Raw genomic sequence first — 122,661 nt, 5'->3', positions numbered from 1 at the left:
ACAATTATAGTTTATAATAATATCAATCTAATGTTTTTCACAGTTTACTCTCTTTTTTTTTGATAAATGTTGAGACTCAAATTGCATATATAAGTGAGTTTCTTTGTTTTACTTACTTTTTTCACTGTAATTTAATAACCATGACTTCATAACGAAGGGTGATACTTCATGTAGACACACTAAAAATGCAAAAAGCCATTTGGAAAATAAACAGGTCAACAGTTATTGCTTGTATGATCATAATGTTCTGACTCCATGAAAACAACTAGAATTTCCATTACTACTTCAGTGATTCATACGAAATCTAGAGGGATTTTAAGTCATTTGCCCAGATATTGGAGATGTTCTCGGGCCATGGAAGCTTGAGAGTTTCTAGAGAAATGAATACGTCCTTGAGTGTGGAAATAAATACTCGTGAGATGGGTTCTCAAAAGAAATGAATCCCTCTTTGTATGGCTTTGGTTTAATAAAAACTTTGCCAGTAACTCAAAACGATGCCAGTACCAGATATGAAAGGTATAAAATAACTAAGTAAGATTAATAATAAATGAAAACTTTTTGCCCATCAAAAAGAGCTTTACTAATGTGTATATAAACATACTTGGATATAAATTGAAATATGTAAACATTTACAGCTTATGATATAACTATCATGGGCAGTAATGAATTACCCTACCGAAGTGGGATATATATATTTTAGGCAGCAAGTAGTACAGTCATGTGCAAAAGTAAATGCCCCTTCTTTGAGTTCTGTGTGTGCCTAAATGTGATATGGCTTAATGACTTGGTCAGAGCATCTCCCAAACAGGGTGTACATCCTAAGTGACATCATAATAAGCTTTGGGCTACAGGGAGTTCAAAATCCTTGTACGTAACGAAAAGATTTTTAAGATTTTTCTTTGTGTGTGTGTGTGTGTGTGTGTGCGGGGGGGTGATCATAAGACATGTGAAAAACATACCAAGACCAGTTTGTTTAGTTTATATTATCATCAGAGATCCTGTTTTTAACGAGATATTTAGGCATATTTATGGCATTATTGCCAAAGACTGGTTGTTCTACATCATAATTTAACATTTTAGTATGAATAACACCAATTTGCCAACGGGAGCGCTCTCTGGAAATGCGGTTTTAGGTCATCCTGTGTGCAGATTCACACCAACATTGTTTCGACATTGCATCACACCCAGAACATACACTCCATTGTGATTTCGCATTTTAATCGTTCACATGTATTCATATCTAATCAGCAAAAGAAATCTATTGCCCACATCACAAGGCATACAGTCCTTCAGATACGGACCAGCTGCTGTGAATAATGTTCATATCAACCATCAGAGTGGGTGGAAAATGTGATCTCTGTGATTTGGGTTGCAGCATAGCTGTTGCCGAAGTCCCTGGTTCGAGTATTCATATACTGTATTGGTTGATCTAATGTTTTTTTGTTTTTTTTGTCTAGAGTTTAAGAAAAGCGCATGGAAATGCCTTGCTGATAAGAGAGGTCTAAGCATAATCGCCTAATCCTTTTCCAGGTCTCATCTGGCAAGTTTTGGTAATCCGGTGCACACTGTAGCCTGGCTGATCTGGACAGACAGGATTGGCACACAATGTGATTCCTCAGTGTAGAGTTTCGTTGTTTTGCTGCTCATTGTTAATCATTTTGTTGCCGTTGTCAGTCGTCAGTTTGAAGACAAGATGTTTTTAAATGGTGCAAGACCAAACAGGGTTGGACCTTAAAGCTCAGGTGAAATTATAGTTCAATAGTTTACTCTTTATATTTGTTATGTATCTATTGGAGCTTAGTACATTTAAGGTAACTACTAGATAACTGAGTCTGTTGACGCTGCAGATCACATGGCCTGCTGTTGCCTGCCCCTAATGGGAACTTTAGTCCACTAGAGGGTGCTTAAATGCATTCGAACATTTTAAGCAAACTAAAATCAAATTTAAGTCACATACTCAACCATACATATGCAGTGAAACACTTATACGACTGTTCATGACCTAAAAAAAACGTTAGGTAGGGTAGAGTAGAAAGACGGAAAAATTGCACTGAGAGAAATGTAAATTGGGCGAAAAGAACCAAATTACTAAGTTACAATAGAAAATATAATTAAAATAGAAAAATATACAATGTATAAATTGAATGTATACATTACACAGGATGGGATGTGTAATGTAAATGTGCAAAATGTGCAATATAGGCATGTAGGCATGACAGCAGTATGGAACATGAAACAAAAAATTATTTCCTTGCAACTGAATCAAGTGTGTTTTTTTCTGTACAAATGTTGTTTCTTTTAAACATATAAATAAAATAATTATTAGTAAAAATTCATAAATAAAAAATTGCATTTGCCCCAGCTTGAATGTTTCTTTGTGTGTGTGTGTGTGTGTGTGTGTGTGTGTGATTAAAATTTGTGTAGTATTAAAACAACTTTTTAAAACTGTATGATAGAAATATATATTATATTGTGTGTTTTATTTTACTTCACTGTGAGAAACACATGGCTATACAGGGAAATTTTCCAATTAGCCCTTATGCAAATTCTGTTATTTTAAAACTTGTTAAAAAATTGAGAAATGGAGACATAAATTCTACTTTAAAGACTAAAAAACTGGATTTGGTTTGGACATGCACTATATTACTCCTGTTATATCAAAAGTGGTCAGACAGATTCAATTCAATTTTATTTATATAGCACTGGTCATTTATATAACAATGGTAATTGTCTTAAAGCAGCTTCACAAAAATAAAAGAAATTCATAAAAAAAATAAATAAATAAATAAAATAAAAAAATTAATAATAATAATAATAAATTGTGTATGTGTGAGAAAAATATGTCTAGATAATAGATGAATAAATGAATAAATGATGAATGAAATGTCTCTAATGAGCAAGCGGCGACAGTTGCAAGGAAAAACTCCCTGAGATGGCAATAGGAAGAAACCTTGAGAGGAACCAGACTCTACAGGGAACCCATCCTCATCTGGGTGATAACAGATAGAGATGATATAACATCATTTGTGTTATGCAGCTGAAAGTACAATACAACAAAAATTCTTTAAATTAACATGAAGTCCAGTTCAGTATAGGGATGAGTCACTGGGAGCACAGGAGCAGGATGTGTAGCTCCAACCATCATAAGGCAGAATCCAGCTGGAGCTGGTCCTTCTCTGGATGCCTCAGGATCCTCACAGGGTTGGCCTTTGTCTACTGAAGCTGGTACAATCTCAAGATGCCTCGGGATGGGTAGAAAAGTACAGAACAGACAACTCCTGAACTGTTCATTTGTTTTTTGATGTGTTCAGGATGAAAGAGTTCTGTGAACATCATACCACCAGGCTTTAAACTTCATCCCTGTTGGCTGCCTCATCTTGTCCTGAGATAAGTCCAACCACAACGCCAGGTCTACCAGAATTTTTGACAACTGTGTTTTTGGGATGGTGTCAGCACATTGGGTCTTGGGTGAAGAGAAGGGGCTCAACATACAGCCCTGAGGGGCGCTGTTGCTTACTGTAAAGGCACAGAACTTGCATTTCCAAGAAGGGTAAGCTAAGATCATTCCATTGCTCTGCGTCCTCGATTTAGGACTTATGGACTATCAAACCTATAAAAGAACATAATAATAGCAGTAAAATGCTGAAGAGTAAAACAAAATTATTTCTACTTTATCGTCATATATTTAACTAACGATGAATTTTAACATGTATAATTTATGTGTTTATTAGTGCAGTTAGTTATGGATGGATTTATTTACTATATTTATGAAATGATCAAAGCAGACATTTGTAAATGTATTAATTTGTTACAAAACAAAAACCTTCAAATCAAGAGTTTTGTCTTACAGATGACAGTGTGACAGTTTAATGATGACATATTTTTAAACACTGCTTCTGATATGGCTGGTGAGATTCGATTTGAGTGCACAAGATGAGATGAGATAAATTAATTCTGATATGTGTGTAATAAATTAATTCTGATATGTGTGCCACACCTGTAAAAGGCACTGTCAAATGTATGTATATATTAATTTGTTCATTTAACTTGTAGGGTTAGGGTTAGGGTTAGTGCAGTCAACTGCCCGCCGATCCTTACGCTGCTTCAGTGCTTCGGCAAATATATTATTGCCACATGGTATGAAATAAAAAAGTGATGATGACGCTGTCTACTGTTACATTCAACTCTGTATCTTAAGGCATAGTACTGTACAGAGTACTGTGTCTTTCACTGTCAAGTACAGTGGTACTTCAGCATACAAACCTTTTCACAGATTTTCACCTTAAGAAGTAAAATTTTGCAAAAAAAAAAAAAACTGTCCTGCACATACGGGCCAGCTGCTGTGAATAATGTTCATATCAATCATCGGAACAAATGGAATATGTGATTTCAGTGATTTGCGGTGCAACACGGCTGTTGCTGGACTTTCTGGTCTGAGAATTCCTGTGCCTGCTGGTCTCCTGGAATTTTTGCATATATCATTACCATCCAAAGATTATTTAGAATGGTGTGAATAAACAAAAATGCATGAAAATGCCTTGCTGATTGACAGTCGAGAGAGACTGGTTGCTTTACCTACCAGGGAGCCTTCATGTCTGTGTTTCCTTCTAGCTCCTTTTTTTTAGCCTTCTTGTTTCCTTTTAGTTATGCTGTCATAATTAGCTATGCGGATGAATGTGGTGACTGGGGACGGTTCCATTTTCCCATGAAGATAGTACTAGACTGATGTAGACAGCTATTCTCTGCGGTTTGTGACTACAGTCATTCAGGACTGGAATTCCTAGTTTGTACCTGAACCACCAATAACGAAACTAGACTCCATATTAACTTGAACACATTTTTTTCTCACACATTCCATACATATTTGCCTTTTTTTTTTTTTATCCTGTGAAGCTGCCTTGTAACAATGACAATTGTTAAAAGCTCTATACAAATAAAATGTAATCGATTAACACCATAAAGGAAAATCACCAGATTGGCTCAAGCCAACAGGAGTCGCAACTCAAATAATCACTCTTTAGAACTGCATCTCAGAACACACAAAATATCAAACAATAGCAGGTCCCACTTCTGTTTTTCAGTCCAAGACCAAGAATCCTTTTTTCCATTCTGGCAGGTTTTGGTGATCCTATGCACATTGTATGCCTCCTGATATTGACTGACAGGAAGAATGGCACACCATGTGGGCTTTCGGTGTGAAAGTTCGACCTTAAAAGTCAGATAACATAAAATTTTACATTTAAATATTTTCCTCTCAGAGTCATGTGTAAAACATAAATTAAAAAATAAACTTTAGCAGCTTGGTGGATCAGTTGCTAGCCCTGTGGTCTCGCACCTCCAGGGTCTGGGTTCGAGTCCGAGTTTGCATGTTCTCCCCGTGCTTGGTGGGTGGGTTCCCTCCGGTTTCATCCCACAGTCCAAAGACATATAGATCAGTCTAATTGGCGTTCCCAAATTGCCCATAGTGGATGAATGTTAACCGGAGGTCCTACAATGGTCGTAAAAATGGAAATAGACACAATGGTCACCATCTGCCTTCACGTTCCTTCATTGGACTGCAGAGGTTCCTAGATGGATGGATTGAAATAAACTTGAGCTTAGTACATTAAAGGTAACGAGCAGGTAACTGTGTTGAGTCTGTCGACCAATCAGAGGCTGTGCTCCTGACTCGTCTCAATTTAAATGTAGGGATTGCATGGTCTGCTGTTGCATGCCCTTAGTGGGAGCAACTCAAAGATGAAGAGCAACAAGAGCTTTCGGGCAGAGCTTCACTGTGCTTGGAACCTTTGAACACTAGAGGGCGATTCAAATAATTTAAGCAAACTACATTTAACTTGTTTTTCTTTACCATTGCTATTCCTTTTAAACATACACATAATTATTAATAATTATTACTAATGGTTCCTTTAAAAATATTTTTTTAATTGTATAATTTATGCAATTGTTTTAGAAATATGTGATCTATTTTGACTTCACTTTGCTATACATGTAAACGCCCTATAAACCCCTCATATAGACCTGGTCAAGACTTGAGACTTGACTTGAACATGTGCTATATTACTCCTGTAATGTCAAAAGTGGTCCAAATATGGACGACTGATGAACCGACTTTATGACGTACAAGAGTTCTGCTTAAAGGATCCTCTGCTTACGACTCCTTCAGCGCACCTTCAGAGATCTTGTGGAGTCCATGCCTTGTCAGGTCACAGCTGTTTTTTTTTTTTTTAACATTAGGGAGACCGGTAAAATATATTATCCAGGTGGCAAATAATGTAAAAGCTTCTCAGTGTTTAGTGGAACATAAGGGAATTTTCACAAAGACACAAGATGGCAGCATTTTACACAAAATGATAAACTGCATCTAATTCTTTTTTTTTTTAATCATGCTTTCACATAGCAGGTCAACACATCGCAAGATGAAGTAAGTTGTTTTTACTCTTCCCTTTTCAGACTTTGATATAAAACAGATGCATAAATGCATAAAATGATTACGCATAAAAATAGAATTGAATAAAATAGACTAGAAATAAAAGTGCAGAAATATCGAGGAAAGTGATCATACAATACCATATTATTATAATTATAATTATAATAACACTGACTCATCATTGTCTATATCGCTTTATCCTGTGTACAGGGTCACGGAGGACATGGAGCCCATCCCAGAAGACTTAGGACACAAGACGGGGTACACCCTGGATGGGGAGGACACACACACTATGTGCAATTCGGGGACACCAATTAGCCTAATCTGTATGGCTTTGGACTGTGGGAGGAAACCGGAGCACCCGGAGGAAACCCACCAAGCACGGGGAGAAAATAAAAACTTCATGCACACAGAGACGGGAATCGAACCTGGAGCCTGGAGGTGAGAGGTCGACAGTGCCTCTAAGCCACTGTGCCGCCTTTACAGACAAAAGTGTTTCGTTTCTAGTTTGGCTGTGAGATTTATATAGATTTGGAGGTCGTAAACTGTAAACTGGAGTCTAATCATGTACTGTAGATGAGATCTTGTCTGATGCATTTCTGAGATTACACCTGTAAAGGGCATGTACAGTATTTACTTATTTGTTTGTTTAACTTGGACAACTTCATTTTTTATATTAAAATGAACAAGTACTGCGTTTCGCCTGTTGACTTCTAAGCTCTTTGGAAAGGGTCAAAGAGAGATGGAGTCTGGAGTCTGAAAGCAAGTTTTTCCCTTTTTCGTGTGTGTTTGCCTCACACATTCTGCGTAATTAGAGCGCAGATTTGACGCAAAGAATGATGCTACCCGTTTAATCCCGACTGTCGCGAACTGTCGCAAAACCAGTTACTCAAGACACGTCGTCGGCATCGTCGCCATGTTGGAAAGGGCAAATTTACCAAAAAAGTGTGAATTAATTAAAATATTGACAAAAGAAGACTGTATATCCCACTTGTGCCTTTAAATTATTTAATAATGTAACACTTTATAAACGATAAAAGTCTGACTAATAATAATAATAATAATAATAAAACACCTGATTGAATATTTAGTAGTTGTTTATTTTTATTATTATTATTATTATTATTATTATTATTATTATTTCTTGTTATTTGTTATCAGCCATTTGCTAATTTTGCTATATTGCTGGGTTTTTTTTCATGATCCTAATGTGACATTTAATAGGTTGTGAATTGATACTTTTGTTTTTGTGACAGATTGTCCCTTTGTATTTTGTGTCTACATTAGATTCCAATCCAATGACAGATAATAAATGCAGTGTTAGTTCCAAGCTTGGATAAAATCGGAGGTTTGTGTCAGGAAGGTAATCCGACATAAAGCCTGTGCCAAGCTGTGTGCAGATCGCATAGTCCACTGTGACGAACTCTTCAACAGAAACTCTATTTTCTAAAATCCTTTTTACTGTGTACTCAACCTTTCAAAATTCCCAGTGCTCCTCCCCTGAAGAAGAGAGCTGTGTAGTGTTATAGAAAATGGACTCAAAATGCAATTGGCAGCACAAATGCTTTCTAGTAATTATGGTTGATGGTTATTGATGACCCTATCCCATGGAAAAACAAAGACAGTTCTCAGGAGGTTCACTATTGAAACAGATCTGAACCAACACCAGCACCTGTAAAAACTTTGGCGGGAAAGGAAAATTTTGCATCCCAGTTTTTAAAAAATGGAAGGGAAAGTGGCAACAGGGGTTATGATGACACTCAGAACCTTGGAGCTGTGTAGTGACAGTGCAACATCTCCTATATTAAATACTTTATATCATAAGGGGCGGACCATCTTTTATGGCGACATGATGGCTTAGTGATTAGGATTGTCGCCTTGCACTTTCATGGTCGAGGGATTGATTCCAGGCTTAGTGTCTTTGTCCATAGAGTTTGCATGTTCTCCCTGTGCTTGGTGGGTTTTCTCTTGCAGTCCAAAAACATGCATGATGTGTCTGAATCTGATCTCTGTTTATTATCAATTGTTGTTGGTGGTCTTTCAGCTGCTCCCAGCAAATGGTCACCACAGCGGAATATCCAGTCCGCACAACAACTTGGCACAAGTTTTACGCCGGATGCCCTTCCAGATGCAACCTTCCCATTGAAGAGAGCATATTTAAGATTTGGCCAGATGCTGTATTATGTTCACGCCCAACATAAAAAAAAACTATCATTCAAATGTCAGTCATAGAGAAACCAGAAGACAGACACATAATAGGAAATGTATAGACATTTCCAGTTAAACAACACGGTTCTAACGTAAAAGCTGATTGGATGTCTGGATACAGGCTATAGGAAATGTAACCATATAAGACGTCAGGAAGCGCAATGAGGGGTTTGTTTTACGGGCCATATTATATCTTACAGTGTGTACGGTCATAAAACAGGAATAAATTACAATGGTCATTACCAACTGAGGTTCCTATATATATTAATGTATAGATTTGCCCTGTTATTTTTCTCAATAAACCCACGTTCGAAAAATGACCTTTCCAACATGGCGGACGCGGTGCCGTGGTCAGCGGTCTAGCGGAACTAGCGTCACAATGTTCTGCACAATTCTTGCGCAGCCTTGACACAGAGAATGGTTCCGCCTGTTTGTTTCCGGCGCCGGCGACCCGTCGCACCTCCCTGTGTTGCAGCTTTATTATTGTCGAATGATTTGTCACTTTCAGCTGTTTAATCCAGAGTTGAGCGTTTTCTTGGAGTACACAGTGTTCAAGAGGTAAAATCAGGTAAGGGTTGAATTCATTGTTTTATTTCTTTGGTCGAAACCATTAAAGTGCTCACGTCACCCACGGCTAGCCGCTGGCTTCATTAACTTAGCCAATATGGGAAGCGCTGTTTTTTTCTTTTCTTAAATACATAAGATAAGTTTTTTCTAGTGACAATACCAGCAAATTGTTTGCACGTTACTTCATGGAGTGTGTAGTAAATAATAAGCTGTTAGCTTGCTTGCGCGTTGACTAGTTCGTAAAGATGTAACGGCGCTTGACATCCACGGTGTTGCATTACACCGCCACCTGCTGGACGCGTGCGGGATATGACACACAGAACAGGTTTATACGCGCTCGCGGCGGAATTCTCGTTTCTGATTGGTCAGGAGGAATTAATTATTCATTTTCTTTTAACAAGCTGGACCAATCAGGTTTGTATTGAAGCGTCGGATAACGTTATTGTTTCTATAGCAACGGCGCTCTTGTACGATAAACGGAACCGGAAGTAACGCAGAAGGTTAACTTACACTGATATAAATGTTTAGTGTTAAAAGTCTTTTGTAGAAATAGTTGAAAGGTCTGACCAATTAAATTAGTTAAATCTGATCAGCTGATCAACAAATCGCGGAAGTAGCTCACGTGCATTGTACCAAAGGATAAATACTAATATTTACAATTATATACAGTTATTTCAGTGTGTAAGTGAATGTATAAAATGTCTAAAGTTTGGTATATTATATGTATGTATGTGTATGTGTGTGTGTGTGTGTGCGGGAAAAATAAGTTGGCCTTACCAGTTTCAACTAATCAGTCCAGGAGCACGATGATAAAAAAAAAAGTCCTGTAAAGCTGTCCCGATGGTAAATAATCCCACTTTTGTAAAATCCTCAACAAAAAGATGTCACAGTCCAATACAGTGGAAAACAGCTCTGAGACAAAATGGCGTCCGGGATTACCCTCGCGATTTAAACGCGCAGAGACGACACTGTTACATTTAACGTATGTGAAATTCATTTCCTTAGGCGCGGTTACAGTTTTTGGCCACATGATGGCAGTGTGGGGAAAGGGGGACACAGTGGATTGGTATGCTTTACATTGTCTATTCGTGTCAAAGGTGTATAAGACTCACTTTGTCAGACTTAAGAACAAATCTGACTTATGAACGTGCTCCCGGAACGGAACTTGTTTGTAAGTCAGGGAATATCTGTGGTAATAAATAAAAAAAAAACACAAATCTACAAATGTTTAGAACAGAGGTCTGTTTTTTTCTGTGGAAATTTGTAACTCAAACGTTTGTAAGTCGGGGACTACCTTTATTATATATATTTTATTATTTATCGTCGGGCCGACTGTTTGGAGAAAAGTTATTTGCAAAATAAAAACATTAGGCGGAACTAACGAGCTCTTTATTTGCCAACTGGACGTTACAGTTTATAATCTCTTCCTTTAGTTTTCTTCATTAACTAACGTCCACCCTTAGTCATAGTTATCTTTCAGGAAAAAATGCATATTGCGTTGTTTCAATTTCGGATTAGGAATCCAGTAAGTCCTAGGTGATCCTGTGTCATCATGCACGATTAGTTTTTTGCTCTTTATGTGCGAGCGCAGCCACACAAAAAAAAAACACTTATTTACTTAAAATGCACTCAAAAACACAGCAAGTCCTTTAGGTTGTACAGATCATAGTTATTAAACGTCCTAATGAATATATAAATCCGGTATATAAGTTCAAGCGCGACTTTCTGAAAGCAGAGAGTCGATCCTTTGCTATGACTGACGGCTGGGTGAGACAAAGCGCTCCTCCTTCTCCCTATTTGCCGAAGCTCTTAGATAAGCCGAGGGAGTTCTTCCGCTTTATTGCATTTTATAAAATCAACATCGAGCCATTAAGACACACGGCAGAATGTCTACGCCGAGGAGGAACTTGTTTACACCCAGGGTGAGTGAACGAGGTGTACCTGTTTGTCCTTCGCCGTGCTAGTTTTATATGAAGTCAACTCACCCTCTCAAGAGCTCCTCAAGCCAGAATTTTCTGCTTTGTCCTTTTTAAAAAGCGACAGCTTGAGTACGTGTGTGGTGAAAAAGGGGTCGTGTTTGCATCCGTAGTCCTAAGCAAAGTGTTTGGATATGTTTCCAGCTTATGTTTATCAGTCTTTTTGTAAATATGTTTTTTATTTATTTATTTTTTTTTTTTTTTTTGGTGTAAGCAGAGAGTTTGTTTGTGATAAAAAGCTCATGCATTCGTGATGTCATGTGATGTGCAGAAGTCATTTAGTGCTTTAGGCACTCGTGTACACACACACACTGTGTTGTTGTTTTTTTTTGTTAATAAAGATTTGCTTTGAAATAAGAATTGGTCTTTGTTTCTCTCTCTTTCTCTCTCTCTTTCTCTCCCTCCCTCTAGCCGTCGAGTGGAGGGATTGCGAGGATGAGTGCGGACGGAGGGAAGCCGGTGAAGGTGGGCTCTCTGGTGGAGGTGATCGGTAAAGGCCAGCGCGGCACGGTGGCGTACGTCGGCGCCACGCTTTTCGCCTCAGGGAAATGGGTCGGAGTCATCCTGGATGAGCCGAAGGGCAAAAATGACGGCACCGTGCAGGGCAAGTCTTACTTCACCTGCAAAGAGAATCATGGGATATTCGTTCGCCAGTCTCAGGTCAGCAGCCCGTAATAATTGTTTGATATAGAGTTTATAAAATATCTAAAATCGTCACATCGTATTTTTTTTTATTATTATTTTTATATATATTCACTTCGTCCTCAGATCCAGCTGATTGAAGATGGAGGAAGCTCGGCTACGTCGCCGGACACACCGGAGTCGGGCATCCCTCGAATGCCTCGGAAAGGTACGAGCTCTACAGAAAAACACTGAAACAGACCGCAGTTTAGCTAAGACGTAACACAATAAACTGACAAAATATTGACAAAAAAAAATCAAGAAAAGTGTAGAAACCAGGCCGAATATTAAAATAAATAGAAAAAGTGTTAATATCGTATATACAGTATGTATAAAAGCCTTGGCTTGGAGGGGGAAAAAAAAAGAAAGATTAAATATTGCCCTGGGTCGAAATAACACCAGATAACAACATAGATATGAAGAAGGCCAAATATCAGACTAAGTACATTTGTGAAAAATTTTATTTGCAACCATAAATTGTCATCGTAATATATTTTGTTTTCAAGGGCTTCATTATGTACATTTTAATAACATTAATAACATTTTTTCCTGTAACGCATGAAATTAATATAATCTAATTTAGTATACTTGACAACATTGGAATAAACCTTAAATTACAATACGTTCTAAAATATTTTTCTACATTCTAGAACAGAACTGGATTTTATTATTATTATTTATTATTTTTTTACAACTGTGAAAAAACACTTTTGGCATTAGATAATTATATACCAACAAAAACAGCAACACTCAGTTGTTATTGTAAGTCATAAAGGTCTGCCTTTTCGAACAGTATTGTGTCGAGTGCATTTTTAAAAACACCATCAAGCTCCATGATGAAACTGTCCCTCATGAAGACCTTCCCAGGAAAGCAAGACCAAAACTGACCTCTGATGCAAAGGAGACGTTCATTTAGAGTCACCAGCCTCAGAAATCACCAATTAACAAACAGCACCTCAGATCCACTATGAAGACTTTACAGAGCATAAATACATCCCAGATACATCTCAATATCAACTGTTCAAAGGAGGTTGTTGTTTATGTTGGATAAACGCCTTCAGTGTTGTTTTACAGTGTAAAAAGAAATAAATATCATTAACTATTATTTGAACAAAAGAAATTATTCAACTTGTGTTTCTTCTTTTTTTTTGTCTTTGCAGAAATTGGGGAAACACCTGGAAAAGGAAGCAAACAGGTGTGGTGGTGTTTATTTCTCTTATTTTAGCTACCTAATTATTCAACTTTTTGTCCCCTAATCATTTGGTAACCAGAACTAAATCCTGATGTTAAAGGTTGAGATTCTAACAATTAAGCTTAAAAAGGTTAATATGAAGATTATGGCTCACTTGGACCCCAGTACGTTTTTCATTAAGATTCCTTTTGAATCGCCAGTCAGAGACAGTAACTTGGGTTATGCTGTGATTCCAACAAGGTCCGATTGATTAAAATGGTAAGAATTCAACCAATTAACATTAATGTAGCAACTAATAGTTTGTTTTGCGTCGTGTTTCTCAGTCGCTCACATACATGCTATCTTGTAGTCCACCAGAGGGCGCAGTTCAGTTGTTTAAACTAAACCGAACTTGTGTCAGACTGTCATCTGTGAAAATGGTCGATTGAGCTCTCGGTCAGTTTTAGTTATAAAACAACAATGTCCAGTGACTGTATAGAATGGCCATTCGAGTCCAAGCTTCTGTCCCTCTTTATGTTTAAATAAGTATTTTTACTGATAGAAGATTTGTTCTTTTATATATTTATATATATATATATATATATATATGTGTGTGTGTGTGTGTGTGTGTGTGTGTGTGTGTGTGTTTGTGTGTGTGTTTGTGTGTGTGTGTTTGCTAACATGATGTTAAAGACTCCAACTACAAAAAAGGTACAGCTGTGTTTAATTGTTTGGTGTTCACTGGTTTTTGGGCTCATCTCACTTGGATTAGTTCTCCATGCAATGGATCTCCCAACTTTTTACGTTCTTTATTTTTCCAGTCACATGTCTTGTTTCATCTTCCGATTACATTCACATTCAGAGTCATGTATTCTTTACAGCAACACACTCATCACTTTGTGGCTCTCAATGACATTCGGTCAGAAATCATTTTCAGCATGAAGTCGTTATCGATTGTGTCATAGTGTAACAATAACTAAAAGGGCGAACAGGCTAGAGAAAGATCATCCCATCCCAGTAGGGCTGAATGCTGAACCTGAGCTGCATGTCCTTCACCTCAGGGACTTAGTAATGCTGTTGTCGCTTTCTTTAAAATGTTTGGTCTTATTCTTTCCTTCCATTTCTTTTTTTTTTCTTTTTCTTATTTTGCTTTTGTGCGTGCGGTTTCTGCCTCTCACTTTTTGCTTCCTTTTTTTTCTCGCTTGCATTGGTTCACACTTTTTCCCCTGTTTATCGCACACTTGCCTGCTTTTTGTCTCTCTATTTTTTTCCCCTTCTTTCTTTCTTTCTTTCTTTCTTTCTTTCTTTCTTTCTTTCTTTCCTTCCTTCATGCTTCAATGTGTTTTGTTCTTTCTCTCTCTCTCTCTCTCTCTCTCTCTCTCTCTCTCTTCTAATCCCGCTCCCCACCCCGCCTGCTCCTTCTCTTCACCCTGATGTCTCCTCCTCAAGGTTGCTGTGCGCCGTAGTACCAAGGTGAGCCTGAACGCAGCAGCAAGGGACTCTGGGGAATTTTTTTTTTTTATTTTTTTACAAACACTGTGGTTAAAGTTAGAACACTTACTTTAAGCAACCATTGAGTATACACTATTAACACTATGGGTATAAAAGCTAATATACGCTCTGTATTAATGTACAGTGGAATACTCCGGGACGCCTCTCCTACTCCAACTCTCTCCCCTCCCTCGTAATGGTACGTCCTAAAGTCCCAAAACTACCCTACGTCACCGGATGTGGTGGTAAAGCCCAGTCCTGGAGGTGCTGCGGAAAGACATGTTTTAAAATGTCTAATAAGTGCATGATATTGGAAGAAAAAAAAACTACAGGTAGTCCCTGACCTATGTTGTGAGGGAGACGAGTCGGCCTGATAGTGAATAATCCTAATTTCAGTAAAATCCTCAACAAAACAGAGGTCACAATCCAATACAGTGGAAAACAACTCTGAGACAAAATGGCGCCTCCCGATTTAAAAGCGCAGAGACAACACAGTTACATATCACTGTGAGATTTGTTTCCTTAGACGTGGTTACGGTTTTTTGGCCACATGACAGCAGTGTGGGGAAAGGGGGACAAAGATAGTCGGAACTACCTGTATTAATTTAATCCCAGCGTTCCCTCCCATGACTGAGCTGTATGGTGTTTATATAAAGCGCTATGAACACGGGTGATAACTCTCAGGAAATTTTAATCACATCACATGGAACTTTTTCTTTTGCTTTTTTTTCTTCTGTTCTGGTGGCACTGTGGTTTTTTTTAATTGCAGCTTGTACTGTAATCAACACCAAGGACTTCCTCCCTCAAGGATAGAAATTTCTTTTACATTTTATGCAATGACTAGAAGAATTGTCTTCTCTTTTGTAGTGGACTATGAAAACAAACAGCAGAAATGTGTTACTTCTTACTTCTACCTTTTTCTCCCTTTTCTTTCTCTCACTTTCTTTTCATCTCCCTCTTCTTACACTTCTTTCCCGTTCTTTACTTTCTCCCCTCCAGACCGGCCGCCCCTCTAGCACTGCCTCAGACCTCTCCGGATCAGTCTTGGTGGAGAACGAACCTGCCACTCCTTCCCAGAGTGCGCTGGGGGCTCCCATGATGCCCCAGCCCAGCAGGACGCCTAGTGAGCCCCCAAGTGTCCCTGCTCCCTCTCTGTCCAGCAAAGTGAGAATGGGGAAAAAGAAAACATTTAAATAAAAACACTAATATTGATTAAACTACAAAAAAGTTTTCATTCGTTTCATAAATGTTGCATTGATTTGCTCTCTCTCTTTGTCTCAGGAGGAGGAGGCTCTGCGCGCCCAGGTAAAGGATCTCGAAGAGAAGTTAGAGACTCTGCGTATAAAGAGAACCGAGGACAAAGCCAAGCTGAAGGAGCTCGAGAAGCACAAGATTCAGCTGGAGCAGCTGCAGGAGTGGAAGAACAAAATGCAGGAGCAGCAGAACGACCTGCAGAAGCAGCTTAAAGAAGCCAAGAAGGTACAGCAACACAAACACACACGCGGGTGTTTTAATCCTGGAGGTTAAAACTTTTTCTTGTTATATTGATAAAAAAATTTTCGCTTATATGCAGGACGTGCGTGAGGCTCAGGAAGCTAAAGACCGCTACATGGAAGAGATGGCTGACACAGCGGACGCTATCGAGATGGCCACTCTGGATAAAGAAATGGCCGAGGAAAGGGCGGAGTCTCTGCAGCAAGAAGTGGAGAGCCTGAAGGAGAAAGTGGAGGAGTTAACCATGGACCTGGAGATCCTTAAACATGAGATTGAAGAGAAGGGTGACGCACGCACACACACACACACACACACACACACACACAGTGCTATACACTGTTATCAGATACCTACTACTAAAATGCTAAAACAAATTAGATTTTTGTGTGATAACTAATAACAAAATACACTCTGTTTTAGAACAGGGCAGTGCTCTCAGCTTTGTGTCACATGTTCCTGTTTCTTATTTTTCTTCATGCACAGGTTCAGACGGTGCAGCCTCCAGTTACCAGGTGAAGCAGCTGGAGGAGCAGAACGCACGGCTCAAAGAGGCGCTGGTCAGGTGAGCATAATAATGTGATTCTCTTCTGTTTGATTTGTTACAACTTACAAACATTCAAGTTACGGATGTCTGCAGGTCTGAATGGGCTGCGGTTCTACTGTACATTTGGTACAAAAAATAGACACTGCAGTCCTCCACATTCCAATATTTACAATTGTATACAATATTTTCAGTGTGTAAGTGAATGTGTAAAGTATCTAAAGTCTAAAGTCGGTATATTGTGTGTGTGCGTGGAGGGGTTGGCGGGATTAGGCGGTCTCACCGGTTTCAAAATATTAGTTCGGGAGCACGATAATAGAAAGTATTCAAGTATCCTGTGAACGATAAATAATGGTGAGTAATCCTAATTTCGGGAAAATCCTCAATAAAACAAGAGTTTACAGTCCAATACAGTGGAAAACAGCTCTGAGATGAAATAGAGTCCGGGATTCTCCTTGCGATTTAAAGGCGCAGAGACGACACTTATATTTCACATGTGTGAGATTCATTTCCTTAGGCGCAGTTACGTTGTAGGGAAAGGGGGACAGAGATTTAGTCTAGTGGATTGGTATGACTTATATTGTATATTCATGTCAAAGGCGTACAAGACTCACTTTGTCTGACTTAAGAACAAATCCAACTTACGAACGTGCTCCCGGGACGGGCTTGTTTGTAAGTAGAGGACAACTTGTAATTGACATGAATTGTGATTCACCACATTTTCTGGAAAGCTGAGGTAAATTTAACTTTCTCACATCAAGGCCTCTTGTCTTGTGTCTGGGCATTGCTTAAAGGGTACATCCTGTTATATTTTGTATTTCAGTTTTCTCAAACTTAAGAATGTCATGGCTTAATTTTAAAACACTTGTGAGGCTCACAATACTGTAACCAAATGAAATATGACTAGTGGTTTAAATTTAATTGCTTTATTTTATTAGTAATGGTTACCTTTTTAAATGCAAATGATAAATATTTTAAGGTAATTTTAACCTAACGATTTTATATCTTCAACATATAACTATTTTCTATCTATTTGCTCACTGGCAGCGCATCTGCAGTACTTTTTCAGCCCATCTCAGAGAAATTTTATTCAGTGGTGTTTTTTCGGTCTGTTTATTGTAAATTCTGCCATAATCGAACTGTATTTTAGTTTTTCTCTCTTGCATCCTGTATCTACCATTAAATGTAGATCACGTTCATCCAATTACTGTCTGTTGTCTTTGCACTCAGGATGCGTGACCTGTCATCATCTGAGAAGCAGGAGCACGTGAAGCTGCAGAAGCAGATGGAGAAGAAGAACACAGAGCTAGAGACTCTGAGAGTGCAAAAGGAGAAACTTCAGGAGGAGATGAAGCAGGCTGAGGCTACCATCGATGAGCTCAAAGAGCAGGTCAGGACAAACGTCAATTCAAATATAGTGTAAACAAGGCTTTATTATGTACGCACAGATATACAGTGTGTATTACATAATTGCTTTTGAATTGCATATGTTTTGAGAAAATTAGCACTTGTTAAGTATAAACTTTTTTTATTAATGGAATGGTGTGATTCAGGTGGACGCGGCACTGGGAGCAGAAGAGATGGTGGAAACGTTGACTGAGAGAAATCTGGATCTGGAGGAGAAAGTGAGAGAGCTGAGAGAAACCGTCAGTGATTTGGTAAGAGACACTTATAATATGTGCCACAGCATTATCAAAATAAATAATTAAATGTCCATGGTTATACAAAGAACTTGAATAATTTCACTGCACAGGATAAAATATGCAATATAAGTTAAAATTTAAACACTAAAGAATAAAAGCTTATTTAATTTACTGTCGAAACCAGTATACTTTTATAATGAACCGATTTACTGAAAACCTATGTTATACTGAATATACTCTTATGGTAGTAGTAACTGGTGACTAGAAATGGAAATCACCAGTCACCTCCCCATAAGATATAATCACGATGTCACCTCGGTGCTGATTCGATCAATGTCACGATTTTATGAATATCCCGATTCGATATTACGATTACGATATTTTTTTTTTCAGAGTTTATTACAATTTTAAACCTTTCAAAAAGTTTAGAAGTTAAATGTATCCCGTTCCTTTAACATTAGTTTTCTCATTTAGAAACCAAGCGCAGCATTTAAACACTACAGACTAGCTTCAAATATAAGCGCTTAACATTTAAACTTAAAACTTATAAAACAAAAAAAGCTACAATGTTACTGAGCGGCACGTATTTCTGTTATATCATCTGCCATCATTATTTCTAAACAAACTTGACAAATCTCTAAGTCTCGAAACTCAACTTGATGAGCTGCGAGCATGCAGGCGCGTGCGGCTTCTAACATACTCATACTCCACTAATTAGGGATTGTGGTGTTTGGAGACTTGTATAAGTGTGTGTTTTGAGACAAAGTGTTTGGAGAAAGGGGCTAATTAGAGGCTTTTAATACGTGCAGTTTTTGATAATGTAACACCATAAAAATGCATTTCTGTTGCGCCACGACTCACAGTACAGAATTGTTTATAGAAACGGAAACTAAAAACCAGACAAATCCAGTCACTAGCCAGTTCATCGACCAGTCCTATTATAAACTTTAAAATAAATCTTTTTATTATTTAAATCAATGTGACGATATGTGAATTGTCACATAAACGAATCACTATTCATAACTGAAACGATTTTTTTTTTATCTCTAATCCTGACTATATCAATATACTGATTCATTAATATATATAACAGTATACTTGTATACAAAACTGTATAAGTAAAGATAAAAAATTGTATTAAAAAGGAAAATACCCCAATACACAGAACCGAAATACTGCCCTTTTACAGTATAAAGTGAAAGCAAAGGAAATAATAAACATTTTAAACTTTCTCACTTCTTCTACTCCCCGTTTTTATTCTTGTTCTTTAGGAAGCGATAAACGAGATGAATGACGAGCTACAGGAGAATGCACGAGAGACGGAGCTGGAACTGCGCGAGCAGCTGGACCTGGCAGGAGCTCGAGTCCGAGAGGCCGACAAGAGGGTGGAAGCTGCGCAGGAGACCGTGGCCGACTATCAACAGACCATCAACAAATACAGGGAGCTCACCACTCACCTACAGGTCAGACACGGGTCAATCGTTAGATTTAAAGGCGAAAGAGTTGTGGTGCTGTGTGACTGATCGGTGTATTGTTTTGATTCTCCAAAAAAAAAAAAAAAACAGGAAATGAATCGAGAGCTGACCAATCAGCAGAGTGCTACAGCCGAGCAGCTCCAGCAGCCTCCTGCCGAGCTTTTCGACTTCAAGATTAAATTCGCCGAGACCAAGGCTTACGCCAAGGTACCGCCTCTTCTACGCGTCCAGCTCGGTTTAATATATGTATACGTATCGTGAGAATTGAATTTATGTCTTTGTTGTGTGTGTTTGTTTTTGTTCGCAGGCCATTGAGATGGAGCTGCGTAAGATGGAGGTGCAGCAGGCGAACAGGCAAGTGTCCCTGCTCACATCCTTCATGCCCGACTCCTTCCTGAGGCACGGAGGAGATCACGACTGCATCCTGGTGCTGCTCCTCATCCCCAGACTCATCTGCAAGGTAAGCTTACTCTAGTCTGGATTAACCACTGAGGATTAAGCACATGGATGTTCTTGGGCATTATTTACCAGAGCAGATGTCAGATCTGGAGATCGTCACAAAGATTTATTACTTTCTGTGTTTTTGCAGGCGGAGTTGATCAGTAAGCAGGCCCAGGAGAAGTTCAACCTAAACGAGGACGTTACGGAGCGCACCGGTCTGCGCGGATCCGCCGGGGAGCAGCTGAGCTTCGCCTCGGGTCTCGTGTATTCCCTCACAATGCTCCAGGCCACGCTGCACAAATATGAGCAGTACGCATCACTAATGTGCAAAAACATGTTTTTCTTTCTTTTCTTCTTTTCGAAAACAAATACGTAATTTCGTGTCTGTTTCTCCCAGGGCGTTAAACCAGTGCAGTGTGGATGTGTTTAAGCGGATGGGAACTCTGCACTCTGAGATGAGCGTACACGAGCGTTCTCTCGACTTCCTCATCGAACTACTGCATAAAGATCAGCTAGATGAGACCGTGCAGGTGGAGCCTCTCACCAAGGCCATCAAGTACTACCAGGTTCGTTACATACCAGTCAGTGCGTTGTGTTATTTGGTACTTGAAGTACTTTTGTCCACGAAGAAATTTTACCTGCTATTAAGTTGGATCTTTGATTTCTTTTCCTGTTGTAGCAACTCTACAGCATCCACCTGGCTGATCAGACTGAAGACTGCACCGTGCAGCTGGCAGACCACATCAAGGTACACACAGAGGGACTGTCACTTACCCTACAGCAACACAACACCTGTACTGACCCCTTCAGCTACACCTGTACAACCCCTGTACCTACACCACTACCTGTACAGTCGATAAAACACATTAAGTAAGACTTGTATACCACATGTAGTTACACTGTAACTATATTTGTTACACCAGATAGATAAAAAAATAAAAGCAAGCATGTTCAGCAACAACTTGACACCACATAACCCCTTTAGTGACACCTGTATAGCAAATAAAGCACCTTTAACAACACTCAAATGCAGTATAACTTGGGTTGGGTATCGTTTGCGTTTTTTTTCCGATACCGGTGCCAAATCGATACTTTTAAAATGGTACCGGTGCCAAAAAGGTGCCTGAACCGATACTTTACAAAAGCCGCAAAATTATGGTGAATGACTCAAGAATACATTTTTATTAAAAAAATAAATAAATAAAAATCTCCTTAGTCAAATTTAGCCGCCTTTGCAGTGGTAAATGGGGTCACTGTTGTATTACTACGAGTACTAGCTGGAAAGCCATAATTATAAACAGAATCCATGTTACATTAGTATTTTACAAATCGTTTGACAAATTGTTAGCATGAATGCAAGATTTGCATGAATGCGGCAAGGCTGTTGTCGTCATTATAATCGGTGGACTCCTTTTTGCTACGGTTAGTATGACTGGGGCTGGGCTCATCCACACCGATAGTGCCAGCTGTTGTCTACAAGCTGTCAAACATGGTGCATCCCTCTGCTTTAAAGTTTATTCCGTGTGCCCTCAAATGTTTCATTAGATTTGACGTGTTTCCCCCTTCACACGCGAATGATGTAAAACATTTGCTGCACATTGTGGTGTCGGAATACTTTCTTGTGAAATATAGCCGCACTTTCGACCATTTAGTTTTAGGCATTTTAACGAAACTTGTTTAATTTATCAAGCTAAGATAGCGGTAGACTGACTACCTGCTGCCGTCAGAGTGAGTGTAGTGTTAGTTGCTGCATTTACGCGCATCTCGAATGGTCTATCATTTCCTACTAGCGATCATGTGTGTTAATGAATTTTATGCTTATTACAACTGTGTCATTCAATCGACAGTTCAGGCATTTAAGTGGCACCGAAATTCGCGTTCTGTTTCGGTCCGGTACATACCGGTTATATAGTTACTGGTGCCGTATTGGCACTGGTTTTCGGTACCCAACCGTAATTATAACACACCTTTACGTTACATAAAACACCTTTATGGCAAAAAAAAACTGAAACTGTAAAATCACCTCTGGCAACACCTTTACATCAGCCAAAACACTTTAAGCAACACCCGAACCAGAAAACATTTTCATCAACAACTTGACACAAAAAATTAAGCTGTCACCACTAAAGTGTCATAACGAATCTCCACCAACATTTATTCAAAGTAAAAAAAATATATAATGTTACCATCAGCGTAAATCAGATAAAAGTCAGCTTTAGCAACACTTGTGCAGCACCACAGATGTTCAAATTTGTGTGTATCTTCTTTCAGTTTATCCAGAGTGCGTTGGACTGTATGGGGGCGGAGCTGGGACGCATGCGTTCGTTCCTGCAGCCTGGTCAGGAGGGGTCGGAGCTCATGCTGCTGCTAAAGGAACTGGACACTTCCTGCGGAGACGTCCGGCAGTTCTGTAAGAAAATCCGCAGAAGGATGCCGGGAACAGACGCACCGGGGATCCCTGCAGCACTTTCTTATTCTCCTCAGGTATGTCTATCAATGTGCCTTTTCTCATACCAATGTGTGTGTGTGTGTTTATATTTATAATCACCTGTGTGTGTGTAGGTGGGCGAGGCCCTGGCGGAAAGCAGGAAGCAGCTGGGTTGTGTAGTCGCGGTGCTGCAGGAGACGGCGGCAGCAGGAGCGCAGCTCATCTCGACCCTCTCGGAGCAGGAGGGGCTCAGCGCACACACACTCGAGGATGGAGTCTTTAAAGCAATCGAGCAGGTAATCGAACACGCACATGTTCCTGCATGTCAAAATGAACATAGAAATTGGTGTGTTTTAGTAAATGTGTGTATTTGTGTGTTTATAGATTTACGGTTTGCACGGCGAGAACCCACGCGAGTGCCTGCGCCAGTCCTGCAGCGCCGTCATAGCAACCATGAACAAGATGGCCACCGCCATGCAGGAGGGAGAATATGACTCTGAAAAACCGCAGCATGTGGTGAGAGCATAACCTTTAGATTCTAGTAACACACTATCGTGAGTTTGGGTCTCTTGGTATGTTGAAACGTCTGCTCATTATCCCAATCTTCATACGTGTGTGTGTGTGTGTGTGTGTCAGCCTCCCCCTGTAGAGCTGCGCTCTGCTGCTCTGAGAGCCGAGATCACCGATGCTGAAGGACTTGGCCTCAAGCTGGAGGACAGAGAGACGGTCATTAAGGAGCTTAAGAAGTCCCTCAAAATCAAGGTAAGACACGCCCCTCAGTCAAACGATAACTAAGCTGTAAGGTACAGTATGTTTATAATTCAAAGTCACAACTTGTCCTTTTATAAAATAATAAGTTCCTAGGGCAGTGGTGCAGCAAACAGTTAGTGCTGTGGATTACTGGGTTACTGATCAGAAGGTCCGGGGTTCAAGCCACAGCACCGCCAAGTTGCCGCTCTTGGGCCCTTGAACAAATTTTTTCACTGTGCTATAAAATACATATGACAAATAATTGAGCATTATTATTATTATTAAAGTTAATTTCTGGATTGCGAGCATAATTACTTCCGGTAGCATGCTTGTATATCAAAGCAAGTGTCCCCATATGAAATAATGGAAACTCTGATGATTTGTTTCACAACCCACAAATATTCATATTAAAAATAATGAATACAAAATATAAAGTAAAAAATAATCTAATTAACCTAAACTTTATCTTTCTCTTTCGCTAATGACACTTGCTTTTTGCTTTACGTGTGTATGCACACATGGTCAAAATGTTATAACCAAGACTGAGCATTGAAGATGATTACCCATAATCCTGTAGCGTGCTCGCCCGCCCGCATGCAAGAGAGAGAGAAACTATCGACTCAGTTGTGATCACGTGACGCTCAGCGCTTTGCTCAGACAAAAGCGCATGCGTACTACTCGTATGTCAAGCCCTCGCTCGTTTCTTTATTAAGATAAAATTCATTTAGAAATTTTGCTTGCCTTGCAAATCATTCGCAGACCGAATAACTCGCAATCCAAGGTTCCACTGTAACATTAAATTGTACACAAAGACGATCAATAATTTTTTTTTTTTTATTAAATGTCTACCTGCCAACATGCCTACAGTCCTAACCTTAATATTTTCCAGTGATGGTTTCTTTGTTTTTCTGTTCTTTCAATCTCTCTCTCTCTCTCTCTTCAGGGGGAGGAGTTAAGCGAGGCGAACGTGCGTCTGAGTTTGCTCGAGAAGAAGTTGGACACGTCTACTAAAGACGCTGACGAACGGGTGGAGAAGATCCAGACCAAACTGGATGAGACGAACACCCTGCTGAAGAAAAAAGAGAAGTGTGTTTTAGTTTTTTTTTTTTTTTTTTGGCTTTCATATATAATTGTCTGTATGAAAACCTTTTTTTTTTTGTTTGTCCCATCCCGCCCTCACCCCCGACATCTGTCCTTTGTGCGTGTGCAGGGAGTTTGAGGAGACCATGGATGCGCTGCAGGCTGATATTGACCAGCTGGAGGCAGAGAAGGCAGAGCTCAAACAGAGACTCAACAGCCAATCACGGATGACCATCGAAGGGTTGCGTGGAACACCAGCATCTGGCATCGCCTCTATCGTCGCAGGAGGCACTCCAGGTGACACGAGATGGATTAGAATAGATGAAATTTAAAAGCAAATCTAAAATCTTGGGCACTTCGAAATAGCATGGCACCAGTGTGTTTGTGTGTGTGTGTGTGTGTGATCATCCTATGGGCTTAACTATGTTGTGCGTGTTTTCACAGGAGGTGCCGTCTCTGGTATAGCAAGTGTATCAGGTAGTGTGCAAGTAGTGGATTCTCCTCTCCTGAAGCAGCAAATGGATGTTCAGAGGCTTGCGATGAAACACCTGAAGAATGAAAACTACAGACTCAAGGTGAGCATCGCATGATAGGAATCTGGGATAAAAAAAAAAATTAAATATGGTTATATATACTCTGGTTATATTAAAATCGTTCATTGTTTAGTTTTTTTGTGGTATGGGAGGTACCTCATGTTGTTATTCATTTATCGAAGACTACAATACAGGGAAAGTGTTTTGTCATGAAGAATGAATAGAGAAACTCTCGCACACGTGTTAGCCATCAAGAAGAACACTTCTGTCCATGCTGTCGACACTCAAAAAGCAAAAACTTTTGTTTTGAGGTGTTAAAGCGTTTCCTCCCTAAAGTCCTGATCTCTCGCTCCATCAGATTTCTCACCTGTTTGGTTCACTTATAATGAAAAAGATGAGGAACGCGGTGCATTCATGGCTCTCAGATCAGTCTAAAACACCTTTTTTTTTTTGTAATGAGGAAATATGGAAGCTTGTTGACAGAAAAAGCAAGATCATGTCGAAAAAAATCATGTATACGTCTATTTCCAAATGTTAATTAAAATAAATTCTGTAGCCAGAGTGCGGATCATTTTCGACCCACCTTCATGTATATATAAATCCTGGAAGTTCTCCTTAAAAATCTTAGAATCAGAAGAAACAGAATGAATCATAGAATCGTCTTACAAGAATAAACAAGTAAAGAAGCAAGAATCATTACAGAAGCAAGGATCGCAAAATTTACAGACTGAATCATAGAATCGGTGCAGCCGACTCTTTACATTCACCTCAACCTGTGTACCTTTGTCTCCTCCAGGCAGAGAAGATGAAGTCCCAACTGGCGTCTCTTCCTCCTCTGAGCGCACCCAACATGACCGGTGTGATGAAGGACGGCTCGCTGAGCGACGGCGTTTCCGGAAACCTGTACCGGAAAACGGACCTGCTGCTGAGCAGCCTGCTCAAGATGAGCGCCGGCGTCAAAGTCGTGGACATCACGGGAAAAACACCCGGTGTGTGTGTGTGTGCGTGTGTGAGAAAGAGAGTGGTTATATCGAATTGTCTATAAAATGTTTTATCAGAAGGAAATAAAGAAAAATCATAATCTGTTAATTATAAATGGTTTGCGGAACTGTCGTATAACAGCGATCTCACACGAGAGGGAGTGCTATACTGCCAGATATAGAACGGCTGTGTACAGAAATACAGCACTTTCTCTCGTATGATTCCGCTTATCCAATTATCTACCATATTGACATTGTCTGATTCCGTCTTTGCGTGTGTGTTACCTATTCTGCAGTAAGTGCCAGCGCTCAACTGTTGGAGCAGACGGCTAGGCTGCAGTCTCTCAGTGATGCCCTGGACAAACTAAAGGTCAGAGGCATAACCGCACACAAATAACGATGCCGTTCAATGACTTATAGGATTTTCTTTGTATTTCTATTAATTGTTCCTTTCCTTCTTTCACCGTCTCAGAACGAAGTATCGGAGCATGTAGTAAACCAGCAAGTGGGAGCTCGAGTTCGCTCCGATTTTGCCACATTCCCTTCATCGACTTTCATCAAGGTGACCTTACACACACACTTTCATGAGATACCTGATTCTGTTCTTGTCTCCCCAGACTCTCTGTCATTCTATTTCCAGTCTAAAGTAAAACACACAACACCTCTCAAACCAAATCAAAATTTGACCAAACTTGTACAGTACCCTCACTGGAATTCTACAAAACCTTTACAAAATCTTCATTCGAAAGCACAAATTACTAGCACTAGCTCTTTCATTTTTGGAAGTAGCACGTTTAGTGGGCACGAGACGCGCATGTTCCGGAGACTCTGATTGTTTTTATAATCATTTCTATCTAACTCCGTTCTATCCTTCTGTGTACCAGGCGGAGGGTGAGAAGAAGTGTGGCACCGTTCTGGTTGGTAAAGTGATGATCCCGTGTGCTCGCGGTCAAGAAAAATCCCACTCCCTCATCCTGTCGCAGCATCAGCTTCAGCGCGTCCACCACCTCCTCATGACCTAACCGCTTCATTTCATCGGACCACCTCCGTCAGGAAAAGACTTGCTCCGCCTGTCAGAAACACCCTTTTCACAGCACTTCCTGTTTTTTCTCAGGAACTTCAGTTCAGGCTTTCAGATTTCTTCCAAACCAAAGAATCACCTCTATTCAGTAGCTTCAGGTTGTTCATGCTCAAAAGGCTCGGCTGTTAGAAACGTTCGGATTGGGTTCACTTTGGAGAGTTTGTTTTCTTAAATTCAAAAGATTTTGTCCCATTAAAAAAAAAAATCTAAATGGTTAAAACACTACCACTTAAAATTGTTACTACTTCTTACTTGCTTTCTGATGACTCTGGCTTTTTTTAATGTCTCATTCTTGACCTGAGATCTGTTTAGAAATTCTTATGCAATTGTCAGTGGTCAATGTGGTTTAAATTTTAATCAAGTTTGTGGGGGAAAAAAACGGATTGTATGTTCTTTATGTTTGTAATTCTGGATTCAGGTTCCTAAAAAACAAGGTATTTACATATTTATGCAATTCTTTTTTTTTTTCTGTTTTGGAAGCGGTTCTTCTAAAAATCACTCCTTTTTAAAAGCTTGCTCACTTTACAATAGTATTCACAAAGGGATGCACAAGTCTTTTTCATTTTTATATGATCTTAATATCCGAGCGAATACTGTTTTCACTTTATTAATTACAAGCGGCTGGTATTCTACTTCAGCTCATTAGAAGCTTAGCGAACTAATAAAACAAAAAATGCTGTTTTTTCAGATCATATTGGCACATCTTTTCTGTTTATTCACATTAATTTATAAAAGGAGAGCACTAAACACGTAGTTTAAATGATGATTAAATGAAAAAAATAATAATATAAATAAATAAACATTGGTTCACTTGCATGTCTTAGAAAGGACCAAATCAACACAAAGCTGCAGCATTTTTTTTTTCATAAATCCTGCTCAAGATTTATAGAGAAGCAGGAGGAAATCTGCCTCGTAAGAATCTGCCAAATCATTCTAGATTATTATAAATGCAGCTCTTCCACTCGCAGAATGTTCTTGGCATTATTATTATTTTTTGTATTTTGCTGATATAGAAGGAAAAGTGTTCACACCCTTTAACATCATTTCATCTTTGGCTAAAGTAGATCTGTGTGTAATGCAATGTTTAATGACTTTTGCATTTGAACTTCAATAAAATAAAAAAAAATCAAACATGCATTTCCTTCAATATATATGCATATATAACTTGAACTTAATATATGTAGAATCTGTGGTATTTTAATGGTTTATATCGTTTTAATATAGTAAATTCATATTGTGATCAATAGTGTTATCACAGATATCCCACAAAACTATTCTCATTTAACATTCCAGTTTCCTGGCTTTTAAGAAACACTTTAAAATATAAAAAAGGAAGAAAACTTAAGTCAATTGCAAATCAAGCTGGAAAAAACAGAACCATGAAACAAAAACCCAACAGTGTTCCACCTCTGGCTTAAGCTTTTATAAAAGCTTGAACTCTTTGAAGCATGGATTTTACTATTGACAAACAGTATTCATCAATCCGTCTCCAACTTTCTCTTATTACAGTTGTCAGATCAGCTTTGCAGGTCAGGGACCACTTTCAATTGGATTGTGGTCCGGACTATTTGCAGGCCGACCATGCCATTGACTTTATATGTCTTTCTGAGGGAAGGTTTTCACAGCTTTTGCTGTCCTATGGCAAGGTGCATTTTTATCCTAAAAAATTATGTCATCACCACCAAACATTCTTACAATTAATGGAATAAGAAAAGTGTCCAAAATCACAGTATAACCTTGTGCCTTTAATGACCGTCATCTCCCCTGTCAACACCATATTAATGTGGAAATTTGCATGTTTTCTTCAGGGAGTTGTCTTCACACTTTTCATAGGATTAATTCATAACTAAATATCACTTTCATCCAGTCATCCACAGTCTATGATTGCTTTTCTTTAGCTATCTGTAACATTGTTTCTTTCTGTTTAGGTGTTAATGATGGTTTTCATTTAGCTTTTCTGTATGAAAATCCCGTTTCCATTAGACAATGTCTTACAGTTCGGTCACAGACATTGACTCCGTTTACGACCATACAGTATGTTTCTCATTTGTGAGGAATAAATGGATAAATACAGAAGTAATAGTAATGCAGTACAGTCTTATTCAGAATGTACAGTAGTTATACCTGCATTCTGTGCTTTGGATCCATCTACTCCATTCCACAGGATTTGATTAAATCTATAACGTAATAAAGTACTCAGTTATTTTTCTCAGGGAACAGAATGTTGAAAAAATCCCAGACAGATTCACTAGTCAGAAGCTTTAATATTATAAACCTGGATTTTCCAACATTTCCAACATTACTGGTACTTAATTAAGTATTGATGTTAAAGTAAGAGTATTGTTTTTTTTTTCTTCTTTGCTTGTGGGGGCACTTTAGAAAGTGATATCACTTTTTTATTGTATTGTACAGAATACCGTTTATCTTTATTGGACAAAAACAAACAAGAGTTTAGTGCACAATTTTTATCAATTTTATAATCCTCTTCTTGCAACAGCTCACCAAGGTGTGCAAGGACTCTTTTTTAACTGTAGACTAATTAATGGTGCTTGCAAAGTGAAACACTTCTATTATTATCTCACAGGCTTATTATTTTTCCGTTTCTTCTTCCGTATAAAAGTTTGGCGTACAACTAGTCCTGTACGGTTTGTCGCAGACCCATGAAAGAGGTGTCAAATCATGTGGCTTATTCCGGAATGGGTGGTAAGTACAGTACTATGACTTTTCTAATGGGTGGGTGGTAAATTGCCCCCTGCGTTGCCCCCATAGACCTAACATTGGATTCTAGTGCAGAGCAAGAATTTTGGAGAAATCTCAGATTTGCCACGTTTGAGGGTATACCCAAGAGGGTATAAGTTGTACAAGAGGTGCCCAAATTTGCCCCATTGACATATAATGGAGATTTGGCGCATAACTCGTCCTGCACCGTTTACTTCTAAAAGGTAGGGGGCAATTTTCCTGCCCAAAAATCCCATAGACTTAACTTTGAGACCAATTTTAATAGATTCTAGCGCAAAGCAAGAATTTGGTAGAAATGTCATTTGATGAAGAGGTGTGCAAGCTGTGCCAGAACGTACCCTGAAAAAAGTATGAGGTATAAGTTGTACCCCTGGGGTGCGAGAGGTGTCTAAGTTTGCCCCATTGACATATAATGGTAACTTCCATATGAACTTTGAAACTGAACGAAACTGTGGATCCCATTGTCATAGAGATGTGGGGGAGGGCTCATTTAACTCGAGCAACCAATCAGTCTTTCGTGTTTATCATGATGCTAATAAGCCATGCCCCCTAGCATCATTAGCATGCTGTTAGCATGATGCTACCATGATTAGCCTGTTGCTAGCACGATGCTAACGTGAATAGCATCTTGCTCACGTGCTAACATTATACTAACAATATTAGCATGTTGCTATGCTAACCTGATGCTACTAATATTATCATGTTACTAGAATGACGTTATGATGATTAGCATGTTGCTAGCATTATGCTAACTTTATTAGCATGTTGCTACCATCATTAGCATGTTGCTAACTTGATATTAACATGATTAGCATGTTGCTAGTATCACTCCAGTGTTTTGTGTTTTTGTGATTGTATTCCAAAACCGCTGATTTTGCTTAGATTTTTCAATCGCAAGTCTCAAGAGTTATGAAAAATAATGCTAGGTAACGGAAACACCTGAAAAAGTTCTGGAAAACTAAACAGCCTATCTTCACAACTATGATGAGAAGAAAATATTTTTTATTGCTTTTTAAGAAGATTATACATTCCTGATGAGTTTGTCTTGCTTCTACGGTCACTCTACCTTTACTTTGTCTGAGTTAGAGGTACACGTACATATTTGCACAATTCAAAATTGTGAAAAGTAGAAAAATATATGGAACGTATGGTGCTTTATACAATTTAAATGGTTAATGGAATCTAACTAATCTGACAAAATCATTAAGGTGTTAAAGAAACCATCCACACTAAAACCAAATATGAATTAAAATGCACAAATTATAAAAACAAACCATTTTTAAAATGAGCACATTGTGTACATTTAAATGTTCGCCAACCTCTTTATTTAGGATCAGTGTTAAGAGATGTTACATGTGGGTCATTTGAAGAGCACCAGAATTGATTCAGAAGAAAACACTGAAGAAATTCCCCTCCCCTGCTTTCAGAGTAGCGTCATCGCAGAACGGCGGAGGAATGAACACGGACGGATCCTCGATCCCACGAATGTTGTTAAAAAAGCTGAAACAATCAGATAAGACAGGATTTGTGAAATGGATAAATGTGTTTTGGTGTATGGATATTAGCAATATAAGCAAAGCCTGGCTTTCTGAGTACATTGTTTTTTTTTAATAATCTGTTTATTAATGTTCTCTCTCTCTCACACACACACACACACACACACATGCTTACCTGCCAACAATCAAGTCAGTTTTTGGAACACTGTAAAGTAAACCTACAGGAAAGCAGCCAAACTCTGTGAATGTCATGGCATACCAGCCTAGAGTAAAGGAAGGAACACCCGCTGTTAATGAGAGTAAATTAACAATTTCCCATATCAAGCTTTTTTATACAGTTCTTTTCATATAATCTATAACTAAGTCCCATATCATGCAATGCACACAACAGTTCTACACTACATAATGGATATATGTGTTATTCTTTTATTTATATATGATGGTAAAATGTTGCTGTTCCTCTATACTCCTACAGGTGGCGTGGTCTGAACTATTCACATTAGCAAGCAGCACAATAATTGTAACAACAACAAAAAATCAGGATGTTTATAAAATCATAATACTTACAGCATCGCAATACTAATCAAATTGGCACCTACTGTGTGTATCGTGTTAATGTCGTATTGGTTGGTCCCTGGCGATTTACATCTCTAGTACATACTGTTTTGAATTTATAATGCTTCCACACAACGCCATATTGCAACCATCAAAATGTTCTTGATCCACTAGGACTGAACAAACAGAATAACTCTATAGAAGCCAAAATGGATGTAGCTGTTGATGGAAACTTTAACCTCAGGGGTCTGTGATGGCACTAGAACCAGTTTAGGAGCAGATTAAATACTCTTACTCACTCACTCACTCACTCACTCACTCACTCATCGTATATACCTCATTATTCTGTGTACAGGATCGCAGGGTGTCTGAAGACATTTAGTGCATAAGGTGGTGTACACCCTGTACATGGGGCCAATCCATTGTAGGCCCCACACTTACACTCACATGATTTCACACACTACTGGCAATTTGGGAATGTCAATTAGCCTAACCTGCATGTCTTTCGTTGGTAAAAGAAACCCTCTAGGCACAAGGAGAACTTACAAACTCCATGCCCACAGACCCTGAGGCAGGAATCGAAACCCAGATCCTGGTGGTGCGAGGTGACAGTGAGAACCACTAAGCCACTGATCCACTGAATCAATTGATATTTTACCACTGTTTTAGCATTTTTATCACACAAAGTGTCAATGTTAATACCTGGTTAAGGTCAAGGTTTCTTTTTGTGTGGTATTTGTACCTTTAACCTCAGGTAAGTCTCCAGTCCATGAGTTGGCGAGCACACCTTCACCAGGTGCAGAGAGACTCCCCAAAACCACCTGACCAAGAAGAGTGGAGTTGGCCGGGATCTCCATCGGGTGGAACTCGTCAATCAGCGCCTGCTTTTGGCACGTCCTATGTTTATAGTCGATCTGGTACATCAATTTCTGATAAGAGAGTGAACAAGATACAACATCAGCTTTAGTAGGCGTGGTTTTTTTCTTGCCCCTTGCTGATAAGAGAGTGAACAAGTTAGACTTTGTTAGAGAACATTAGTGAACAAACAGCATCATGAAGCCCACGGAACACAACCAGACTGGAGGGATAGAGTTGTGAAGTTTAAAACACCCTCTAAAACAGAACTGTTGTTTATCCCTTGTGACTCATCCCCATGTCAAGACCTTGTGATATCCCTGGACAACAACCAAATCACTCCTTCAACCACTGCCCGCAATCTTGGGGTAACCGTGGACAATCATCTGTCATTTTCCCCACACATCGCTAACCTTACTCGCTCTTGTAGATTTCTTCTTTACAATATCAGAAGAATTTGCCCATTTCTTTCTACACAGGCTACTCAGGTGCTTGTTCAGTCCCTTGTTATTTCAAGACTGGACTACTGCAACTCACTCCTGGCAGGCCTGCCTCTGTCCACGATTCGTCCTCTGCAACTGATCCAGAATGCAGAAGCACGTCTTGTTTTTAACCTTCCCAAGTTTTCCCACACCACCCCACTTCTCCGCTCCCTGCACTGGCTTCCTGTAGTGGCCCGCATCAAATTCAAAACACTGATGCTTGCCTACAAAGCTAAAAATGGCCCAGCACCCACTTACCTCTCTGCGCTAATTACACCACGCACTGCACCACGTTCCCTCGGATCCTCCAGCACTGCTCGCCTCATCCCACCATCTCTCAGGGATCGAGGGCGGCATTCATCCAGGCTCATTTTTGTTCTGGCACCTAGGTGGTGGAATAAACTTCCTCTAGATGTCCGTGCAGCTGAGACTTTAAACGACAACTCAAGACGCACAAAAACAAACCCTCTTTCCAGTTGTGTTGGACTAATGGCACTTAGTTATTAACCTAGTTAACCCAGTGAGAGTATGTATCCAATGATGTAAACTTTTAAGCACTTTTTGTAAGTCACTCTGGATAAGAGCGTCTGCCAAATGACTAAATGTAAATGTACATGTAAGTTTAAAGCAGGGTTAGGTTATAAAAAAATATCCCAAGCTTTGAACATCCCATGGAGCACTGTTAAACCCATCATCCTAAAATGGAAAGTGTATGGCACAACGGCAAGACATGGCCGTCTACCAAAACCAGGGGTAGGCAAGTAAAGAGCAGCAGATTTGCAAATTTCAGCTTAAAAAAAACTCACCTGTCTGTAGCCTTAGTAATCCTAAAGACCATGATTAGTTTGTTCAAGTGTGTTTGATTGGGGTTGGTGCTGAACTCTGCAAGATTGCGGCTCTCTCTGCAGAACTGAACTTGCCTACCCCTCACTTAAACTAACAGGCCAAGCAAGGAGAAGATTAATAAGAAAAGCTGCCAGAAGACTCATGATAATTCTGGAGGAGGTGCAGAGATCCACAGCTCAGGTGGGAGTTTCTGTCCACAGGACAACTATAAGTCCTGCACGCCAAAATGTGGCTTTTATGGAAGAGAGGCAGGAAGAAAGCCATTGTTGAAAGCCAAAATAATTCCTGTTTGCAGTTTGCAACAAATCATGTGGGGCAGAAGTATGAATTCATGCCAAGAAAGAGCGTCACAGATGAGAATGAGATTTGAGAATGCTGATGAAGAAGTATAGAGAAGGTGAGAAAGAGTTGCATTGTGTGTTTGTAGATCTAGAGAAAAAATATATGACAGGGTGCCCAAAGATAACTGTCGTATTACATGAGGAAGTCAGGAGTGGCAGAGAAGTATGTAAAGAACAGTGTTAGAGTGGCTGTGTGTAAGTACGACTAACTGGTTTAAGGTGGAGGTGGGACTGCACCAGGGGGCTTAGCCCCTTCCTGTTTGATGGACAGATTGGTTAGTCACTATAGTCCTAATGAACTATGATATTTGCAGATGTGTACAGATTCTGATCAACAGCAAGAGTAGGGGGCAGCTTGAGATGAGAAAAGATGATGAAGATCAGTAGGAGCAAGACAGAGTTCATCTGTGTAAATAAGAGAAAGGGTTGGGGAAAGGTACAGTTGCAAGGTGCAGAGGTAGGCAAGCTAAAGGAGTTTAAATATTTAGGATCGACTGTCCGCAGCAATGAAAAGTGTAGTAAAAAAGTGAAGACGAGAGTGCAGTCAGAGTGGCATGGATGGAGAAAAGAAGTAGAAGTGATCTGTGACAGAAAGGTGTTGACAAAAATAAAAGGGATAATTTACAACATGGTAGTAGAACCAGCAATGTTGTATGGTTTGTAGACATTGCTGCTGACAAAAAGACAAGAAAACAGAGCTGGCAGAGCTGAAGATGCTGCGATTTGCTTTGGGAGTGACAAGAATGGACAGGATTAGGAATAAGTATATTAGAGGGACTGTGCAGGTTGGGGACAAAGTTAGAGAGGCCAGAATAATATGGTTTGGACATGTGCAGTGGAGGGATGAGGGGTCTATGGGGAGCAGGATGTTAGAAGGTGCCAGGCATGGGGAGAAGAGGAAGGCCCAAGAGAAGATTTATGGATGTGGTAACAGAGGACATGCTTGAAGTTAGAGTGATGAAGGAATATGTGGTAGACAGAGTTAAATGGAGACAAATGTCCTCTGTGGTGACCCCTAATGGTAGAAGCTGAACGAAGAAGAAGAAAAAGAATAGATTGGCTAAGGGGTAAAAAACAAAGAAGCAAAAATTACCATTAGCGCTGCAACAACCTAAGAGTATTGCTCAGAATAATGTGTCAGGGGTTTGTCTAGTGTATCTAGCCCAGAGGGCAACTTATCATGAGCTAGCTAGCTAACAACCCTAGCAACCGACAGCATTTGGCAAATTTTGCAGATGTTACTTTTCTTTATATACTCTTAATTAAGCTAGCATACTTGTTAAAAAAAAATCCAGATTTCCAGGATTCAGATTGCTTAGAGAGGAAGTACCTTTATGTTCCTTACTGTTTTATTTTCTTTCTCAATTACATTCTTTAGAATTGTCATAATTACATAATATGAGGATGTGTGTTTGTTCCTTAATTAGCTTTAGCCAGATATTCTGGCTACTTTACAAACAATTACTGCTTAATGCTTGTTAATTAATTTTATCAGCCAGCTAAGACATTAGCTTAAATGAGCAGTCGCCATATGACATTAGCTTATGTAGCAAACACACTGTAGTGTTGTTGATTGTATTAGACATAAACAGTATCTTGTACGTAATATGGACTGCTTAACAGACAGTTACGTACAGTTTTTGTACATCCTGTAGCTGGGAACAAATATTAGGCAAAATTTAAGCTTTAGTATTTGGACCTCTTTAATGTGGTACCTGAAAGCCGTGTATGTCTTTGTGTATCTGTGTTACCTCTTGATAAAGAAGCAGAGCATCTATAACTTCGGTATGATTCCCAGCCATTACAAACTCTCGGATGCGGATGCGCTTTAATATAGCATCGTAGGATTGCTTCCCAAGTCCCAGGAAATCGCCATTTTGAGCTACCTGAGAATGAAAAGAATAAAATTATATTATATAAATGATATTATATCATGTCATATTATATTATATTATATTATATTTTATACAGATACTATACTGTATATGTATAAGGTGGTATCAAAAAATTCCGAGACTAGTTCTGTAACACGCCAACAGAGGGCAGCACAAGGCTGCTCACGCTGTTATAGGGAGCACCAACTTTTGTAAATCAGAGTCCCAAAAGTACATCCTGTGTACACTGAAAGCTCTGCAACTAGTGCTATTCTGAACATCTGTGATTTCATCATGGACAGCAAAATAGAGCAAGTTTGACATGATTCAAAAGTTCATGGCAATGCTGCAATGAGTCGTTCAAGGTGTTTTGAGTGGAAGATGACAAGAGATTAAGAATACCTATAAAGTTTCTACATTCAGCAACTTATGCATGATAATTATCAGAAAACTTCTGCACTCATTCTATTCTCCAGATAACAAAAACATATTAATAATAATTAATTAATAGAAAATAAACTTTTTTAAATCCACATGATATATACAGTAGGAATAAAGGAATATAGGATTCTGCATTTAAGGTACATTTGTTTTATTTACATGCTAGCTAGAAAAACCATTAGCCTCAGTTTTACACCAGTGTATGCATGCTCTGCACCCTTGCATCCCAGTTATATAGTAGTAGGCTAGTATAAACATACATATTTTGACAACAATGATACTAAATAATGGCAGACATGATCCGTACAAAATCCGTAAATTTTGTGTTGGCAAAGAAATTAAGAAAGGAAAAAGATGGCTAAGAAATTAAAAGTTTACTCACCACACTAAAGCTTCCCTCGAAGAGGGGAGGACTTTCTGTAAATGAATAAATTCAGACATTCGTTATTTATTTATACCCAAATACACTGCACTATATGGCAGTCAAGTCTGTGTGTCTATTTACCTTCACGTTTGGCAGAATGAATGTTGGATTTTATAAAGTATAGTAGTCAAAGGCATGCCGGAAGAAAGGAACGGATATAAATACCGTAACCTTAACATTCCTGTCAGCACAAACTACTTTGGCATTCTACTCCAAATTATCTAGAAATCCCATGTGAATAGGAGTAATTTATTAACTACACAAACCAGCCCTTGAACAGCTAGTGTGTTGTGTAGTTGATTACAATAGAAGCATCACTGCACAAATGTGCGTTTGTGTAAGAAATATTAATGTTAATGTCTTCAGATTGGTGCATTAATAAACAGAAACTTTAGAGAATGATTTTGTGCTTTACAATAAAACGCAGGTTTTATTTTACAAAAAAGAAATATACCAAATTTAAGATTTTCCCCTGATAAAAAACACTCTTTAATAAACCTATGAGTTGATCTTGTTCAGAATCAATTACTTACTGCATGGACGAGGTTGCTGAGCCAAGCAGCCTCCGGCCACGAACACCAACAGGGCACAACACAACCAGAGCTGCATGTCTTCCAACTAAAGTTTTTGAAGTTGCTTGGATTGTGTTCCCTGCTTCCTTATATAAGGCCTCATTAAAACCAGCACACTGTAAACTCTCACTTCCTGATTTCCAGTCACATGTGTACTCTGTGTGTGAAATGTAATCATCTGCCTTTGTACGCATCAGGTTACATCTTGTGTAATCTGAGTTTCCTTGTGATATTGCTTAAAATTGAATGATTGATTGCATTACATGGATAAATATAGAAGGAAAACATTTTAGTAGTTTTAATGGGAAAATGAGGAAGTGAAGGGGTTTTAGGGAGGGAGGGATGGAGGAGGGGGAAGAAGGGGAGGAAAAGAGTGAGGACCTGGGGCAGTGGCACTTTTCAAAAACAGCAAGTTGAGTTGATGCCAAAATGCTCAATTTTGGTCTCATCTGACTTGGCTGCAGTTGCTCAATGGTTCAGGACTGGAATTTCCTACAAGTCTACCTGAGCCTCCAATAACTACCTGGACTCCATATTAACATTAATTAACATCAACTGTTATAGCTGAACTGCCTGCCACCTAATACACAGTATGAATGCAGATCAATCCCTGCTATCCGTTATCACCCAAAGGAGGATGGGTTCCCTGTTGAGTCTGGTTCCTCTCAAGGTTTCTTCCTACTACCATCTTAGAGTGTTTTTCGCCACTGTCGCCCTCGGCTTGCTCATCAGGGACTATCTAACTATTTTGATTTATACACATTCACATTCCATACAAACTTAAATAAATCTGTTGATTGTGTAAAGCTGCTTTGCGATAATGACAATTGTTAAAAGCGCTATACAAATAAAATTTTATTAAATTGAATCGAAAATCTGTCCACAGCAGTTTCTCTCAATCCTTCTTTGTTCATTGACTAACTTTAGACAGGCCTGTTCATGTGCCTGAGCAGGAGGACCTTGACCTTGTTGTGTTACCAGTGGTTTCTTTGGTGTCTTTGGTCTAAACTTCCTTGAGATCATTTACAAGCTCCTTCTGTGTAGTTTTGGGCTGATCCTTCACTTTTCTCCTGACCATCCTTACCCCATGAGGCAAAATCTCATGGAGAAAGGAGTAAGGACGTGCACATGCAGGTCTGGGGGCAGTGCTCAGCTGGCGGGTAGGCACTCAGCTTGGGAGCAAAAGCAGTGGCAAGAAATGGCTCTCATAGACAGCCATGCTTGCAGATTACTTAACAGCACTTGCTAAAGTCGCTGCCAGCTGGCCCATTGATAAATATTTCCTGTCAGCCGTGCCAGATTTAGCATCTGGTCATTAGGTTTGACTGTCTATGCCGCTCCATGACCTAAATGAGTTTTTGCTTGAGCGATATAATTTGGGTCATTGTCATGCTTGGAGACCCATCCACCACCCATCTTCAGGAGGTTCTCATCCAAAATTGTACAATACATGGCCACGTCCTTTGGCCCATCAATGCGGCAAAGTCCCCTGAAAATTAAGAAACAGCTCCAAAGCATGATCTTTCCACCTTCATGCTTGACTGTAGGAATGGTGTTCTCAGGGTCATATTCAGCGTTTTTCCTCCTCCAAAAACAGCAAGTTGAGTTGATGCCAAAGAGCTCAATTTTCGTCTCATCTGACCACAGCACTTTTTCCCAATCTTCAGACAGGCCTGGACATGTGCCTTCTTGAGCAGAAGGACCTTGCAAGGTCTTCTTCCAGGGAGCTCCAGGGCAAAAGCAATTGATGGTTATTTTGTATTTGTTCCATTTGTGAATAATCGCTCCAACAGTTGTCTCCTTCTCAACAAGCTTCTTGCTGATGGTCTTGTAGCCCATTTCAGCCTTGTGCAGGTCTACAATCTTGTCCCTGGTGTTTTTTAACAGCTCTTTGTTCTGGCCCAGGGTGCTGAGGTTTGAATGGAAGACAGAGATTCTGTGTACAGGTGTATTATACACAAAATGAATTGCCTTCTTAAATTAATCTGTGTACCACATAAACAAATGACCAGTCTATAGGAGCCAGAATGATTGTTTGTTGGTAGGGAATTAAATACTTACAATATTGTTACAATATCTTAAATATAGTTACAATATATCTTAATCTATATACAATACGATCTCTCTCTCTCTCTCTCTCTCTATATATATATATATATATATATATATATATATATATATATATATATATCTTACAATAGCTTATTGCAGTTGCAATAGCAACTGTGCAATAACACCATTTTGGACTGAGCAATAGGGCAATTTGCTTGGAAGTATAACTGCTGTATTCTTTTTCATTTGTATTTATACTGTTCTGTCCTTACTTTATATTTGCATGTTTTTCTTTGCTGATAGAATTTTTTTCCGCTGTGGGGCGAATAAACATATATCTTATCTTATCTTATCTTATCTCATCTTATCTTATGTTTTTTTACTCACGTAAATGCACTGAATTCATAACATTTATATAATGTGTTTTTTTCTGGACTTTTGATTGATATTATATCTCTATTCTTTAAAATTATAGACTCAATTATTTGTAAAATGGGCAAACTTTAAATGTCTACAGGGGATTAAATAATTATTTTCCTTGACTGCAAACATGATACCTTACTTTGAGTCTTTTTCCTTTATACTTTTTCCTTTTGATATTTTTTGACATATATATATATATATATATATATATATATATATATATATATATATATATAGCTATATAAAACAGACACAGGCAAAAAATTACTTGCTTCCCCTTGCTGCATGTGTCTAATCTATTTAAATCTATTAAAATCAAAGGACACTGAAATTGGTCAAGTCATGAGGACACTGAAAGTGGTCAAGTCATGAGCTAAAACAGGAATCAAAACCTAGTGTCTATCATACAACTGACTGGAAAATCAAACAGAATTAACACATTATGTAAAAGAAATACTCATAAATTGCAGACTTCCCAGTTATTTAGAGGAAATGTAACAGAACAATGTAGTCTTTCTCAATTGATACACTCATACAGAGGTGTCAAGTAACGAAGTACAAATACTTCATTACCTTACTTAAGTAGAAATTTTGGGTATCTATACGTTACTGGAGTAATAATTTTTTAGCCAACTTTTTACTTCTACTCCTTACATTTTCACGCAATTATCTGTACTTTCTACTCCTTACATTTTAAAAATAGCCTCGTTACTCCTATTTTATTTCAGCTTGTAATTCAAAAAACAAACAAACAAAAAAAACACTTGGATAAATCGCGCCACCCAGATGGAGCGAATTTGATTTTGGTTGGATGAGAAGTATAAACATACCATTCCGACACCCTATTGGTTGCTACGCGATCCATCGCACCTGCACATGACGTCACGTCACACACTCCAGCAAGGACGTTTGAATAAATTAGCATTTTCGGTTGATAAGGTTGTGATAAGTAGATGAAGATGTCCGTGATAGAGACTCAAGATTCAATTGAGTTCCGTTAAAAAATACAACAAAAGAACAACACACTTTTCTTTTCTTTTTTTTTTTAAATGAGGTGTTAGTGCAGTATATAGGCCCGTGGCACAGGCTAAGCTTTTATCCTTAATGCTTTTCCCCCTCACGTTACTTTTACTTTTATACTTTAAGTTTTGAAACCAGTACTTTTACACTTTTATTTGAGTAAAAAGCTTAAGTTGATACTTCAACTTCTAAAGAAGTCTTTTTAAACCCTAGTATCTATACTTCTACTCAAGTGATGAATGTGAATACTTTTGAACCACTGATCATATACTTTCATATGCCATCCATCTGTTCATTTATCTATCCACAGTACTTTATTTATAGTTACAATTTTTATTGTTGTCCTTCATAAAAACGGTTAGTTCGAAATGATGATCTGATTGGATGAAAGTCATTCCATGAGTGGTAATATAGAACATAGCAGCACTGGGACATTTAACGATACAGTACCAGTCAAAAGTTTGGACACATCTTCTATTTACATGGTCTTTTCCTAATTTTCTTTCCGCACTGTAAAACAATGCTGAAGGCGTCCAAAATATGCAATAATTTTCTTTGAACAGTTGATATTCAGACGTATCTGCTACTTACTGTATGATCTATAAATCTTTCATAACGGCTTTTCGTAACTGCTGTTTGTTACTGTAATTGGTGATTTCTGAGGCTAGTGACTCTAAACGAACTTCTCCTCTGCAGCAAAGATAAGTTTTGGTCTTGTTTTCCTGGAAAGGTCTTCATGAGAGCCAGTTTCATCATGGTGCTTGATGGGTTTCGCAAATGCACTTGACACAATATAGTTCTTGCAAAAACTGTTCCAGAATAGCTGACCTTACAACAACAACTGATTGTTGCTGTTACTCAACAACCTAATGCTTTTTGTGTTATTTAAAATTTTTGAAATCTCCAGGATTGTTCTAGAATGTAGAAATTATAAAAAACATTGAATTTAAAATGTAAAAAGTAGATCTGTATGGTCCCCTGGAAAGAGTAGAGAGCACATATGTGTTAGTGATGCACTTTCAGCAAGAAAACACATGTGATAATGTTATTTCATCTTATACAACATTTTCTCCTCAATAACTGCTTCTAAGTCATTCTGAATTGCCCATGTTGTTCTGTCCATGGCTAACGCAAGCTTCAAAGACAATTAACTTCTAGGCTGAATCATAAATACCTCCATAACCCCTACCCAAGACACCATATGGTGTAAGAAACAAAGAATTGTATATCCTACATAGTGCACTTTTCTATTTAACACTATTTGGGATTTAACTCTGGAACCTGGAAGTTAACATAACTGATGTTCTAAAGCAGAATAAGTGGAAATAAAAGTACTTCAGGACTGTCCAGAACCCCCATGGTTTATTCTCCTCACCTTTTGGCTGCATAGAACTTGTAAGAAAACTACTTTCATGCTTGTTCATTACACTGTCAGTTGTCATCTCCGCCAATCACCGTTAGATAGTGCTATCATTCGCTAAAGGATATGTGTTAGTTTAGCAAAATGAGTGGTTAAATAAATGATCATAAAATGTTTATAATAAATGTTGTTTGTACTGTAGAACTGTTGTATAAAAGCAATTAAATATATATATGAGGATGTACAAGTCTTGTCATTTTATTATGTACTAGCAGCTTGTTTGCTAGTATTCTACTACCCCAAATCAGAAACATTTGGGACAGTATGGAAAAAAAAGAAAGTAGTGATTTCTAACTTGTATTTCATTGCAGACAATAAGAAGACAAAATATTCCATGTTTTGTCTGGTCAGCTTCATTTCGTTTGTAAATATACATCCTTTCCTGTCATTCAGACCTGCAAGACATTCTAAAAAAGGTTGGGACAGGAGCAATTTAGGGCGAGTAATGAGGTAAATTGGTTAAATAATGATGTGATTTCAAACAGGTTATGTCAGCAGGTGATTGTAATTATGATTTGGTACAAAAGCAGCATCCAAGAAAAGTCTAGTACTTTAGGAGCAAAGATGGGCAGAGGATCGCCAACAAATACGTGACAAAATTATTGAAATGTTAAAAAATTTCCCAATGTTTTTCAAAGAAAGATAGGAAGACATTTGGATATTTCAAATTCTTCAACAGTGCGTAACATAATTTAAAGATTCAAGGAATCTGGAGAAATTTCAGTGCGTTTCAGCCTAAGCTGAACAACCGTGATCTCCGATCCCTCTGGCGGCACTGCATGAAGATATTAAGCGATATCACCACATGGGCTCAGGACTACTTTGGCAAACCTTTGTCAAGGACCACAATACGTAGTTTCATCCACAAATGCCAGTTATAACTGCACTGTTCCATAAGGAAGCCCTAACAATTTCCAGAAGCGCGACTTCTCTGGGCTCAGAGGCATCTGGGATGGACCATCACACAGTGGAAACGTGTACTGTGGTCAGATAAATCAGTATTTCAGGTATTTTTGAGAAGAAATGGACGCCGTGTGCTCCGGGCCAAAATAGAAAAGGGTCATCTAGTTTGTTACCAGCAACAAGTCCAAAAAGTCAGGGTCTGCCATAGGGTTGGGTACCGAAAACCGGTTTCAATACGGCACTGGTACCTATATAACCGGTATGTACCAGACCGAAACAGAACGCGAATTTCGGTGGCTCATTTTGGTGCCACCTAAATGCCTGAACTTTCAAATGAATGACGCAGTTGTAATAAGCATCAGATTCATCAACACACATGATCGCTAGTAAAATTTAAATACTGCATTAAAGGGGTGTCAGAAATGATCGGAAAACAAAATTTTTTCCTTAATTAGAAAAATCTTGAGAACTTCGGAAAGCTTTGATAATACAAATCCAAAACATTGTTGAAGTACTGCTACTATTTTATTTTTGTAGATAAAAAGTTTATTAGATAAGACAAAAAAAATTAAAAGCACAAATCATCAGGAAATGAGAAACCATCCGAGATGTGCGTGAATGCAGCAGCTAGCGTTACACTCGCTCTGACGGCAACAGGAGGTCTACCGCTATCTTAGCTTGATAAATTAAACAACTTTCGTTAAAATGCCTAAAACTAAATGATTGAAAGTGGCTATATTTCACAAGAAAGGATTCCGACACCATGACGTGCAGCAAATGTTTTACAGCAGTTGCGTGTAAAGGGGGAAACATGGGCACATGGAGTAAACTTAAAAGCTGAAGGGGGCACACATGCTGACAAATGGTCAAGCGATTTGTAAAATACTGATTTACCATTGCAAAGAAGGCTAATTTGACTAAGGAGAATTTTATTTATTTATTTTCAATAAAAATTTATTCTTGAGTCATCTACCATCATTTTGTGGCTTTTGTAAAGTATCGGTTCAGCCACGGTTTTGGTGTTTTGTTTAAAACGTTTTTTACTGTTTTAAAAGTATCGATTTGTCACCGGGATTCGAAAAAAACCCAAACAATACCCAACCCTAGTCTGCCATGATATTGAGTTGTTTCAGTGCCCTTGGCAAAGGTAACTTGCACTTCTGTGATGGCACAATAAATGCTAAAAAGTACATAGAGATTTTGGAGCACAATATGCTGCCTTCAAGAAGATATCGTTTCCAGGGACGCCCATGCATATTTCAACAAGACAATGCAAAACCACTGCAAAATGTGCTTTAAATTGTGCTTTATAATGCACACATTATAAAGTCCTGGCTGTGAAGGAAGAAGATACAGGTACTTGACTGGCCTGCCTGCAGTCCCCACCTGTCTTCAATAGAGAATGTGTGGCGCATTTTAAAGGTTAAAATGCGTCAAAAAAAAAAAACGTACTGTTGCCCACCTTAAGACTTGTTTGCAGGAAGAATGGGACAAAATTACACCTTGAAACGCTTAATTACTTGGTGCCTTTTAAGTGTTGTGAAAAGGAATGGCAACATTACAAGTGGTAAATGCTTTTACTTTTTTTAAAACGTGTTGCGAAAACCAAAATTGAAATATGTGTTTATTTTGAAAAAAATAATAAAATTTAATTAAATAATGTGCTGGTAATAGTAAATTAAGAAATCACTACTTAATTATTATTTTTTTTTTTTTGCGTTTTCCATACTGTCCCAACTTTTTCTGATTTGGGGTTTAAAAAACTGCTGTTTTCATATGTTATCATATTGGTGCATCCTTTCTGTTTATACAAATTAATGTAATGCACTAAACACCTAGTTTAAATGATGATTAAATTTAAAAACAAGTACATTATTTATTCACTTGCTTGTTTCTTCAGAAACACACAGAAAGGACCAAATCAACATGAAGCTGCAGCTTTTTTTTTTTCTTTTCATTTTACACACGCAAAATTAAAAAGATAAATTATTTAAATGTGTGTGTGTGTGTTTTTTTTATTGTAAACACACTTTAACTAACATCATGTAACCTCTGGCTCATGTAGATCTGTGTAATGCAATGTTTAATGACGTTTCCATTTGAACTTAAATGAAAGTTGAAAAAACTAAACAACCAGTCTTTAAAACTGTGATGAGCAAAGAAAAGCTTTTTTATTGCTTTTCAACTAAGTGCAATATATATTTTTTACGTTCCAGATGAGCTTGTTTTGATTCTACTGTCACTCTGGCTTTATTTTGTCTGAATTAGAGATGCACATAAATATTAGCAGAGCCAAAATTAAGAAAAGTGGTGCTTTTAATAATCTAAATAATTTGACAGAACCATTCCAGTGTTAAAGAAACCATCTACACTGACTAAAACCAAATATGAATTAAAATGCACAAATGAAAAGAACAATTAAAATGAGTACACTGTGTACATTTAAATGTTTGCAAAAATCTTTATTTAAGCTCAGTGTTGAGGGATGTTACATGTGGGTCATTTGAACAGCAACAGAATTGATTTAGAAAAAAGCACTGAAGAAATTCCCCTCCCCTGCTTCCAGAGTAGCGTTCTGGCAGAACGGCGGAGGAATGAATACGGACGGATCCTCAATCCCACGACTGGTATTAAAATAGCTGAAACAATCAGATACAGTACAAAAGGATGTGTGAAATTTATAAACCATTTTAGTGTATGGGTATTAGCATATTAAGCAAATCCTGGCTTTTTCTGTACAGTATTAACATTCTCTCTCTCTCTCTCTCTCTCTCTCTCGCTCTCTCTCTTTCACTCACACACACACACACACACACACACACACACACTTACCTGTTAACAATCAAGTCAGTTTTTGGCAAAATGTACAGGACAGATACAGGAAGGCAGCCAAACTCTGTGAATGTCATGACATACTGGCCTACGGTAAAGGAAGGAACATCCGCTGTTAGTGAGAGCATCAATAATTAAAATAACTATTTCATATATTAACCTTTTTAAACAGCTCTTTTTTTTCATTTTATTATATTAACTAAGTCTTAAATCATACAACCCATACAACATTTCTACACTACATAATAGAGATCAGGGAAATACAATGATTCAGTGTTTTTTTCATTTATATATGTTTGCATTTGAGGTGGTAAATTTTTTTTTATACTTACGGCATCACAATACTAATTGTATTGGCCCACCTAGGTATCGTAATAATATTATATCAGTTGGTCCTTGGTGATTCCCATCCCTACTATATACTGTTTAGAACTTAGTAGAAAATGTAGTAGGAATTAAGGGTACAGCCCTCTCCTGGCTCAGATCCTATTTGACCGATCGGTATCAGTATGTAGACTTAAATAGTGATTATTCTGAATATTCTCTAGTGGAGTTTGGTGTTCCACAGGGTTCAGTTTTAGGCCCACTGCTTTTTCCCTTTACATGCTTCCTCTGGGCAACATAATCCGTAATCCATGGTATTAGTTTTCATAAACCAGCTTACTAAGTTGAGCAATGTGTGCAGGACATAAGAAATTGGATGCTAATTAACTTCCTTTTGCTTAATCCAGATAAGACAGAAGTTCTAGTCATAGAACCGCATACAGCTAGAAGTAAGATTCTAAATTGCTCTGTAACTTTAGATGGCCTTTCTGTTCCATCAAGTGCAACAGTAAAAGACCTTGGTGTGATTATAGATTCCAGCCATTCATTTGAAGCTCATGTAGATAGCAATCTTTCATCTCAGAAATACTGCCAAGATAAGAAATATATTGTCGCTAAACGATGCAGAAAAACTAGTTCATGCTTTTATCACCTCTAGGTTGGACTATTGTAATGCATCACTGTCTGGTTGTTCAACTAGGTGCATAAACAAGCTTCAGCTAGTCCAGAATGCAGCAGCGAGAGTCCTCACTAGAACCAGAAGATATGAGCACATCACACCTATCTTATCTTCACTTCATTGGATCCCCGTGAAATTTCGCATTAATTTTAAAATACTACTTTTGACATATAAAGCATTAAATGGTCTCGCAACGTCAGTATCTGAATGAACTGCTAGTGTATTATGATCCGCCACGCCTACTTCGATCAAAGGATGCAGGCTGCTTATCAGTACCGCGTATTATGAAAACTACAGCTGGGGGCAGAGCTTTTTTTTACAAAGCCCCAAAATTATGGAATAGTCTTCCAAATAGTGTTCGGGACTAAGAAAAAACTAAAAAAGGCTAAATAGGCTAAAAACCTATTTATTTAATTAAGCATTTTTATAAATAGATTAGCCTTAGGTAAAGGAGCAGATCTGGGGGACTCATGGACGTAGAGTATTATGGTGAACTGGTATGTTTAGATGCTGTCCTCCCCACTCTCATTGATCACTCAGGTTTTTTTGACGGTGAGGTGATTGGTTGCTTTACATCTCAGGGAGCCCTCATGTCTGTGTTTCCTTCTGGCTCTCCCTTTTAGTTATGCTGTCATAGTTAGTCCTGCCGGAGTCTCTGCTTGCACTCTACAGTAAATATACATCATATGACTGTGACCAGACCTAAGTGTTAATTAACGTCAACTGTTATGCTGAACTGCCTGCCAACTAACACACAGTATGAATGCAGATCATTTCCTGCTCTCTGTTTCACCCAAATGAGGATGGGTTCCCTGTTGAGTCTGGTTCCTCTCAAGGTTTCTTCCTACTAACATCTCAGGGAGTTTTTCCTTGCCACCGTCGCCCTCGGCTTGCTCACCAGGGACTATCTGACCATTTTGATTCATACACATTCAAATTCCATACAAACTTAAATAATTCTTTTGATTGTGTAAAGCTGCTTTGGAACAATGCCAATTGTTAAAAGCGCTATACAAATAAAATTGAATTGGATTGAATTGAATAGTAGACTACTAATGCTTTCACACATCACCGTTTTGCAACCACTGAAATGTCCTTGATCCACTGGGACTGAACAACCAGAATAATTCCATTTTATAGAAGCCAAATCAACATGAATCATCTGTTGTTGGAAAACTTTAAGCTCAGTGGTCTGTAAGGGCACTACATCTGCTTTAGTATATTTATTACACACACATTGTTAACGTTGACACCCATTTTAGGTCAAGGTTACTGCATGGTGAGTGCATTTGTACCTTCGACCTCGGGTATCCCTCCAACCCATGAGTTGACGAGCACACCTTCATCAGGTGCAGAGAGACTCCCTAACACCACCTGAGCAAGAAAGGTAGAGTTGGGTGGGATCTCCATAGGGTGGAACTCAGACGTCAGGGCCTTCTTTTTGCACATTTGTTGTTTATAGTCCATCAGGTACATCAATTTCTGATGAGAGAGTGAACAAGATACAACATCAGCTTTAGTAGCCGTGGTTTCTTTCTTGCCCTGTTGCTTTTATCTTATGTAGATTATTTTATACTTTCCTTAAATAACCTTTATAACAGTAAAATGAGGAATGGAAAGCAATTAATTATATGCCCTCTCGTTACAGTACTCGAATGGCCTAAATTGGTTCACTGTACATTGCTTTCTAAATATTATTAAATCATATGACTTACTTACTGTATTCAAATTTACTACATTCATAATTAAAAATAATGATTGATTTAATCTTGGAAAACATTGTGATGTGTGTTAATCATGCGATTTTGAAAGCTAACTAAAATACAGCTCTTTTGTGAAGCCCTCAGAGGTTTGTTAGAGAACATTAATGAACAAACAGCATCACGAAGCCCATGTGGGAACACACAAGACAGGTCAGGGATAAAGTTATGGAGAAGTGTGAAGCAAGGTTTGGTTATAAAAAAATATCCCAAGCTTTGAACATCCCACTGGGCACTGTTTGATCCATCATCTAAAAATGGAAAGAGTATGGCTACTGCATACCTACAAAGACTGACCAAGCTGTCCACCTAAACTAAAAGGCTGGTCATGGAGAGGATTAATCAGAGAAGCAGCTTCTGTGGGAGAATCTGTCCAAAGCACAACTATAAGTCATTCACTTTACAAATCCCCCCTTTATGAAAGAGAGGCAAGAAGAAAGCCATTGTTTATAGAAAGCCATAAAAAGTCCCACTTGCAGATTTCCGAAAAGCGCTGTGGAGTAGCAGTTTGAATTCAGAGCAGGTTGGTTGATAAATAAGGTTAAACAAGAGTCCCATGGACTATGATGTTTGCAGATAACGTTGTGATCAGCAGCAAGAGTAGACAGCATGTTGAGAAGAGTCTAAAGAGGTGGAGCAATGCACTGGAGAGACGATGCATGAAGATCAGTAGGAGCAAGATGGAGAGTATATGTGTGTGAATTAGAGAAGGTATGGGGAAGGGGCAGTTGCAAGGAGTATAGATAGGAGTATATTTAGGATCAACTGTCCAAAGCAATGAGGAGTGTGAGAGAGAAGTTAAAAAGAGAGTCCAGTCAGGGTGGAATAGTTTACAGAAGAGTAGCAGAAGTGATCTGAGGATAAATTTGCTTTGGGAGTGACAAGAATGGACGAGGTCAGAAATGAGTATATTTGCGGGGCAATGCAGGTAGTATGGTTTCATGGAGGCCAGATTAAGGTGGTTTGGACATGTGCAGAAGAGGGATGAGGGGTATATCAGAGGAGAATGTTAGAGCGGGAGCTGCCAGGCAGGATGAGAAAAGGAAGGCCCAAGGTTTAAAGATGTGGTAAGGGAGGACATGCAGAAGGTTAAAGTGAAAAACAAAGACAAATGTTCTCTATCTAACTTTTACAGAAGAAGAAAGAGTGAAAAAAGAAGAAGCTCCTGTGTGTGTCCTTGTGTATTTGTGTCTGTGTTACCTCTTGGTAGAGAAGCAGAGCGTCCATAACTACCGTATAATTCTCAGCCCTTAAAAGCTCTCCTAAGCGGATGCGTTGTAATTGAGCATCGTAGGAGTACTTCCCAAATCCCAGGTAATTGCCATTTTGAGCTACCTGTGAAAGAGAAAATGAAGAAAGAGAACTATGTTTATTAAATCAAATAAAAATAAAATGGTAAATGACTGTATATAAGAGGTAGTATCAAAAAGTTTGGGTACTAGTTTTGTAACATGGCAACAGATGGCAGCACACGGCCGCACATACAGTCACAGGGAGCACCAAACTTTATAAGTCAGTATGCCAAAAAACATTGTCCTGTGTACATAAGGAGTTGTGCTATTCTAACCTCATGCATTACCACGTCTGCTATTTCATCATGGACAGCAAATTAGAACAAAGAGCAATGTGGGATCAAAAAGTTTCAAGATTAGCTCTCTTTACAAGAATTGCATTCTGCAATAGATTTTCCCCAATGCAAGAGAGATTAAGAGAGATAGAGAAATTGCTGGACAAAGCATCACTAAATAAATAAATACTGACATTTTTGACTGGACTGAATTTACATTTCTCTCTGCAGAGAAGTTGGCAGTTGATGCCAAGTGCCATATCTGAGATTGTAGTCATACAGTATGTGTCCTCTGCTGTAATCATTTTATAAGAAAAATATTGATATTCCTGAAGTCTCATTTCTACTGGAATTCAGCTTCCATAAAAAATGAAGAGACTGCAGTTATAAACTAGTATATGCATGCTCTTTAATGGTAAAGATATTGAGAAAGGAAGAAGAACTAAAAAGTTCACAACACTCACCACACCAAAGTTTCCCTCAAGGAGGGGACCACTTCCTGTAAATAAATAAATGCAGGGAGTAATTATTTATTCATACCCAAACACATTGCCTTTATGACAGTCATGTCCATGTATCTTTTTATTATTTTTAATGTCTGATTTCCTGAAGGATAGGCATGCAGGAATATTAAATTATATTCACAAACCAGCTCGTGGAGATCAAAGATGTTGTGTAGTTGATAAGTATATAATGTAAGCTTGAAAAGATAGTTCATAAGCCAAGCCAAGTATAACCATGGAAGCAAAATTAATTAATAATAAGGACGGGATTGTGTGATGAATAATAAAAGCTTCAAATTAGAGCATTAAAATACAAGGAATAATTGTGTTGCTTTAAAATCAAACCTAGGTTTTATTATTATTTTATTTTAAAAAGGAATAGACAAAAAATGTACAAAAATAATAATAATAAATTACTCTCTAGCACACCTAAATTGATCTTGAACAGAATCCATTACTTACTGCATGGACGAGGTTTCTGAGCCAAGCAGCCTCCGGCCACAAACACCAACAGGGCACAACACAACCAGAGCTGCATGTCTTCCAACTACAGTATGTACGAACTTGTGTAGATTGTATTCCCTGTTTCGTTATATAGTGCTTCATTCAAACCAGCACACTGTAAACACACTCTCAATTCCTAGTTTTCAGTCACATGTGTACTCTCTATGTGAAAGGTTATCATCTCCCTTACAGTCTTGTCTTGTGTAACCAGAGTTTTTTGAGTGTTACTGCTTTAAGATGTAATACTTGATTGCGTTAAATGTAGGAGGAAAAATATTTCATATGCGGGAAGAATTTGTAAAGAACTTCTGTTTTGTGCTCACACAAAATGGGCTTACACACAAAATATCCCGTGATTGTATAATGACAACCATGATGTCATTGTCAGTTATTCTGGAAACAGGAGTCTTAAGTCGAGGCAACAGAATTTTCCCTTTTAGCAGCTTTGTCGTAATGGCTTTATTACACGTTATAAAAAAAATTTAATGAGTAAAATAAATATTTGGTTTTACTCAATCTGAGTAAAACCAAAGTGCTGTTCATCCCTGATGGTTCAACCCCGTGTCAGAAACTTGTGATCTCCCTGGACAACAATCAGATCACTGCTTAAATTAGCCAATGCCCTTAATTTTGGGAAAACTGTGGACAATCATCTGTCATTTTTTCTACACATCGCTAACCTTACTCACTGTTGTATATTTCTTCTTTACAACATCAGGCGAATCCACCCATTTCTTTCTTCACAGGCTACTCAGGTGCTTTTTCTGTCCCTTGTTATTTTAAGACTGGACTACTGCAACTCACTCCTGGTAGGTCTGTCTCTGTCCCCCATTCGTCCTCTGCAGCTAATCCAGAATGCAGCTGCACATCTTGTTTTCAACCTTCCCAAGTTCTCCTACACCACCCCACTTCTCCACTTTCTGCCCTGGCCTCCTGTAGCTGCTTGCATCAAAATGTCTCAGGTTACTTTGCTGTAATTTCCAGGGCTCTGAAAAATCGGAAATGAGATGCTGCGTGAAAATGCTATGGGAACATCTCTTTGTTCTCCGGTTGTGAAGCACGTGTGTGTCAAACATGGCAAAAACTTTGGCTTATATAACTTCGGTCAGGTGACGTCATCTGATGAGGTGCACTTGCAGGTTATAAATAGGACTGAACTGGAAACATCCTCAGGTTAATTTTTGTCTGAAAGGACATCCAGTAATGCCCGCAGTGCAGCATTGGAGTGCAGCATCCGGGGAAGCAGCACCCACTTTTTCAGGAAACAGGGTTACAGCAAAGTAACCTGAGACGTTCCCTTTTAAAAGCTCGATGCTGTGTGAAAACGCTATGGAAACGAGAATACCAATGTCGCCGCACTGCAAGTGTCTGGAACCCCAGGTATGTGTAGTGTGCGCACAGTCTCTAAGGGGATAATTCTGGGATGCTGACTCGAGGACCCGTTGCATGGACATCCAACTATAAAATCTGATGTGTGCGGAGAGGACAACCTGCCGCATCACACAATTGCTGCAAGGGGACACCTCTTGCCAGAGCAATTGATGAGGCAAGCCCCCCAGTTGAATGGGCCCTAATTACTAGAGGCGAAGTGTGACGCGCGCCTTATAGGCTAGGGCACTAGCATCTCTCACCCAATGTGACGGCATTTGTCTAGTGGCGGCTGCCCCTTCGGCTGCGGCCCCATAACATAAAAACCTGCTCTAATTTACGTCACTGGCTAGTGCAGTGGATGTACTGTAAATCGGAAGACCATGAAGTGGACACAGTAAATGAAGTCTTCCTGCTCCGGAGCTGTAAATGGCGGAGGACAGAGGTTTCGAGAACAACTAGCAACTAAAGGGTCCTTTAATGCTTTTCAGATCTGGTCTCCTCGAGGAAGCGCGGCGAGCCCCACCCCAGTCTCTACGAGGGGGTGCGCAGCTGGTCCCAATGGTAGAAGAAACCTAACAAAGGCTTCTTCATGAAGTTTCACTTCCTGAAACCTATTGATGACGGTACTAACGGCATCACCGAACAGGCCAGAAGGATGGCCTGCATCTGATGCTTATATATATATATATATATAAGCATCAGATGCAGTGGTGTACGCCACGCCGCCGCTGGATTCTAGAGCAGTGAGGGTGTGCTCTTTGGAGTGACGAATCACGCTTATGATATATGATATTATTATCCCAGCAAATAATGTTTTTATTTGATTAATTACAAGCAGCTAGTTTGCTGTTATTTTACTTTACTTCATTAGAAGCTTAGAAAAAAAAATAGTTTCTACGCTTCCCCTATGTTCATACACATTAATGTATAAAAAAGAAGCACTGATCATGTTTGGATCACTTTTATCTTCAATACATAGAAAGGACCAAATCAACACAAGGCTGCAGCATTTTTTAAATTATTATTCCTGCTCAATATTTATAGGAAAGCAGGAAATCTGCATAATTATTGTTTTTGCTTTGCTGGTATAGAAACTAACATCATTTCATCTTTAGCTAATGTAGATCTGTGTCATGCAATGTTTAATAACTTGACTAAAAGTTTGACTAAAAGTCAAACATCATGCATTTATATATATATATATATATATATATATATATATATATATATATATATATACGTAGGATCTGTGGTATTTTAATGCTTTATGTCTGAATTACAGTAGAGATATGTACATTAGGTAAATTTTGGCACGAGCATAAATTGAGAAAAGTGGTGCTTTATACAAATTAAATTGTTAATAAAATCTAAATAATTTGACAAAATTATTCAGGTGTTAAAGAAACCATCTACACTGTCTAAAACTGAATATAAATTAAATGCACAAATAAAAAAAACATTTTTACTTATTTTGTACCTGTAAACAATGAAGTCAGTTTTTGGCAAACTGTAAAGGACAGATACAGGAAGGCAGCCAAACTCTGTGAATGTCATGACATACTGGCCTACGGTAAAGGAAGGAACATCCGCTGTTAGTGAGAGCATCAATAATTAAAATAACAATTTCATATATTAACCTTTTTAAACATTTTATTCCATTTTATGATATTAACTCTTAACTCTTAAGTCTTAAATCATACAACCCATACAACATTTCTACACTACATAATAGAGATTAGGGAAATACAATGATTCAGTGTTGTGTTATTTTTTTTTTATTTATATATGTTTGCATTTGAGGTAGTAAAATATTTTTTATGCTTACGGCATTGCAATACTAATTGTATTGGCACCTAGGTATCGTAATAATATTGTATCAGTTGGTCCTTGGTGATTTCCATCCCTACTACATACTGTTTAGAACTTAGTAGACTAATAATGCTTCCACACATCACCGTTTCGCAACCGCTGAAATGTCCTTGATTTGGTCCTCCTCATTGTGTGGCAACACTGTTGTCAGTAAGTTACTGTATTTGAGATTTACAGTATTCAACTGTAAATCAGTTTACAGTGTGTTACTGTAATTTTATAATAGGGTTATTACTGTAATAAAAATAGGTTGACATCATTTTTATCTTGCTACTACTGAGATTAAAACGGACACAACTGCAAAATATCCCATTCTTTATTTAAATCATTGCAAATTTATGAAAAAACAATGTAAATGTGAACACATTAAACATTTAAATAATACAAAGCACATGGAAATACATTTATAAAATAATTTAAGTATCTGAACTTCATATTTTAGACACAGACTCAGCTGAGCCCGTCAAGATGTCCTTTTGAAACTCCCTCCTTCGCAGGCCAAACTCGAGGCGCTGCAGTTCCTGGTTCCTATTTGAAATCTTTCCTGCTGGTGTCTATTGAAATCGCAAATAAATCTAGTCAATTAATGTCAAAAACAAGAAAAAGAAAAAGTTATGTCTGGATGAATTGAAAATGGTACACTGGCATTTGACTGATGTGACAATAAACATCAATTGAAAAAAAAAAGGAAATCTCTAACTGCATAAAATAAATCTAACGTACAAAGATCTAACGTTAATGTAAAACAAGAACGATGGCTAATCATCAACAGACGTTTTTAAAGTATTAACCTATAATTCCAGATGTTAAATTTCTCAACTCGGTTTTTACTAACTCACGTTAACTAACGTTAACCAACTTGGCTAAGTTAAACTTTGCTCGTTTAAAATGATTTGGATTTTATTTCGGAAATTGAATAAACTCACAAAATCGTACGTAAAATAAAACACTACTGTTAACGTTACCTCAGTTTAGCGTAGTAAAGCTTCCGTTACCAAACCCAATGTTACCAAAGTTGATGTCAGCACACACACACAATTTTTTCCTTGCTTGTTGGTTGGTCTTTGGCATATAAAAATGTTAATTTGGTGTGTCGATAAGGATGTCCTCTGGAATTGCACCACCGTCCTCAGACAAAACCTAAACAAATCCTGTGGATCCAGATCAAAATCTATGCTTTGGGCTCTAAAGCCGTTGTGGAAAATACAGTATTATACATTAATAAAAAAAAAATAAAATACAGTGAATCGCTGTATTTGGTGTTTGACGTCACAGAATATTCCCATGATGCAAAGAGAAATACAGTTTTAACTGTAAATATGATTTAGGGTTTTATGCTGGATAAAATACAGTAAAAAAACTGTGCAAATTACAGACATGTCTAACAGTGTATGTGGTACCTCTTGATAGAGAATCAGAGCACCTGGAGCTTCTGTATAATTCTTAACCGCTACAAACTCTCCAATGTAGATGCGCTGTAATATAGCATTGTAGGAGTACATCCCAAGTGCCAGGTAATCACCATTTTGAGCTAAATAAAGAAAGAGAAATATTTTTAAAAATTTTAAAAAGGAAATACAATGTAAATAAGTATAAACTGTACGGAGTAGTATCAAAAGGTTTTGAGAATAATTCTGTAACATGCCAACAAATGGCAAAACAAGGCTGCATGCACAGGAAGCACCGACCTTCATAAATCAGTGTGCCAAAAATCATTATCCTGTGTACATCGGAGGCTGTGCAACTGGTGCTTTTCTTAATGCGCACACGCACAAGAGAGTAGTGCACATATGCTTACACTACCGTTCAAAAGTTTGGGGTCACTTGCAAATTTCTTTTTCTTTCTTAAAGTTTTTGTTTAGTGATTTATTTTCTACATTCTACAACAATACTGGGGATTTCAAACCTATAAAATGACACATATGGGATTAGGTAATTACATAACAACAACAAAAACAACAGTTAGTTGTTATTTTAAGACACAGAGGTCAGCCTTTCTGTAATAGTCCTCGCAAGAACAGTATTGTCAAGTGCATTTGCAAAATCCGTCTGTCAGGCTCGGGTCTTGAACCCGGATCTCTGGTGTGGTGGGTGAAGAGTTTACCACTGAGCCACAAGGGTGATAGGTTTGGACCCAACTGAAAGCACTCAAAGCAGATGTCTCAGGTAGAGTAGATTTATTTGAAAAAGGGCAAAAGATATAAACAGGCAGTTAATAATCAACAAAGGTTCTTCTCACTTAGAGGAATTATTAAAAATAAAGAAAAACAAAACCCTCAAACAAAAGCTTCCACAAGGGGAGAAAACAGCCAGGGAATAAAGAGTCAAAAAACTTACAGCAGGGAACTCTGAATAGTTACGGAAGGTTCAGCAGGAGACACAGGGCAGAGACTCAAAAACCGAGTGAATCAGAGGGGAGAAAATAAACAGCTTAAATACACTGGGGGGAAAACGAGACACAGGTGATCTAGAAAACTAATGAGGAAACACAAGAAAGAACTACAGATAAGGGAAACACTAATGACCTCTAGAGGCCTGGGGAGAAACTACAGGAGGAACGAAAGGCTGACAGGACCCCCTCCTCTAGGAACGACTCCTGGCGTTCCTTTTAGCACCTCCCAATTGCCGAGTGCGGAACTCCCGGATTAAACTTGGATCCAGGATGTCCTTGGCTGGGACCCAAGAGCGCTCCTCCGGCCCGTAACCCTCCCAGTCCACCAGATACTGTAGTGAGTTCCGGATCCTCCGGGAGTCCAGTATCCGGCGGACTGTGTAGGCTGGCCGGCCATCGATGACTCTGGGAGGTGGAGGGGTTCTGCGTGGGGGGGCAAAGGGAGAAGACAAAACAGGTTTTAACAAAGAGACATGAAACGTCGGGTTAATTCTAAGGGAATGAGGAAGAAATAAACGATAAGAAACAGGGTTAACTTTCCTGGCAATGCGAAAGGGGCCAATGAACTTCTGAGCCAACTTCCTCGATTCAACCCGGAGGAGCAGGTTCTTGGTGGATAACCAGACTCTTTGACCAGGTCGGAAGTTGGGCGCTGACCGGCGGTGGCGGTTTGCCTGACTTTGGTATCTTTTGGAGGATCGAAGAAGGATTTGCCTAGCCTTCCTCCAGGTTTGTCGGCAGCGCTGAACGAAGCGTTGGGCAGATGGAACGCCCACCTGTGCTTCTTCCTCAGGAAACAATGGGGGGACATACCCAAACTGACATTCGAAGGGGGACAGTCCAGTGGCCGAAGACTGGAGGGTGTTGTGTGCGTATTCCGCCCACAGAATGTAGGTTGCCCAAGAAGTAGGGTTTTGGGCTGCCATGCACCGCAGGGTGGTCTCCAGATCCTGATTAATCCGTTCTGTTTGGCCATTGGACTCAGGATGGAACCCAGATGAAAGGCTGGCTGTGGCCCCAATCAGCCTGCAGAAGGCACTCCAGAACCGGGATGAGAACTGAGGCCCCCGATCAGAGACCATATCTAATGGCATACCAAAAATCCGAAAGACATGATTCATAAGGAGTTCAGCTGTCTCCTTAGCAGATGGCAGCTTGGGCAGAGGAATGAATCGGGCGGCCTTAGAGAACCGGTCCACCACTACCAGGATGACAGTGTTACCTTGGGATGGTGGGAGTCCTGTAACAAAGTCCAGAGACAGGTGTGACCATGGTCTGCGGGGAATGGGTAAGGGATGGAGTAGGCCCTGGAGTCGCTGCCGAGTGGACTTACCCTGGCTGCACACAGTACAGGCCTCCACGTAGCCCTTTACATCCACCTTGATAGATGGCCACCAAAACCGCCGCTGCAGGAACTCGAGTGTACGAGCCGTTCCTGGGTGGCATGTCAAGGAGGACCCATGACCCCACTGTAAGACCCGAGCCCGAGCAGAATGAGGGACGTATAGGCGGCCCGCTGGACCGCCTCCTGGATCTGGCTCATGAGCTTGAGCCGCCCGCACCTCCCGCTCTAGATCCCACTGAAGGGGTGCAATGATCTTTGACCTCGGGATAATCTGGGCCAGCGGTTTCTCCTTTGTCTCGGGAAAGTAAGCTCGGGACAGGGCATCCGGTTTGACATTCTTGGCGCCGGGTCTGTAAGACAGAATAAATTGAAAACGATTAAAAAACAACGACCACCGAGCCTGCCGAGGATTGAGCCGCTTAGCTTGCTGGAGATATTCCAGGTTCTTGTGGTCCGTGAGAACTTGGAACGGATGCAGAGCCCCCTCAAGCCAATGACGCCATTCCTCCAGAGCAAGTTTAACCGCTAGCAGTTCTCGATCTCCCACATGGTAATTCCGCTCTGCATCTGAAAGACGATGAGACATAAAAGCACAGGGATGCAATTTACCGTCCTCACCTTTTTGTGACAGGATGGCCCCTACGCCTACCTCCGATGCATCTACTTCCACCACAAAAGGTTTTTCTGGGTCAGGGATAGAAAGGATGGGAGCGGAAGTAAAACGGCGTTTGAGATCCTGGAAGGCCCCTGATGCTTCTGGGCCCCAGCAAATCTTGGTTCCTCCTCCCTTAGTCAGCGCTGTCAAGGGAGCCACCACAGAGCTAAAATTCCTAATAAACTTCCTATAAAAGTTTGAAAAGCCAATGAAGCGTTGGACCTCCTTGACGGAAGTGGGAGTGGGCCAATTCAGGACAGCCTCGACTTTCTCAGGGTCCATCTCCACATGGCCAGGAGTGACAATGAACCCAAGAAACTGAGCCTGAGTGACATGAAACTCACATTTCTCGGGCTTCACGTAAAGATGGTTATCGAGAAGCCTCTGGAGGACCCTGCTAACATGCTGCTTGTGCTCCTCTAGTGATCTTGAGAAAATGAGAATATCATCCAGATACACGAAGACGAATAGATTTAGCATATCCCGAAGAACGTCATTAATTAGAGCTTGGAATACAGCAGGGGCATTTGTAAGTCCAAAGGGCATTACCAGATACTCATAGTGGCCTGTGGGGGTGTTGAAGGCTGTCTTCCATTCGTCACCCTGCCGGATCCGAACAAGATGGTAGGCATTGCGAAGGTCTAGTTTTGTAAACACGGAAGCCTCTTGAAGTAACTCAAAAGCCGTGGCCATGAGCGGAAGGGGATATCGATTCCGAACGGTGATCTTGTTAAGGGCCCGATAATCAATACACGGCCTGAGACCCCCGTCTTTCTTTCCCACAAAGAAGAAGCCTGCACCGGCTGGAGAAGTAGAGGGACGGATGATGCCGGCTGCCAAGGACTCCTTGATGTAAATGTCCATTGCTTCACGCTCAGGAGGAGACAAGGAGAAGATCCGACCTCTTGGAGGGGAGGAACCAGGGAGCAGCTCAATGGCACAGTCATAGGAGCGGTGAGGTGGTAGGGAGGTGGCTCGGGATTTGCTAAACACAGTCTTGAACTGATGATAGCACCTGGGGACTCGAGAGAGGTCAGTAGGCTCCTGAAGCTCTTGACTAGGTGAGGGTGGATTCCGAAGTACGCAGGTAGCCTGGCAGGTGAGGCCCCAGCTAAGAATAGTGCTAGCAGCCCAGTCGATGTGGGGATTGTGTGTGTGCAGCCAGGGGTAACCAAGGATGACAGGGGACTCAGGACAGTCAATAAGATAGAAGGTCTCCTTCTGCTGGTGTTGAAGAATGGCGAGTTGCAGGGGCTGAGTGGCCTCTGTTACTTTGCCTGGTTCCAGCGGTCTGCCGTCCAATGCTGTCACGGCCTGGGGATGAGACAGGGGTTGTGTTGGGATCTTGAGTTGTTTAGCCATTGACAGGTCCAGGAAATTGCCCGCAGCGCCAGAATCGATCATGGCTTGGACCGGAAGCTGGTGACCCTCCCAGGACAGAGTGGCCGGAATGGCTAGGACGGCATTAGTAGGAGGATCTCTAATTTTCCCCATCACAGCCCTCCCACAGCTGGGCGGGGACCCCCATTTCCCGAAAGCTCAGGGCAAGAGGAGCGAAAGTGGCCAGAAGATCCACAGTAAAGACAGAGCCGCTCCCTCATGCGGCGTTCCCTCTCCTTAGGAGTGAGCCTGGAGCGACCCAACTGCATGTTCTCCGGGAAATCACAATGCTGTTCAGGGACAAGGGGCGCTCTAGGGGGCACACCAACTGGCGAAACAGATCTGCTCATAGGTAATTGAGGTGGAGGTGCCTTACGACGAGCCAACCTCCGCTCTCTTAGACGATTGTCCAGATGGATGGCAAGGGTAATGAGGGACTTGAGATCAACAGTAGGCTCACGGGTGGCTAACTCGTCTTGTAGGGAATCTGACAACCCCCTCTGAAAACAGACCATCAGCGCCTCCTCATTCCATCCACTTGTCGCCGCGATGGTCCGAAACTCTATGGCGAAGTCTGCTGCACTGCGGGAGCCCTGTTGGAGGGTAAGCAGGCGCTTGGAAGACTCTCGACCACTGACTGGATGATCAAAGACTCGCTTGAACTCCTCCTTAAAGGTCACATATGAGTCACAACAGGCATCCTGGGATTGCCAGACTGCAGAGGCCCAGGAAAGTGCTTTGTCTGAGAGAAGGGTAATCATGTAAGCAATCTTCGAGCGGTCAGTGGGGAAACTGGAGGGCTGAAGCTCAAAGGTCAGGGAGCACTGGGTGAGGAAGCCCTGACAGGAACTAGGATCCCCAGTAAAGTGTTTGGGTGGTGGTAGGCGAGGCTCTGAAATGGGAGAAGGCCCCTGGGATGGTGCAGTGGCAGGTGGGGCCAGGGCTTGTGGGGGGCCAGGGAGCCGTTCAGCAATCTGGTGGATGGAACTTGTCACCTCTGCCAGGAGTTGAGAATGCTTAGCCATCAGCTCCTCCTGTCGGCTGAGAATGGCCTCGTGGCGCTGGAAGGATGATTCATGTTGAGCAACCACCCTCATCAGATCTCTGGTACCGAGTGTTTCTGGGTCCATGATTGACTCGGTTTTTCTGTCAGGCTCGGGTCTTGAACCCGGATCTCTGGTGTGGTGGGTGAAGAGTTTACCACTGAGCCACAAGGGTGATAGGTTTGGACCCAACTGAAAGCACTCAAAGCAGATGTCTCAGGTAGAGTAGATTTATTTGAAAAAGGGCAAAAGATATAAACAGGCAGTTAATAATCAACAAAGGTTCTTCTCACTTAGAGGAATTATTAAAAATAAAGAAAAACAAAACCCTCAAACAAAAGCTTCCACAAGGGGAGAAAACAGCCAGGGAATAAAGAGTCAAAAAACTTACAGCAGGGAACTCTGAATAGTTACGGAAGGTTCAGCAGGAGACACAGGGCAGAGACTCAAAAACCGAGTGAATCAGAGGGGAGAAAATAAACAGCTTAAATACACTGGGGGGAAAACGAGACACAGGTGATCTAGAAAACTAATGAGGAAACACAAGGAAGAACTACAGATAAGGGAAACACTAATGACCTCTAGAGGCCTGGGGAGAAACTACAGGAGGAACGAAAGGCTGACACCGTCAAGCACCATAATGAAACTGGCTCTTATGAAGACCATCCCAGGAGGGCGAGACCAAAACCTACCTCTGCCACCTCTGTTTTCAGTCTCTGTGTAACAGCTAGAATCAACACACCAGGTTTAAACTAATACTGTACCTGTATACTCTAATACTAATGTCTGTATGTGTTTAGACAATTTTAGTTTGTGTGATTGTAAGACAACCTTTCATTTTGTAACACAAATAAACTATAGGACTTTTTTTTTGTAACCTTGTGCAAATTAAATCTGTTGAACTCTTGAATAAAATCTGCCTCATAATAACTGATGTAATGCTTTTCAAAAACATATTATAGTGTAGGAAATGCATTTAGAATTTGTAAATTATCCTAAACACCTTTAGTGTACTGGTAAGACATTTGCAATACAGTATTATAGAAGACTGTGTATACTATATTACATAATAAAGTATACGTATTTGTATTAACCACAAAGTGTGCTTTTTTAGTACTTGGAATTGGCCAGGAGTATAACAGGAACTGCTGCCCACACTGCCCTCTGCCACCGCTCACCACCCATTGCCCGCATAACAACAGGGCACTGCCCACAGACCAGCACACTTTTCCTTCCTTTTTTCCCTTCTTCCATCCTTTAAACATTTTTTTTTTTTTTTCATAAGACTGTTTATGAAGTGGGATCAAAAAGTTTCGAGATTAGCTCTCTTTACAAGAACTGCATTCTGCAATAAATTTCCCCCAATGCAAGATGAAACGAGAGAGAGATTGCTGGACAAAGCATTACTAAATAAAGAAATACTAACGTTATAGCCAGGTTTTAAGTTTCTCTGACATTTCTCTGCGCATAGGAGTTAACAATACATACTGTATGACTGTAATTGTAGTCATATGCGTCCTCTGTTTATAAATAATTTTACAAGAAACATTTTGATATTCCTGACAAGTTTGCCTAATTTCTACAGGCATTCTGAAAGTTAAGATACAGTACAACATTTACTCCAGTTATAAACTAGTAGATGCATGCTCTGCTCTAATGGTAAAGATATTAAGAAAGAAAGAAGAAATGAAAAGTTTAAAACACATGCCTCAGAGTTGGAGGTAGCAGAGCTGAAGATGTTGAGGTTCTCTTTAGGAGTGACAAGGATGAGTTTATAAGAGGGACTACCCACGTTAGATGTTTTGGAGATAAAGTCAGAGAGGCCAGATTGAGGTGGTTTGGGCATGTTCAGAGGAGAGATTGTGAATATATCGGTAGAAGGATGCTGAGGCTGGAACTGCCAGGCAGGAGGTTTAGAGGAAGACCAAAGAGGAGATTTATGGATGCAGTGAGAGAGGACATGAAGTAAGTTGGTGTGAGAGAAGAGGATGCAGAGGATAGGGTTAGATGGAGGCAGATGATTCGCTGTGGCGACCCCTGAAAGGGAACAGCCGAAAGACAAAGAAGACACTGATGTTGAACGAGAAGGCCTGGCTCACAGTCTCTGCTCTAATTTAACCCAAAGGTGTTCCATCAGTCCACACCAAACTCGCTCATCCGTGTCTTTATAGACCTTGCTTTGTGCACTGGTATGTAGTCATGTTGAAACTGGAAGGGGCCATCCCCAAACTGTTCCCACAAAGTTGGAAGCACGAAATTGTCCAAAATGTTTTGGTGTGCTGAAGCATTAAGAGTTTCTTTCACCGGAACTAAGGGCCTGAGCCCAACTCCTGAAAAACAACCTCACATCATAATTCGCCCGCCACCAAACTTTACACTTGCAGTCAGATGCAGTCAGAAAAGTACCATTTTTCTGGCAACCGCCAAACCCAGACTCAATATCCACTAAATTTCCAGACAGAGAAGCATGATGCGTGATTCGTGACACCAGAGAACACGTCTCCATTGCTCTAGAATCCAGTGGCAGTGTGTTTTAAGGTGTGGATGCAGCCGCTCGACAATGAAAACCCTTTCCATGAAGCTACGGTACGAAGAAAGTTGACGACCTCTGTGCACTAGGTGTCTCGGCCTATCACTTTGTGACTGAGTTGCTGTCATTTCCAATCACTTTTACTTTTGTTATAATACCACTAACAGTTCATGTGGAATATTTTGTGAGTAAATTTCATGACTGGACTTATTGCCAAAGTGGCATCCCATCATGGTGTCATGCTGGAAAGCGCTGAGCTGCTAAGAACGACCCATTCTTTCACAAATGTTTCTAAAAGCGGTCTGCATACGCAGATGCTTAATTTTATACACCTGTAACCATGAAGGTGATTGGAGAACCTGAATTCATTGATTTGGATGAGTGAGTGTATACTTTTAGCAATTTAGTGTATATTCACAAAGGGCTGCACAACTTTTTTTATATGATCTTAAGATCCGAGTCAATACTGTTTTTACTTTAATAACAAGCAGCTCGTTTGCTGGTATTCTCCTTCAACTCATTAGAAAACTAATGAAAAACTAATTAAATAAATGGCATATCGGTGCATCCTTTCTGTGTCTGCACATTAATGTATAAAAGGGAGCACTAAACACCTACAGTAGTTTAAATGATGATTTAATCCAAAACAAAAATATAATTGTTTCGTCTCTACAATGTACAGAAAGGATAAAATCAACACCAAGCTGCAGCAGTTGTTTTGTAAATTCCTGCTCAAGATTTAAAGTAATCTAGAAAATCTGACTCTTAAGAATCTGCCAAATCATTATGTATTACAGTTAAACCTTGGATTGCAAGTATAATTCGCTCTGGAACCATGCTTGTAATCTTTCCCCATAAGAAAAAATGGAAACTCATTTATTTCACAACCCAAAAATGTTAATCATATAAAAATTATTAATACAAATGATAAAGTAAAAAAAAAAAAAAAAATAATTACCATGCACTTTACCTTTGAAAATAATCGAGTAAGATGAGAGAGGAGGAGGAGGGGGGGCTACTGACGACTTTCACACACATACTGTATGCGCACGTGTGCGCACACATACACTGATGGAATCACTCTCTGCTGTCGACAAACATCTTTAATGAGGAACCTTTCTAATGACAGTTACTTTTGCCTCCTTTTATGGATTTAGCGGAAATGTGGCATGGCATTGTTGTTAAATAGATTCATCTCCCGCACTGCTACAGCCTTTTTTTTTTCCTTTTAGGGTTGTTATTGCTGTACAAGGGTTGTTATTTTATTTAATAAAATGCCAAAAAAAACATTTAATAAAAGTAAAAATCAACTATAACGCATTTTCTTTGATATACAAAATCCAAATGTGTGTGTGATTCATGGTGTTTTAATGATTTATGCAGTTTTAATAAGGGAATTCATATTGCAATCAATATAATATTAGTTTTTTTTGTGTGTGTAGTTAAGTCCATGTAAGAATTCCTCATGTACACTATATGATCACAGAAATTATTCCAAAACACCATATTCTCACAGGCCAAAATTTTACAACTTGTTGCTTTATACAAAATAAATTGATAATAAAATTTAAATAATCTGACAAAATCATTTCGGTGTTAAACCATATACACTGACTAAAATCTGATTTTTATTAAAATGTACAAATAAAAAAAAATAAAAAATTTTGAGATGAGTACATTGCATACATTTAAATGTTTGCCAAAATCTTTATTTAGGATCGGTGTTGAGGGATGTTACATGTGGGTCATTTGAAGAGCACCGGTATTGACTCAGAAGAAAACACTGAAGAAATCACCCTTCCCTGCTACCAGAGTAGCGTTGTCGCAGAACGGCGGAGGAATGAACACAGATGGATCCTTAATCCCAAGAATAATGTTAAAGAAGCTGAAACAATCAGATTGGACAGGATTTGTTAAACGGATAAACGTTAAGTTTTGGTGTATAGATATTAGCATATTAAGCCTTGGCCTTTTGTGTACAGTTTATAATGTTCTCTCTCTCTCTCTCTCTCACACACACACACACACACACACTCACTCACTCACTCACTTACGTGTAAACAACCAAGTCAGATGTTGGCGCATTGAAAAGGAATGCTACAGGAAGACAGCCGAACTCTGTGTAAGTTACGACATTAATGCCTAGGGCAAAGGAAGAAATACCCGCTGTTAGTGGAGCATCAATACGAAGTAAAGTAACAAGTGCATTTATTAACCTTTTTTTATACATCCTTTTTATGCAATCTATTATATTAACTAAGCCTCAAATCACACAATCCATACATAATAGATATCAGGGAAAAACAATAATTCAGTAATGTGTTTATATATATATATATATATATATATATATATATATATATATATATATATTACATCAGGATGTTTATACAATTGTAATACTTACAGCATCGCAATACAAATTGAATTGGCATGTAGTTATCATGATAATATAATATCAGCTGGTCCCTGGTAAGGATCCTTACTACATACTATTTAGAATTTAGGAGACTATGCTTCTACATATCACTGTATTGAACCTTTAAAAATGTCCCAAATCCACTAAGACTCAACAAACACAATGACTTCAATATTTATTTGGTGCATCAGCTATTGATGGAAAACTTTAACCTCAGTGGTTTGTGATGGCACTACAACCGGTTTAGGAGCAGGTTAAATGCACTCACTCACTCACTTGTCGTCCATACCACTTTATTTTTTTAAACAGGTTAACCTGCACGACAGGATTCCAATCCATTGCAGGACACATGTAGTAACTTTACGCACTGGGGGCAATTTGGCAATGCCAATTGGTCTAACCTGCACGTCTTTGGACTGTGGGAGGCAACCCACCAAGCACGGGAGAACATGCAAACTCCAATCACCTACAAACCCTAGGCGGGAATCGAACTTGGATCCTGAAGGATCAAGGTGACAGTGCTAGAGGTTACTTTTGATGTGTGTGTTTCTGTACCTTGGTTTTTAGTTGTCTCTCCAGCCCATGAGTTGACGAGCACACCTTCACCAGGTGCAGAGAGACTACCTAACACCATCTGAGCAAGAAAGGTAAAGTTGGGTGGGATCTCCAACGGCTGAAACTCGCCCATCAGTTCCTGTTTTTGGCACGTCTTGTGTTCATAGTCGATCTCGTACATCACTTGCTGAAGGGAGAGTGAACATTAGTTTTAGTAGCCGCAGTTACTCCCTTGCCATGATGTTTTATGTTGTGCTTAAACATAAAAGATTTTTTCTTTAAAAAACCTTATAATAGTAAAACGAGGAATGGAAGGTAATGATTTACATGTCCTCTTATTACAGTACTCCAGTGGCCTACATTGGTTCACTGTACATTTCTTTTTGAGATAAAATTTGGTTTAAATCATATGACTTACTTCAAATTAACAGCATTTATTTATTTATCATTATTTTAAAAAATCATAAAACATTAAAACAATTAAAGTTATTTTGAGAACTAACTAAAATATTTGCCGAAATTACAATTCATCTTAGCATTGTCTGAGATAGTGGAGACAAATTCTGTCAAATTTTTAGCCCAATTTATCAACTCTCTTGATGTTTTAATTAATTATAAAGGAAACTGCCAATATTGCAATTAAGTGAAAACCAATGGATAGATCTGGGTTTTATGGCTCATCAACCAACCTGTAGAAATGTACAGGTAAAGCCATGACAGGCTAAGCTTAACAGAATATTTCATATTTTATAGTATAAAGAATCTGTATTAAACGTAATATGGTACTTTCATGTTTCGTAGTGATTGGATAATGGTCAACAAGATCTTGTGATCAAGTGAGCAGAAGTCTAATGACTGGAGAAGTGTTTTAAACCTTTTTTAAGAGCAAGGGAGATGTACAGAGCTGCAGCAATTACTGAGGCATAAAGCTGATGAGCCACAGCATGAAGTTATGGGAATGTGTAGTGGAAGTGACAGTACCTTGCATAAGTATTCATACCCCTTGAACTTTTCCACATTTTGTCCCGTTCCAACCACAAATGTAAATGTATTTTAATGGAATTTCATGTGATAGACCAGCGCAAAGTGGCACATAATTGGGAAGTGGAATGACAATGAAAAATGTTTTTCAAACTTTTTGACAAATAAATATCTGCATGTGCATTTGTTTTCATCCCCCTTTACTCCAATACTCCTAACTAGAATCCAGTGAAACCAAATGCCCTCGGAAGTCACCAATTAGGAATTATAGTCCAGCTGTGTGTAATTCGATCTCAGTATAAATACAGCTGTTCTGTGAAGCCCTCAGTTTTTTTTTTTTTAGAGAATATTAGTGAACAAACAGCATAATGAAGACCTAGGAACACACAAGAGAGGTCAGGGATAAAGTTGTGGAGAAGTTAAAAGCAGGGTTAGGTTATAAAAAATATCTCATGCTTTGAACATCTTACAGAGCACTGTTCAATGAATCATCCGATAATGGAAAGTGTACTGTATGGCACAACTGCAAACCTACCAAGACATGGCTATCCACCTAACCTGACAGGCTGGACAATTAGAGACTTAATTAGAGAAGCAGCCACGAGGCCCATGGTAACTTTGTATGAGTCGCAGAGATCCACAGCTCAGATGGGAAAAATCTGTCCAAAGGATAACTGTTAGTCGTGCAAGTCACAAATGTGTCCTTTATGGAAGAGTGACAAGAAGAAAGCCAGGTGCCATGTTTGCTTTGAGGATGCTGATGATTAAGAATGGAGAAGCTCAGAAAGAGTGTTTGCAGTGTATGACAGGGAGCCCAGAGTGGAACTATAGTGTTGCATGAGGAAGTCAGGAGTGCAAGAGAAATAAGTAAAGGTGGTGCAAGATATGTACAAGAACACATATTTACAACAAAAGCGTTACACTGGTAAGTAAGACCAACTGGTTTAAGGTACTGCACCAGGGATCGGTTCATTGCCCCTTCCTTTTTTTGCAGTGGTGATGGACAGGTTGATGGATGAGGTTAGACAGAAGTCCCCATGTATGGAATGTAGAAGGGAAGGGAAAGTAGGGGAGATCAACTGTCCAAAACAATGGGGAGTGTGGTAGGGAAATAAACAAGGGAGTACAGGCAGGGTGGGATAGTTGGAGAAGAGTAGCAGGAGCAATTACTGACAGAAAGATATCGGCAAGAATGAATGGGAAAAGTTACAGGACCATAGTGAGACCAGCAATGTTGTACAAGAAAGCAGATCTATAGATGCCAGAGCTGAAGATGCTGCAATTTGCTTTGGGAGTGACAAGATTAAGAATGAGTATATTAGAGGGACAGTGCAGGTTGGACGGTTTGGAGACAAAGTTAGAGAGGCCAGATGTTTTGACATTTGCAGAGGAGGAATTAGTGGTATATTGGGAGGACACGGTGCTGCCAGGCAAGAGGAAAAGAGAAAGATGGAGACAAAAGAAAAAAAGAAGAAGAAGAAGAAGTGAATGGCTAATGGTTTAAAACAAAGAAGCCAAAATTAGCATTAGCCCTGCAAAAGCCTAACAGTATTGCTCAGAATAATGTGTAAGGGGTTGTCTAGTGTATCTTTCCTGGATGGCAAATTATCATGAGCTAGCTAGTAACAACACTAGCAACCAAAAGCATTAGTCAAATCTTGCAGATGTTACTTTTCTTTATATACTTTCCTTATATAGCTTTTAATAAAGCTAGCATAGTTGTTATCTTGTATCTAACAAGCCTAGCAACCGACAGCATTTTGCTAATTTAGCTGATGTTACCTTTCTTTATACTGTATACGCTTAATAAAGCTAGAATAATTATTTGAAAAAACAGTGCATTCCACATTTCCAGATTAGTTATATGGATAAATAAATTTGACAAGATCCATATTTCTTAGAGGGAAAGTACTTTCATGTGACCATTTGAGAAATTATGTTCCTCATTGGTTTTTGCTTCCTCAATTACACTCTTTAGCATTATCATAATTATGAGGTTTTTGTTCCTTAATTAATTTTTCTCAAGTGTGTGTGTGTGTGTGTAGTGTGTGCGTGTGTGTGTGCAGAACATCCTTAGTCTTTTCATAGTGAATATCACTACATTAGCCTTAATTCAACTCAACTCAGTAGTATGTTTGACCTTTAATATGATTAAATAGATTAGCATGTTAGGGGGTTAGCACTCTTCCTGAGGGTAACATGACTGTGGTAATTGTGGTATATTTTTTATTTAGTCTAACTCTCCTTTCTAGATATTAGCCAGTTATTCAGGCTACTGTAGACAATTATTAATTTTAGCAGCCAGCTAAGATGTGTTAGCTCAAAAGAACAGTTGCCATGTGATATTAGCTTATGTAATGTTGTTACATGAACAGTATCCATGATGTTAGCGGTCACCACTTGGGGAGAGAGGTGGTGGTGTTATTGGTGTCAAGGGATATAATTAGTGTTTTACTTAATATGGACGACTTATTCAGATATACTGTACTAATAATAACTGGATCTCCAGGAATGTAAACTACATTTTCAAATCTTTAAAAAAACTGTACGTGTACTGTAAATGTTAAATGTGAGTCCAGACTATTCAAAGTAAAAACACCTACATGGTCATTTAGGAAATTCTACATGTTCATTGTTGCTTTTTATATCTTGTACCTGAGAACTGAGAGTATGCAAAATTTTAGTGTGTGTGTGTGTGTGTGTGTGTGTGTGTGTGTGTGTGGATGTGAAGCTGTGTCTATCTGTCTATCTGTATTACCTCTCGGTAGAGAAGCAGAGTATCCGTAACCCTCGTATAATTTCCATCCCTTTCAAACATTCCAACACGGATACGCTGTAATAAAGCGTCGTAGGAGTACTTCCCAAGTACCTGAGAATTGCCATTTTCACCCACCTGTCAAATAGAAGATGAAGAAAGAGAAATATGAATATTAAATAAAATGAAAAAAAAAATTGTAATTTAATAATGTAATATATAAGTGGTGGTATCAAAAACTTTTTAAGACTAGTTTTGTAACGCGCCAACAGATGGAAGCACAAGGCTGCACGCAGTTACAGGAAGCACCGACCATTATAAGTCAGTGTGCCAAAAGACATCCTGTGTACATCAGGCTGTGCAACTGGCACTATTCTGACAACGTGTTTCATCACGGACAGCAAGTTAAAATAAAGAGCGAATGTGAAATTCTTGAAACATGATGCGGCGCATGTTTAAGGCGATGCTGCAATAAGTCGTTTAAGGTGTTTTGTTTGAGTCATTTAAGGTGGCATGCATGCTTCAAGAACATTAGAACATCACTGCAAGATGTCTGGAGATCAAGAAGATCTTTAACGAGCTCAACCCCTGAAAATGTCAAAACCATTTGGCAACTTGTGCATGATGATCCAGATAATAATACGGTATTAATATGTAATTAGCAAGAAATAAAGTACTTTCTTGTTAACAGAGCTAATCTCTAAACCCTTTTGATCCCACCTCGTATATAAGTTTACAATAAATGATATTTACAGTAACAGTGAGATAGAGGACCAGCAGAAAGAGGAAGAAGAAAAAGAGGAAGAATAGAGAGAGAGAGCTGGACAAAGCATCATTATATAAATATATATATATATATATATATATATATATATATATATATATATATATATATATAAAAAAAAAAAAATATATATATATATATATATATATATATATATATATAGTTTCTCCACCTAGTGGAGTTAGCAGTTGTTGCCAAGTGCAATATTGTACAACTGTATAACTGTAGTTATATATTACATTTTTTAAGAAAAATCTTGATTTTTCTGCCAAGTTTGTCTCATTTCTACAGTGATTCAACCATAACTTTTTTTTTTTTATTAAAGACACAACATTAACCTCAGTTATATACTAGTTTATGCATGTTCTGTATCCTTACTTCCCAGTTACATAGTAGTACGCTGGTATAAATATATATTATTATATTATTATTATAAATGATTAATGATGATACTAAATAATAGCAGACATCTATACTGGAAAATTTCATAACGGTAAATATGTTTAAGGAAAACGATGCTGAAGAAAGGAAAGGTTTATAACACTCACCATACTTAAGCTTCCCTCATAAAGAGGAGGACTTCCTGTTCATAAATAAATACATAAATTAAAAAAATGCAGGGATTAATTACTTATTTATATCCAAATGTTTTGTGACCGTCATGTGGGTGTGTCTTTTTATCCTCAATTTCAGCTGAATTAATGTCTGATTTCCTAAAGTCATAGGCATGCAGGAATACTTAATTATAAAGTTCTTTTTGTCTGTAGATTGGGTTCAGAGTGCAGGGTCAGCCCCTGGACCTGACAGGTTTAAGGGCCCTGCTCAAGGACCCAACAGCACCTTCTGATCAGTAAATACTGAATTATTAAATACACAAACCAGACTATGGACAACAAAGGAGTTCTGTACTTGATACTGTAAGTATATAAGCCTGAGAAGATAGTTAATAAGCCTCCAACATCACTGCTGAGAATGTGCCTTCATGTAAGAGATAATGAGGGCTTTAAATAAGAGCATTAACATACACAAGAATAATTGTGTTGCTTTACAATCAAACGCAGGTTTTATAAAAAAAAAAAAAAAAACAATAATAATAAAAATTTTTATTATTTTAAATTAAGGTTTTTCTAAAACACTCTCTAAGACACCTATAATTTAATCTTCATCAAATCCATTACTTACTGCATGGACGAGGTTTCTGAGCCAAGCAGCCTCCGGCCACGAACACCAACAGGGCACAACACAACCAGAGCTGCATGTTTTCCCACTATAGTGGTCTTTGCACTTGTGTAGATCATGTTTCCTGCTTCCTTATATAGTGTCTCATTAAAACCATCACACTGTAAACGCTCTCTCAGTTCCTGATTTTCAGTCACGTGTTACTCAGTATGTGAAAGGTTATCACCTGCCTTTGTGAATGGTTACAGTGTGTAACCGGAGTTTTCATTTATGAACAAGTGCTATTGTTAAAAAACGTGCTAGTTGATTGTGTTAAACGGTACGTATAAACATAGGAGGAAAAAAATATTCCATAGGCGGGAAGAAGATGTAAAGATCTTCTGTTGCATGCTTGCACACAGGTCCCATGATTTAATAATGTGTGTGTATTGAAGAAGACCCTATACAACATCTGTGTTGCACAGTTTTAAAAAGTGGGATACCTGATTAAACATTGAATGCAAGATAGAGATTCTATGGACAGACGTCTTTTATAGACATAATGAGTTATCCCTGCTTAAATTAACCTGTGTACCATATGATCCACATGACCACTCTGTCGGAGCCAGAATTATTGTTGGTTGGTAGGGAATCAAATACTTATTTTACTCACTGAATTGCATTTGCACTGAATTGCATTTGCACTGAATTGCAAACATTTAGATATTTTTTTTTTCCTTCTGGATTTTCACTTGATATTCTGACTCTATTCTTTAAAACAAACCTATGATACAAATTCTAGACCCTTCATTTCTTTGTAAGTAGGCCAACTTACAACATCTATAGGGAATCAATCATTATTTTTCCCACTGTAAATATAATCCTTTTTTTCTCTCTCTTGAATAATGAAAATTTTTAGAAAAGAAAATTGTGGATTATAAAACTGGTTTATAAAGCCATATGTGACCCGCTTAAGAATGAAACAGACACAGGCAAAAAAAATTATTTGGGTCTATGAGTCTTTTATTTAAATCTCTTAAAAATCAAAAGACATTGAGATTGTGGTTAAGTCATGAACCAAAACAGGAATTAAAACCTAGTGTACTGTTTATGAGAAAAATCACATAGGCCAACAGTAAAAAAAGTGGAACTCTGTGCTCTGAACAAATTAAATTGTTAATAAAATCAAAACAATCCTGTGAGGGTTCACCACTAGAGGGCACTGTTTTTGTTAGTAGACTCAGTTTCCCAGAAGGCACCTCGGTCAGGTGATGCGGGTGCTCACCTGAACGAGGTAGCTCATTAGTTACGTTATAAATGACTGTTTGTTCTTGGAAACTGGGTCGAGCATTGTTTAATTTCAGTTCTGTTAAGTGGGTATTTGTTTTCTCTGGTTTTGTCTGTTTTAGTTTGTTTAGTTATAGTTGTCATTTGGTTTCTGGATCGGTGTTAAGGGATGTTACATGTGGGTCATATGAAGAGCTCTGGTATTGACTCAGAAGAAAGCACTGAAGAAATCACCCTCCCCTGCTTTCAGAGTAGCATTATCGCAAAACGGCGGAGGAATGAACACGGACGGATCCTCAATCCCATGAACAATGTTAAAGAAGCTGAAACAATCAGATAAGACAAGATTTGAATGCACAGAGTGGATAAACATTAAGTTTTAGTGTATGGATATTAGTATATTGAGCAAAGCCTAGTTTTCGGTGTACAGTTTATTTATGTTCTTACACACACACGTGCGCGCGCACACACACACGTGCGCGTGCACACACTTACCTGATAACAGCCAAAAATTTTCCCACACTGTTAAAGACAGTTACTGGAAGGCAGCCAAACTCTGTGAAACTCATGACAAACTGGCCTAAAGTACAGAAAGGAACAGCCGCTGTGTTAATGAAAGCATCAATACAAAGAGAAATTATTTCATACAATCTATGATATAAACAAAGTCTAAAATTATGCAATATACACATTTCCAAAACACATTCAAGATATTGAGGGGCAAATCTGATTCAGTGATGTACCCGGGTTTTTTCGTGTAACTATTCATGTATCGTCAAACTGACTTCAAAATAAATAATAATAAAAAATATATATAATTTTAATTTTATACATGTTTGCATTTGATGTGGTAAAATATTGCTGTTCCTTAATAATCCTACAGGTCGTGCTCTAAACTTTTCACAAATTAGCAAGAAATCACAGCAATTGTAGTCATATACTGTATATGTTTAAAAAAAATTATACTTACAGTATCACAATACAAATTAAACTGGGACCTACAGTAGGTGTCGTTATAATATTGTATCAGCTGGCCCATGGTGATTCACATGCCCACTACATACTGTTTATAATTTAGTAGACTACTAAGTAGTCGAGTCAAGTACACTGTAAAAAGTGGGACTGGGCTTAATTAACAATTGTTAAATTAATATTAGTGACAAGTACATTATAAAATTTACTAACTGCATTCAAGAGTCAAATTAAGCTGATTTAAACAAATGCTGATTATTTATTAATTACATTTCAAGTTCTTTTTTTTGTCAGTTTAAAATCAGCAAAGAAAAAAATGGGGAAATTTTGATTTTATTTTTCTAAAGAATTTTTGTAAATTTTACTTATTTAAAGAGACTAGGTTCTACTGCCATACAATTTCCGCCCAAGTTTTTACGTCCAGATACGATGCCACATGCTGCAGGATCTGAGATTTATCTTAAGGTGAAATTTGTTTAGTTAGTAATAAGTATGGACAAATAATTTTGTAGCAGTTTAATTATTTTTTACAGACAGTTGTGAAATAAACAAATTTTATTGTGTGGTTAAATTCAGTCAAGCTATTTCCTCTCAGTCTGTTCTAAAGCAAAGATTTCCTCTCAGTCTGCTCTGTATTTATTTGGCTAAAAGTCAGGCGTAGCATGGTAGTTAGTTCAGTGTGTGAATTTTATTACAATGTGTATTATATAGTATATAATACTCTTTAAAGAGGCAGCCGGGCTAGTCAATGTTTCAGAGTGTTAGCGTTAGCTTCCCCTCCCCCACCTCAACACTGAGTGTCTACCTGCAGCAGTTAACCGTTGCTCTAGAGGTGAGTAATTAACTTAAAGATTTACCTTTTGTGTTTTGAATTGAGCTCAATATAAACTATGCAATTAAAGGGGACATGTGTAGTAACAGAATATTGTTTTTTTTTTTCTTTTATGATGAATATGGCCCACCTTTGTAATAGTCTCATAATGCTGTTTGCTAGTTTTAATGTTAAAATAAAAACTCTTGATGTTTCAGATGAAACATATTTGGCAGTATATTGTTTTTTGATACATGCAGTTTTTAAGTTTTTGCATTTAAAGTATACAGTTACTGTCCATTTTACCAGCTTCTGATGCTGCAAAAATGTTGGACAAGGTTTATCGTGTCTGTAAATAAATGTCAATGTTACAAATGTTAAACGCTATCTTGTTGTTTTTATGTAAACCCAGCACAATCATTTAAGTAACTTAGAAATATTAAAGTGACATCCAATATTATTAAGTAGACTTGATTTTTAATTTAACTGTATTTAGGTGCAGATGAAGATTTATCTGTAAAAGTAAATCAGGTTCCCTTAAATATTTAATTAATGTTAATCAATTTGTCTCAGTTATTCAATAAAAATAAATGAATCTCTTCCAGATTTCTCTCAGATATTCTTTGAATGTAACACATTTTTTTTCTAGTAAAGGTAAAACTGTTTTCCTTAAAATAATTTAGCTTAGCTTAAAATATTTATGCTGAATACATTATATGTTCAACAGTTAATATTAAAGCCAACACAATAAAAGACTTAATTTCATTTATAATTAAATATATATTTTGTCTTACATTTAAATAATTTATCCTATGTTTCTTATTCATTATTATAGTAGTAAAATTTACTTAAATATGTTAGGTGTCACTTTGTTGCCATAATTTTTTTAAGTGAACCCTAGGTCAGATTTTTTACAGTGTAGTTTTTTAATGTCATTTCAACAATATACAGTTCAGTGAAACGAAACAACATTCCGTACTATACCAACTACAGCAAAAGACAATATAAAGGACACATGCAAATGTGCAAATAAGATCGGCAACACAACAACAACATAAAACTATGCAATACACTGTGGAGAACCATTTTGGATATGGGGTGGATGCTGCATGCTATTGCCACGCTGCCATCTTGGATTCAAATCCTAACTAATTGAATGGGGTTCAGCCCCTGTCGACACACCACTGTATTGCAAACATCAAATGTCCTTGATCCACTAGAAATAAACAAACAGAATAACTCGATTCCATAAAAGCCAAAATGTCCACCCTACATTTTTCTCATTCGTTATAACAGCTGTTGTTGGAGAACTTTAACCTCACTGGTTAGATCAAATACACTGACTATTGCTTAATAATGTTTGTCCGTTTTTGATGCTGACCCTGTTAAGTAATTAATTAATTTAGATTTCAGAATGTAATGTGAATTTGATGATTCAGCGCTCACTCACTTACTCAGTCAAGGTCTATACCATTTTATCCTGTGTAGAGGGCTGCGGGGGCCTGAAGCTTATCCCAGGAGACTTAGGGCACAAAGCAGTGTACACTCTGGACAAGGTGCTAATCCATTGCAGGGCACACGTACACACATGCACCCACACAATCATTCACATGGGAAACTTGGGAATGCCAGTTAGTCTAATCTGTATGTCTTTTGACTGTGAAACCTACCAAGCACAGGGTTAACATGCAACCTCCATGCATACAGACCCGAGGTGGGAACTGAACCCGGACCCTAGAGGTGCAAGGCGACAGTGCTAACCACTTAGCCACTGGGCCTCCAGATCAAATACAATGCAAGTTAATGAATATTTTACCACTGTTTTAGCACACATGATCACACAGTGTCAATGTTAACACCCATTTAGGTTAAGGTTTCTTTTGGTGTGTGTGTGTGTGTGTGTGTGTTTGTACCTTGGACCTGGGGTATCTTTCCAGCCCATGAGTTGACGAGTAAACCTTCTCCAGGTGCAGAGAGACTCCCTAACACCATCTGAGCAAGAAAGGTAAAGTTTTGTGGGATCTTCATCGGGTGGAACTTGACTATCAATGCCCGTTTGTTGCATGTTTTGTGTTCATAGTCGATCTCGTACATCACTTGCTGATAAAAGAGTAAACAAGTTAAAACATTAGCTTTATTAGCCACAGTTTCTCTCTTGCTATGTTGTTTTATGTTGTGTTTAAACATTTAACTTTTCCCGTAATAAACCTTATGTTAGTAAAATGAGGGGTGGAAAGTAATGAATTGCATTTCCTCTCATTACAGTACTCGAGTGTCTTACATTGGTTTATTGTACATTGCTTTCCGAGTATTATTAAGTCATATGATGTACTTATTGTGTGCAGCTTCACTACATTCAATTATGTATCACCATTTAAAAAAAATCTAATTCATTAAATCTTGGAAAACAAGAATTTAACAAGATCTTAGAAAGGGAGAAGTGTTTTAGTTCAAAGTTTTAAGAACAAAAGATGTACAGAGCTGCAGCAACTATTGAAGCATAAAGCTGATGAGACATGCCTTATAGTTATGGGAAACAATAGTGGAAGCTATACTGCCTTTCCAAAGTATTCATACCCCTCTTACCTTTCCACATTTTGTCATGTTCCTAACACAAATGTAAATGTATTTTATTGGGATTCTACATTATGTGATAGCACAGAATTGTGAAGTAGAAGGAAAATGATAAATGGTTTTAAAAATCTTTACAAATAAAAATCTGTTCAGTGTGGCGTGCATTTGTATTTAGCCCCCTTTACTCTGATTCCCCTAACTAAAATCCAGTGAAACCAATTTACTTCAGAAGTCACCTAATCAGTAAATTAAGTCTACGTGTGTATAGTTTAATCTCAGTATGATACAGCTGTTTTTATGAAGTTGTGAAGTTAAGGTTTGTTAGAGAACATTAGTGAACAAACAGCATCAAAAAGCCAAGGAGCACACGAGATAGGTCCTGGATAAAGTTGTGGAGAAGTTTAAAGCAGGGTTAGGTTATAAAAAATATATTTAAACTTCTTAAAGAGCACTGTTCAATCCATCATGTGAAAATGGAAAGAGTATGGCAATACTGCAAACCAACCAAGGCATGGCCGTCCACCTAAACTAACAGGCCGGGAAAGGAGAGCGCTAATCGGAGAACCAGCCAAGAGGCTCATGGTAACTCTGGAGTAGCTGCAGAGATCCACAGTTTATGTGGGAGAATCTGTCCACAGGATAACTATTAGTCGTGCAAGCCACAAATCTGCCCTTGTGGCAAGAAGCCATTGTTGAAAGAAAGCCATAAGAAGGCCCGTTTGCAGCTTTTCGACAAGTCATGTGGAGCAGCAGCTTCATGCCAAGAAAGAGCACCACAGACACCATGTTTGCTTTAATAATGCTGATGGAGAAATATAGAGAAGGTCAGAAAGAGTTGCATTGCATGTTTGTAGAGAACAAGATAGAGAAACGTATGACAGGGTGTCCAAAGATGAATTGTGATATTGCCTAAGAAAGTCAGGAGTGCAAGAGAAATAAGTGAAGAATAATTACAAGGACAGTGTTAGAGCAGTGAGGTGTGATGCAGGTATGAACAACTGGTTTGAGGTGGAGGTGGTACTGCACCAGGGATCGGCTCTTAGTCCCTTCCTGTTTGATGGACAGGTTGACTGAGCAGGTTATACAAATTTTACTTGATAAACTTTAACAGGATTATCTAAAATCGTACACAGTCTCCCAACGGTCCACTTTCTTTTTCTGAATCCGATGGTGCTCATTTGGACAGCAAAACAATTTTTCTGCGTTTCTTTTTTTATAAACATATGCTTTATTTGTTGTCTTTTGTTGATAGAATCTGCAAAGCTCCAAACTCCACACTGAGGTTCTCTCAGCCCGACAAACAGCAGCTCTGATAGGTAAATTAATACATTTTAATTTCAGAAAAAAAAAAGGAAAAAAAAAAAAGCCAAAAACCACTGTCAGCGCCGAGACATCAAATTCACATTACATTCTAAAATCTAAATTAATTAATTACTTAACAGGGTCAGCATCAAAAACAGAAAAACATGATTTAGCAATAGTTTAGGACATAATCGTGTCAGAAACAGATCAAACATGTAAGGTTGATTATATGTGGAATGATTCCATTTTAATTATTCTAATGTGTTTTTTACACAACTTTTGATGAATCTGTGTCTCACTCTTCGTTTTTCATTTGTTTCAGCACATGTCAAGAATATCTTTAAAGTGAACCAAAGGGAAGTGAAAGTGCTTATTCGAACAAAGTTGAAGAGTTAGGACAAAATGCTGTAATATAATGTATTCCTGCAGTATTAAAGTGAAGATAAAAATGCAGTGTTTGCATGTCCAAATCACTGCAATTCCTGCATACTGGAGTTATTTTTTTTGTGAGGGGTGTATGCCTTTGTGTTTCTGCATCTTTGTTACCTCTCGAAAGAGTTGCAGAACATCTAAAACTGTCGAAGAATTCATAGACCTTGCAAACTCTCCTAAGCGGATGCGCTGTAATATAGCGTCATAGGAATACTTCCCATGTACCTCGAAATCTTCATCTGAAAGTACCTGAGAAAGATAAAATGAAAAAAAAAAAGAGAATTATGAATAGTATATAAAATAGGACGAGTTCCCTGTTGAGTCTGGTTCCTCTCAAGGTTTCTTCCTATTGCGAGTTTTTCTCCTCAACTTGCTTATTAGGGACAATCTGATAATTTTGAATCATATTTTCTTAAACATTTCATACTTATTTCCATAATTTCCATCTTTTTGATTCTGTAAAGCTGTTTTGTGACAATGACCATTATATATTCGGTGTGGTATCAAAAAGTTTTAAGACTAGTTTTGTAACACGTCAACAGATGGGAGCACAAGACTGCACACACAGTCACAGGGAGCACCAACTTCATAAGTCAGTGTGCCAAAAGACATCATCTTGTGTAGATCAGGAGCTGTGCAACTGGTGCTTTTCTGACCACATGCGCTTCCACGTTTGCTATTTAATCATGGACAACAAGTTAGAACAAAGAATGAATGTGAAATTGTGCCTGAAACTGGACAAATCTGCCACAAAGATGTTTGACATGATTCCGCATGTTTACGGCAATGCTGCAATGAGTCGTTCAAGGTGTTTTAAGTGGCACATGTGCTTCAAAAGTGAATGAACATCATCGGAAGACGATGTGAGATCAGGAAGACCTTAAAAAAATGTCTACGCTGTTCGGCAACTTGTGCATGATAATTATAGCAGAACTTCCGCACCCACCAGATAATAATAAAGTATTATTATATAAGTAATAAATGGCTTTTCTGTAAACATATCTAATCTCAAAACTTTTTGATACCAGCTCATGATAAAAAGAATATATATATATATATATATATATATATATATATATATATATATATATATATATATACAGTATATATATATATATTTTTTTTTTATTAAACAAACAACATTTACATTAACTTCAGTTAAAAACAAATGTATGCATGCTTTGTATCCTTGCCTCCCAGTTACATAGTAGTACACTACCTACTGTTATAAATGTTTAATTTAGAAACTATGATACTAAATAATGGCAGACAAGATTCGTACTGGGAAATGTCTTAATGGTAAAGATATTGCGAAAGGAAAAAGATGCAGAAGAAATAAAAAGAATCACTCACCACACTAAAGCGTCCCTCAAGGAGAGGAGGAGATCCTGCAAATGAATAAATGCAGGCATTTATTTTTATTTATTTATTTATTTATACCAAAATGCACTACATTGTATGACAGTCATGTCTGGGTGTCTTTTTACCAGCATAATTAATGTCTGATTTCATAATGTAGAGTCAAAGTCATGCAGGAATATTAATTTATATAAAAAAAAGGTCAGTCTTTATTCATCACATGTACATTACTACACATTGAAATACTTATTTTTTTCATGTCCCAGCAGGGGTCAAAGTGCAGGATCAGGCATTATACAGCACCCCTGGAGCAGACAGGGTTAAGGGCCTTGCTCAAGGGCCCAACAGCAGCAACCTGGGGATGGGATCTCGAGATGGGATCCCCTACTAACGAAGTTTCATTCCGGGAGCACGTTCGTAAGTTCAATGAAGTGAGTCTTATACGCCTTTGACATGCATATACAATGTAAAGCATACCAATCCATCTGACTAAATCTCTGTCCCCTTTACCCACACTGCCATCATGTGGCCAAAAACCATAACCTCGCCTAAAGCAATGAATCTCACTGTGAAATGTGAAATGTAACAGTGTTGACTCTGCGCCCTTGTATTGCGAGGGGAATCCCAGGCGCCATTTTGTCTTAAAGCTGTTTTCCACTGTATTGGACTGTGAACTTTGTTTTGTTGAGGATTTTTTCCGAAATTAGGATTATTTATCATCAGGACAGCTTTACAGCTCTCGGACTGATCCATTAAAACTGGTGAGGCCAACTCATTTCTTCCGCACCCCCACACGCACACACATACAATATACCGGACTTTTTTTTTTGGACATTTTATACATTCACTTACACACTAAAAATATTGTATATAATTGTAAATATTGGTATCTGGTGGACTGCAATGTCTATTTTTGTACAAGATATGTGAGCTACTGTACTTCCGTGATTTGTTTGCAATGTTCATAGAACCGGAGTACGTTTGCATCTGCGAAAATTCAGCTGCTCGTAATCAGAGACTACCTGTATAAGTCTAATAAGAAAGTCAATAAGCTTCCAAGTATAACAATGGAGACATTACTGCAGATTATGTATTTTTGTGTAAGAATTAATAAGGTCTTTAAATTAGTGCATTAATATACACAATCATTAGTGAGAATACCTTTGTTGCTTTACAGTCAAACACAGGTTTTATTTGACCAAACAACAAGACACCAAAAGTAAGATTTTTTCCCCCTCTAAAGCTCTCTCTCTCACTGGTATACCTGTAAGTTGATCCTGATCAGAATCCATTACTTACTGCATGGACGAGGTTTCTGAGCCAAGCAGCCTCCGGCCACAAACACCAACAGGGCACAACACAACCAGAGCTGCATGTCTTCCAACTACACTGTGTTTTCTGCTTCCTTATATAGTGGCTCATTAAAACCAGCACACTGTAAACACACTCTCACTTCCAGATTTTTTTAGTCACATGTTTACTTGTAAAAAGAAAGTTGGTGTGTGAAAGATTATCATCTGTCTTTGGGCACAGTAACAATCTTATTTAACCTGAGTTTTCCTTGTGAAACAAGTGTTATTATAGGAGGAAAAACATATTCCATTTGCAAGGAGAAGGGGGTAAAGACAGCGGCTCTCGCATGCTCCTCAATGGCAGTCGCACCCAGCATCCCCGCCCTCTTTCAGTGTGCATCAACATGACCATCTGACATCTGGGTGTCTCTCCTGACTGTCAACAGAGGCCTTTCGTTGAGGTAGCGGCCTTTTCCCTTTCAGTGGCTGTGTCGACATGTGAAGCATTTACATTTATACTGTATATACAGTGGGTACGGAAAGTATTCAGACCCCCTTAAATTTCTAACTCTTTGTTATATTGCACCCATTTGCTAAAATCATTTAAGTTTTTTTTTTCTTTTCCTCGTTAATGTACACACAACACCCCATAGTGACAGAACAACACAGAATTGTTGACATTTTTGCAGATTTAATAAAAAAAAAAAAAACTGAAACATCCCATGAACCTCAGTATTCAGACCCTTTTAGACCCCATAGACATTTGGGAGAACCAGAACTCTTCCTAGAACTGAGCTATCGAGAAAGAAGAGCCTTGGTGAGAGAGACCCAAAGACCATTGTGGCTGAGCTCCAGAGATGCAGTCAGGAGATGGGAGAAAGTTGTAGAAAGTCATCCATCACTGCAGCCCTCCATCAGTCAAGGCTTTATGGCAGAGGGGCCTGACAAAAGCCTCTCCTCAGTGCAAGACACATTAAAAAAAACACCTGAAGGACTCCAAGATGGTGAGAAATAAAATCCTCTAGTCTGATGAGACCAAGATAGAACTTTTTGGCCTTAATTCCAAACGGTATGTGTGGAGAAAACTAGGCACTGCTTATTACCTGTCCACTACTGTCCCAACAGTGAAGCATGGTGGTGGCAGCATCATGCTGTTGGGGTGTTTTTTAGCTGCAGGGACAGGACTGGTTGCAATTGAGGAAAAGATAATGAAAAGACGTCAGGGATATCCTGGACGAAAACTGTCTCCAGATTGCTCAGACTGGGCTGAAGGTCCAACAAGACAATGACCCTAAGAACACAGCTAAAATAATGAAGGAGTGGCTTCACAACAACTCTGTGACTATTCTTGAATGGCCCAGCAAAGGCCATGACTTAAACCCAATTAAGCATCTCTGGAGGAACCTAAAAATGGCTGTCCACCAACGTTTACCATCCAACCTGACAAAACTGGAAAGGATCTGCAAGGAGGAATGGCAGGGGATCCCCAAATCCAGGTGTGAAAAACTTGTTGCATCTTTCCCAATAAGACTCATGGCTGTATTAGATCAAAACGGTGCTTCTACTAAATACTGAGCAAAGGGTCTGAATACTTAGTCCCATGTGATATTTCAGTTTTTCTTTTTTAACAAATCTACAAAAATGTCAACAATTCTGAGTTTTTCTGTCAATATGGGGTGCTGTGTTTACATGTAATGAAGAAAAAATGAACTTAAATGATTTTAGCAAATGGCTGCAATATAACAAATAGTGAAAAATTTAATGGAGTCTGAATACTTTCCGTACCCTCTGTACATGTAGGTATTTGTCCAGAGCATCTTACAAAAAGTGCTTAGGAGTTTTCATCATTGGATAGATACTTACACTGGGTTAATAGGTTAATAACTAAGTGCCATCAGTAAAAAACAGTTGAGAAGATTGGTCCAAGTAGTGAATAAACAAATACATCTTGAGTCATTGTTTAAAGGCGAGAAGCACCGATACAGCTTATGCGCTCCTTCCACAGCTGCCTTTTTTCCCCGCAATCAAACAGCGGTGTACAGTCTTCCCATCTTTAAAGTCCTTGTAGTTGGTTACCAGGTTTGCACACATCACTCATGAGAGATTTTGGTCCACTATTCTTTACAGATCATCTCTTAATCTTTAGGGTCCCTTGCCTGTCACTCCAAGTTTCAGCTCCCTCTATACATTTTTCATAGGATTAATATCTGGAGACTGGCTAGACCACTCCATGACCGTAATGTGCTTCTACTTGTGCCACTCCTTACCTTGGCAGTATGTTTGTGTCATTGTCATGCTGGAGGACCCATCCATAACCCATCTTCAGGAAGTTCCCATCCAAGAACCAAATTAACAGCAGGCTGAAGCATTTCATTTTAATTTCTGCTTAAATCTGAGCTGCCAAATCATTAAAGATGGTATTTTGAATGCAGCTCTTTCACTTTAACACATGCAATCTGTTCTTACTGTATGTTTAGCTCCTATAGAAGAACGTGTTCACACCCTTTAACTAACATAATTTCATCACTGGCTAATGTAGATCTGTGATGCAATGTTTAATGATACATGCAAATTCCAAATGTGTTTTTAATTCATGGGATTTAATGATTTATTCAGTTTTAATATAATAAATTCATATTGCGATCAATAATATTAATATATGCTTCATGCTGAAGTGCATGTACAGTAAGAATGGCTACTGTGTACATTATGATCACAGAAATATTATTATTCCATCAACAACAACAACAACAACATCTGACAGTAAAGTTCTGAAAAAGTTAACAGCCAGTCTTTACAACTGGGATGAGCAGGAAAGCTTTCATATTGCTTTTTAACTAAGTGCAATATACTACTGTATATATTTCAATATTCCTGAAAAGATTGTCTTGCTTCCATTGTCAGAGTTAAATTAGAGCTAAATCTGTGCACAGGCTAGAAATGTAAAAAGTAGAACTCAGTGCTCTGAACAAACATTGTACATTGTGTAAATTTAAATGTTTGCCAAAATCTTTATTTAAGATCGGTGATGAGGGATGTTACATGTGGGTCATATGAAGAGCACCGGTGTTGACTCAGAAGAAAGCACTGAAGAAATCACCCTCCCCTGCTTCCAGAGTAGCGTTTTGGCAGAACAGCGGCGGAATGAACACGGACGGATTCTTAATCCCACGAACAATGTTAAAAAAGCTGAAACAATCAGATGAGACAGGATTTGTGAAACAGATCCAAACAGCCTGGCTTTGTATTTACACGTAAACATAGTTTATTAAGTCTTGCTGGCTCTCTCTCTCACTCAGACACACACACACACACACACACGCATACAGTATATGCTTACTTGGTAACAACCCAGCCAGTTTTAGGCATGTTGTACAGGACAGTTACAGGAAGGCAGCCAAACTCTGTGAATGTCATCACATACTGGCCTAGGGTAAAGGAAGGAACATCATTATTTAATAAAATAACAATTTCATATATTAACATTTTTATAGATTTTATTATATTAACTCTTAAAGTCTTTAAAGTTTTAAATCATATGATATACACAACATTTCCACACTAAATTATAGAGATGGGGGAAATCAATTCAACTACAGTACATATTGCAGTCTTTTGTGCTGAAATATGTTTTTATTATACATACTGAACAAAAATATAAACGCAACACTTTTGTTTTTGCTCCCATTTTTAATGAGATGAACTCAAAGATCTGAAACGTTTTTTACATAAACAAAATAACCATATCTCTCAAATATTGTTCACAAATCTGTCAAAATCCGTTACGATGAAGAACTGGAGTCAAGTCGAGACCCCAATGAGGACGACGAGCATGCAGATAAGCTTTCCTGAGACTGTTTCTGACAGTTTGTGCAGAAATTCTTTGGTTATACACTCCGATTGTTTCTGAAACTGTCCGTGTGGCTGGTCTCAGACGATCGTGGAGGTGAACATGCTGGATGTGGAGGTCCTGGGCTGGTGTGGTTACACATCGTTTGCGGTTGTCAGGCCGGTTGGATGTACTGCCAAATTCTCTGAAACGCCTTTGGGGACGGCTTACGGTAGAGAAATGAACATTCAATTCACGAGCAACAGCTCTGGTGAACATTCCTGCTGTCAGCATGCCAATTGCACGCTCCCTCAAAACTTGCGACATCTGTGGCATTGTGCTGTGTGATTCAACTGAACCTTTCAAAGGGCCCTTTTACAGGTGGCCAGTCTAAGGCACACCTGTGCAATAATCATGCTGTCTAATCAGCATCTTGATATGGCACACCTGTGAGGTGAGATGGATTATCTCGGCAAAGGAGAAGTGCTCACTATCACAGATTTTGACAGATTTGTGAACAATATTTGAAAGATATGGTTATTTTGTGTATGTAGAAAATGTTTCAGATCTTTGAGTTCATCTCATAAAAAATGGGAGCAAAAACAAAAGTGTTGCGTTTATATTTTTGTTCAGTATATATATATTGCCATTGCTCTATAATTCTGAGATCCTGCAGGTGGCACACTTTAAACTATTAAAACATTGGCAAGCAGCCTTGCAGTGTAAGCAATTTTAAAGTTTGTCTATAATTGTAACAAGATCATAATTATTAGAATTTAATATAACAGACCAACACAAAGTGACACATAATGTGAAGAGGAAGGAAAAATGGCAACTAAAAAAAAGTAACATTTTCGTCTTATCTGACCAGAGCACATAATTTCACATCACTTGGTGTTGGTCTATCATACAAAATCCTAATAAAATACATTTACGTTTGTGGTTGTAACGTGACAAAATGTGAAAAGTTCAAGAGGTATGAATACTTTTGCAGGGCACAGTATCACATCAGAAGATTTATACAGAATTGCAACACACAGATTGACCTGAGCAAAGTCCAAAGCCAAAATAAACACCCTACATTTTATCTCACTTAGGTCATCAGCTATTGATGAAAACTGTAATGTCAGTATTCAGAGGCGGCTCTAAAACCGGTTTAGGAGCAGATCAAATACAACCTAAATTAATTTATTAACAGTATTAACGTTAACACCAGTTTTAGGTCAAGATTTCTTTTAGTGTGTTTCTACCTTGTACTTGAGGAATCTCTCCAGCCCATGAGTTGACCAGTAAACCTTCACCAGGTGCAGAGAGACTCCCTAACACTACCTGGCCAAGAAGAGTAGAGTTGCACGGGATCTTCATCGGGTGGAACTTGGATGTCAGTGCCTTCTTTTGGCATGTCTTGTTTTTATAGTTGATCAGGTACATCACTTGCTGATGAGAAAGAGTGAACAAGTTACAACCTCAGCTTGAGTAGCCACGGTTTCTCATTTGCCCTGTTGTTTAAAACTAACTATACGACTATATGTGTAAATCAAGGCGGCATGGTGGTTTAGTGGTTAGCAATGTCGCTTTGCATCTCCAGGTCCTGGCTTTGATTCCTCGTCGGGGCCGTGTGCATGAAGTTCTCTCCATGCTTGGAGGGTTTCCTCTGGGTTCTCCATATAATAAGTGGCATTGCCAATGAGTGGCATTCACAATTTGCCCGTGGTGTGCGAATATTACCCCGGAGGTCTTACCACAGCCGTAAAAGTGGGAATAAATACTTCTTCTTTGTCTTACAGCTGTTCTCTTTCAGGGGTCGCCACAGCGAATCATCTGCCTCCATCTAACCCTATCCTCTGCATCCTCTTCACTTACACCAGCTAACTTCATGTCCTCTCTCACTGCATCCATAAATCTCCTCTTTGGTCTTCCTCTAGACCTCCTGCCTGGCAGTTCAAACCTCAGCATCCTTCTACCGATATATTCACCATCTCTTCTCTGAACATGTCCAAACCACCTCAACCTGGCCTCTCTGACTTTATCTCCAAAACATCTAACATGGGTTGTCCCTCTGATGGACTCATTCTTGACCCTATCTGTCTTTGTCACTCCCAAGGAGAACCTCAACATCTTCAGCTTTGCTACCTCCAACTCTGCCTCCTGTCTTTTCTTCAGTGTCTCATCACTGTCCTGTACACCTTTCGTTTTATTCTCGCTGATACTCTTTTATCGCACAACACACCTAAAACTTTTCTCCACCCATTCCAACCTGCCTGTACATGCCTCTTCACTTCCTTTGAACACTCTACATTGCTCTGAACCATTGACCCTAAGTACTTAAAGTGCTGCACCTTCTTCACCTCTGCTCTCTGTATCCTCACCTTTCCTCTTGGGTTCCTCTCATTCACACACATGTATTCCATCTTACTGCAGCTAACCTACATTCCTCTGCTTTCCAGAGCATACCTCCACCTCTCCAAATTTTCTTTCACCTCTTCCCTGCTCTCGCTACAAAAGCACAATGTCATCTGTAAACATCATAGTCCATGGAGACTCCTTTCTAACCTCATCTCTCATCCTGTCCATCACCAGAGCAAACAAAAAGGGGCTTAGAGCCGATCCTTGATGCAGACTCATCTTCACCTTGAACTCTTCTGTCACACCTACAGCACATCTCATCACTGTCTTACAGCTCTTATACATGTCCTGCACCACTCTAACATATTCTCTGCCACTCCAGACTTCCTCGTTTCCACCACCAAGTCTCCTTGTCCACTTTTGCCTTACCTGATGATACACCAAGTACCCTCCTACCTGTCTTTCTGATCACATTGGCCGTAGTTGTCCAGTCAACTGAAAGCACCTCCTGACCACCCATAGCCTGTCTCAACTTCTCCCTGAAGACTACACAACATTCTTCCTTTCTCAGCTTCCACCACTATGTCCTCTGCTCTGCCTTTGTCTTCTTCACCTTCCTCACCAGCAAGGTTATTTTACACACCACCATTCTGTGTTGTGTGGCTACACTCTCTCCTACTAACACTTTGCAGTCACTAATCTCTTTCAGATTACAACGTCGATTTCTTTTCCTACCCACACCATGGTAAAACAATTTGAACCCTGATCCTAAGCTTCTAGCCTTGCTACCTTTTCACCTGGTCTCCTGGACACACAGTATATCCACCTTCCTTCTCTGCATCATATCAACCAACTCTCTTGCCTTCCGTCATAGTCCCAACATTCTACTATCACTCCTAAACTCTTGCCTTTCCTTTTCTCTCCCTGCTTCCGAACACGCCTTCTTCCTGTCCTTTTTCGACCAACTGTAGCCCAATTTTCACCTCCACCCTGTAGGTCAACAGCACCGGTGGCGGTCGTTGTTAACCCGGGCCGAGACCGATCCGGTATGGAAATTATATTTGTGATTCGCATCATTGATTTGGCAAATGTTTGTACATCGGACTTCCTGACACAACCCTCTGCATTTATCCAGACTTGGGACTGGCACAAGAAGACACTGAATAAATACAATCGTCAGCATTGGCCTTCACGGTCCCTAGTTGGACTACAGAGGTTCCTAGATGGATAGATGGATGTCTTGATCATTTAATTAAAATACAGCTTTGCCAAAACTCTACAATTCATGTGCCAAAATTTTAGCCATGTATGAGAATTTATCAGCTATTTTAAAGTTTTAAGTAATTAAATTAAACGGACAGTTATGTGAGCCATATCCAATGGATAGATCTGGGATTTGTGGCTTTGGCTAGCCAAAATATTTTTGTTTTAAGAATCTGTATTAAATGTAATATCCCACTTTTATGTTTCATAGCGATTGGATATAGGATTTGAAATTAACATTAGTGCGGCAACACTACAGCCTAATAGTATTCCTCAGAATAATGTGCATTTTTCCTGGATTGCAAATTAGCATGAGCTAGCAATCGACAGTATTTGGCTAATTTAGCTGATGTTACCTTTCTTCATATTCTCTTTAAAAAAGCTAGCGCAATTGTTACTAAACAAACAAACAAACAAACAAACCATTTCTCATTTCCAGATTAGTTATACTGATAAATAAATTTGACAGGATCCAGATTGCTTTGAGAGGAAGTACCTTCATGTGACCATTTAAGAACTTATGTTCCTATTTTTTTCATTTTCTTCCTCAATTACACTTTAGAATTATCATATTTACATTATTTGAGGATGTGTGTTTGTTCCTTAATTTTGTTTCCTCGTGTGTGTGTGTGTGTGTGTGTGTGTGGTTGGTTGGGGGGGGATATTAGCATGTTAGTAGGTTAGCACTCTTCCTGAGTGCTAAACATATTTATTTTTGACTCCAGTTATATGCCAATTATTCTGGCTACTTTCTTCATGCTAGCTAATTAATTATATCACCCAGCTAAGAAATGTTAGCTTAAAAGAACAGTCATCATGTAACCTTAGCTTAATTAGCAAAAACAGTGCAGTGTTGTTTCTTGTACTTCATATGGACCACATAACAGCATTATTCTGATATAGTGCACTCATGATAACTGCTGACCTTTAATATGTTTAAATAGATTAGCATGTTAGTGGGTTAGCACTCTTCCTGTGCTGTAACATGATTGTGGTAATTGTGGAGATCCCCGGTATACTTATTTTTGTCGAACTCCCCTTGCTACGTATTAGCCAGTTATTCTGTCTACTTCATAGACAACAACCTGATAAATGCTAACTAATTAATTTTATCAGCTAGCTAGTCAGGGGATGCCATGCTATATTAGTAGCAAACGCAGTGCAGTGTTGTTAAACAAACAGTATCCATGATGTCAGCGGTCACTTGGGTAGAGGTGGTGGCGTTGTTGGTGTCGAGGGATATAATTAGTGCTGTACTTAATTTAACAGCATTATTCTGACTTACTGTACTTACTGTATGATCACTGCTACTCGAGCAATGTAAACCACATTTTCTACCTGTATGTAGTGGATTTATATTTTGTGATTGAAAATCTATCAGTATACCTGTAATAACCTCTTGATAAGTTCGTATTAGACTAACAGACTCCCGACTATCCAGAGTGAAACCTTTTTGGACATTTGGGAAATTACTTGATGCCCCTCGATGTTTTTCTCCCTCGTTTACTTCCTGTATCTGATTGCTAACATTATGCAAAACGTGAGGTTGTGTAATTGGTTCTCGAAAAATGTGTGTGTCTATGTATGTGAAGCTGTGTGAGTCTTTGTGTAACTGTGTATGTGTTACCTCTCTGTAAAGGAGCAGAGCATCCAGGAATGCTGTATGATTCTTAGCCTTTACAAACTCTCCAAAGCGGATGCGCCGTAAGAAAGCATCATAGGAGTACTTCCCAAGTGCCTGGAAACTGCCATTTTGGCTTACCTGAGAAAGAGAAGACAAGAAAAGAAAGAATTTCTTTAGGAAATATGAATAGTAAAAAAAAAAAATTATAGAGTCAGAGAAAAGAAATGTATACATACTTCAGAAAAAGGAAAATTAGTATGATGTGTATTATATCAATATAATAATAATATGAGCATATTATTATCACAATATTATTGTATCTATATATCAATATATAACATGACAATAAATTATTAAAGCATTAAAAAACTTTTTTATTAACTGAAGGGTGTATACATTTTTATGGCTGATTGATGAATGATGAATTGTATATCACGCATTGATGGTCTAGAGTATGTACTATATACTGCAATAAATTTCCCCCAATAAAAGAAAGAGAGAGACTGGACGTTCATCACTACAGTATATAATTAAATAGTGACATATCGGACAGATCTGAATATACAAGTTGTGATGCAGTGCTGGCATTTCTCTCTGCAGAAGAGTTGTCAGTTCATGCCAAGTACACTAACTGTAATTTTAGTCAATATTTTTACAAGGAAACTATAGATATTCCTGACATTTGTCTTATTTCTATAGTGATTCTATTCTTTTTATTAAAATCATAGCATGTACATACTAGCTATAGAAAAAAAAAACTTCAACCATAAACTAGTGTATGCATGCTCTGTACAATTGTTTTATATAGTAGTACGCTGGTGTAAACATATATAATTTGGAAACTATGATCCTAAATAATGGCAGACACGATCTGTCTGCTTCTAATGGTAAAGATATTGAGAAGGGAAAATGATGCTGAAGAAATGAAAAGTGTTCAGCACTCACCACACTGAGGTGCCCCTCAAGGAGAGGAGGACTTCCTATAAATAAAGAGATTTATTATTCATTCATATCCAAATGCACTGCATTGTACATGTACATGTGTTGTACTGAAATGAATTACTGTGTGATTAGATAAAGTATAGTCAAAGGTATATGAAGATATGAACTTACGTAGGTGGGGATATTAAATGACTATGTGATAATTGTTATTTATTTCACAAGTTACTTTTCAATTTTCTAAAGTAAGTGAAAAAAGTTATATTTTCCATTAAAAAAAATAATTTAAGTAATTCTACATGCACTTGTTCTTTCATCATTATGCCATTAAAAACATGACAATAGAAATGCTTTTCTGCTCACCACAGATGTAAAGAGTGGTTATTTAAGATACCATACCCTCCTGTCAGCTCAAACTATTTTGTCCTTCTACTCCTGAATAGGAGTGATTTATTAAATACGCAAAGCAGCCCATGGACAGGGAACGTGTTGTGTAGTTGATAAGTATAACAATTGAAGCATCACAAGTGCCTTTGTATAAGAAATAATAACATTAACATCTACAGTAATAATTAGTGCATTAAAACACATTAACTTTAATGAGAATGATTGTATTGCTTCACGAGATAAATTTTACAAAACAGCAAGACGTCAAAAAAAAAAAAAAAAAAGGATTCCCCCCTTTAATACACTCTCTAGTTTAACTATAAGTTGAATCCTTTACTTACTGCATGGACGAGGTTTCTGAGCCAAGCAGCCTCCGGCCACAAACACCAACAGGGCACAACACAACCAGAGCTGCATTGTCTTTTCACTACAGTGTGTATGCACTGTTCCCTACTCCTTTATATATCGGCTCATGAAAACCAGCACACTGTAAACACACTGTCACTTCCTGGTTTTCAGTCACATGTGTACTCAGTGTAGGGGAAGGTTAAATCTGCCTTTGTGTAAGGTTACTATCTTGCTTAACCTGACTTTCCCTTCCTAAACAATTGATCTTGTTCTAAAATGTTATCATTTATTATGCATGACTTAGGAGGAAAAGCATATTCTAAAGTATATGCACCCAGCAGGTGTAAAAATCTACTGTGTCATGCTTACACACAGGACTCATGATTTAATAATAACAACCATGATGTCACTGTCAGCTGATCTGTGTGTGCATGTGTGTGTATATTGAAGATAGTATACAACATCGGTGTTGCACAGATTTAAAATGTAACATTTATAAATTATATACTGTATGTGCACAACTAATGGCAGAACAATTTAACATTAAGGATTTCTACCGATTAACTAAAATAAACATAACACTTTTATTTTCTCTCCTAAGTGATAATAACCTCTAGAAAAGACGATTGTGCAACAGGTTTTTAAAGCCACCCGTGACCTGTTTAGGAATGATACCGGAATGACCGGAGTGTCAACATTGAAACAGACACACCCAAAACATTTAATTTGCTTTATGCCTCTTTTATTTAAATCTCTTAAAAATTGATTGAACATCAAAAACGGGAATCAAAATAGTGTTGTTGTTGTTAGTCTTCTGGCTGCTCCCGTTGAGGGGTCGTTACAGCGGACCAACTGATCCGCAAAACAACTTGGCACAGGTTTTACACCGGATGTTCTTCCTGATGCAACCCACCCATTTTATCCAGTGCCTGGGGTTTTGGGTATTTGCTGGAAATTGAACCTGGGCTTTCTGCATAGTAGGCAAGAAACCTAACACTGATCCACCAATGCCCCCGATTAAAAACTTAGTGTATATGAGAAAATTGACTGAAAGATTAGACAGAATTAACACACTGAGTAAAAAAAAACACTTAAAGTGATTGCAATATTCCCAGTCATTTACAGGAAATGTAACAGAATGTAGTTTTTCTCAGTTAAAGCCCTCGTACTCTCAATACTCGCAGTAGATATGTACATCCATCTATCTATGCATCTATTCATTTATCTATCTATGCTCAGGTAGCTTTTAATGTTGTCTTTAAAAAAAAAACACAAAACAGATATCCTGATATATAGTTAATTACACAACAGTTAGTTCTGATATTGAGCATAACAGCACTGGGACATTTAACTATATGTCACGGGTCTGTATGGTCCGCATTACTAGAAAGAGTGGAGAGCAGCTGCCTGCTAAAAACCACCACTCACAGCACCATTTACAGCAAGAAAACACATCTGATAACATTATCTTAACTTATACAACACTTTCTCCCTAATAATTGCTGCTAGGTCGTTCCGAATTGCATCTGAACCGGTACTGAGCCCCTAAAGGGACATGGGTGCAAAAAAATAAACGTTGGAGGAAAAATAAAAATTCCACCTTGAAAAAAAATGCGAGGCTAAAAAAAATATGAATGGAAAAAAATTTAAGCTGGGAAAAAAATTCAAGGAAAAATTGGATTTTTTTTTTTTGTTTCGCAAAACTTGACTCTCCAGCGTTGCCGATTTAGTCAAGATGGTAGCAGCAATGCTCCTAAAAGCTTGAAGAATTCATTGTTCCAGGAGTAAGTCATGTGGTCTAGATTTTTTTTCCTCCTATGTCCTGTTTTTTCTTCTTCAGTTTTTTTTCCCTCACGTCCCATGTCCGTTTTTTTTTCTTTCCCAGATTCCCTGCCCCCAATTTTTTTTCCCTTTAACAGTTTTTTTTCCCTCATTCATGTCTCTTTAACACGAGCTACCAAGCCAATTAACTTCTGACACAAGACTGATTCCCCAATCCCTCTCCAACCCCAGATCAAGAGCACTACTTGGTGCGTGGCACAAGGGATTATACACCCTACATAGTGCACTAACATTCCATTTATCACTATTTGTGATTTAATCCAGGAATCCGGTATTTAACGGAGCTGAAATTTGGACAAAACGGAATAAGTGGAATATATAAAGTATAAAGGTTTCTCAGGACTGTCCACCATCTCCATGGTCTATTTTCCTTACCTTTTGGATACATATTACCGGTAAGAATTATGTAAGAAAAACTATTTTCACCCCTGTTAAATTCTCTAACTGTCGGTCGCCAGCTCTGCCAGTCACGGTTAGTCAGTCCCACCAGTTGAGGTTAACTAGTTAAATGAACATACAGTATATTGAAAAAATATAATGACATAAAAGTATAAAACAGTATCACACTCGAGGTCAGGCTTAACTATAAAAACTGTTCCATCATTTAATCATGTTAATTTTCACTTAGTACTGGGAGTGTGTGCAGCGCAGCCCTCGTACAGATGGAGTTGCAGTGCTCTCCGTGCTGATCCTGTAAAAACTTCCTGATACCATTTTGGTGGAAGTTATTAACAGATCTGGGCTTCCTGAGCGTATGGATCTGAGGATCCGTAAGATACATCAGTCCTTTCCCATTTGCCGTCATCCAGCCTGATAAACACACAAACATGTTGAGAAAATTACATTTCTTCTTTTATACACACAGGTTTGAAACAACACACTGTTTTTTTCTGGTACCTTGCAGGTCTACCACCACCTCTTGCTTGTTGGAGAACTCATAAGTGAAGTGTCCGAACGCGATGCCGTATTCCGTGGTCGAATGATGGTTGTTGATTTTCGTCGTGTTATTAGTGAGTTTCACGAATTCCCCCAGCATGTACGGTTCTACTGAAACACAGGCTATGATGGTGTCAGACTCCAGGAGCTGAAACACAAAGAACCAGGAACAAAGTTTCAGATGCCAGAACTGTGACAAAACCCGTCTAACTATTTTATGAAATAACGATTATAAAAGCATGTGCAACAACATTTATTTAATCAATTCCTTTTTATATATATAGACTTGAATGAGAGTTATGATCACAAAAAAATCGATCTTCAACCAAACTCTAACCTACTAGCAGACCAGGTTTTAGACTAAAATCCTGGTGAAATATGCACCAAAATATACAGTACTGAAACATCTTGGACGCACATTTGTAATTCCAACACTTACATTATGCATACCGTGGTAAATCAACGGTGTGTGTTAGTTTCTTTCAGGATAAATAAATTTACAGATGAAGACAAGGTGATATTGTTTGTCTTTTCATTTCAGCACTGTAGATTTTGGCGCATACTGTTCTTAATAACACAAACAATCTTCAGTACTTCATTGCATCAGCCTCAGTAACAAAACTGCCCTAATGCATCAATGCTCCATGGGTGAATATTCGTCTACGTTCCTTTGAAATGCCCTTTAGCGGTGTCAATCATTTTTAAAGATGAATAAAAAAAATTCTCGAGAGAACATTCTTCTTATCCAGTTCATTGACAAGAACAATTGAAGAATTGTGTGGAACAGACAGCTTGATGGATGGATGGAGAAAGTGATTGACAGGTAGGCATAAACATCATTCGGGAGTCTGTTACCAGCAGTAGCTCAGAGGGAAGGTAGAAGATCTGTGTGGTGATGTTGCTCTCATAAAGACGCTTGTTGAACTCCATGACATAAAACTGAGCCGTCATCTGTCTTTCCACATCGCCCAGGTGCGTGTCGATCTTCCTTTCTTTCAAATACTCCTTTCCTACATAACTGAGCAATGTGTGTGACAACAAAAAATATTAGCGCAAATTATTTTTCGACACAGTTACACAGACCGAGCTACACAATCAATAACCAATTATATGCGTAATATGAGAAATAAATACCAAAATTAAGAATTATCTGGTGGTTCTGACCTTCCCAATAGTATTTCCTGGTGTAGATATTGGACTCTGAATGCCTTTCGCTGTTTTCCTTCAACGTCCATCTTTAGCACTTCACCCACAAACACGTTCGTCTCGCAGGCTGTCCATGAGTCCGTAGTCTTGGAGTATTTTAACAAAAGTGCACCTAAAATATTGTAAATCAAATACAATACTGTATCAAAAGACAGAATTAATTCTGTGATGCTATCAAGTCAGTTACTGTATAGTGCAGTAACTGTTACAGTGCAGTTAGTATTAGTGCAGTCTTAACAAACTTTGTTGATTTGGTGATTTAAGGAAATGGATTGATATTTGCTAAGTAGCAAAAAAAAAAAAAAAACTAAAGAATTTCTATCTTTAAGATTTTAAAATAATGCATTGCCTTATACTGCGTTATAAAGTGTTTGTTCTTGTTTCTTTGATTTAAATTTGTACTAAATTTTATTATGATTTCTAAAAAAGTTTTTCTAATTTCGTCCCTTATCTTTTCGCCGACTGTATGTGGGAAACGCGGAAAATTCCCTATGATGCACAATACATTGAACCTTGAGGCTTCCTGTCATACCATCAATTTTTTATTCACAAATTTTTTTCTGTATTTTATTTCTTGACACCACAATCCAAGGTCTCCAAAACAGGCCAAAAACATCTATCCCTCCGGGTTTTTTTCCATACCTGTTTGCATAATTGTTAGGTGCTATGGAAAGTCCAATGAAATAAAAACCATAAGGAAATAACTGGCCAATAAACAAACCAAATCAGCTGTGCCCAATGTTATCTGCAAAAAGACCAACCAAGTTAGAATGAAACTGTGTAGCTATAACAATTCTTTTTTTTTTTTTTTTTTTGCAAATATTATGGAAAGCTTCTGAATTTGACTTTAAAGTAAACAAATTTCATTTTGGCCAAACCGTAGGACAAATGAAGGAACCTACTATAGGCTTTGTTGTAATGGCTAAGTTGGAATGGCTTGTCCGGAAGCCTCCTCAGTAGGCATCCCTGGCACACTCCAGAGAGTAGAGATCTGTAGTCCTGCTCTGACAAAACCACACTTCCCATGGTGCAACCCTGAAAACATCCATTCCGACAACTCATATTGGAAAAAGGGGTGTCGTTCTTGTTGGACGCCATGTGAGAACGTTTATGGGCATCGTCTTTATTTTCAACAGGAGGAGAACCCTTTATGTTGCCTTTCATAGGGTTGTTCGCTGCAGCTGAGTTTTCTTGTTTTGCTTCGGGCTCGTCAACCTGCAAGAATTCAAACGAGTCAAACTCAGTAGAAGGTAAGGACTGTTTGTGGTCTAAACTTCCAGTCTGGGACTTGCTTGCATCATTTCCTGTCTGGAAGGAAGAGCTAAAGTGTTCTTTTTGAATAAATGATGCTGAAGAATTGAGGTTAAGACACTCAAAGGAACTAGCAGGGCCGCCCTCGCTTGGTAACGTGTCACAGTTTTGATCGGCTGCTTGCTTGTTCTCGAAGGCCTCGGTTAAGTCTCCAAAGTGAGGTGATTTGGAAAATGAGACGCTTTGCCATGAAGAACCCAAGCTACTAATGGATTCGGATGAAGTTCCTGTCTTTTTGTCGGTCCCGTCATAATTATTTCGATAGTTCTCTTCACTTCCCAAGGTGGTGCAAAGTGTTTGATTTGACCGTCCATGGCTACTGCTAGAAAGAAAGGAAAAATCTGTGCTGGTTGGATGGCTAACATTAGACTTGCTATCCCCTGTACATCCATCCTTGTTGTCTTCACTCCCCAAAGTAATGCAAAGCTCTTGCATGTTCGTCTTCAGATTATTGCTGATCGGCTGAAGGGATAGATCTGTTCTGGTTTGATTGCTAGCATTAGCAGTTTGGGCACTTTTGTCTTCAGGATAATTACATCTCTTATGCTTGCTGACAAATCCATCATTGTCATCGTCTACATCTGTGCAACAGAAAGGATCAACGAGAACTGGTGAAGTCGCAGCAATATCAGACAGGGATGTCCATGAAGATCCTAAACTGCTGCTTCCTCCAGACAATCTTGTTTTTTCAGCCTTTGGACGTTTTTTACCTTGCTTCTTTTCCTCACAATCTATTGTATCAGGGATGGTTTCCACCAGCCGATCTGAGAATTCCGGCGAAAAGTTTTCGCTTGATTTATGGCTTGTAGTATGACATTCTGTAGCAAATGACTCTGTTCTTGTTAGAAACGCTGTGATACAGTCGGCATGACCTGCATCCTGTTTCTTTACTCCACATCTCTGCACGGAAAAAGCTTCACACACTGATTTGTGGTGCTTTTGAAAACATTCCAATAACTTAGCGAAATCGTCCATGGTGAAGGGGATAGGTCTGTCCTCTATGGCACGATAACTATCCGGGATAAACGAACGCGGGTCGGAATTTTTGTAGGGCTTCGTCTTGAGAAGCGCCTTAACAAGCTGTAGCTTTGCCATGACTTTGGAAGAAAGCAGGTTCTTATCAGAGTCGTCTTTAAAGCAGTAAGTATAAAAAAGACCCACAGCTTCCTGGCAAGCCTGGACAGCCGCATTAACCTGGGCACTCAGACCAAACAGCCACCTGTTGGTTATGGCTAAGCTGTACGCTGCTCGGAGGAGCGTATGTAGTTCCTGTTGACTTGTGACCGCTTTAATGTCTTTCTTCGTTAGCAAACCATTCTCAAAAGCTTCTTTAGCCAAATTGAGATATGTGTGCTTAGCTGGAGCAGGACAGTTGCTGGAAAAACTGTAGGACAGGAGGCAAGTTCCTTGAGCAACCTGAAGTAAGAAGCCAAGATTGTAAGTGAGCAAGTATGATTTTAAGATTGTGGGATATTTATCAGGTGAATAGATTAAAAAGTAAAGACACACACCATATGGGTAAGTGCAAACAGAGAGCTGAACTGGCTGTACACGGCGGCCATCTTGGCAGCCTGAGCTGCGCAGAGCAGCCGATGACTACAGTCTCCTAAATAACTCTGTCACAAACATCAAAATATGTAAATATGACTTTTATTATTTCTTATTTCCATTCTAGTATTCAAGTTCAAGTATCTGAACACACAGTCATAGTGAGGACTCTCTCCTACCAGGTTAATATGAGGCTTTTTCTGAAATGTAGCAAAGTCTTTTTCGTTCATGGAGTTCAGGATGTTGGCAAGAAGCCCAAGAGATGCTCCAATACCCTGTAATGAACAAACACACGGTTATTTGACTACTGCATACAGACTGACTTCTAGTAAAAGTTTTGTCCTCATTTACAAGGCTGACTAAACTGTGAGCACATACGGAAAGCAGGACAGGTGCAATAAAACACCTGTAACAGTAAGCATAATGATAAGAGAAAACAGTGACCATAGGCAATTTTAGAACCTTTTTAGTGGAGCTCAAGCTTAATCTTAGCACCCTAAAAGACAAGGATAATAATAATGATGCATCATTATTTTCCAAAATCCTCTAAAATCATAAATTCATGTTAATTCAAATTCAAATTTTATTAGTCACATACACAGTCAAACACTACGATATGCAGTGAAATGCTTAGACAACTGCTCGTGACCTAAGAATAGAAGAATAGGAATAGGAATAGGAAATAAATATGAAAATTAAAATAAAGGGTAAATTCAACTAGGAAAGAATAAAAATAAAAATAAATAAAAATAAAAATAAAAGTTAAAAATAAAATAACTGTATAAAGAATAAAAAATACAAATAAAAGTAAAAAATAAAATAACTGTATAAAGAATAAGAATAAAAATTAAAATAAATAAAAAATACAAATAAAAGTAAAAAATAAAATAACTGTACACAAAAATACACAATATAGAAAATATATGGAGAATATATGAAGAAATGTAGAACAAGCTAAGTTAAGCTAATGGTATTCTGTAAGTTTAGCGTATTTATTTATTTATTAAAAGCTTATATGAAATATCCACAGGACTAGTTTAGATTTACCTTTTTATCAGGAAGAGGCAGCACATAGAAACCGACAAGCGATGCCCAGATGAGTTCTGCAGCCTCCAGCCACAGACCTACAACACAGCCATATTGTTTATACACATATCATCTGCAATGACAATAACTTTGTATAGATTTTCTATACATTCATTAACGCGCAAAACCACGTACGTGAGATAGGGGTATTAGTAGTTAACAGATTATTTACTCAAACTTTGCTGAGTGATGATAGTAGAATAATTATAAAGGTCTTGACTAAAACAACATGGATAAAGAATCACAAAGGAGTATTTATTTTCTGCAATGGAAAAGTACTCTAACTAGTTCCTTTTTACAGAAAGTAACGCTGTTATGTAACTGATTACTTCTTAAAGACAGTAATTTTGTAATGTAATTAGTTACTTTTGAAAAGAAACGCCCCCAACACTGCTTACAAACGAGTTCCGTTCCAAGAGCACTTCGTAAGTTGGATTTGTTCGTAAGTCCTAAACGCCTTGTATGTAATACATATACAATCTATGTACTATATAAAGCATCTCAATCCACTTGACTAAATCTATCCCCTTTCCCAACCCTGCCATCATGTGGCCAAAAACATAACTGTGCCTAAGAAAATGAATATCACAGTGAAATGTTGTGTCTGTGCCTTTAAATTAAGCGGGGGATCCCAGGTGCCATTTTGTCTCAGAGTGAATTTCCCCATAAGAAATAATGGAACTCTGATGATTCATTCCACAACCCAGAAATATTCATATATAAAAATGATTAATAGAGAATATTTAAAGTAAAAATTAAACTAATTAGCCTGCACTTTACCTTTAAAAAAGGAGGAGGGGGTTATCAAATGGAACAACTTTCACACACACAAACAGATGTTGACTTTACTTAGACTGCAAACTAAGTTACTTGCAAAGCAAGGATTTACTGGTTTGTGAAATGTAACAGTGTTGTTTCTGCGCCTTTAAATCGTGAGGGTAATCCCAGGCGCCATTCTGTCAGCTGTTTTCCACTGTATTGGACTGTGAACTCTGTTTTGTTGAGGATTTTCTATCATCGTGCTCCTGTACTGTTTCATTGAATCCGGTGAGGCCGAGTAATTTCACCCGGCACCCCCACATACAATATACCGGGCTTTTATACATTCATTTACACAATAAAAATATTGTATATAATTGTAAATATTGGTATCTGTTGCACTTCAGTGTCTATTTTTGTATAATACATGTGAGCTACTTCCACGATTTGTTTGCATCTATGAAATGTTCGTAGGTCTGTGGTCCGTTCATATCTGTGGAAATATTCGTAAGTTGGGGACTACCTATAATGTGATCATATTGTGGTCTTCTATTAAAAAAAAATACTCCACTATCATTTACCTAGCTTTTGTAGCACCTGTCCCCGTACTTGCACGCAGACTGACTGAACGAGAATCCGATCACATTCCCGCTGGTATTTCCAACACCCTGGAGGAGAAAGATAAAGGACAGTAAAAGTAATGATCACAATTTAAAAGGGGGAATTCTCTATGGTTTATCCTTATTATTTTATAAACATTTATTAAGATAAAAAGAATCCTTATCATGTTAGATTTCATATAAACTACTCTTGTTTTAAGAAATATAATTTCATAACAAATAAGTTTGAGTATATACTGTATATCCTGACTTGGTTCCATTTCTAAACTATCGAAGACTTACCAGTTGCTCCATTGTTATTGATCAAACTGCTCAGTATGTACTCTGCTTTCTGTAGTTTACCTAAAAGAAAGTAATCAGTAATTATTAAATTTTTTACTGTTTTCACCGTTTGAAAAATGTTATCAGTTTACTTGGATTGCTGGATTACTTGGATTTACCGGTGTTGAGGTAGACTCTGGCCTGTCGAATGATAATCTGAGGGGCGACTTGGGTATCTGGGTAGCGCATGTGTAGTGCTTTGGCGATCTTCAGGAGTGTGTGCGAGCCGTCCATCCAGTAAAGAAAGCGGTCTAGGAGAAAGATGACGGACATTGCCCATGCTGGCTCGGCAGCCATGATGGATGCCCTGAGGAAGAGCTGTTAGGGGCAAAAATGTGGTTAATATATTGATAAGTAATGAAACCCAGGCCAACCAGGACGTTGATAACTGGTAGTTTTTGTATTATCATTATTATTATTATTATTAGTAGTAGTAGTAGTAGAGCCAAACCAATGTAAAATAGATGGATATTAAAGTTTCAACACATGTATCAGTATTGATGGACAATCCCAGTAAAAAAAAAAAAAACAGACATCAAATCACAGACAACTTTCAAATAAACTATGAGGATGTAAAGGGCTGCTAGTCATTCACAAAACGTGATTTTGATATCATAAACATTGTACATTTTTATTTACAGTATTACTGTACTTTTCCTGGTTACTTAGAAATTGATTTATTTTTCTATTTTATACTAATATTATTTCTGAACCTGATACCATTAACTGAGGAAGATGTTTTCCAATGAGCTCTGTAGTGTTCACTTTGTCTTCTACTGCCACGGAACGCTTGTACTGCCATTTCTCCTCAACAAACGGCCATTTCATGTCCACCGCCTCCTGCAGAAGTGTGTTCAATTCGGCTGACAGCACACCTAGGGGTTAAAGGCTGGAGGTCAAATGATTTAAAGATATGAGATAACGAGTGCTAAAGTCTAACTTCTGACAATGTTAGTTCCCATAATCTGATTCCAGGTAACCCAATAATCATATGTATTTTCCCATCTAAAAGGTGCATTAGTGATTCCAGATGATACTATCCATATTGGTGGTCCACATCCTTTCTTACTCTACCTGACTCCATCTTCATCAAATTTTAAAGCTCACATCTTAAGCTTAAACAATGTATTGATTTTTTTCGAGCTGGAAGATTTCCAATCAGGCAGTCTTGGTTATTGATATAAATCAACATTCATCAAACATACATCAACACAAACAAACATAAAACCAGCAGACACAGACTGAAAGGAACTCATTACCTCTGGCATTCTTGAACATCTCCTTGTCCGCTGCAGTGATGTCTCTCCTGGCCAGGTGGAGACACTCCTCCAGCTGTGCTGCTAACTCCAGAGTGTTCATAACTTCAACAGCATTCAAGTTTCTTCACCGCTGTAACACTTTGGATTGTTAAACAGATTCTTAGACATTTCACATGGGAAAAAAATCCCCTGTTTTGAAACATCTGCAGTGTATAACTCTTAAAAAGATCTACAGGATTTAATTAAATAAGTGATTTGTAAGGAATAATAATAATAATAATAATAATAATAATAAAAAGAAATAGAAGAAAAAGAAAAAGAAGAAAAAACATTAGGCACGGGAAACTAATTAAGGACAAAATTTGGACCAAAAAAAAAAATATATATTTTACCTCTTCTATCCTGATGACTTTTCAGGGGCACAAACTACTGACCCTGGGGACACATTTAAATGTCTCCTTTCATAAAACTTAATCACATTAATTTTTTTTTAAATTACAGCACATTTTTAAAATATAGTTATTAGACTTTGCCCATATGAAAAAAAAATATGTTAGTATGCTATAGTATATTGTCTTATATAGGGTTAGTATACTATAGTATATAGTGTTATATAGGGTTAGTATACTATAGTATATAGCGTAATATATATTTAGTATATTATAGTATATAGCGTTATATATTGTTAGTATATTATAGTATATATTGTTATATATTGTTAGTATATAATAGTATATAGTGTTATATATTGTTAGTATATAATAGTATATAGTGTTATATATTGTTAGTATATTATAGTATATAGTGTTATATATTGTTAGTATACTATAGTATATAGTGTTATATATTGTTAGTATATTATAGTATATAGTGTTATATATTGTTAGTATATTATAGTATATAGTGTTATATATTGTTAGTATATTATAGTATATAGTGTTATATATTGTTAGTATACTATAGTATATAGTGTTATATATTGTTAGTATACTATAGTATATAGTGTTATATATTGTTAGTATATTATAGTATATAGTGTTATATATTGTTAGTATACTATAGTAATTCTACTACAGTAAGGTTTTAAAAAATACTACGGTATTTACTATAATATTTTTAAAGGGTGATTACATAGATCATTTTCAATATTTATGTTATAGATAATAGTGATATAACTGAGATATCACTTTAAAAAACAGTTAAAGTATATATAAACAAATAATCAACACAATAAGAATTAAAACATCTCTACTGTATACAGGTCTTAAACTACCAGTTAATCCAGTCCTCTAATAGTTCATTTAATACTGTTCAAGTTTCTTCTAGTGCCTAAAACACATCCCCCCTCCCAAGATATATTACTTCCAAATAAAATTGTCCATACCTAAGGAAAAAGAGTGATCTTCTGACACACACACACATCAGTTTACAGCCTCTACTGCTTGTGTACTTTCCGACATTTGCTGTATATTTCGATATTGCCACACTTCCGGGTTCTGTCCCGATCACGAGCTCTTACTCACGGCTCCGTGGCGCAATGGATAGCGCATTGGACTTCTAGGCAAAGCACTAGCGAAGTGATTCAAAGGTTGTGGGTTCGAGTCCCACCGGAGTCGCTTTTTTTCCCCCCCTCTAGATATCCGCATAGTCTTTTTCTTCAATATTTGGTTTAAAAACTCCTCCACTCCTCACAAAACCTTTGCAAAGATGTTTGACGGATTGTACGTAGTAACCTAATAACCCAATTTAAGGATCTATCCACTGAAAGAGACTCACTTGCGTACGTCGCTCTCGTGAGTGAACAACGTCCACCAAATGCCTAAAAAAAAAAAGCCTAAATGTAAACGCCTATTGGACACCAAAAACATGACGTCATTACGCTCTAATGCGTGCGGAAAATCCCCAGCCCGTTAGGATGATCTTGTATTGTGTGCAAAGTGCGCGGAGGTTAATTTAAAGTCAAGCCAAATATTATAACCAAATACCATAAATTATTTTTTTTACAAATAGTACGGTATATGTATGTTAAATGCTATTCTGTCTTTTTTAAATAATTGGAAAGCTTCCGGTCAGGTTACACAAGTCAGGTTACTAGGTGCCCGTGTAACAATTAGCAAATTTAGCTAGCTTGCTACATGACACAGTTGTATATGTTATAGTATTTTTTATTTTATTTTAACGTCTCTCTTTTAAGAGGATTAAGTATCCTTATAAATGACACAATTGTATCCCAAAGCAACAGGTGGCTCCGTGGCGCAATGGATAGCGCATTGGACTTCTAGGCAAAGCACTAGCGAAGTGATTCAAAGGTTGTGGGTTCGAGTCCCACCGGAGTCGCATTTTTCGCACACGAATATATATATATTTTTGATTTATTATAGAAACTATGTAAAATAATAACACGACCATATACAAACGTGAAATCAAATCTAAAATTCCCGATTTGCTATCAAAAAGGGAATGTTCTTGCGTAACCTATGTTGCAGTGACGACAGCTCGCCTATAGAGGCCGCCATTTTACTCTACTTAGGTATTTTTAACCCTGGTTCTGGAGAGCCCGCTTCTGTTCGTTAGACTGCATCAGATTAGATTTAAGATTAATGCTATATTAATGCAAAGTACATGTACAAACTCAGTGAATTGCAGTTTATATGTAACCAGAGGTGCATACATGGCTTATTTACAAGTAAATAAAAATTCTAAGAGGTCATGCTATATACATGTAATAAAGTTGTATAATATATGATACAAGCAGATTAACCATGACATTATGACGACCCTCCTAATATTGGTCAGGTCCTTTTTTTAACATCAAAAACGAAGTGCTGCGCTGTTTGCATTAACCTTTCCTGATTACACGGGCCTGTTTTCACTCCCCATGCACCTAAATGAGCCTTGTTAAAGTCGCTCAAATCCTTACGCTTGCCCTTTTTTTCTCATTGCAAACCATTAACTTTGGGGACAAAATGTGTCCTTGCTGCCTAATATATCCTATCAACTTCCAGGTGCCACTATAACGAGATATTGTAAGTCCAGTTACTGTGACAAGGGTTAAATTGTGATTGTTGATGGGTGAGCCATTACAAGACTGTAGGTGTAGGCAATGGGTGCCCAAAATTCATTAATTCAAATTGCTGAAACAATGTCACTGTTATGGTGGCAAAACGGGAACCTACTCAATTTTACCTGACTGGTCATAATGTTATGGCTGACCGGTGTTAGATATAATATTCATATTACATATACCCTAATCATAATACCTTCAGCACCTGATTTACATATTGCACTAAGGTGTGTTAGTGCAGGCGTTCCCCAGGAATGAGTGCAGTAAAAAAAAAAAAAAGATCTATATGTCTGTGTGTGTATGGAGTTTGCACGTTCTCCTTATGTTTGGTAGGTTTCCTTCCAGTCCTAAATCCATGCAGATTAGGCAAATTGGCATTCCAAAAGTGTGTGAATGAGTGTGTGTGTGTGCATACCCTGCCGCATGCCCTAATAAAGTGATATGGAAGATGAGTGAGAGAGTGAGTGAGTGGGCATTCTGACGCTGATCGGATTAACAGGATAAGTATTAAAAACCTTCCTTCATTATAGCATGACATGAAATTTTTTTCCTGTAATAGAAATAAAAACAGCACAAAATCCAGAATTACTCTTTTAAAAATCAAATCAATCTCCTTTGTCCCCTAAAGACTTGAATGCACTTGCTGATTAGATCTAAAATTAGTGCATTTAATTATTTATTATTATTATAAAAAAGTTAAAAAAAAACAAAAAAGATAGAAAGAGACATCAGCCCTTTTAAGACCATAATACCCAGCATCCCCTGCTTTTGCCTGTTCACCGGAAAAGGAAAGCTGACGGATTAATATTTACAAAATCTCGAAGCAGCAGGACCGATTTCTTTCTTTCTTTCCTTCCCTGCAGTCGGATTATCATCAGTAACGTTAGTGTGTAACTGCTGCACTAATCCGTGTTTATTCAGGCCGCACTGGACCCGCGCAGACTCGCTGCAGATGAAGTGACAGATGGAAGCTGCGCCGCAACAGATGGCGGGTTCGTTCGATCTGATCTGCGGATAAAAACAAAACGGGACTCTCGAGGAAATTAATAATATTAACAACAACAATAAAAATAATAAAAAGCCCAGAGAGAATCCGGGCGTCATGGTGGACAACCGCTCGGCCACGGCGCTGGTGATCGCGTGCGTGCTGAGCGCGCTGGCCACGGTCTACCTGTCTGTGGCGGTGGGCACGCGCCACTGGTACCAGTACACCAGCCCGCAGGTGCGTCACGAGCACAACGCGACCGAGCTGCGCGCGCTGCACCAGGAGCTCGGCGACGGAGGCTTCGACGAGAAGACCGCGAGCGACGCGCTGTTCCGCCTCAACGGCACCGTCGGCCTGTGGTGGAGCTGCGTGCGCGTGCCCGCCGACCGCACCCGCTGGTACCGAGAGCCAGGTGAGGAGGAGGAGGAAGGGGGGGGGGGGTTGTCCGGGGTGCGCGCGCTTAGTGTCAGAATAATAATAAAATGTTGTTGCTGTTATTATTATTATTATTATTATTATTATATAATATATAGTTATATGATAAATAACTGTAATAAATAACCATAATTAAAAAATAATAGTGTTCTTTTTGTTGTTCTTAATTTTCTTTTTGTTGTCGTCATTGTTTTTGGTTAATTTATTAGTTAATATATTATTATTATTATTTGTAGTTATAGCAATAATAAAATATGAGTGCACTTATTATTATTATATAATATATAGTTATATAATAAATAACTATAATAAATAATAATTAACTATAATAAAAATAATAGTGTTATTTTTGTTCAAAATTTTCTCGTTGTTGTCGTCATTGTTTTAGTTAATTTATTAGTTAATATATTATTATTATTAGTAGTAGTTCTAAGAATAATAAAATATAAATGCACTTATTATTATTATTATTATTATTATTAATATTAACATTATTATATTATTAGTCAGACAAAACCACAGTCCCTAAAATAACTGAATGTGTGTGTGTGTGTGTGTTTAGATCCCGAGATGGCCACAGAGTGTGTGAGCTTCACACTATCTCAGCAGTTCACACCCAAATACACAGAGCCGGGCAACCACAACAGCGGAGAGGACATGATACGCACCTGTGCGTGAGATAAACACACATATAAACACACACACATACACTTTTTTACAATTATACAGTATATATAAGATCATGATTTACAGTATATTTAACATATATCACATGTGCTATGTTTTTATAAACATATATATTCCCTTGTGTTTTATAGATCTGTGGAGGTGTCAGTTTCTCCTGCCTCTGCTCTCTCTGGGACTGGTGTTAGTGGGAGGACTGGTGGGATTCTGTGCGTGTTTGTGTCGTAGTTTCAGTCCCACACTGGGCGTTGGACTCCTCCACCTCCTCGCCGGTCAGAAATGTTTGATCCTTAGTGAAGAGACACCAGAATCCACCCGTCAAGCATTGATTTTTGCTCATTAGACATATTGATATTCAACATCATACACCTACACTCTCCATCAAACACCAGCAACCTCCAACAATTACCAACCTCCAACCACATCAAACTTCAATACTCTTCATCAAACATCAACACACTCAAGTCAAACACCAGTAAATACACTATTTCTATGATAAGGAGCGTTTCATCATAAGTCCCGGTTTGACTTGAACGCCCCTTGCAATAAACTCGTAGCCTTATGCATCTATCTCTTCGCAGCCTTATGCATCTATCTATTTATGCATCTATCTCTCATAGCCTTTTCTATCTATCTCTACTTTCCTCTTTTCCCCTCAGGTGTGTGTTCTCTGGGCTGCGTGTGTTGTTTTCTGGCGGGTATGGACCTGCTACACCGTGTCTCTGTCATCCCGGACCAGGTGGACGGCTCTCTCGGTTGGTCCCTTTACCTTGCGCTCATCTCCTCTCCACTGTACATGATGGCCGCCGCTCTACTAGTGTGGGCCGCTCGCAGCCATAACAAGAGCTACTACAGCTTCACTGCCTACAGAGTGGCCTAGAGCACCCTTTCATACAATTACAGCCAGGTCTGTGTTCCAACTCACAGAAATGCACTAAACGCACACGTACACGTCTTGCATACTAGCATACTACACTAGTACGTTAACATAGAAATAGTAAAAATATTTTTACACCAACATATGATATATTTAACGGTATGACATTATACTACTAGGACATAATACTACCATGCGATGGTTAGATAAGTACAGAGTCATATAACCATAATTACAGAATTGTTAAAGTACTGCACTAAGTAGTATGGAGGTAGTATACAGCCATGGAACAAGACAACATCCTCCTGTACAACATAACCAAATAACATGGCGTAATGTATACTATAATACTATTATACTAATTAGTATCAGAAAATAGTACTACAACTTACTACGGTATGGAATAGTATGAAAAAAAGACTAGCCACCTCTGTACTGCCATACTAAATAAAAATATGGGGGTAAAACTACACCATAAAAATATAGTATGCAATCCCACATCCATACTAAATTAGTATGAGAAGGTATAAAATACCTTCATGCTCAATAGTATATCAAATTTATATCAGACACATTCAGTTATTTATCATACAAAATATTATGGCTAGTAAGGTGGAACTCCACCACACTGCTGCACTAAATAGTATGGGCAGAAAACGACACCATCCTATAGGTAGAATAAAAGCAAAGTTTACTACTATACTATTGTACTAAACAGTGTGGTGCACCACCATACTATTTATTAGTACACCACTATACTGCATCTCAACATCACAACAACACTCTGTATGAAACATCACACTCACTATCAGCCACCAACACTCTCTATAAACCACCAACACTGTCCATCAAACACCAACACTTTCCATCAAACACCAACACTCTACATCAAACAATAACACTCTCCATTAAACATCAACATTCTCTATCAATCACCAACACTTTATAAACCACCAACAGTCTCCATCAAACGTCAGCACTCTCCACCAAACACTAACACTGTCTACCGAACACCGAAACTTTCTATCAAACACCAAAACTCTCCATCAAATACCAACAGTCTCCATCAAACACCAACATTCTCTATCAAACACCAACATCCTCTATTAAACACCAACACTTTCCATTAAACACCAAGATTTTTTATCAACTACCAATACTCTCCACCAAACACCAACACTCTGCATCAGCATTCTTTATCAAACACCAACATTTGTCTTCAAACACCAAAACTCTCTGTCAAACCCATCATTGGTCTATCAGCCACCAACATGGTCCATCCACCACCAATATGCTCCATCAAACACCAACACTCTCCATCAAACACCAACACTCTCCATTAAATACCAACAATCTCAATCAAACACCAAAACTCTTCATCAAACATTAATAACCACCAAGTTGCCACTGTTGGGCCCTTGCGCAAGGCCCTTAACCCTCAACTGCTCAGCTGTGTAATGAGATAAGAAATGTAAGTTGCTCTGGATAAGAGCGTCTGCCAAATGTAAATGTAATAATCCATAAAAGACCGTCAAGCTTCATTAGCCATCTCACAAACCGACACTCTCTACCAAACACCAGCAGTCTCTACCAAACACCAACACTTTTCTTTAAATACCAACATTCTTTATCAAACACTAACACTCCATCAAACACCAACGCTCTTCATCAAACACCAACACTTTGCATCAATCATGAACCTAATCAAACATAAAAAGAAATTCACCAAATGCCATTAAACACCATCACCCTCCATCAAACACCAACACTCAGTCAAACATCACACTCTCTATCAAACACCAGCACTTCCTTTCAGATGCCAACACTCTTCTTTAAACACCAAACCTCTTCATCAAACATCATTTTCTCCATTAAACACCATAAAAATCTATCAACTGTCATGAAACACCAACACTTTCCATCAAACACCAACATTTTTCATCAAAAACAAACGCTTTCCATCCAACAATAACCTTTATTAAACACCTGAGCACTATATTGAACACATTGAACACTATCCATTGGACACCAACATTTCTAGAACATCTCCATCAAAAACTAACACCAAAAATCTCAACCAAACACTCATACTCCCCATCAATCTCACAGAATCTCACATTACCGATCAGTCACATTAAATATTAAGGCCAAGATAATGCACCACAACCACGACTGCAATAAATAATATGGTTTATTAGCACACTGCTATACTACAGTATTAAATAGTACTGCTTGTAGTATGATCATATTAATAATCTAAGAAACAAAATGTGGTTTCATTAGACTACTGAACTAAACACAGTAGAACATCAAAACAGAACACTAAACACTATTGGAGAAAAACCCATACACGTTTAACCTAAGCACTGCACCGAGTGAATGTGAGTAATGTCCACCATGTGCACCTAGTGTACTATTTTGGCAAGCTATTGAGCGTAGCAGCATGCCGATTGGGACGGAGCCTACTGTAAGCACGGCGTAAAATAGCTTTCCAGAGATTTACAGTGAATTAGTGCACCTTTATAAGATAAGCGGCTGCAGGCGAGAGGGCTATAAAGGCTGGCTGAGTGTGTGGGAGCAGAAAGTGCTGCGTGGACATTCGCAAGACCCGAGCTTTTCCGTCCTTCATCATCGTCCTGACAGTTAAGCGCAAAGTGCTGCAGTGAGGTGCCAAGATTTGGTTGAGTCATAGAGATTATGATTTTTGACGCGTTGCCATGCCAATACAATACAAGAGATAGAGGTATAAAATTCATATATATATTAGTTTGGTATGATTTAAAAAAAAAAATAAATCCATCATGTCCATTGAATATATTTTTTCCACTTCTCTCTGCTTGCTAAGATTTTCTAGTTTAAAATGTTGACGCCTCTGATCCCCATTCAAGCAAGGCACTTTAATGTTACACGCTTTACCTGCATGCCTGTGTCCTGATCAAGAATTGTTTCCTCAGATAAACTGTGAAGTGAGAAATGGCACAACGTTATAAAGAAGCACAGGAAACGCTTTTTTTTTCCAGTAACAGGGGTTGAGGAAATTCTGACTAACACCGTTTTAATTCCAACAGCACAATGGTGCAGGACCAGAAGCAAGCATGTTCAGGAAAAAAAAAAAAGTGGAAAAATTTATCAATTGGCGCATCTCTGCTCGGAAAGTTTACATTTATGTCATTGCATTAATGTCAAGTCGAATAAAATGACGTAGCTAGAAAATGTTTGCTAGTGGAATGTCACGTCTGGTGGCGTAATGGTTCTGCTTTCTCACCGGTGCAAACTATTTCTGCATCGCTGGAAGAACAAAGCTCAGCACCATGTTTATAGGTTTATGAAAATCAGGTATATATTCAGGCACAGCTTTCTTTACTTTGTATATTATTATTGTTATTATTATTATTATTGTGTCCAACTATCTTGTAATTTATTTGTATGTTGTTTTTTTTGTATTAGTAGTAGTGTTCATTAGATCAACCTGTTGTTGAAAACGCCAATGATACAAAAGCATAAAACTTTTACAAAATCTTATTTATTATGTATTTATTATTAATATTGGTATTTGTCCTATTTATTTATTTATTTATTTATTTATTAGTACATGGATGTGCAGTTTGTTTGTTTTTTTGTTGTTGTTGAACCACCAAATCATCATATAATAATTAGTAATAAGAGTGAATCTTAGCTCTTTCTATTGAGCATGTGATAATCCAGCATTGTGAATGTACGGCGTTTAATATGCAAAGCAATGACGTTCCCTTTGTAAGCTTTCCCCCTTGAGGTTTTGGATCCGTTACTCGGATCTGTTCTATAGTTGATGCATTTCGACGAAATTTAACATGTATTTGTATGTAATGGTCTGAATGATGTAATGTGAACTAATTGCAACCCTTTATTTAAATAAAATAAAATAACTTTTAAAACATAGATTTGTTTGAACTTCATAGATGTATAGAGCCGAGGTTATGGTTAAGGTTAAGGCTTGGGATTTGAACTCACAACAGCACATGCTGACATGCTTAACTTAACTGGAGAAAACCCCGGCATGTACTTGAATATCATCGTCTATCCTTCCATCTAGGAATCTCTGCAGTCCAACTAGGGACCGTGAAGGCCAGTGGTGCCCATTGTATTTATTCACATTTTGGACAACTATTCACAGAGATAATCAAACGCTAAGGGCAATTTGGGAACGCCAATTAGGCTAACTGGAAGTCTTTGGACTGTAGGAGGAAACCCACCAAGCACGGGGAGAACATGCAAAGTCCATGCACATACTGTAGACCTGATGCGGGAACCCAGGGACTGAAGGTGCAAGGCGACAGTACTAAGCCATCGTGCCGCCACTAAATACATTCTTTTGTTTCCACTTAATTTTTCAAATTGATTCTTGCAAACAGTAATACAAGTAACACCGAGAGACATGTGCAAAGTTCTAAAAAAAAAATAATAATATTCAGAAACACCAATTTTTATTTCATGGGCACTTTAAGTAACAATCTAGAGTACCACCTCAACATAAGTAGGTAGAGACCGAAGCTGCTTTTCCAATCAATGAGGCTCTTCATCAGGTCTTCATGGGAAATTCCAGATGTTGAACCATTCGCATCATTGACACGACTGAATAAACATGTGCAGACTTTAGCATTCTAATAAAAACAAATGATGTATCACGGATAGGGTTGGTGTTCAGGGGTCAAGGTTACGGAGCTTGGTGGTGGAGGTTTTGACGTTCAGGGATTGGAGTGGTAATGAGTAGTGGCATGAATGACAACCTTCAAGAAGTCTTTGTATCTTTCATTATCGGGTCTGTCTTTCATGTTCTGTTGCTGCACTGGATGGCTGGAATCTCCACCTTCCTTCTTCTCGCTAGAGACAGAGCGACGCCCGTCTCGTAGAACGCACACTCGTTGATGAAGAACGGATAGAGCGCCTCTTTCCCCTTGTACCTCAGAGTCTCTCCGGAGAAGGAGAGGAAGACCGGGTCACCCGGATGCAGGAGGCAGAAATCTCTATCCTGAGAATAGGGGAATAATTTCAACTCAACCTAATGAGACTTTATGAAATGTTTGAGAAAATCAGAGAGATCCAGAGATCTTTTGGGAAAGACGAAACCTGTAGTTCCGGATGCACTGCAGCCGTGATGGTGTGCGTGTGAGGATCTTGAGGGTATTTAATGTTGTCCACCATCGTATAAACATCCACCGAGCCGCTCTCAAACCGGGTTCCTGAGAAGATAAAAACGAATTTATGGCACACTGACTGTTATCTCCAGTATCTGGCACTTCCAGAAACATCTCCAATAGCAATAACACAAAGAGCTCATTCAGACTACGTTATAGATGTTCTTCTACCTTCAAAAGCATGCTGGGTAGTACAGTATAGCCTCCTCGGTACCTGAGTTGAAAAGACGAACCCATTCAAGCGTCAGATGAACAGCTTCCTGCATGGCGGTAAAAACGTTGGCTCGGATCACGCCGTGGGGCTGAGGACCGACTTCCATCGCTGGAGGGAAGAAAATGTAGGTTTAAGTAAAAAAAAAAAATGTAAATGTTAAGATGGCATTTTTATTCTGCAAGGCATCTAAAGAGGTATTTCGCACAGAGAGCAAAAAAAAATGTTTCAAGCCTTTTTCAAATTAATCGCTTCACTGAAAATCAGGATGAAGTGGCGTACACCGGAGGGCGTCTCCATAAATTAAGAGATGTATATAATTCTGAGGAGTGCTTGAGTCAGCATGGATCAGTCAAATGGAGGGGGCAACAAAGAAAATGGCAGAGGAATCACTCATCCACAGAATGCACGAGCCGCTTCGAATAAATGTATTAATTTGGCAGATGATTTTTATAAGAGTCTCGCTTAAGGGTGACACCGTGCCAGTCCTGTCAAAGTGAGAGAAAGAGATGCAAAGCCAGTAAAGCTTAGGAGTCTAAGAAGATTTGCTCAACCCTGGAATTTTGATGAATATTAAGTTGCTGATGCCAGACAGGCTGCTGCTTTCTTAAGAGTTTCCCACACAACGCTGTCTAGAGTTTATACTATTGAACGGACAGCAGTTCTCATCTCGCTGATCTCTTTTTGATGAGAGAGGATTGACCGGACAGGATTGAGCTGACAAAAACGAGGTGAAGTCATCTGACAAATAAGCCAAATCATCACTCTTTACAATCGTACAGAGCAGAAAAGCATTTCAAAATCAAAGAATATAGAAGCTACGATAGCAGAAGACCACGCTAGGTTCCCCTCAAGTTAGTCAAGAACATGAAGGTTACAATGGAAAACAAAAGACCAGGTGATGAGTGACTGGAGGTTTTTTGTGCATCCTGAAATGCTTTTCTGTAAAGAGTGATTGTAAAGAGAGTAAAGAGGGAGTTACTGTATTGTGACATATTGTGAACTAGAACCTGGCTGGACTTTCTGTTCGGAACTATTTCCTCTTTAATTCGTTTACATCCCCATCAAACTGAACCACTACGTCCTCTGGAAATTGAGTAAAAGCAGTAAGAACAGGTAGAACTTGGCAGGATCGCAGTACGAACCGGGAAGGACGTACTGTAGTGTTGTCTCCATAGATGTGGAGCTACTATGATGATTTTGGACATGATGCTGGAAGAACTTTATAAGGAACGATGGGATTGACCAGGTAATGATGAAACTAACATCTCTTAACGTACTACAAGAAGGTCGAAGACAGCTAAGACCTCTTGTTTCTTGTGCTATGACCTGAGGAAGTCCATGCCAAGTTACGCATATTATGTTCTTCTGGTTCTTACCGCGTTATCAGCGATTCTACATATGTCACGTTCAGTGGATTTATTATTAATATTGGATCCAATGCCTCACACCACTTCAACACTTCATGATAAAAAACATTGCAAGTGTTGCAGTATTTAAGCCAATCAACCGAACGCAAATGACAGAGTAGTAGGTGTGTGATAAGCACCTGGTGGGAGGCTGGCACGATCATTCGACTGCGTTCGAACTCAATGGACTTGATGATCATGTGATCATTTGTGTGGTAGGAAATGAATGACAACGTGAGAGACACATTGAGAACCTGACAGAGATGTGGTAAAGAAGTATGAACTTGATACTGTAAATTCACATTTTTGTCTTCTGTGACCAAGTTCCCGCTGCGTCCTAAAGTGGTACCTTCATGGTCTTCATCAGAGTGTGACCATGTGTTTTTTTTTTTCATTCTTCTATATATCGCTATATCACACAAACACAAAGACGGGATTCGAACCCTCGACCCTGGAGGTGCGAGGCCACAGTGCCTGTCTGTACATTACATTTTGAGCCTTTATAAAATAATGAGTTTTTCTATCATATATCATATTGAATGTGTGTGTGTGTGTGTGTGTGTGTGTGTGCGCGCCTCGTAGACTCACCGAAGCCGTGTTTTCCAACAGAGTGCAATGTGTAAGCTTCGCTCTTAGGAACCTCATAGTGGACATAACGCACTGGAATGGTGGCCAACTCCCTCTGAAAACACACACACACACACACATTCACACACACACACATTGAAATATCTATCCTAAAGCCAAAATTCAACCAAGTTGAAAAGTCCTATAGGTGTGGACCTGTAAAGTTACTTAAGGTACTCATCCTAAATTTCATCTTATACAAACTTGTATTTATTGTGTGTGTTTGTGTGTGTGTGTGTGTGTGTGTGTGTGTGTTTTTTTTTTTTAAAGGAAGTAACAAATCCCCTGCCATCATCTTAAACTCATGTTTAATCATCACTGCATCTCCACAATTGAACCCAAATTTCCTTAATAGACACCGGTTGGCCTACATAGGGGGTCAGGGGTAGCTTAGTGGTTAAGGTATTGGACTAAGGTTCGGAAGATTCCAGGTTTAAACCCCACAACCACCAAGTTGCCACTGTTGGGCCCTTGAGCAAGACCCTTAACCCTCAACTGCTCAGATGTGTAATGAGATAAAAATGTGAGTCGCTCTGGATAAGACCGTCTGCCAAATGCTTAAATGTACATGACATCTTGACTAGAAACCTGTTGAAGATGTCTTAAGACCCATGAAATTCCTAAAAAATATCATCGCCCAGAACAAATTTTCTGAAATCCTCATACTAAAGTCATCCTGAAGATGTTTCAAGGACCGTTTCAGGAGTCTTGGGTTTTAAAAACCCTGTACACTGGGTCTTACCTTCATTCCAGGTTCCTTCACCTACAATCCAGAAAGAATTTCCTGAAAACTGCTGCGTGCATTAAGTGTCGTTAATCCAGTTTAGGAACGAACCCCTAAATCCTACGTGTCCGAGGTCTGCGCAGGTGCTTCACTCGTACCTGCAGGTGTTTACAGATGTGCAGGCAGACCCAGTCGCTGTCGGAATGGGCGATGAGGCAGAGGCCGACGTTCGCGGTGCTACTGTGAAGATCGCAGATCAGATCCACGGCCGCCGAGCCGCCTTTGGGGCCGAGCAAAGCGTTCAGCTCCTGGGCGCGAACAACCTCGTACGGGGTGACGTCAGAGATAGGGGCACTGAGAAAGGGGACGTGATTAGAATGTAGGCAAGAAACGTTTACAGATTGTCAGGAAAAGGTGTGTGTGTGTGTGTGTGTGTGTGTGTAGGTGTGTGTGTGTGTGTCTGACCTCAGTGTAGTGTGGGTAAAACAGCGGTTGAGGTCCATCTCCGTGTAACGTACACACCGTTGCACGGCACGTGGGTTCGCCAACACCGTTACCATAGTAACCGGATCCACCATGCCACCCTTCCGCTTCCTCCTCATGTTCTGACGCAGTAGGTAAACCCCTGCCAGCTCGTTGCCATGGGTACCTCCACACAGGGCCACTCGGTACACAGCCGGGACGGTCACTACATCTGGCTGCATCACATGACCACAAGAAAGGCCTTTACGTTTATTAAATATTCATTAATTAAGGTTATGCATTATGTAATTCATGAATTATTACGTTTCCGTCATATCAAACGACAGATCACATTAAACATTCAGCAATATTTTCTCCTGGCTGCTTAGTAGTCCAAATTAAATTATTATTACTATTATTATTATTATTATTATGAGGGGCGTTCAAGTCAAACTGGGACTTTCTCATGGCTGTTAAACAGTCCGTACACACAATCATTCACCAACAGTACAGTCCTGACCTCGCTCCAAACCATTTCCACATGTCCGGGAGTTCCTGGGAGGCCGGTGTGAATCAGGTAGGCAGTAGAAAAACTTTCTACTTTGATGGTATCCAGAGGTGGGTAGTAACATTTAGTAACATTAGTTACATTTGCTTGAGTAACTTTTTGAGAAAAAATTTGTAGTTTTACTTTACCGCACCATACTTTTTACTTTTACTTGAGTAGATTTGCCAAAAAGAAACGCTACTCTTACTCCGCTACATTCGGCTACGCTCGACTAACCATTTATTCTACACTTCAGATATTCTTTATTTTTCCCAGAGAAATGCAGCCTACAGTATTACGTGACTGTGTTTTATCAATCAGATGTAACAATAACCACATGTAGTCATATCTTTATGACGTGGTAGATAGTGAAACATGTCGCGGTTAGAATAGCGGTTTTATTTTATGTTGCTATGTTAACATATATAATTAGCAAATAAGCTAGAGGCTAAAAACTTTCTAAACAGTTTCTTACATTATTGTACATTATTGTTTCAAAAACTTTATTCAATTTTATTTATATAGCGCTTTTAACAATGGTCATTGTCTCAAAGCAGCTTCACAAAAATAAAAAAGAAAATTTAAAAAAAGAAAATTTTTGGAAGTGTATATGTGTGAAAAAAATGTGTCTAGATAATAATGAGATGAATGAATGAATGATGAATGAAATGTCTCTGTTGAGTAAGTCAAGGGTGACGGCGACAGTGGCAAGGAAAAACTCCCTGAGATGGCATTCGGGAGAAACCTTGAGAGGAACCAGACTCAACAGGGAACCCATCCTCATCTGGGAAAAATGTTATATTGTGAGATTAGAAAATTTGTGATCCTTAATTTGCTATTTTGTAAAGATATTGATTTCATTTATTTATTTTATTTAATGTATTTATTTCATTTTATTATTTGGAAATGTCAGAATTTGTACATTATTTCATCATTTCGTCTGGCTGCTTACATAATTTCTAAATAAAATAAATAAATAAATCGAACATTATAAGTACAGTTGCTCAGTACTTGCGTATCTTTTCACTGAATACTTTTTTACTTCTATTTGAGTAATATGTTTTTGAAGTACAGCTACTCTTACTTGAGTACAATTTTTGACCCCTGATGGTGTCCAAGCACTAGTGAAACACTGGGATACGTGCATTAGTGTAGCAGGGGATTATATAGAGACCTAACTGGAGGTTTTACTCTCAGAACTGTGTTCTGGCGGCAGGTTTGCATGTTCTTCACGTACAATCCGGAACTGTGTTCTCTTATTCCGATTAATTGAAAGTCCCGGTTTGATTTGAACGCCTCTTGTTGTAGTAGTAATAGTGTATTTCCTATTGGTGTGTATTAGTGTTGGTGTTCGATGAAGACATGAAGAAGAGACACAAAAGAAGAGAAATAAAGGTAGAGTTCTTGCTCTCACAACAACAACAACAACAACAATAATAATAATAATAATACACAAGCATATGATTTTGCAAACTACATTACATATTTAAGTTGTAACCTTACACTAAACCATCCTATTATATACAGAGACATTGTCACCGAGCCGCACCTCCACGTGGTAATAAGTTTGCAGTCAGGGTCTGTTGTAGTTGTAGAGCTCTTACCTTACTTCTCAGATGGGAGTGGTGTCCTCTCTCCATCGCTCAGACTCACACACTCTCACTCACACACTCACACACACACACACACGGTCCTGATCCCCCGAGTTCAGGACACCAGGTTTGGCTTTGGACTTGGAGCTCTAACTGAGGCTAGCTAACTTGATCCTGACCCTGATCCAGATCCTGATCCTGGTCCGGAGTCGTCATGGTGAGCCCGGTTCTGTTCTGTCCATCCTGAGAGAGAGAGAGAGAAGTTTTTCAGCTGTCCAGTTTCTTCTGGCTGCTGCATCGCTCTCTGACCATTCTCGCCTCGGTACTAGAGTTTAACTGACTCAGCAGTCACATTCAGCCTCTTCACTCGCACACACACACACACACATACACACACACACACACATTCATGCTGCTCCTCTGAATTTATAGTGAGTTTGGGTGTGTGCTCTGCAGTGCACCGTTCACCCCACTACCTCTCTCTCTCTCTCTCTCTCTCTTTCTCTCTCTCTGCAGATTTACGCTGCAGGCCAATCTTCTTTGCTGCCCTGCACATTTCAGCGTGTTTCCCTGCTCTAACACACTCGTTAGAACCTCGTAAAGAATCTGTTACCGTGCTGATAAGTTGAATTAGAGCTTGGGGGGGTGGACCCACCTCGAGCCTCTGAGCTGAAGCGATAAAGGAGTCCGATTAGGAAGCGGTGCTCCGGCAGAACATGAATCTGAGGCAGGCGCATGGCCATAAACGTCTAAAGAGATTTCTAAAAGGGAATGAAAAGCTATAACTTCTCCAGACACAAGTGCTGAAATACTTCGTATAACTCATGGCACTAATGAAGTGCTAAAGTTTATTACGCACTTGTTCATTGTTCAAAATCCTAATTTCACTATCCTAGCTCCTATTTCACTATTTCAGGGCTCAGATCGCCATCAGCCCCCTTCTCTCTTCCTGCAGCGACAACACGGCCAAAGAGATTACTTTCTTTCTTTTTTTTTCGCTGCTCAGTAATCTTTGTCCATCATCCAACCTCACCGGGATGTGACAGGACAATCGGCTCACGTCCTCAACCGGAACACAGCGAGGTTGAACAAGTCACATGAAGGAATTTCAGTTTCGGAAAAGCACTAGAGGCGTTCAGGTCAAACCGGGACTTTTGAAAGTGCAGAATAACAGAAACTAAGGCACTCATCCTTGTGCTTGGATCCCACTCGTTAGAACCTTGTAAAGAATCTCTTACCGTGCTAATAAGTTAAATTAGATGTGTTAGTACAAGAGGGAAAAAAAACACCTTGTGTCTCTGAGCTGAAGCGATAAAGGAGTCGGATTAGGAACATTTTCTCAGTACGCCGGAGCTTCACGTCTGAAAAACTGGCCTCCCAGGAACTCCTTATATTGGCGGC

The 122,661-nt window shown here is 38.7% G+C and overlaps 8 protein-coding genes and 2 non-coding genes across 15 annotated transcripts; 4 read left to right on the top strand and 6 right to left on the bottom strand.

Annotated features, from left to right (window-relative positions):
* Nucleotides 1–9,064: 9,064 nt before the first annotated feature.
* Nucleotides 9,065–28,098, top strand: dctn1a (dynactin 1a). The gene is made up of 27 exons (XM_053480069.1): nt 9,065–9,203; nt 11,590–11,838; nt 11,947–12,028; nt 13,020–13,054; nt 15,521–15,685; nt 15,803–16,000; nt 16,095–16,299; nt 16,499–16,577; nt 17,787–17,946; nt 18,110–18,214; nt 19,471–19,662; nt 19,765–19,881; nt 19,982–20,134; nt 20,264–20,424; nt 20,513–20,681; nt 20,795–20,863; nt 22,387–22,599; nt 22,678–22,839; nt 22,928–23,059; nt 23,180–23,305; nt 24,237–24,379; nt 24,504–24,670; nt 24,818–24,948; nt 25,703–25,895; nt 26,183–26,256; nt 26,359–26,448; nt 26,771–28,098. Exons 2-27 carry the CDS (start codon nt 11,614–11,616, stop codon nt 26,906–26,908), a joined length of 3,684 nt encoding a protein of 1,227 aa, XP_053336044.1. The 5' UTR covers nt 9,065–9,203; nt 11,590–11,613; the 3' UTR covers nt 26,909–28,098.
* Nucleotides 28,099–30,691: 2,593 nt separating this feature from the next.
* On the bottom strand, nt 30,692–51,693 carry LOC128508397 (ependymin-like). 3 transcript variants are annotated; one of them, XM_053479719.1, is made up of 6 exons: nt 51,538–51,631; nt 36,979–37,013; nt 36,033–36,167; nt 32,500–32,686; nt 31,378–31,465; nt 30,692–31,206 (listed from the first exon to the last, which is right to left on the bottom strand). In XM_053479719.1, the coding sequence occupies exons 1-6, from the start codon at nt 51,611–51,613 to the stop codon at nt 31,092–31,094; spliced, it is 636 nt and encodes a 211-aa protein (XP_053335694.1). In that variant the 5' UTR covers nt 51,614–51,631; the 3' UTR covers nt 30,692–31,091. The 3 variants fall into 3 exon arrangements, with proteins under 3 accessions (XP_053335694.1, XP_053335693.1, XP_053335695.1); XM_053479718.1 differs by lacking the exon at nt 51,538–51,631 and adding an exon at nt 37,554–37,688; XM_053479720.1 differs by lacking the exons at nt 30,692–31,206; nt 31,378–31,465; nt 32,500–32,686; nt 36,033–36,167; nt 36,979–37,013 and adding exons at nt 45,858–46,049; nt 46,243–46,330; nt 48,541–48,727; nt 50,206–50,340; nt 51,037–51,071 and having other exon boundaries at nt 51,538–51,693.
* Nucleotides 51,694–65,770: 14,077 nt separating this feature from the next.
* LOC128508398 (ependymin-like) lies at nt 65,771–73,400 on the bottom strand. Its single transcript, XM_053479722.1, has 6 exons — nt 72,841–73,400; nt 72,207–72,241; nt 70,878–71,012; nt 67,139–67,325; nt 66,219–66,306; nt 65,771–66,049 (listed from the first exon to the last, which is right to left on the bottom strand). Exons 1-6 carry the CDS (start codon nt 72,914–72,916, stop codon nt 65,935–65,937), a joined length of 636 nt encoding a protein of 211 aa, XP_053335697.1. The 5' UTR covers nt 72,917–73,400; the 3' UTR covers nt 65,771–65,934.
* Nucleotides 73,401–73,820: 420 nt separating this feature from the next.
* Nucleotides 73,821–82,953, bottom strand: LOC128508399 (ependymin-like). Its single transcript, XM_053479723.1, has 6 exons — nt 82,853–82,953; nt 81,548–81,582; nt 80,309–80,443; nt 77,800–77,986; nt 74,599–74,683; nt 73,821–74,426 (listed from the first exon to the last, which is right to left on the bottom strand). Exons 1-6 carry the CDS (start codon nt 82,926–82,928, stop codon nt 74,312–74,314), a joined length of 633 nt encoding a protein of 210 aa, XP_053335698.1. The 5' UTR covers nt 82,929–82,953; the 3' UTR covers nt 73,821–74,311.
* A 2,473-nt stretch (nt 82,954–85,426) lies between these two features.
* On the bottom strand, nt 85,427–93,726 carry LOC128508854 (ependymin-like). The gene is made up of 6 exons (XM_053480340.1): nt 93,575–93,726; nt 92,853–92,887; nt 91,911–92,045; nt 87,925–88,111; nt 86,186–86,273; nt 85,427–86,034 (listed from the first exon to the last, which is right to left on the bottom strand). Exons 1-6 carry the CDS (start codon nt 93,648–93,650, stop codon nt 85,920–85,922), a joined length of 636 nt encoding a protein of 211 aa, XP_053336315.1. The 5' UTR covers nt 93,651–93,726; the 3' UTR covers nt 85,427–85,919.
* Nucleotides 93,727–94,301: 575 nt separating this feature from the next.
* Nucleotides 94,302–106,285, bottom strand: alpk1 (alpha-kinase 1). Of its 4 annotated transcripts, none has more exons than XM_053480135.1 (14): nt 105,854–106,285; nt 104,470–104,607; nt 103,931–104,085; nt 103,330–103,528; nt 103,172–103,231; nt 102,851–102,937; nt 101,472–101,548; nt 100,604–100,699; nt 100,388–100,492; nt 98,468–100,292; nt 97,524–97,677; nt 97,215–97,377; nt 96,321–96,507; nt 94,302–96,233 (listed from the first exon to the last, which is right to left on the bottom strand). In XM_053480135.1, the coding sequence occupies exons 2-14, from the start codon at nt 104,567–104,569 to the stop codon at nt 96,037–96,039; spliced, it is 3,405 nt and encodes a 1,134-aa protein (XP_053336110.1). In that variant the 5' UTR covers nt 104,570–104,607; nt 105,854–106,285; the 3' UTR covers nt 94,302–96,036. The 4 variants fall into 4 exon arrangements, with proteins under 4 accessions (XP_053336110.1, XP_053336111.1, XP_053336112.1 ...); XM_053480136.1 differs by having other exon boundaries at nt 104,470–104,599; XM_053480137.1 differs by having other exon boundaries at nt 106,246–106,279.
* trnar-ucu (transfer RNA arginine (anticodon UCU)) lies at nt 105,993–106,085 on the top strand. Its single transcript has 2 exons — nt 105,993–106,029; nt 106,050–106,085. It is a non-coding gene; the product is annotated as a tRNA-Arg (tRNA).
* A 428-nt stretch (nt 106,286–106,713) lies between the features above and the next one.
* trnar-ucu (transfer RNA arginine (anticodon UCU)) lies at nt 106,714–106,806 on the top strand. The gene is made up of 2 exons: nt 106,714–106,750; nt 106,771–106,806. It is a non-coding gene; the product is annotated as a tRNA-Arg (tRNA).
* Nucleotides 106,807–108,273: 1,467 nt separating this feature from the next.
* On the top strand, nt 108,274–113,966 carry cldnd1a (claudin domain containing 1a). Its single transcript, XM_053479413.1, has 4 exons — nt 108,274–108,930; nt 109,516–109,623; nt 109,772–109,909; nt 110,297–113,966. The coding sequence occupies exons 1-4, from the start codon at nt 108,636–108,638 to the stop codon at nt 110,515–110,517; spliced, it is 762 nt and encodes a 253-aa protein (XP_053335388.1). The 5' UTR covers nt 108,274–108,635; the 3' UTR covers nt 110,518–113,966.
* Nucleotides 113,967–114,979: 1,013 nt separating this feature from the next.
* Nucleotides 114,980–121,522, bottom strand: LOC128508736 (N-acyl-aromatic-L-amino acid amidohydrolase (carboxylate-forming) B-like). The gene is made up of 7 exons (XM_053480196.1): nt 121,273–121,522; nt 119,125–119,357; nt 118,818–119,013; nt 117,897–117,990; nt 115,903–116,010; nt 115,621–115,733; nt 114,980–115,522 (listed from the first exon to the last, which is right to left on the bottom strand). Exons 1-7 carry the CDS (start codon nt 121,306–121,308, stop codon nt 115,322–115,324), a joined length of 981 nt encoding a protein of 326 aa, XP_053336171.1. The 5' UTR covers nt 121,309–121,522; the 3' UTR covers nt 114,980–115,321.
* Between the last annotated feature and the right edge of the window lie 1,139 nt (nt 121,523–122,661).

This window comes from Clarias gariepinus, chromosome 20 (genome assembly GCF_024256425.1).
Source record: "Clarias gariepinus isolate MV-2021 ecotype Netherlands chromosome 20, CGAR_prim_01v2, whole genome shotgun sequence".
Lineage (NCBI taxonomy): Eukaryota > Metazoa > Chordata > Actinopteri > Siluriformes > Clariidae > Clarias > Clarias gariepinus.
This window is presented reverse-complemented; position numbering and strand designations above follow the sequence as displayed.

Bases quoted from the DNA above. Each gene is read 5' to 3' on its own strand.
- LOC128508398 (XM_053479722.1), bottom strand. From the start codon at position 72,916: ATGCAGCTCTGGTTGTGTTGTGCCCTGTTGGTGTTCGTGGCCGGAGGC. The intron at 71,013-72,206 runs GTGAGTGTTATA...TCTATTTGACAG, and splicing joins ATGAGGGAAGCTTAAGTATG to GTGGGTGAAAATGGCAATTC. The intron at 67,326-70,877 runs GTAATACAGATA...CTCTCCCTTCAG, and splicing joins CTCTGCTTCTCTACCGAGAG to CAAGTGATGTACGAGATCGA.
- dctn1a (XM_053480069.1), top strand. From the start codon at position 11,614: ATGAGTGCGGACGGAGGGAAGCCGGTGAAGGTGGGCTCTCTGGTGGAG. The intron at 16,300-16,498 runs GTGACGCACGCA...CTTCATGCACAG, and splicing joins ACATGAGATTGAAGAGAAGG to GTTCAGACGGTGCAGCCTCC. The intron at 24,380-24,503 runs GTGTGTTTTAGT...GTGCGTGTGCAG, and splicing joins CTGCTGAAGAAAAAAGAGAA to GGAGTTTGAGGAGACCATGG.
- LOC128508854 (XM_053480340.1), bottom strand. From the start codon at position 93,650: ATGCAGCTCTGGTTGTGTTGTGCCCTGTTGGTGTTTGTGGCCGGAGGC. The intron at 86,274-87,924 runs GTAGAAACACAC...CCTTTACCCTAG, and splicing joins AGAGATTCCTCAAGTACAAG to GCCAGTATGTGATGACATTC. The intron at 86,035-86,185 runs GTAAGCATATAC...TGATTGTTTCAG, and splicing joins ACTGGCTGGGTTGTTACCAA to CTTTTTTAACATTGTTCGTG.
- LOC128508399 (XM_053479723.1), bottom strand. From the start codon at position 82,928: ATGCAGCTCTGGTTGTGTTGTGCCCTGTTGGTGTTTGTGGCCGGAGGC. The intron at 81,583-82,852 runs GTAAGTAATGGA...ATTCATTTGCAG, and splicing joins TCAGAAACCTCGTCCATGCA to GATCTCCTCCTCTCCTTGAG. The intron at 74,427-74,598 runs GTAAGTGTGTGC...TGATTGTTTCAG, and splicing joins AAATTTTTGGCTGTTATCAG to CTTCTTTAACATTGTTCATG.
- LOC128508736 (XM_053480196.1), bottom strand. From the start codon at position 121,308: ATGGAGAGAGGACACCACTCCCATCTGAGAAGTAAG. The intron at 119,014-119,124 runs GTCAGACACACA...CCCCTTTCTCAG, and splicing joins TTTACCCACACTACACTGAG to TGCCCCTATCTCTGACGTCA. The intron at 115,734-115,902 runs GTACCGAGGAGG...TTATCTTCTCAG, and splicing joins GGTTCGTCTTTTCAACTCAG to GAACCCGGTTTGAGAGCGGC.
- LOC128508397 (XM_053479720.1), bottom strand. From the start codon at position 51,613: ATGCAGCTCTGGTTGTGTTGTGCCCTGTTGGTGTTTGTGGCCGGAGGC. The intron at 50,341-51,036 runs GTGAGTGTTGTG...TCTCTTTCACAG, and splicing joins TTGAGGGAAACTTTGGTGTG to GTAGCTCAAAATGGCAATTA. The intron at 48,728-50,205 runs GTAACACAGACA...CTCTCTCATCAG, and splicing joins CTCTGCTTCTCTACCAAGAG to AAATTGATGTACCTGATGGA.
- alpk1 (XM_053480135.1), bottom strand. From the start codon at position 104,569: ATGAACACTCTGGAGTTAGCAGCACAGCTGGAGGAGTGTCTCCACCTG. The intron at 102,938-103,171 runs GTAAGTCTTCGA...TTTCTCCTCCAG, and splicing joins CAATAACAATGGAGCAACTG to GGTGTTGGAAATACCAGCGG. The intron at 101,549-102,850 runs GTAAATGATAGT...GCTGTGTTGTAG, and splicing joins ACAGGTGCTACAAAAGCTAG to GTCTGTGGCTGGAGGCTGCA.
- cldnd1a (XM_053479413.1), top strand. From the start codon at position 108,636: ATGGTGGACAACCGCTCGGCCACGGCGCTGGTGATCGCGTGCGTGCTG. The intron at 108,931-109,515 runs GTGAGGAGGAGG...GTGTGTGTTTAG, and splicing joins CCGCTGGTACCGAGAGCCAG to ATCCCGAGATGGCCACAGAG. The intron at 109,624-109,771 runs GTGCGTGAGATA...TGTGTTTTATAG, and splicing joins AGAGGACATGATACGCACCT to ATCTGTGGAGGTGTCAGTTT.